Source organism: Moschus berezovskii, chromosome 23, assembly GCF_049115385.1.
Source record: "Moschus berezovskii isolate FMDL1 chromosome 23, NW_MosBer_1.0, whole genome shotgun sequence".
In the NCBI taxonomy this organism is placed as follows: domain Eukaryota; kingdom Metazoa; phylum Chordata; class Mammalia; order Artiodactyla; family Moschidae; genus Moschus; species Moschus berezovskii.
This window is the reverse complement of record NC_142482.1, coordinates 41,515,476-41,658,598: the sequence shown is the minus strand read 5'-3', so window position 1 is coordinate 41,658,598 and position 143,123 is coordinate 41,515,476. Positions and strand designations below refer to the sequence as shown.

Genomic DNA, 143,123 nt, shown 5'->3' with positions numbered 1-143,123 from the left:
AAATCTCTACATAAACCCCACTCTTGGAGCCACAATATACAATCAGGAGGGAAGTCATCACTGCCAGTTTCTCCCTGAGAAACTAAGTGTCCCACACCTGGCACCTTATCTTTGAAGACTTCCACCTGAGACATGACCCTCCAAAACATAGAGCTCTGAAAGCCAATGAAGATTGTCTCCATGAAATCCATGAGGCTATAAGAAACTGAGAAACAGTTCTTAACAAGCTCACCCAGACTCACTGTGGCTCTCTCTCCAGGGAACAGCACAGAGACACAAACTGAAACCTCCAGCTTGTCCCTGAAATAAGCCTATTTCCTTATCTTAAAAGCTAAGACTTCTAACACACATCTCGGGGTCAACTGCAATCCTCACCAAACACCTGAGAAGCCAACAGGTGCCATCATCGTGCTCTCCCTCTGTCCCACCCCAGGTCACCAGTGTCTCTAAAGGAGATTGTGCACATGTGTGGCCGGAGCCTGCCAGCAAAGAGAACAAGTCCGGATCGCAACGACGTAGAAGCCTGAGAAAAGAATTAAGGAGTAAAGAATGGGATCGAGAGGACTGAATGCTCGGGAAGCAAATCAGTGACTTTATTGAAGAAGGCTAGGGTTTATATACCAAGTGAGATAGTGGGACAGGGTACATAAAAATACCATGTGGTTTAAATCCTTTACCAGGTTAATTATTACATCTATAGAAGATTACAAAGGCTTGTTTGCTTTCTAAGACAAGCTTGGCATTTAGACTAATGCTCACGAGATAAGAAAAACAAGTCCGCAGGCTATAAAGATTAGGGAGTACATTCTTAATCTATTTTAAGAGATAAGGAAAACATACCTACATAAATCTGGGGGAAAAAACAAGAAACCAAGCAAAGGGTCATTTGCTCTGTTTTTCTCAAGGAAGAACAAAGAAGGCCTGGTAAACGTTTTATGACTCTTTTAAGGGGTGGCGGGACAGGGAACAGCACTTACAAGGCATTCCCAGGGCCGACATTTGGGGCCTTGTTCAGGCCGGCTCCCCGCAATGTGTGGCCACCCAGGTTTTGGGGTTGCCATCAGAGGACACACTCCTTATTGTGTAGCCCAGGCCCCCTCCAGGGCTTGCGTTCCTGGGTCCAACAGGACAGTAGCAAACTAAGAAAGGCTCCTAACTGGCTACCTGTGCCCCACCCCCCGCCACCCACTTAGGACTAAATGTGGAAGGAACAGACAGAAACTCGCATCTCCCAGTCTTCTCCTGAAACATATGAGAGGGTAACAAGAAGGAAGGCCAGGGGTCTCCAAACAGAGGAAATAGGCTGCAAGTCTCAGACATTTTTTCTCTCTCCCATAAGAGGCAGGACTTCCTTAGTGGCTCAGATGGTAAAGCGTCTGCCTACAATGCTGGAGACCCAGGTTCAATCTCTGTGTCAGGAAGATCTGCTGGAGAAGGAAATGGCAACCCACTCCAGTATTCTTGCCTGGAAAATACAATGGAAGGAGAAGCCTGGTAGGACTACAGTCCATGGCGTTGCAGAGAGTTGGACACAACTGAGTGACTTCACTTTAAGAGGCAGAAGGAAACAAGCTACAAGTGTCAGAATTTTTTCTCTTAAAATTCTCTGCTGCCATGATGACACCTCTTCCACCTGAACTTAACTTTTCTCAAACCTTGAGCTAACCAATGCATTTTCTTATGAAAATGTTTTTCTTAAGCTATTTTAATTAAAAGATGTATTTGCTTTGCAATTTGCCTTTCTTCAAAATGGTTCCACCTAAGAATAACTTTCGGCTGATAATAACCCAACAAACCAATATTCATATCAATTGTTTTATGGCTGAGGGATAACACATCTCCTCCCATCCTATCTCAAAAATGCATATCGTGGGAGAGGGCCTGGTGAAACTCCATCAGCCTTCAGGTGTCTCTCTTATCCGATTAATAGCTTTCTAACAGACATAAAACATAGAGTTAAAGACTAGCAGGGGGGCACTCTCTGTCCCCATTCTGATGTCTATCTCAGAGGCTTTCTCTGTCCTTGTTATACTTTAATAAAACTCTGCTATACAGAAGCTCCTGAGTGATCAAGCCAGGTCCCTAGTCCCAAAGTTAAATCTTCGGAGATCACCAATCTGACATCATTCAACGTAAGCTATCAGAGGTATACATACATATTTGAAAAGTTATTCCCTGATGGTCCACCTTCCAATAAACCTCCATCTAGATGCTGTATGAGATTCTCCCCCTTTAAAACATTAAGAGGTCTTGACAAGCCTTCAAATGCTGCTGCTGCTAAGTCACTTCAGTCGTGTCCGACTCTGTGTGACCCCATAGACGGAAACCCACCAGGCTCCCCCGTCCCTGGGATTCTCCAGGCAAGAACACTGGAGTGGGTTGCCATTTGCTTCTCCAATGTGTGAAAGTGAAAAGTGAAAGTGAAGTCGCTCAGTCGTGTCTGACCCTTAGCGACCCAAGGAATGCAGCCTATCAGGCTCCTCCATCCATGGGATTTTCTAGGCAATAGTACTGGAGTGGCTTGCCATGCTGGGAGCTACTAAAAATAAAGTGGAGCAGAAATACTCCACAATCGTTAACAAACTACACCCCCGCCTGAGACAGAAAGCAGGGGACAGAGACAGCGGTAGACAGAGAAAGACTCTTCTTTAAGCTACTGGATTTTCAGGGTCTTTTTCTTACAGCTGCTTAGCCTTTAATTCAACTAATAGAGTTTTCCTCTCACATCTCTGGATTTTCCTTCCAATCTCATGAAGAGTCTTAAAATTCTCTGTTACCCAATCATTAAATGTTGAGCTGCCTCAAACCTCTTCAGTCTTCTTCTGTCTCTAAAATCTCTCCTCATGTAATGTCCTTCATTCTTTGGGTTCCCAGGAGTAATGACAATTAGCAGTTGCCAGAAAATGAAAATAGAACCTGGGTAATAAACTCTAACCTTTTTTGTCTTTTCCGTGGTGCTTAGTCTTGTTTCACTTTCTCATAGGGTGCCTGGTACAGAGGCATTGTGCCCCAAACTTCAGCTCAGGGGACTGTGTGCAGAAGCACTGCGAATAACAAATTCTAGATGGTGGCAGCAGGCCGTGTGCAGAGACGCTGCACCTGGCACTGGGGTGAGGAGCCACAGGCAGGGCAGCTGTGCCTGCCCAGGAAGAACCCTGCCACCCACTTCCCAGTGATGAGAGAACCCAATCACACAACTTGCAGATGGGCTGTCCAGCAGAGGGCATACTCTAGATGCTGAGCTCCCATTTCTCCATTTTATGACTAAAGGATAAAACTTCCCTTTGCTTCTACTTTTTAATAATATTTATTTATTTTTATGTATTTATTTGGTTGTGCCACGTGTTAGTTGCAGCATGCAGGACCTAGTTGCCCAAGCAAGGATCAAACCAAGCTTCCCTGCACTGGGAGTGCAGAGTCTTAGCACCTGGACTCCCAGGGAAGTTACTTCCTTTGCTCCTGATCTGAACTCTATCTTGTTCTATTAGCAAGATCAACACCCAGCAGAAGGACCATTTTTAGGGCCCAACTTCAAAGCGTTGGTAACAGTGCATATATATTTGACAAAGTTTGTATTTATGATCGAGATCATTTTTATCAGCCCCCAGACTCTTGGTCATAGCCTAGGCTTTCCCAGAAAAGAGAATTTGAAACAAAGGTTTATGCACAAGCCCTTAATGGAGAAGGAGATACAGAATCAGGAGTGAAAGAAAGGGGACAGAAGAGGAAGAAAAGCAGACTTGTCAAGGATACACTATCAAATCTGCCGTTCGTATGGAGTAACTGGGTGCTCAATCACATTTGTCCCCCTGAAGCATGTCCTAGGAGACATCCAACAGATCCCCAGCCCAGGAGAAGAAAGGAAAAATACTCTGCTCATCAGCTCCCATTTCCCATCAGTCAAATCTTCACTCTGAATCTGAGCAGTTCCATGTAGGGCCCTTGCTGGTGACAGACCCCTCTGTGTCCCCACTTACTGATTTGTTCTCTTTGTTTTATAATGTTTGGCCATGCTGCATGGTATGTGGATCTTAGTTTCCTGACCAGGGCTAGAACCCACGACCTCTGCAGTGAAAGCGAGGACTTTAACCACCGGGCCAACAGGAAAGACCTCCCGTTGGTTGGATTTTTTCTTTTGTTTTTGCTGTGCTCAGTCTTTGTTGTGACTCTTCATTGCTCCATGCAGCCTTTCCCCAGCTGCGGTGCAAGGGCTTCTCATTGCTGTGGCTTCTCTTGTTGGGGACCACGGGCTCTAGGGCATGCCAGCTTCAGTATCTGTGGCTCATGAGATCTAGAGAGCTGGCTGGGTAGCTCTGGCAAATGGCCTTAGTTGCTCGGCATCATGTAGGAACTTCCTGGACCAGGAATGTAACTTGTGTTTGCTGCATTGGCAGCAGGATTCTATCACTAGATCAACAGGGAAGCCCCTACTTATTGTTGACTGAGGAAAGAGGCTATGGAAATACACTGTGACCTCCTAGACCCTCCATGTGGAACAAAGAACAGACCCTAACAGTTACTATTTGTAGAGGGAAAAAAATGCACAAAGAAAGACAGGACAGGCAAGCAGGAGAGTAACTATATCTTAAATAATAAATCAGTCACAAGGACTTGGAAATCAGCCTTCCCCATATGAACATTCCAGGCCATCGTACTGGAAGACAAGACACCACATCAAGGAGATAGAAACCATGCCAACTGTGGCAGTCTAGATCAGGAAGCCCTAAGTAGACCCAGAAGCCTACTGGAGGCATTTGAGTCCAGCCGAGACCAGATGAACTGTCCACTTAGCTTAGCCCAAATGCTGATGCACATAATTGTGAGATAAATTAATGGTTGATGTTTTAAGCAACTAAGTTTTGAAGTGATTTGTTATACAGAAGAAGCTAACTGATATCTACCCTTTGGCATCTGAACACATGTGCTGTAGCAGTAACAGTTCTTCAGTTCAGCTCAGTTCAGTCGCTCAGTCATGTCCGACTCTCCGCGACCCCATGAATCACAGCACGCCAGGCCTCCCTGTCCATCACCAACTCCCGGAGTACACTCAAACTCATGTCCACAGAGTCGGTGATGCCATCCAGCCATCTCATTCTCCGTCGTCCCCTTCTCCTCCCGCCCCCAACCTTTCCCAGCATCAGAGTCTTTTCCAGTGAGTCAACTCGTCGCATGAGGTGGCCAAAGTATTGCAGTTTCAGCTTTAGCATCAGTCCTTCCAATGAACATCCAGGATTGATCTCCTTTAGAATGGACTGGTTGGATCTCCTTGCAGTATAAGGGACTCTCAAGAGTCTTCTCCAACACCACAGTTCAAAAGCATCGATTCTTCGGTGATCAGCCTTCTTCACAGTCCAACTCTCACATCCATACATGACCACGGGAAAAACCATTGCCTTGACTAGACGGACCTTCGTTGGCAAAGTAATGTCTCTGCTTTTTAATATACTATCAAGGTTGGTCATAACTTTCCTTCCAAGGAGCAAGCATCTTTTAATTACAATTCTTAGGAAATGATAAAATGTTAATATTCCATACAGCGTTTCAGTGGTCTCCTGTTCTTACTTTGGCTGTGATTTCATGTAATATATTCATATGTCATTTTACAAATATATGTGGAAGAATGTACTTAAAAAGGAGTGCAAACAATAAAAACCCTGGAACTTTAAAAAACAATAACTACAAAACAGATACTGTCAGAACACTGAATCCGCAGGGTGACGATATACAGCCTTGACGCACTCCTTTCTTGATTTGGAACCAGTCTATTGTGCCATGACAGTTCTAACTGTTGCTTCTTGACATGCATACAGATTTTCAGGAGGCAGGTCAGGTGGTCTGGTATCCCCATCTATTTAAGAATTTTCCACGGTTTGTTGTGATCCACACAGTCAAAGGCTTTGGCATAGCCAAAAAAGCAAAAGTAGACGTTTTTCTGGAACTCTCTTGCTTTTTTGATTATCCAGAGGATGTTGGCATTGTTGATCTCTGGTTCCTCTGCCTTCTCTAAAACCAGCTTGAACATCTGGAAGTTCACGGTTCACTTACTGTTGAAGTCTGGTTTGGAGAATTTTGAGCATTACTTTGCTAGCATGTGAGATGAGTGCAACTGTGCAGTAGTTTGAGCATTCTTTGGCATTGCCTTTCCTTTGTATTGGAATGAAAACTGACCTTTTCCAGACCATTCAAGTATGACCTAAATCAAATCCCTTACAATTATTCAGTGGACGTGACAAATAGATTCATCAGATTAGATCTGATAGAGTGCCTGAAGAACTATGAACGAAGGTTCACGACATTGTACAGGAGGCAGTTATCAAGACCATCCCCAAGAAAAAGAAATGCAAAAAGGTAGAATGGTTTTCTGACAAGCCTTACAAATAGCTGTGAAAAGAAGAGAAAGAAAGAAAGTGAAGTCATTCAGTCGTATCCGACTCTTTGTGACCCCATGGACTGTAGTCTACCAGGCTCCTCTGTCCATGGGATTTTCCAGGCAAGAATACTGGAGTGGGTTGCCATTTCCTTCTCCAGGAGATCTTCCTGATTCAGGGATTGAACCCAGGTCTTCCACATTGTAGACAGACACTTTACCGTCTGAGCCACCAGGGAAGTCCAAAAAGAAGAGAAGCTAAAGGCAAACGAGAAAAAGAAAGATATGCCCATTTGAATGCAGAGTTCCAAAGAACGGCAAGGAATGATAAGAGAGCCTTCCTCAGTGATCAGGGCAAAGAAATAGAAGAAGACAATAGAATGGAAAAGACCAGAGATCTCTTTATTTCTAATTAATAAGAATATTAGAGATATGAAGGGAACATTGCATGCAAAGATGAGCACAACAAAGGAGAGAAATGGTATGGATCTAACAGAAGCAGAAGATATTAAGAAAAGGTGGCAAGAATACACAGAAGAACTGTACAAAATGATCTCTATGATCCAGATAATCACAATGATGTGATCACTCACCTAGAGCCAGACATCCTGGAATGAGAAGTCAAGTAGGATTTAGGAAACATCACTACAAACAAAGCTAGTGGAGGTGATGAAATTCCAGTTGAGCTATTTCAAATCCTAAAAGATGATGATGTGAAAGTGCTGCACTCAGTATGCCAGCAAATCTGGAAAACTCAGCAATGGCCACAGGACTGGAAAAGGTCAGTTTTCATTCCAATCCCAAAGAAAGGCAATGCCAAAGAATGCTCAAACTACTGCACAGTTGCACTCATCTCACATGCTAGCAAAGTAATGCTCAAAATTCTCCAAGCCAGACTTCAACAGTAAGTGAACCGTGAACTTCCAGATGTTCAAGCTGGTTTTAGAGAAGGCAGAGGAACCAGAGATCAACAATGCCAACATCCTCTGGATAATCAAAAAAGCAAGAGAGTTCCAGAAAAACGTCTACTTTTGCTTTTTTGGCTATGCCAAAGCCTTTGACTGTGTGGATCACAACAAACCGTGGAAAATTCTTAAATAGATGGGGATACCAGACCACCTGACCTGCCTCCTGAAAATCTGTATGCATGTCAAGAAGCAACAGTTAGAACTGTCATGGCACAATAGACTGGTTCCAAATCAGGAAAGGAGTGCATCAAGGCTGTATATCGTCACCCTGCTTATTTAACTTATATGCATGAGAAAAGTTGGGCTGGATGAAGCACAAGCTGGAATCAAGATTGCTGGGAGAAATATCAATAACCTCAGATATCCAGATGATACCACCCTTATGGCAGAAAGTGAAGAGGAACTATGGAGCGTCTTGATGAAAGTGAAGGCAGAGAGTGAAAAAGTTGGCTTAAAACTCAACATTCAGAAAACTAAGATCATGGTATCTGGTCCCATCACTTCATGGCAAATTGATGGGGAAACAATGAAAAAAGTGAGAGACTTTGTTTTTTGGGTTCCAAAATTACTGCAGATGGTGACTGCAGCCATGAAATAAAAAGAAAAGCTATGACAAACCTAGACAGCACATTAAAAAGCAGAGACATTACATTACCAACAAATGTCCATCTAGTCAAAGCTATGATTTTTCCAGTAGTCAGGCATGGAAGTGAGAATTGGACTACAAAGAATGTTGAGCGCCTAAGACTTGATGCTTTTGAACAGTGGTGTTGGTGAAGACTCTTGAGAGTCCCTTGGACTGCAAGGAGATTCAACCAGTCCATCCTAAAGGAAATCAGCCCTGAATATTCATTGGAAGGACTGACGCTGAAGCTGAAGCTACAATACTTTGGCCACCTGATGCAAGGAACCCACTCATTTGAAAAGACCCTGATGCTAGGAAAGATTGAAGGCAGGAGGAAAAGGGGATGACAGAGGATGAGATGTTTGGATGGCATCACCGACAATATGGACATGAGATTGAGTAGGCTCCGGGAATTGGTGATGGACAGGGAAGTCTGGCGTGCTGCAGTCCATGGGGTCGCAAAGAGTCAGCTGAGTGACTGAACTGAACTGATAAATGCTTATTTGCAATTACATGCTTTCTTCCTATGCTATTTTGTAAAATTCTTATTTTATATGGGAATATAATACACCAAAAGCATAATCTACTTTTTTTTAATCTACAAATGAGGACTCATCCAAATAAAAAGCATTGGTCTGATAAAAACTCTGTTAAGAGGATAATAAGATAAGCTACAAACTGGAAGAAAACATTTTCAAGCTACTTATCATACAAAACACTCATATCTAAAATATACAAACAACACTCAAAACTCTGCAATAAGAAAACAACTCAATTAAAAAACACTTGACTGATAACTCAGCAGTGCAAATATACAAATGGTAAATAAGCACATGAAAAGCTGTTTAGCATCACTAACCATCAGGAAAACACATATTAAGACCATTAAGAGTACCAACCTACTAGAAAAACCAAGATGAAAAATATGGGAAAAATATCAAATGTTGACTTCATTGTGGAAAAACTGAATCACTCATACGTTGCTAATGAGACTATAAAATGATACATCTACTTTATAAAAGAGCTTGGATATTTCTTTAAAAACCAAATATACACTTGCCATAGAGCCCAGTAATCATGTTCTTGGGCATTTATGACAGAGAAACAAAAATTTATTCCACACAAAAACCTGTGCACAATTATTCATAGCAGTTTTATCTGTAACAGCAAAAAGCTGAAAATAACTAAAATATTCTAAACAAATAATGGTACATCCAAACTATGAAATACTACTTGGCAATGAAAAAGAATAAGCTGTTAATACAGACAACATCTTCGATGGATCTCAAGAGTATTATGTTGAATGAAAATAAGTCTATCTTAATAGGTTAAATATTAAATGATCCCAGCTATATTCCATCCACAAAATGACAAAATAATAGAAATGGGTATCAAGTTAGTGATGCCCAGGAGTGAGGGATGGTTTATGGAGAGTGCAGAGGAGGAGAGGGAAGGAGTGTAGTTATAAAGGGGTATCACAAAGGCGATGTGAGTGGTCATGGGGTAATTCCATATTTTGACCATGATGGTAGCTACAGGAATCTACATGTGAAAAAAATAACATGGAACTCTATACATATGTTGTACCAATGTCAGTTTCCTAGCTTTTAACTTGTATTATAGTTATATAATGCATAACCATTGGGGAAAAGGTCGAAGATAACCAAGATGTCTCTATACTATCTTTAGACCTTTCTGTTAGTTTGCAACTATTTCAACATAAATAGTTTTTTTTAAAGGACTTGAATAGAACAAGAACTAGAGAATGAGAAAAGGAGGGACAGACAGAGACACAAAGCGAAACAAAAATGGCAATGAGAGAGAGAAGGAGAGAGGAAGCTGCTCAAAAGGCTAGAAGGTTCCTGTTCACTCACGACACACAGGCTCCAGATCCCCCTTCCTCCCGTGGGCACACTGAATCTGCAGTTATACACAGAACAACTGCTTCTAAAAGAAATGCAGAAACTAGTTATGTGAATCCTATCCACAAGGTGAATAAGAAAAAACCTACACTGAAATCATTCAGTTCAGTTCAGTTCAGTCGCTCAGTAGTGTCTGACTCTTTGCGACCCCATGAATCAAAGCTCGCCAGGCCTCCCTGTCCCCAACTCCCGGAGTTCACTCAAACTCATGTCCTTCGAGTCGGTGATGCCATCCAGCCATCTCATTCTCTGTCGTCCCGTCTCCTCCCGCCCCCAATCCCCCCCAGCATCAGTCTTTTCCCGTGAGTCAACTAGTCCCATGAGATAAAAATAAATAAATAAACGATTAGAAGAGGCAGAGACAAAATCTCTACATAAACCCACCCTAAGAGCCACAATATAGAATCAGGAGGGAAGTCACTACTGCCAGTTTTTCCCTGGGGAACAAAGTGTTCCACATCTGGGACCCTAACTTTGAAGATTTACACCTGAGACGTGGCCTCCAAAACGTAGCTCTGAAAGCCAATGATGCTTGTGTCCATGAAATCCATGAAATCCAGATCACGACCCCCATCCCCAGGGACCGGTCGGGGTCGCCCCGAGTTTCTGGGTCCAAGGGTCACCCCAACACTATGGGATCTTCCCGCCCCCCAGTCCGGGAGGAGCTGGTAGGGACTTGACCCGGTTTCATTTTCAGGTTGGGTTTAATCACTGCGGGTGGTTGGGGCGGGTCAGGGTCTCACACCCTCCAGGATGCACGGCTGCGGCGAGGGGCGGGACGGGCGCCTCCTCCGCGAGTTCTGGTAGATTGCCTAGGAGGGCAAAGATTACATCGCCCTGAACGAGGACCTGCGCTCCTGGACCGCGGCGGACACGGTGATTGAGATCTCCGGGCTCAAGTTTGAGCAGGGCGGTGCTGCGGGTCACAGGAGGAACTACCTGGAGGGCACATGCGTGGACTGGCTCCACAGACTCCTGGAGAACGGGAAGGACACGCTGCTGTGCGCAGGTACGAGAGGCGCAGGGCCTCTCTGATCTCCCCTCAGGCTGGAGCTGGCTTCACACAAGGAGAAGAAAGTGAGGTCCCTGTGGGAACAGGGCCCCAGCTTCTTGTCAGCAGAGGGAGGAATCCGCCCAGGTTTCCATATTCTGTACAAGAGAGTGGCTCCCCAGTGGCCCCACTTCTCTGAAGGACAATTAAGGAATCCAGTCTCTCTGGGGAAGAAGCAGGAAACCATCCCTGAGATAACTGGTCAGCGGTGCTCCTTCACCCTGGGTGCCATCTTGTGACCCATGACTGTCTCTCAGGGCCAGTTCTCACCCTGAGAATATGTTTGGAGGCCTGACTCCAGCTTTTCTGAGTCATTTGGCCTCCACCCAAGTCAGGACCTTACTCTGTATTCTCTCCCTTACATGGTGCTTCCTACCTTGGCTCTCACCCTGACTCCAGAACTTTCCAAGGACTCGGGAACATGCCCAGGCCTCCGAGTCCAGGCTGGTGTCTGGTGTTTGTCCTGCTTCTTTTCAAAACCACTGTCCTGTTTATTCTCAGGATGGTCACAGGATGCTGCTTCCGGGACCCATGGAGGTAACACTAAATGGGAATTTTCTGATTCATCCTCCACAGACCCTCCAAAGACACATGTGACCCATCACCCCATCTCTGACCATGAGGTCCCCCTGAGGTGCTGGGCCCTGGGCTTCTACCCTGAGATCTCACTGACCTGGCAGCGTGACATGGAGGACCAGACCCAGGACATGGAGCTTGTGGAGACCAGGCCTTCAGGGAATGGAACCTTCCAGAAATGGGCAGCTCTAGTAGGCCCTTCTGGAGAGGAACAGAGAGATACACGTGCCATGTGCAGCACAAGGGGCTTCAGGAGACCCTCACGCTGAAATGGGGTCAGGAGAAGGCTGGGGTGGAGTTTCTTCTCAGATAAAGCTGGAGCCTTTCTGGACCCCTTCAGCAAGGTCAGGACTCAAACCTGAGGTGTGGGCCCCTTCTCTTTTCTCCACAGAACCTCCTCAGTCCTCCGTCCTCAACATAGGCATCATTGTTAGTCTGGTTCTACTAGTGGTCACTGGAGCTGTGGTAACTGAAGCTGGGATCTGGAGGAAGAAGCACTCAGGTAGGGAAGGGACGGAGGGATCTGAGTTTTCTTGTCTCACTGGGAGTTTCAAACCCGGGTAAAAGTTTACCTGCCTGGTTATTGGAAAGTACCCTTCACACACACATGCGGAGTCTGAGCTGATGCTAACACTGATCCTTTTGTAAAGTACATGTGAAATGAAAGACATGTTCTTCACCTTGTAATTCCAGTTCGGGGCCTATCTCTCAGCACATGAAGATCAGAGTGGGGGGTCCCTGCTGAGAACAGACCTCCAGGACGGCAGTTTGTCCAGTCACCGCAGCAGCACCTTTCTTCATTCTCCTGATTTTGTCCTGGATTTTGGTCACAGTTCCAGAAAGTTCTGTGGGGTCCAGGACTAGGGGGTTCCTCTAGGATCTCTTGACTCAGTCTTCTCCCTGGCCTCTCATGTGATATTTTCTTCTTGCAGGTGAAAAAGCAGGGAGCTACACTCAGCCTGCAAGTAAGTACAGAAAGGATATGATTCCTGAGATCCTTGCCAGGGTGCAGACAGGAGGCCATGGGGGACTGACCGTCCTCAAAATTCCTTCTCTAGTTTCTCTCCTGTGGGTTCTGATCACATCCTGGTCTTGTTCTCCTCCAGGCAGTGACAGTGACCCGGGCTCTGATGTGCCGCTCATGGTTCCTAAAGGTGAGACCCTAGGGCATCTAGATTGGGAGAGCAGTTGGGGCAGAGGGGACACACTGGGTGGTGGGGATCTTTGAGTGGGACATATGAGCATGTGGGGGGCTGTGGAGAATGTCAGCGCTTACATGACCGACCTGAACTTGTTCCTGATTCTTTTCTTTCACAGTGTGAGACAGCTGCCTTGTGGGGACTGAGTGATGCTCGGTCCCACTTTGTGACGTCAGATCCCCAGACCCCTCTTTCTGCAGCTGCTTCTGAACGTGTCTGTGCTCCTATTAGCATAATGTGAGGAGGTGGGGAGACTGGCCCACCCCTGCCTACCACACCCCCTCCCCACCCTGACCTGATCCACTGTCCTGTTCCAGCAGAGACAGAGCTGGATCCTCTCCATCACTGTCTTCACTTCGTGTGCACTGAGTAGTTATGTCATATTTCCTTTGAAAATAAAATCTGTTTATATGAATGTTTTTTCTAACTGGTGCTGTGAAGGTTCGTAGGGATATTAAAGGAGAGGATTCTAAAGTTTGAGAGAGGAAGTACATGGAAGCACTGAGAACCTTCCAGAATTGTTATGCTTGCTGTGCTCAGCCTGTTGCTGGAGGGACAGGAGGAGGCTGTGAGGAGCTGAGCATGGTCAACGCCTGTGCCCAGTCAGTGTTCAGTGTATCGTGGCTTTGACGTGGTCAGTCTTGGCTGGGTCATCTTCTCAACTGCTTTGTCTGTGTCCTTTCAGTGGCTCCCTGTCCCACCAGGACATGTGTTCTTGCGAACTCAGAACTCACCTGGGCCTTGTCCTGTCTCTAGGACCATAGGCAGTGAAGACTTCCAATAACCAGGTCAGGTTAGCTCATGCTAGGTCCTGCCTGCATGCCTTTCTTTGTGTTTACGTGTTTATGTGTTGCTTATTTCGTTTTTGAATAATGACTGTTCTTTTTCATGTGTAGAGTTCTGGTCTCATTCTGCCCTGGGTGTCCTCATCTCTTGACAGCAGCAGGAGTCATTTTCACTAATGATTATCCTCACAAGACGAAGGGATCCCTGCACACAGGATCTCAGTGGTATCAAGAGAAATTCTCATCTCTCCCAGCTAAGACTGTTTCCTGGATTCCCCTTTCCATTCTTTCTGCATCCTTTTTAAGGAACCAGATTTGGGGATTAGCAGGGAGGAGGGACCCAGCTGTTTCACATCTTGTCTTAATTCTTGCTGGATTTCTACCTTCTGTGCAGCTTGGTCCCTCTCTCTGCCCTTACATCTAGTAATGCTAGTGCTGGCTCCAGTCCAAGCTCATGGGGATTTATAAAGCAGCGTCTAATAGATTCACAGTAGGTTGGAATGTAGGACCTATAACCTGACATCATCTTTTCTGAAGAGAAAATATCATTATGTGTAGAGTGCAGACTGATCTGTGTGGGAGGGATGGGAGATCAGTCCTTGTGAGGAAAATACAGGCAGCGCTGACGTCAATGCGAATGGACCTTGTGCTGTAGTGCCCAAGAGGGAGCAAATGGCCTGAGGTCACAGTAATAAAGACACAGTCTCTAGAATAGGGAGGCACTCCACACTGATCATTCATTCAACTGCTATTTGTCGTGTGCCAGAGAAATGACACACTATTTTTGCATCTAGGAAACCTCAGTGAACTAACAATGGACACACCTTGTTGGCCTTGTGAAGTGTGTTCTGGTGAGAAGGGGCAGAGTGAGCCTAGTAAGTGAGGGAATGTTTACCTTAGAGGTTAGTAAATTTTTTGAGGAAGCATATGTGTGTAGGGACAAAGAAGGTGGCTCTTTTAATCATGTGGTTAGTGTGGGCCTTATTGAGAAGGTGACCACTGAATAAAGATGTGAAGGACATGAAGGAATGTCCACACAGATGTCAGAGGAAGTTCTCTCTGGGCAGGGCAATCTCCTGTGCAAATGCATGAGGGCAGGAGAGTGTCTGTGTTCAAGAAAGAGCCAGGAGGCAGGTGCAGCTGGAAGAACGAGGAATTGAGATGAGATCCCATGTTTCACCAGATCATATAGACCTAGATGATATTACAAGGGTGTTGATGTTGTCTGAGTAAGATGTGGATTCAAAAGATGCTTTTCACAGAACACAATCATTGTGACTACTCTTTAGAAGCTTCAGTCTGGCTGCTGTACATACTCAGGAGGTGAAGGGTGAGTGATGAACTAAAGGAAACTGTAGGAAATGGTGAGGTGACCAAGCTGGAGATGCTGGTGCTCACCTAGATCTCTCATTAAATCTAGACAGTCAGGAGTAGAGCCTGATAATCTGCATTCATAACAAGTTTGCGGCTGATGCTGCTGACTTTCAGGTCACAGATTTAGTAGTGAGGTTATAGACCAGGATTCCCACATGGATGTGCATCAGCCTCCCCTATAGGACTTGTTCACAAGGGATTCCTGGACTCCATGCTCAACACTCTGAGAAGCTGGGTCTAGGAAGAGACCTGAGTATTTAGTAAGAAGGCTGACAAGCAGTCCTGATGCTCAGTCAGGTTTGGAGCCACTGAGGCTTGTGATCAGAGAGTGATCAGGATGCAGAGGGGCTTAAATCCACATTTAAATGGGAAGAAAAAGTCAAGACATTTTCTGGCAGATATATGTTTTCTCTTCTAAGCAGTATAGGCAACTGGACATTTTAGAAAGTAGTCTGATACCATAAAGTCTCTGAGTTGCTAAGAGAGCAGATTGAAATGCTCTCACCACAAAAAAAGAAATGGTAATTATGTGACATCATACAGGTGTAAGCTAAGGTTCTGCTGCTGATCATTGTGCAATAGAGAAAAGTATCAAATCACAGGTTGTACACTCACTCAATATTTTATATCAATCATATCTCAATAAAACAGAGGAAAAAAATCTCTGAAAGTTTCCCTACATGATATACTTATGAAGTTCTTTGTGGGAAGAAAAAGGATTTCAATTTGTTGCAAAGGAGAGAAAGAGAGTGAGATTTGTGGTTTTGTTTTATTTCAAGAAAAGTCACAGAACAGCCTGAGGATTCACAGCCAGCTCAGCATCCACAGTCTCTCCCAGGTGAGGAACCACTTGGGAACCACCGCCCCTGCACGGGGAGCAGAAGCCACTGTTCACAAACAGACACTCCCTTAGCTGGAGGATGGACTCTGGTGCTAGGCCTCCTGTCTCTGCTGACCTTGGCATCTCAATAACACTACCACGATTCATGCTGTGCATATCAAAACCTTCAGCATGATGCCAGGCTCTCTGTCTCAGTTCAGTTCAGTCACTCAGTCATGTCCGACTCTTTGCGACCCAAGGACTGCTGCATGCCAGGCCTCCCTGTTCATCACCAACTCCCAGAGGTTATTCAAACTCATATCCATCAAGTTGGTGATGCCATCCAATCATCTCATTCTCTGTCGTCCCCTTCTCCTCCCACCTTCAATCTTTCCCAGCATCAGGGTCTTTTCAAATGAATCAGTTTTTCACATCAGGTAGCCAAAGTATTGGAGTTTCAGCATCAGTCCTTCCAATCAATATTCAGGGCTGATTTCCTTTAGGATGATCTGGTTCAATCTCCTTGCAGTCCAAGGGACTCTCAAGAATCTTATCCAACACCACAGTTCAAAAGCGTCAATTCTTTGCTGCTCACCTTTCTTTATAGTCCAACTCTCACATCCATACATGACTACTGGAAAAACCATAGCTTTGACTAGATGGACCTTTGTTGGCAAAGTAATGTCTCTGCTTTTTAATATGCTGTCTAGTTTGGTCATAGCTTTTCTTCCAAGGAGCAAGCGTCTTTTAATTTCATGGCTGCAGTCACCGTCTGCAGTGATTTTGGAGCCCAAGAAAATAAAGTCAGCCACTGTTTCCACTGTTTCCCCATCTATTTGCCACAAAGTGATGCTGGGAGGGATTGGGGGCAGGAGGAGAAGGGGACACAGAGAATGAGATGGCTGTATGGCAGCACTGACTCGATGGACATGAGTTTGAGTGAACTCCGGGAGTTGGTGATGGACAGGGAGGCCTGGTGTGCTATGATTCACAGGGTCACAAAGAGTCGGACACGAGTGAGCGACTGAACCGAACTGAACTGAACTGAACTGAACCAAATGGGACCAGATGCCATGATCTTAGTTCTCTCTCTCTCACTGTGTCCTTATTTGGAGTCCATGTGACTGGAGGAACCTAGTTCCACTTCCACCTGCAGAAATGTTTAGGAAACAAGTTTTTCTCCTTCATGGAGGTAGGTGATCTCGGACTCTGACCAAAATGTTTAAGTGTGAAATTCCCTTCAATTGGGAAGTGGGTATAGATTTGGAGGTAGAGGTGAGGGTTTTCATTGTTTAGTCTCTAAGTTGGGTCTGACTCTTTGGGACACCATGGACTATAGCCTGCCAGGTTCCTATGTCCATGGGATTTTCCAAGCAAGAATACTGGAGTGGGGACACCATTTCCTCCTCCCAGGGATCTTCCTGACCCAGGGATTGGACCCAGGTCTCCTGCATTACAGATTATTTACCACTGAGCCACCGGGGAAGTCCCAGAGGTAAGGGGAAGGGATGGGGCGAAAGTGACAAATTTCAGTATTTGGACCAGTGATCTAGACCAGAACTTGATCTAGTACATTCTAGGCACTTAAGTTTAGCTGGATGCATGAGTGACTAACATATGATATCTTTCACTTCTCTAATGTTCTGTGATGGGATCCAGCTTCTAGATAAGTGGAGTCCATTTTTGAATGATGAATGATTACTCAAAATGTCCTTTCCTTGCCTTTGTCTCTTTCTCGGATTAAAAAGCCAACATCTAGAGATCTTCATGGGTTCCATATATATATAGACATGCATATCTGCTAAGTCACTTCAGTAATGTCTGACTCTTGCAACCCTATGGACTGTTGCCTACCAGGCTCCTCTGTCCATGGGATTCTCCAGGCAAGAATACTGGAGTGGGGTGCCATGTCCTCCTCCAGGGGATCTTCCCAACCCAGGGACCATACTCACATCTTTTGCAGCTCCTGCATTGCAGGCAGTTTCTTTACTGTTGAGCCACTGGGAAAGTCCGTATGTGTGTGTGTGTGTGTGTGTGTGTGTGTGTGTGTGTGTTTATGTGTGTATACTGATATTTTATATTGCTTTATATCCCTTTGTACATGAACATCCTACTGGAGAAAGTATCCATAATATTTATCAGTTTATCAGTTTGTGACCCCCATCAAGGTCTTAAAAAATTACTAGTTCAGATACCAAACTACTAATTTCACCAAACTACTACATTTATATCTTGGCCAAAACAATTATTTCCTCCATATTGTAGTTATGGAAAGTTTTTATACTTTGTTACTTTTATTTTGTTTCCCTGGAAGAGGCAGCCTTAAAACCAAGCCCACCATATTACTGGAAATGGACTCTCCGTGACCTGTTTTTTCACTCCTGCTATTTTTCTGGTGCCAGGGCAGGTGCCTGAATACAAGTCTACCTGAACCATGGGGACTTGGTCAATGGAGAGCTAATGATTCAACTATCTTAGCAGATCCAATGATATTTTTTCTTTTTTTCATCCAACAAGAAGCCAAAATGTTTTTGATAGAAACAGTACAAATTTCAAACCCAACTGCAGTTACTCTTTTGAAACACCAAAGAAGGTCCTCTTTTCAGATGGTTAATTCCATATTAGCATTTACAATATCATTACTGTTGTTCTTCAGAGCTGGGACAACATTTGCTCTCGACACATTTGCTTGTGACATGACCGGTTCTGTGCCCTTCACTTCCGTGTCTAACACATGTTTCAACAGCCTCTTTCTCTTCCCTCCCTTCTTGTACACTTCACTCCCTTCTTGGAGTCTGTGTGTTTTCTGGAATGGTTGAGACAGCTTCACCTTGAACTTTTCATTCTCAGCAGCTACTAACTGTGCTTGCTGAGATAAAGCCTCAATCTTGGCTTTAAAAAAAAAAACACTATGTTGGTATCGGATGCTGACAATTACCAGTGTGGATTGAAATAAGGTAGAAGTTTACTTGCTTACGCTCACTTTCAAAGTCTGTATGTTTCTTATTGTGACCTGATAGCAAACCTCTCAGAAACCAGCACTGGCTCACAGAAGAGATAAAAGTATCATTAGTTCAGGTGTACTTGTACTCAGAGACCTACCCTGGCACCAGAAAAATAGCAAGGGTGAAAAAATAGGTCATGGAGATTCCATTTCCAGTAACATGGTGGGCTTGGTTTTAAGGCTGCCTCTTCCAGGGAAACAAAATAAAAGTAATAAAGTATAAAAACTTTCCATAACTACAATATGAAGGAAATGATTTTTTTAGGCCAAAATATAAATGTGGGCAGTATCCAGAGAGAAAATATGTTTTTATCCTTAGGGTGTTAGCCAAATCTGGAAAAACCTTACCTCTGATTTTCTCAAGTTTATAAGCTATAACAGGAAATATAAGCCAGAGCTTATTTGTGTGGGAAGCTAAGAGGCATCCCCTCCTTGAAAATCCAGAAACCAAGATTCACATCTCTGAGAGGATGTAGAGATACTGCCTACACACGTGCTCAGTCACTTAGTAGTGTCCAACTCTTTGCCCCCACCATAAACTATAGCCCACCTGACTCCTCTGTCCATGGGATTATCCCGTCAAGAATATAGGAATGGGTAGACATGAGTTTGGGTGGGCTCTGAGAGTTGGTGTTGGACAGGGCGGCCTGGCGTGCTACAGCTCATGGGGTCCCAAAGAGTAGGACACGACTGAGCAACTGAACTGAACTGAACCATTTCCTCCTCCAGGTGTCGTCACAAACCAGAGGTCGAAACTGCATCTCCTGTTTTGGCAGGCAGATTCTTTACTCCTAAGCCACCCGGGAACTGTAGAGATATTGGAAGTATGAAACATACTGATGGGAATATAAAATGGTGCTGCTGCTTTGGAAAACACTCTGGAATTTTCTCAATGTTTGAACATAGATTTACTGTATCACTTCTGCAGATTATCCTACTCAAGGTGGACCCACAGTGACAAAGATTGTTCAGTGACTATGCAGCCCATGTGTGACCACTTCCAGGGCGTAGGGCTCACTACCTCGTGCTCCTGCTTCTCTGACCTGGAAAGTCCCTGTGCAGACAGACTCTGAGATGCACACAAGTGTCCCTGCCTCCTGGGTTCACACCTTGTGGACTCTCCTCCCCTGAGTGTGGGTGGGAGCTGTGACCTGCTTCTGACCAGTAGAATATGGCAACAGGGACATCACTCCTGAGATTAGATCACAGAAGAGCAAAACCCCATCTTGCTGGCTGACTTTCTACTTGTCTTCCCTGCTTGCAATCTCTGATGAAGGAAGCAGCTGGGTTGGAAACATCTTTGTTTCGAGAAACTGAGGTCAGCTCCCTACCAACATCCAGCAGAATACTAATGCCTCCAGTCTAACAACTCAGAGGAAGCCACTCAGTGTTCTCCCCTCAGGCAGCCCTTGCCTTTCTTAAAGACAGACACGCTGCTTTCTCTTTACAGCATAATGTCAAGTTCTCTGTTTATCCTAGTTGCTTTCCTCGCTCCATTCGGGAGGCCCCCGAAGGGAGCAGCAGGCAGGGTGGAAGGAAGTGCTGATGAGCAAGGGTGTGGCCAGATCCCTCCTTGGAGAGATGTTCCCAGGGTGTCAGTTGGAAGAAGAGCAGTCAGGGCAGTGAGATGGGAAGGAGAAGAGTGAACACCCCTGGGACCTCAGGCCCACATGAGGCTGTGTTTCAGGCTGTGAAATATCACAGTAATGAGGAAACCCTGCACGGCCCCTGCTGGTCTTCCCTCTTCAGAATCTGGAGAGCCCAGCTCACACCCTGGATGCAAACACCGCTGACGCCCCACAGCCCAGATGTGAGCCTCCCTTCCCCCATCTCCAGCGAACACACTCCATCAGCCAACATAGGACCAACTCTCTTGTCACTTCAGACCTCAGGGATCATCTGTAGTGAATGTGGGAAACACAACAGACTCCCCGCCAGTCTCACAGCCCAGAGGGGAAGGGAAGTTGTCAGAGCCCAGAGGAGGTGACTCTTAGTGAGGCAGATGGACAGCCTATGGGAGTCAACACAGCAGAGTAAGTACACACTTGGACTCAGTGGTCAGACTGTTTCATTAGAATCATGGCTCAACCAAATGACAGTAAGTCAAGCTCCCAGAGACCTCAGTTTCCTTGTCTGCAAAATGGGCTTGAGAGCTGTCCCTATCTCATGGACTCTTATGAGATTTAAATTATGTAAATACCTTAAAACAATACCTGACATGTTTATTAAAGGAGAATCCTGGGAAGGAAGAGAGCCCAGGCATGTGGCTCCTGTTTCTTTCTCCCAAGAGAATGAGGATAACTTCTCCCAACACTCATTATCTCAGCCTCTTCTTACTTGTGTGCAGAGGGAAAGCAGTCCTGTCTCATATCCCCTGAGGAGAGGGGCACCAGGAAAGGCCAGGGTAGGGCCAGGATGAGAAAGCATCAGAGCAATGGATACCCACATACATTACAGCAGTGGGAAAATACAGCTGTATATTGGTCATTTTTCAGTGCATATACAGCTCTTGGAGTACAGCATCCACACATTTCTGGGTGTTACCTCTAAGCTCACACATTACCTGAGACTTTAAGAGGCCCTTCCAGGGGCTTCCCTCTTGGTCCAGTACTTCGGAATCCATCTGCCAATGAAGGAGATACTGGTTCAGTCCCTGGTCTGGGAAGATCTCATATGCCACGGGGCAGCTAAGTCTATGGCCACAACTGCTGAGCCTGCTTATTCTGGAGCCCTGTTCCGTGACAAGAGACTGCAGTGAGCAGCCCGCATACCACTACTAGAGAGTAGCCCCTGCTCTTTGAAACTAGAGAAAGCCCACACAGCAACACAGACCCAGCATAGCCAAAAATAAACAAACAAAATGAAAAAGAGAGAGAGACCATTCCACTGTTCCATTAGCTGAGTGCTTCGCAGGGATGGATATCTGATAAGACAAGTGAGTCCTGACCATGTGATGTCTCACCTCCTTTGCCCCCAAATGGGTCCTTTTTTATCTCAGGCAACATTGATAGATTACGAATTTTAAGCCCAAGGACAGTACTGCTGACAGAGTGCTGCAGGCAGGGAAGATAAAGCCTATATTTAGTGAATGTCAACTCATGCCAGAAGAGGTTATTTGTTATTCATGTAATAGTTGATATGTGTTGTCTCAGGGCCTCTTGGGGGAATGATGTGTTACAATCCTTCCTGAAAGGCTATTAACAACTTCCACATCTTATAATTCCCTGAATCTCCTGGAGAATTGTCTGTCAGGTACATTATCCCCAGGGTTGCCACTGGGAAACCCACAAGGGGATGAAGTAACTATTACTAGAGTGGAGGGAGCTTGTCAAGATTGGGTTCCCAGAGGCTACAAAGAGCTATAAATTTCAATGTAGGGAAGCCCACATTGTGGTCACTCCAGTTCTTACTAAGCCAGACATACGTTCCGCAAGAACCATTCCATCTCTCATCCTTGTACATCTGGGGGGCTGGAAATGCAACAGTCTCCTGTTTTTGTTTTTCCCATTAGCCTGGAGGCTGACTTGGAAGAAAAAGTCTCATCCCAGAAGGTTCCTAATATGAGCATCTGGTAAGTGCGATAACCTTTAATTGGTCAAAGCCACTAAGAAATGAGTCAGACTTGAAAAGGAGCACAATGTGACTCTCCACCTCTTTCTGCAAATCTACTTTTTCCTTCCCAAGCTGCAGACGGGTTTCCTTTGCTATTCAGTCCTCACAGCTTGAAGTGGCAATAGATTAAATTCTACATTTTCATATCTTCTCTGCACAAGAACTAACCCTACTTCAACTGGCCATCCCCCACCACCCCTCAAAGACCCCTGAGTGAAAGGGCAGGGACTTTGATAGAAGGATGGAAATAATCACAGGGCCATTTTCTCTTGGAGATTTCTCTTTAAGCTGAAGAGAAGGATCTACACACTAGAAGTAGCTACTGTAAGGTAGAGAGGCCTTCTACACTTTAAGTGCAAAGTGGTGAAAGCTGTTGGTGTTTGGGGACCCAGAAAACTCAGGACTGCATCAACATTAGTCACATTGGCAGCTCTGAGAGCACTGGTGCCTGATATAGCATCATTTTTGTCAAAGCAGGCACTGGCAGAACAGTAGTGATGAGCGTCTTAGATGAGAAGGGGAAGAAAATAGAGGGCTCTGTCCACCAGGGTGAGGGAAAAGAGTTCATGTGAGAACTTTCTGGGGACTCTAAATATAAACGGTGGCAAATGATAAAAGCAGAGATTTCTGTTGTGCCAGCCAGATGTAGAGGTGAGGGAAATTACAGAGAGAAGAAACCTCCCAGAAAGGACTTTTAATAATTTTCTTCTTTCTAATTCTTGCAAAGCTCAGAACCTGCCTTCCCCTCCATCTTGCCCACTTGATATTCCATGGTGAAATGCTGTAGTCTCCACAGATATTCAGTTCAGTTCAGTTCAGTTCAGTCGCTCAGTCGTGTCCGACTCTCCGCGACCCCATGAATCACAGCACGCCAGGCCTCCCTGTCCATCACCAACTCCTGGAGTACACTCAAACTCATGTCCACAGAGTCGGTGATGCCATCCAGCCATCTCATTATCCGTCGTCCCCTTCTCCTCCCGCCCCCAACCTTTCCCAGCATCAGAGTCTTTTCCAGTGAGTCAACTCGTCGCATGAGGTGGCCAAAGTATTGCAGTTTCAGCTTTAGCATCAGTCCCTCCAATGAACACCCAGGATTGATCTCCTTTAGAATGGACTGGTTGGATCTCCTTGCAGTATAAGGGACTCTCAAGAGTCTTCTCCAGCACCACAGTTCAAAAGCATCGATTCTTTGGCGATCAGCTTTCTTCACAGTCCAACTCTCACATCCATACATGACCACGGGAAAAACCATTGCCTTGACTAGACGGACCTTGGTTGGCAAAGTAATGTCTCTGTTTTTTAATATACTATCAAGGTTGGTCATAACTTTCCTTCCAAGGAGTAAGCGTCTTTTAATTTCATGGCTGCAATCAGCATCTGCAGTGATTTTGGAGCCCAAGAAAATAAAGTCTGACACTGTTTCCACTGTTTTTCCATCTATTTCCCATGAAGTGATGGGACCAGATGCCATGATCTTTGTTTTCTGAATGTTGAGCGTCAAGCCAACCTTTTCACTCTCCTCTTTCCCTTTCATCAAGAGGCTTTTGAGTTCCTCTTCACTTTCTGCCATAAGGGTAGTGTCATCTGCATATAACCCTTTTTCAGTGAACATTTTTGAATGCCCCCTATGTGGCAAGAGCAATGCCAAGTGATATGATACAACTCTATCCTGTGTTTCCTGAAACTGTATCAGCCTGAAGCCCAAGAGTGATAATAAACAACAGGCTGTTTTTTCATCTACTATTACAATCCCTGCAGTCTCAGGAAAATTGCTTTAATTATTTCTGGCAATTCCCTGGAAGTTTTTGCATGAGCTCTGTGTTCTCTGGAGTCCAAAGCACCAATGCCTCTTTCCATTTTGCCTATCTGTATGTAGAACACCTCTCTCTTTCCATTCAATTTTATTAATCATCAGAAAATTAGTTTAATAAAATCCCTCCATTTTCTTTAGTTTCTGCCAGACTTTTCATCCTTTTGGCTAAGACATAAGACAATGGGGCAGGTTAAAAACCAATAGTAGAATCAGAGATGTGTTGTCTTGCATTCTCTGGCATGCGGCTCATTCTACCCAAAATTCAGTCTGTCTTCATAGGCAAGTATAAGTATTGGCTTATAAAATATACAAATGTAAAATTAGAATAAAATCCAGTCCATGCGCTCTCCAAAGTATCTTACAAGGGAAAAAGAATCATGAAAAGAACAAATACATAATTACTTATATTTATAGATCTTCCCTGGTGGCTCAGACAGTAAAGCTTCCACCTGCAATGTGGAAGATTTGGGTTCCATCCTTGGGTTGGGAAGATCCCCTGGAGGAGGGCATGGCAACCCACTCCAGTATTCTTATCTGGAGAATCCCCATGGATAGAGGAGCCCGGTGGGCCACAGTCCATGGGGTTGCAATGAGTCAGACATGACTGAGCAACTTAGTACTACACATATATATTTACATGTGTGTGTTGGTCACTCATGTTCAACTCTTCCGGACCCCATGGACTGCAGCCTATCATTTCCTCCTCCAGAGGATCTGTCTGACCCAGGGATCCGACCCGTATCTCCTGCATTGGCAGGCAGATTCTTTACTACTGAATCACCTTGGAAGCCCATATATATTTGAATAGTGTATATTTTATATATTTATTATATATATTTATATATAATCTCAATGGCTACTTAGCTTAGAATAAAAGTTACTATAAAATATGCAATGAGAACACATACTTCTATCTGATATAAGAAAGAACTTCCTAAGTCTTTAAGAAGTATATTCATTCATTCAACAAATACATGTTGATTGACTCCAGTATGTTAGGAGGCATGCTGCTGCTGCTGCTGCTAAGTCGCTTCAGTCGTGTCCGACTCTGTGCGAACCCATAGATGGCAACCCACCAGGCTCCCCCATCCCTGGGATTCTCCAGGCAAGAGGCATAGTGATTTACAAAAAAAAAAAAAAAAAGACAAATTTCTTGATCTTATAAATCATCTATTTTATTGATGCAGATTAGAAAATAAATAATTTTTTAAGAAATAAGAAAATTCTTGATAGTAATGAATGACATGAAGAAAAATGCAGGGCAATGCAATAGAGAATATCTTGAGGAAAATTTCAGTTAGGGTTGTCAGACAATTTCAAGACAAGAAAAGCCAGATATACCTAAACTTTCACTGTATGTTAGGAAATTCTAAGGACGAGAAACTGAGCATGGCAAGAGAGAGTGCTGGAGAGGTAAGAAAAGGATTATGAAGAATCTTTTATGCCATTATAAGGAATTTGGAATTGGAGTTGAAGGCAATTGAAAACAACTAGAAGTTCTTAAGAAGGGAAAGTGAGGAAATTTTTGTTTTAGAAAGAGAATTCTTTTGTTGTTGTTCAGTCAGTAAGTTGTTTCCAGCTCTTTGTGACCCATGGACTCCTCTGTCCTCTGCTGTCCCTGGAGTCTGCTCAAACTCATGTCCATTGAGTCAGTGATGCCATCCAACCATCTCATCCTCTGTCAATCCCTTCTCCTCCTGTCCTCAATCTTTTCCAAAATCAGGGTCCTTTCCAGTGAGTCAGCTGTTCACATCAGGAGGCCAAAAGATTGGAACTTCAGCTTCAGCACCAGTCCTTCCAATGAATATTGAGAGTTAATTTCCTTTAGGATTGACTGGTCAATCTCCTTGCAGTCCAAGGGACCCTCAAGAATATTCTCCAGAACCACAATTCAAAAGCATCAATTCTTTGGTGCTCAGCCTTCTCTGTGATCCATCTCTCACATCTGTACATGACTACTGAAAAAACCATAGCTTTGACTATTTGGCCTTTGTCAGCAAAGTGAGGTCTCTGCTTTTTAATCTGCTAAGTTTGTCATAGCTTTTCTTCGAAGGAGCAAGCATCTTTTAATTTCATGGCTGCAGTCACCATCCACAGTGATTTTGGGGCTCAAGAAAAGAATATCTGTCACTATTTCAACTTTCCCCCTCCTGTTTGCCAAAAAGTGATGGGACTGGATGTCATGATCTTAATTTTTTCACTCTCCTCTTTTACCCTGATCAAGAGGCTCTTTAGTTCCTCTTCGCTTTCTGCCATTAGAGTGGTATTCTTTAGGAAATATGAAAGAAAGCTTGAAAGGAGGAAGACTAAAGGAAGTAAAATGAATTTTATTACAAGTATTCATATGAGAGATGATGAAAGTCTGACATAGGCAGTATACTTAGGAATGAAGAAAAGGAGTATGAGTGTGAGAAAAGTGAGAATCAGTGGAGCTTAGTCATGCGCTGGATGAGTCAAGGATAATTCTAAAATTTCTGGCTTTTATTGAAACCTCCTTAAGGGTAGAGACCATGCCTTTCTTGTCACCACTGTTTTTCAATGCCTAAAACAGTGTGTTAATTTGTGGTAGACGTAAAAATATATTTATTTAATAATAAGATTCTTCTTCCCCAAAAGCAATAACAACAAGACTTAAGAAATGATTAGATGTACAGGTTAACAAAAGGTAGAAGTCCTGGGATGACTGCCAAGTTTTCTTGAATAACTGGATACACTGTGGTGCTATTTATTGATAAAGGGTACCTGAAGAGAAGAACCGTCTTCAAGCAGGGAGGAGAATCTGATGGATTTAGTTTGGGAAATTTTAGATATAAGTGTCTATGATATCCAAGTTGCATTCAAAGAGCACTGGGAATATAAGCCTGAATATGAAAGAGAGTTGCACTACAGTATGAAACCCATGGGAGTGAATAGACTTATCCAGGAATATCTGTAGGATGAAAAGAAAACAAGGCATAAGATGAAAACCAAAGAAATGCCAACATTTCAGGGATTGTCAAAAGAAGTAAATTCTGCAAAACAACTGGAAAGAAATAGCCAGAAAGATTAGAGGAAATCTGAAAGTAAATCCAAAGAGGAATAGAATTTCTCTAGGAGAGAATTCTAAGAGGTCTAAAAACACAAAGACTAAGAAGTGTCCACTGAATTTTTTCAATTTTTTTTTTTTTTTTTTTGGAATTCCTGGGGCAGTAGACAGAATGACCTGAGATGGGAAATAAGTAGGATGTGAGGAAGTCGGTTCTGTGAGGGGTTGTGTCAGGGAAGAGAGAGTCAGGAAGAAGCCAGAAATAATCATGGATCTGGAAAGGGATATTGAAGATGGAAGACACTGAAGCTGAAAGTATGGGTCCAACAGAGCAGGAGAACATTCAAGTTATAGAAAAGAGAAGGGAGCTTTAAGAGAAGTGGGAAAGGGGGAAAACATATGTGGAGGTGGCAATATTTTCAGGAAAGAAAGATAATGCTTTTTTGAAAAGGAATGAAGGGGAAAGGAAGGATAAATGGAGATGCAGACAAGTTTTCTGCATCATGTCAAGAAGTCAGGCACATCCATCTAGCAGTGGCTTCTATTTTCTGTGAAACTACCGTAAGTGAAGTAATTGATGTAAAGGGACGTGCTAGAGTAAAAAGTTTGAGAAGAAAGATTTAAAACTGCCATTGTGAAGACAAGAAAGAAACCTGCTTTACCCCTAGTCTGGCTTTGTCAACCATAGTTTCCATTTATTGAGTAATCACTATTTTCAAAAACCTCTGCATACACCAACTCATTTCATTTTCACAACCTTTAAGGTAGGTGCCATTATTATATATGAGAAAATTAAGATTTATAGAGGTTAAGTGACCTGGGGTCTCGTTTCACTGTGGCCGACCTCAGAGCCCACACTCTCCAGGATTTTTTCTGTCTCTTAGAAAGTCCTCCATTCTTCTGAAATTATTCACATGTATATGTGAACATTTGTCCTCTGAATTATTTTCTATGACAATTATTTAATTTTCTTAGTTATTTAATGACAGTATTCTCCGTCCACAACCTGATTTCAAGTTTCTTGCATTAGGAGCTTTGTCTTCTATTATTTCATGTTTTCTACAACTCCAAGAAATGCAGGAGCACAAGTATTAACACCACTTTATAAACATGAAGTCTTTTTTTGTAGTTATGGTTAAAATATTACAAAACTATTAAAAGAGAATCTTTTAAATCAGCCATATTCAGGCATAACTTTTTCTATGTGTTCCTCTTTAGCCTTACCTACTAAAGAAGAACACACTAACTACATGTGTTATATAACTTTAAAAATTATTTATAAATATTTTCCTGTTTCTCACAGTGTTCAGGTAAACTCATTTTTGGAGGTTTAACTTTTTACACTATTCAAGCACATTACTATATTTTTTTATCTTAAAAAGATAAAATAGTTTGTTTACATCTTATGAATCGTAAATGGTATATGTCTGACTTATTTCCAAGAACAATGGTTCATACGGAGTTGGACAAAAACCTGTTAAGTATTCATCATTTAAATCTCCATGTTTGGCATGGAGTTCTTCAGTGTGTCAGACTCACAGATATGTTCCAACACACAGCTGACAGGCAGCCACACAAAATGGAGAATGTGCAACAGTTGGAATCAACATAGAAAGTAGGAAGAGAGTCTTTGCCTACTGTGGGGAGATATACAGAGATCCTCGGAAACCTCAGATGAGGAAAGGTTCCAGTAAGTAAATCAACTGAAGAAATAGATGGTCATGCCTAAGGCCTACTGACCTTGGGCTTCCCTCGTGGCTCAGACGGTAAAGAATCTGCCTGCAATTCAAGAGACACAGGTTCAATCACTGGGTTGGGAAGATCCCCTGGAGAAGGGAATAGCAACCCACTCCAGAATTCTTGCCTGTAGAAATCCATGGACAAAGAAGCCTGGCAGGCCACAGTCCATGAGGTCACAAAGAGTCGGACATGACTAACTAATACACAAGGTCCACTGAGGCTTGGTAGAGAGATTCAGAGAAGAAATAGGATGGCCTAAAAAGAAAACTATTTAGTAAATGAGACAAGACTAGGTGAGTATGTAAAAAAATGAGAAGGGAACTTTTTTTTCCGTCAAAAATATTTCATCCTCCAGGACTTCCCTGGTGGTCCAGTTGCAGGGGGCACGGGTCCACATGCTGCAAGTTGCAGCCAAAAAAAAAAAAAAGAAGTCATCCTCTGGTCTTCATGCAGATACATTCAAGTAATGGAAAGGGAAAACCAAACCAGCATCTCTGAATTTCTCCTCCTGGGTTTCTCAAGTTGGCCAGAGCAACAAGAGCTGCTTTTTGCACTTTTCCTGTGTCTCTACTTAGCAGGGCTGTTTGGAAACTTACTCATCTTGCTGGTCATTTCCTTAGACCATCGCCTCCACACTCCCATGTATTTCTTCCTCGCCAATTTGTCTGTGGTGGACCTCTGCCTTCCTTCATCTACAGTACCCAAGATGCTCCTGGACATCCAAATACAGACTCAGTCCATCTCCTATCCTGGCTGCCTGGTTCAGATGTATTTCTGTATGATGTTTGCCAACATGGACAATTTCCTTCTCACGGTAATGGCCTATGATCGTTATGTGGCCATCTGTCACCCTTTGCGTTACTCCACCATTATGACCCAGCACTTCTGCATCTCCCTTGTGGGTGGACCTTGGGTGATTGCCTTTTTGAACCCCCTCTTGCACACCCTTATGATGACCCGTCTGCATTTCTGCTCTAACAATGTCATCCACCATTTCTTCTGTGATATCAATGCTATCCTCCCTCTATCCTGTTCTGACACCAGTCTTAATCAGTTCTTGGTTCTTGCTGGGGTGGGGCTAATCTTTGTGGTACCCTCAGTGTGTATCCTGGCATCCTACAGCCTCATTATCTCTGCTGTGATGAAAATTCCTTCTGTCCAAGGAAAATTCAAGGCGTTCTCCACCTGTGGATCTCATCTTGCCTTGGTCATTCTTTTCTATGGAGCAATCACAGGGGTCTATATGAGTTCCTCATCTAACAATTCAACCGAAAAAGACACAGCAGCATCAATAATTTTCATGGTTGTAGTCCCTGTGGTGAATCCCTTCATTTACAGTCTAAGGAACAATGAGCTAAAGGGGGCTTTAAAGAAGATTTTAGGCCAGAGCAAAATCTTCTCCCAGTGATTTATTCTGGCTGAGTTCAACAGGTGGTAAATCCTAATGAAATCATTATTTTCATTTTCATTAGTTGAAAAGCTGTTACAAAATACCTACTTTTGCTTTATTGACTACGCCAAAGGCTTTGACTGTGTGGATCACAATAAACTGTGGAAAATTCTGAAAGAGATGGGGATGCCAGACCACCTGACCTGCATCCTGAGAAATCTGTGTGCAGGTCAAGAAGCAACAGTTAGAACTGGACATGGAACAACAGATTGGTTCCAAATAGGGAAAGGAGTACGTCAAGGCTGTATACTGTCACCCTGCTTATTTAACTTATATGAAGATTATATCACGCAAAATGCTGGGCTGGATGAAGCACAAGCTGGCATCAAGATTGCCGGGAGAAATATCAATAACCTCAGATATGCAGATGACACCACCCTTATGGCAGAAAGTGAAAAAGAACTAAAGAGCCTCTTGATGAAAGTGGAAGAGAAGAGTGAAAAAGTTGGCTTAAAACCCAACATTCAGAAAACTAAGATCATGGCATCTGGTCCCATCACTGCATGGAAAATAGATGGGGAAGAGTAGAAACAGTGACAGACTATTTGGGGGGGCTTCAAAATCACTGCAGATGGTGACTGCATCCATGAAATTAAAAGATGCTTGCTCCTTGGAAGAAAAGTTATGACCAACCTAGATGGCATATTAAAAAGCAGAGATATTGCTTTACCAACTAAGGTCCATCTAGTCAAAGATTTGGCTTTTCCAGTAGTCATGCATCGATGTGAGAGTTGGACTATAAAAAAAGCTGAGTGCAGAAGAATTGATGCTTTTAAACTGTGGTGTTGGAGAAGACTCTTGAGGGTGCCTTGGACTGCAAGGGGATCCAACCTGTCAATCCTAAAGGAAATAAGTCCTGAATATTCATTGGAAGGACTAATGCTGAAGCTGAAACTCCAATACTTTGACCACCTGATGCAAAGAACTGACTCATTTGAAAAGACCCTGATGCTGGGAAAGATTGAAGGTGGGAGAAGGGGTCGACAGAGGATTAGATGTTTGATGGCATCACTGATGCAATGGACAAGTTTGAGAAGGATCCAGGAGTTGGTGATGGACAGGGAAGCCTGGCGTGCTGAAGTCCATGGGGTTGCAAAGAGTCAGACACAACTGAGCGACTGAACTGAACTACAAAATACCTAATTAAACTTGACACCTACCTCACTTTGCTACAAACTCTAGGAATGACATGATCATAGGAGTTATCCACTTGAGTTCCCTAAGATATTAATAATGTGGGCAAATATTTAAGTCTCTGAAAATCACAATACAAATATGCAATCAGCATTCAAATGCATCATTAAGACATCCCGTATGGCTAGGATTAATACAGGAATATACCATGGGGAGAGCATAAAAGATCATTTCCCTAGGACTGCACTAGAGTAGACAGGAATGGGTAATTACACTGTTATTCATGAAAAACAGTAGAGAATAAATGGGCTATGTAATGAAAGGTTCAAACCATGACTACAAGTTGAGGTAAGAAAAACAAACATATTAGTAAAGGCTTAAGAGGTCAAGTAAGGACTCAGTGAAAAGACAGTACTTTAATCTGGGTCTTAACCACAGATGAGTTTTACAAAGGAATAATGAAAATATTCAAAATATATAAGGAAGAATTTTAGGTAAGGAGGACCACGGTGTGTATGAGCCAATGTATTGAATAAATTAACCTTAATCCAGTGAAGGGTCCATATTGGGATTGGTGAGAATGGGGGATGGATTATTTCTCACCCCAATGTTTTACGGCTATATTGTATGCATTTCCTATAATCAGTCTTTATTCCTTTGTGTTAAAAGTAGGGTTTATATCTGTTGTCTATGTGTATACCTATATATCTTCATGATGCTCTATAAAGTTACCTGGGAGGCTATTAATTATCTATTTCAATTTTAAAATTTTGTGTGGTTATTTACTCTGCAATATGCATAGAGTTGCCTATATGAGTAGACCCTGCCAGCAATAGAAAGCATATGCCCTTGTGAATTTTGATTTAAAAATCATATCTGATTTAACATTTTGTGTCCATAATGTACCCCAAAGCCCTGCAAAGAGCATTGTTCCATAGGCCATAAGTCCCATATTTTAAGTCATACCATCCAAAATATCTCCTCAAAGCTGGTTTTTAAAAATGCTCAATCATTTTTTGTGATGTGATCACTGAGAGACAGAAATAAAGATAAAAAGATAGAGATGAGATAAAGATAAACATGTTTTTTTCTTAAAAGACATCCTGCTATAAATATGTATTTACTTATGATAAGAAGACCTTCTACAACTTACCTTTGTGGTTTTTACTCTTTTATGATGAGAGAGATAACAGAAAAATTTGTTGGAGCATGTAAAGATCAATGCAAATAAACACTGGTGCAAAGACAGAAGCAACAGCAAAAATCAACCAGTTCACAATTCCCTGTCTCTTGAGAGATCTTTGTTGAGTACCAGATATCTTAGTTGAAAATAAGAAATCAATTATTCTTAATTAAACAGAAAGCTTAATGAAGAAGTACTGTTCATTATGAACTCATCAGGAATTCATGAAATTGCTGGAAGGGTTGGAGAAGCAGACTATCGATATAGGAAACTGAAAGAAATGGAAACATATCTTATCCTCTTGGATTGGAAGAATTAATATTATTAAAATGGTCACACTACCCAAAGCAATCTACAGATTTAACGTGATACGTATAAAATTACCCATGACATTTTTCATACAAATAGAATAAATAATCCTAAAATGTATATGGAGCCATAAAAGACCCAGAAGTGCCAAAGCAATGCAGAGAAAAAGAACAAAGCTGGAGGCATAACCCTCTCAGACTTCAGAAAAAACTACAAAGTTGCAGAAATCAAAAGAGTGTGGTATTGGCACAAAAACCATGAGGATGTGTAGAAAACAAAACCCTTGTTCACTGTTGGTAGTGTAAATGTAAACTGGTGCAGGCACTGTGGGAAAGAGTATGGAGGCGTCTCAAAAATCTAAAAATTGCCATATGACCCAGTAATTCCACTCCTGGATTTATATATAAACAAATCAAAAAAATACTAATTAGAAAAGATACACACACCTCAATATTCATATCAGCATTATTTATAATTGCCAAGATGTGGAAGCAACCTAAGTGCACATCAATAGATAAATATATAAAGACTATATAAATACAATGGAATACTGCTTCTGCTGCTACTGCTAAGTCATGTGAGTCGTGTCCAACTCTGTGTGACCCCATGGACGGCAGCCCACCAGGCCCCCCCGTCCCTGGGATTCTCCAGGCAAGAACACTGGAGTGGGTTGCCATTTCCTTCTCCACAATGGACTACTACTCAACCATAAAAAAGAATGAAATTTTTTTATCATTTGCAGCAAGGTAGATGACTTGGAGAGAACTATGCTAGCAAAATAAGTCAGACAGATAAAGATAATATATATATATATATATCTTTTATCAGAGAAAGATAATATATAATATGTATATATAAAATATACATCTGTATATATCACACATGTAAAATCTAAAAAACAAAACAAACTTGTTAGTATAACAAAAAGAAACTGACTCATAGATATAGAGAACAAACTAGTGATTACCAGTGGGGAGAAGGGAGGGACAGGAGCAAATCAGGGGTAGAGAACTAACAGATAGATACTGCTGCTGCTGCTGCTAAGTCACTTCAGTCGTGTCCGACTCTGTGTGACCCCATAGATGGAAGCCCACCAGGCTCCCCCTTCCCTGGGATTCTCCAGGCAAGAACACTGGAGTGGGTTGCCATTTCCTTCTCCAATGTGTGAAAGTGGAAAGTGACAAGTGAAAGTGAAGTCGCTCAGCCGTGTCCGACCCTTAGCGACCCCACGGACTGCAGCCTACCAGGCTCCTCCATCCATGGGATTTTCTAGGCAAGAGTACTGGAGTGGCTTGCCATTGCCTTCTCCGCAGATAGATACTACTATATATAAAATAAATAAGCTACAAGGATATATCGTATAGAACAGGGAATATACTCATAACAACAGAATATTTTATAATAATTATAAATGGAGTATAACCTTTAAAAATTGTGAAATATGTTATAACCTGAAACATATTATATTGTAAATCAACTGTATCTCAATTTTAAAATATTTAATAACTAACTAAACAAGGGATGATAGTAGAAGGTCCATGTGATGGAGAAATGATATTTTGATTTAAATATATATATTACCCTGGCTGCTCTGCTGAGAATGGACTATGGATGAGATAGGTACAAGCAGAGAGTTCACTTAACAGGTTACTGCAGTAATCAGAAGAGATAACGGTGTATCAATCCATTTTTAGGAGAAAACATGAACACAATGCTATCCTCACAACAGGAATATTATATAGTAATGAATATAATTTTAACTCAACAATATGGTTATATCTTAATAACCTATTGAATGAAAAGAAACAAATATCAGAGTATCGTTGAGACAATGCCCTTTAGATCAGAAACAACTAAAAGTATATACTTTAGTTCATGTTCTGTTCTGTTCTGTTCAGTCGCTCAGTCGTGTCCGACTCTCCGCGACCCCATGAATCACAGCACGCCAGGCCTCCCTGTCCATCACCAACTCCCGGAGTACACTCAAACTCATGTCCACAGAGTCGGTGATGCCATCCAGCCATCTCATTCTCTGTCGTCCCCTTCTCCTCCCGCCCCCAACCCTTCCCAGCATCAGAGACTTTTCCAGTGAGTCAACTCGTCGCATGAGGTGGCCAAAGTATTGGAGTTTCAGCTTTAGCATCAGTCCCTCCAATGAACATCCAGGATTGATCTCCCTTAGAATGGACTGGTTGGATCTCCTTGCAGTATAAGGAACTCTCAAGAGTCTTCTCCAACACCACAGCTCAAAAGCATCTATTCTTCGGCGATCAGCTTTCTTCACAGTCCAACTCTCACATCCATACATGACCACGGGAAAAACCATTGCCTTGACCAGACGGACCTTGGTTGGCAAAGTAATGTCTCTGCTTTTTAATATACTATCAAGGTTGGTCATAACTTTCCTTCCAAGGAGCAAGCGTCTTTTAATTTCATGGCTGCAATCAGCATCTGCAGTGATTTTGGAGCCCAAAAAAACAAAGTCTGACACTGTTTCCACTGTTTTTCCATCTATTTCCCAGTTCATGAGTATGCACCAAACAGAACTATCTTTTCAATAAATAAGAGAACACAAAATTTGTAATAGTGATTAACTCAGATTACAGGATATACAGAGGAAACAAGAGACAGAGTTGTTGTAAAAAGTTAAGTTACTGTAATATTCTAGTTCTTATTATAGACTTGATGTATCTGCGTTCTACCCGGGGGGATAAAACAAGAATTCGGAAAAAAGGTTTCCTGTAAATCCAAAGGGGAAGTTTCAACGGTTTCCCTGCTGCGTGAGCTTTCATTTCAGGGCTCTAGACCGAAATGTCCTAAAGATCAGTCCTGGGTGTTCATTGGAAGGACTGATGTTGAAGCTGAACTGAAACTCCAATACTTTGGCCACCTCATGCGAAGAGCTGACTCATTTGAAAAGACCCTGATGCTGGGAAAGATTGAGGGCAGGAGGAGAAGGGGACGACAGAGGATGAGATAGTTGGATGGCATCACCGACTCAATGGACATGGGTTTGGGTAGACTCCGGCAGTTGGTGATGGTCAGGGAGGACTGGCGTGCTGCGGTTCACGGGGTCGCAAAAAGTCGGACACGACTGAGAGCCTGAACTGAACTGAACTGAGACTGAAATAGGCCCATTAAAAAGTTAAGGATGAGGCTCACATGAGATGTAAAGGCAAGCTTAATGCTACAGAGAGGAGAAAAAACTTCCCCTCGAAACTCCAAGAGTTCGAAGACTGGCGAAGACGCCTGGGAAATGGAGTCCCAGACCCTGAGGATACCCGAAGGCTTCTGGGAAGTGCAGTCCAAAGTCAGCCCGTCTCCTTCTGCGCAGCCTCAAAGGTCTCTGTGAAAGGAAGCCTTGAGAAGTCGAGCAGCGCCGTCCTTCCACCGGAAGTGTCCGATCGGAACCAGCCCTGTGGGAGAGGTGAGTCCGGGTCTGGGTACCCAGATGCCCGGTCCTTTGTCTCCTTTAAACACCCAGTCCCTAACATGTTCCCTTCGGGATTGCAACAGCCCTGTGACACTCTGGACCTGGGACCTTCGAGGAATCGAGGAAATGTGGAACTAGGTTTGGCGTTGGGAAAGCGTTTGCGCCGGCCTATATCTGGAATGGATAGGGGTTTCCATAGTTACCCCGCCGCGCGTGACGTCATCGTTGAGCGCTGAGAGGAATGTGGGCCTTCCTGCTGGCTGAGATTTTGGGGTCATTGGGAAGAGAAGTGGCCTGACCCAGTTAGGCGAGGCGGGGAAAGGTGGCGTCTGTCTCGGGTTGACTGCGTTCTGCGAGAAGAAACTGTCCCAGGGTCCGCCCCAAACTCCTGCTCTCCTCCTGGGAAGAGTAACCCGCCTTTTTATACGAAAAGTGGGACAGCTCCGGCATCCTCATGAAATTTATTCACACAGTAAATATTTAGTATTCCTTGTGTACTGGGGATGCCTAGAAACTAACATTGAAACGAGTATCGCGTTCTAGAATGAGAGACCAAAGAGCAAAGCAGGTAAGTTAGTTGGAAGACCGGAAAGTGCCTCAGTGTGAGAAACATAAGGTGCTATGAGAGCCTTCGTCATCACGCACTGTGAATACCCTGTTCCACCCTGTGACCCCCACTGTAGGTATAGCCTCCCACACCTCATACTTCTACCTCATCCTACACACCCGAAAGCTACCCATCCACCAAGAACCTACTCATCCAACAGGAAACCTCCACTTTACCAGTTCTCCAACGTAACTAATTTCTCCTTACTCTCTTTACCAAACCTCCAATGTAACTAATTACTCCTTACTCTGTTGTAATATTTGTTTACATATTTGCTTAGCTAGTTTTGTAACGCTCCTCCTACAGAGTGATTGTAAAGCACTAGAATCTCAAAAAATGGTTACTAGTTTGAGGTTACTGAGACATTTGAAACCCAGCTTTAGGGAGAATATATCAAATCTTTGCAAATTAGATGATTTTTATCTAGAGTTGTGGGCTGTTTTAAGTGGATAAGAAGTGATTAAACATCTGAAAGCAGAACTTTCAGCTATCTGAGGGGGTAATTATGTTGTAGAATGAGATAATGACCATAAAGTCTTAGGACACTACCTGGTGAACACTTAACACGTCTAGAAAACATAACAAGAAGTTAAATTAGCTCTCTATATTAAAAGAATGTCCCAATAAATTAGTAAGAATTGAGACATACATCATAGCTCCAAACCCCCCTCCCACTTTCCTCCTCTATCATTGCTAAATTTTTACCTCGTTTACACCCACTCAGACTCTTGTTTTCCAAGATTGAGTCTGAGACTGTGAGCTTCATTTCATACTCTCGGAGAATTGTCCTCAATATTACCTTTAACTGCCCTTTCCATGGATCTTATCTCAACTTGTATTTCCATTCCTAACTTCTTTCCATTAAAATCTCTTAATATCTTTTGGAAATGTTTTTCTAAGTGGATGTCTCATTAGCATCTAAAATATGGAATATACAAAGCAATAGGAAATTCAAATTTCTTAATTTCCCCTTTTATCCAATAAATCAACAAAAGTGAAAACTTAAGAATAAAAATAATGCATAGTCTTTAACCTCATGGGGCTCCAATCAATAAAAAAAAATTGAAAATAATACAAGATGATATGTGTTTTATCCACAGATGTTATGTGTTAGGAACCTAGAACTCAAAGTCAAGTTAATGAATTCTTTCTCAGAGGTATTAGAATTCTTAGTCACTCTAGTTACACCCTGTTAGCTGGTCTCACCATCAATCTGCTGTTCATTCGCACTTTCTCAACTCTTTACTCTCCCTTCCTTTTTGCTTTTCTGGATCTTTCTTATCCTTTATTGTTCAGGTTAAGCCCCACCACCTGTAGGAAATATTTGCACACATACACACACATTCTCCCCCTACCTCGGAACTATTAAGCTATTCAGTGTCTCTACCATACAATCAGTTCAATACTTCAGCTTTCACCATTTATCAAACATTTTCAGTGTGTGTCATGTGAAGCAGGTTTTGTTATTTAAATGTGCTGTATCCATGTGTGTTTTGTGTCATTTCTTTCCAACTCTTTTGCAAACTCCTTGGAAACTCAAACACTATTTTTAAAATCCCTTGTATCTGTACATCAGAATACAGAAAATCCAGGCATATCCCATATTAACCAGATCAGCATCACCATAGGCAGAAGGCCAAGAAATCTGTTTCTAACAAAGTTCTCACATGACAGGCAGTGAGCCTGTTCTGAATTCAGACTTTCTTAGAAATCACTGCCATATAACTTCTATCCCAATGCTTCGCTGTGTTAAGGTCTTAATAAAGTATATGTTTGTGCAACAATCAGTAGTCAGCTTGGTGAAATGTTTAGTAGAAAGACCTGAAAGATGGATATTTGCCTTTCACTAGGGCTTCACTTCTGAATGACTTTATTCAGTTTTTCAGTTCAGATGCCAAACAGACCATTCCCAAGTGCTGCTAAGACTGGAGGAACTGATATCTAACCATCAGATTCACAAAAGATTGATAAGCAGGTCTTGGTGCAGTTTATTATGCTTATTGGTAATCTAATAGGCCTCAATATCTAGGACATGGACTGAGCCATTAAACTTGGAAGACAGAGAGAATTGTTGAGACAAAAGGAAACAGATTTATCTAAGATTTTGAGAGAAGAAGCTCCTTACACTGAAATTGCTAACCTCGGTCTTTAAGGAAACTTGCCTGATTTTTATTATTAAAGAGATGTGTTAGTAATCCTAGTTCAATGTTCTGAATAGTTATAACATTCGAAGCCTGTATTTTCCCCACACTTTGAGGACAGTTGCCCCTTTATGTTTCAATCCTATTATGGTCCCTCCTAGAGATGAACAATATATTTATCTCCACAAACAGTATTTATCAGGCCATTCTGCTCAGATGCTTTCATTGGCTTCCCAGTGCCTAAAAGATAAACTCTGAATTCATGAGCTTGACATTTGAAGCTTCCTTCAATAGAACCTTTGTCTCTATAATTTATTTATGCAAACCTACTGACATTTTGCCTTCCCACTTGTGTTCCTACCATTAATCAGTTGTTCAAGGTGTTCCCTGCTTGTAATTTCCTGTTTCTCTCTCTCCCAACATCCTAGTCAAATTCTACCCATTCATTAGAAGTTAGTTTTTTAATTAAGCTTTCCCTGACCATTAAAACCTACTGTGCTCTTTTCCATCCCCAACTTATTGAGCACGTCTGTCATTTTTCTCATTTTTGATGATTATTTTCTGTATGAGTAATAAACAAGAGATCTCTTCAAGAAAATTAGAGATTCCAAGGGAACATTTCATGCAAAGATGGGCTCAATAAAGGACAGAAATGGTATGGACCTAACAGAAGCAGAAGATATTAAGAAGAGGTGGCAAGAATACACAGAAGAACTGTACAAAAAAGATCTTCACGACCAAGATAGTCACGATAACGTGATCACTGACCCAGAGCCAGACATCTTGGAGTGTGAAGTCAAGTAGGCCTTAGAAAGCATCACTATGAACAAAGCTAGTGGAGGTGATGGAATTCCAGTTGAGCTATTTCAAGTCTTGAAAGATGATGCTGTGAAAGTGCTGCACTCAATATGCCAGCAAATTTGGAAAACTCAGCAGTGGCCACAGGACTGGAAAAGGTCAGTCTTCATTCCAAACCCAAAGAAAGGCAATGCCAAAGAATGCTCAAACTACCACACAATTGCACTCATCTCACACGCTAGTAAAGTCATGCTCAAAATTCTCCAAGCCAGGCTTCAGCAATATGTGAACCGTGAACTCCCAGATGTTCAAGCAGGTTTTAGAAAAGGCAGAGGCACCAGAGATCAAATTGCCAACATCCGCTGGATCATGGAGAAAGCAAGAGAGTTCCAGAAGAGCATCTATTTCTGCTTCATTGACTACGCCAAAGCCTTTGACTGTGTGGATCACAATAAACTGTGGAACATTCTGAAAGAGATGGGAATCCCAGACCACCTGACCTGCCTCTTGAGAAACCTGTATGCAGGTCAGGAAGCAACAGTCAGAACTGGACATGGAACAACAGACTGGTTCCAAATAGGAAAAGGAGTGCGTCAAGGCTGTATATTGTCACCTTGCTTATTTAACTTATATGCAGAGTACATCCAGAGAAGGCAATGGCAAGCCACTCCAGTACTCTTGCCTAGAAAATCCCATGGATGGAGGAGGCTGGTAGGCTGCAGTCCGTGGGATCACTAAGGGTCAGACACGACTGAGCGACTTCACTTTCACTTTTCACTTTCACACATTGGAGAAGGAAATGGCAACCCACTCCAGTGTTCTTGCCTGGAGAATCCCAGGGACGGGGGAGCCTGGTGGGCTTCCGTCTAGGGGGTCACACAGAGTCGGACACGACTGAAGTGACTCAGCAGCAGCAGCAGCAGCAGAGTACATCATGAGGAACGCTGGGCTGGAAGAAGCACAAGCTGGAATCAAGATTGCCGGGAGAAATATCAATAACCTCAGATATGCTGATGACACTACCCTTATGGCAGAAAGTGAAGAGGAACTCAAAAGCCTCTTGATAAAAGTGAAAGAGGAGAGTGAAAGAGTTGGCTTGAAGCTCAACATTCAGAAAACAAAGATCATGGCATCTGGTCCCATCACTTCATGGGAAATAGATGGAAAAACAGTGGAAACAGTGTCAGACTTTATTTTTTTGGGCTCCAAAATCACTGCAGATGCTAATTGCAGCCAGGAAATTAAAAGACGCTTACTCCTTGGAAGGAAAGTTATGACCAACCTTGATAGTATATTAAAAAGCAGAGACATTACTTTGCCAACCAAGGTCCGTCTAGTCAAGGCTATGGTTTTTCCCGTGGTCATGTATGGATGTGAGAGTTGGACTGTGAAGAAAGCTGATCGCCAAAGAATTGATGCTTTTGAACTGTGGTGTTGGAGAAGACTCTTGAGAGTCCCTTGTACCACAAGGAGATCCAACCAGTCCATTCTAAGGGAGATCTATCCTGGGTGTTCATTGGAAGGACTGATGCTAAAGCTGAAACTGCAATACTTTGGCCACTTCATGCGATGAGTTGACTCACTGGAAAAGACTCTGATGCTGGGAAAGGTTGGGGGCGGGAGGAGAAGGGGACGACCAAGAATGAGATGGCTGGATGGCATTACCAACTCTGTGGACATGAGTTTGAGTGAACTCCGGGAGTTGGTGATGGACAGGGAGGCCTGGCGTGCTGTGATTCATGGGGTCACAGAGAGTCGGACACGACTGAGCAACTGAACTCTACTGAACTGAATATATAATTTAATTGCATGTGACAAAGTAACATTTATTATTGCCTTATATTTATAGTGTCTTATATTTAATGTCTGTAATCTAAATTATCTTATTTTTAAAATTAAATTGTAGGCTGCTTTTAGGTGGAAATTATGTAATAGTTGTAAGTCCACCAAACAGGTATTTCAGTGCTTTTAAATGCCCAGCCAATTTTTGTATAATGGAGAATGACTGTTTCTATGATGTGATCTTTTGTCTTCCTGGACAGTAATAGTAATCTTTTTAATCCCTCAGGAGAGTTCTTAAAACTTAAAAAGGCTCTTCACAGAGCAGAAGTGGGATTCTGATAATACAGTTTATTTCAAGATGGCAATTGAATCAAAGAAAGCTGCAGCTCAGAACCTTCAGAAGGATGAAGGACTTCTGATAGTGAAGATGGAAGAGGAAGATTTTGTCTGGAGGCAGGATGGTTGCTTACTTAGGAATGATCCCCTCAGGCAGGAGCTCTGCCGTCGGCTGTTCCGGCAGTTCTGCTACCAGGATTCCCCCGGACCCCGAGAGGCACTGAGTCAGCTCCGGGAGCTCTGCTGTCAGTGGCTGAAGCCAGAAACCCAGACCAAGGAGCAGATCCTTGAGCTGCTAATTCTGGAACAGTTCCTGGCCATCCTGCCAGGGGATCTGCAGGCTTGGGTGCGTGAACATTACCCAGAGAGTGGAGAGGAAGCAGTGACCCTACTGGAAGATTTAGAGAGAGGCACTGATGAAGCTGTACTCCAGGTATAAAGCGGTTGGGAGATCTAAGACCTCCAGGATGCATGGAGTCCCACATAGGGAGAAAAGGACCTGAGACTGAATATCTAGTGAGCTTTGTGAAAAAGAAGTGAAAGTGAAGTCGCTCAGCTGAGTCTCTTTGTGACCCCATGAACTGTAGCCTGTCAGGCTCCTCTGTCCATGGGGTTTTCCAGGCAAGGGTACTGGAGTGGGTTGCCATTTCCTTCTCCAAGGGATCTTCCCAACCCAGGGATTGAACCCGGGTCTCCTGCATTGCAGGCAGACCCTTTACCAACTGAGGCACCAGGCTCCCAAAGTGAGCCTTGTAGGAACTCTTATTTAGTTCAGTGTGTATTTATGTCTCCTTCCCTCTCTGCTAGGTACTATGCTTCCTTTTACAATTGAGGCAGACTTAATTCTTCCTTCCCCAGTTTTGTATAACTCTAGGAGAAGGCAATGGCAAGCCACTCCAGTACTCTTGCCTGGAAAATCCCATGGACAGAGGAGCCTGGTGGGCTACAGTCCATGGGGTCGCTACTAGTCGGACAAGACTGAGCGACTTCACTTTCACTTTTCACTTGCACACATTGGAGAAGGAAATGGCAACCCACTCCAGTGTTTTTGCCTAGAGAATCCCAGGGATGGTGAAGCCTGGTGGGCTGCCATCTATGGGGTCACACAGAGTCGGACACGACTGAAGTGACTTAGCAGTAGCAGAAGATTCTCTTTAGTTTGGGAAGATGTTTAATTCCAACTGGGATTCTCTCATAAGCCCAAATGTACTTTGTTTTTCTCAGATTCCAGTCTGTGGACATGGACAAGAACCATTAAGGAGAAAAGTGGCACCTCCTGGGCCAGCACTTAGTGTCCAGTTCCAGCCAGTGGACACCACGGCCCTTCATGGTTCTTCAGAACCCCAGCTCCTACTGGACTGTGGTAAGGAACAATATTCTATGTGGTGCATGTCCCTGAAGTGCTGGGACAGTGAACCTCCCTTCTCAGACAATTCTTAGTAACTGTAGACGGTCCTTTCCTTTATCACTTAATAAGAAATAGAGAACTCTTTTCCTTTTGTGTCATTGGCCATCCAAAATAAGAGAGAAAGAACTTTGTTTTTTATCCAGAATGTCTCCTTTTTAATTTGTTCTTTGTCTAGAATATTTCTGAAACATGAGATGTTTTCATGTTATGAGCTAATTAAAGGAACAAAAATGAATGGGTTAAGAAAATGTCAGGGAATGAGAAAAGAAGCAAAAGTGAAAGAAACACATGCATAGAAATAAAACATGTTAATAGGGAAGCAGATATAATGATAGGAAAAAAGAGACAAATATGTGATGATGCACTCAGAAATAGAGTATAATTCATAGATACATAGAACAAGATCCATATTATTGCCTTTTTATTTTACTTTTGGTTTTACAAAGCCCTCATGTTTTTATTGGAGAAGGAAATAGCAACCCACTCCAGTGTTCTTGCCTGGAGAATCCCAGGGACGGGGGAGCCTGGTGGGCTGCCGTCTGTGGGGTCACACAGAGTCGGACACAACTGAAGCGACTTAGCAGCAGCAGCAGCAGCATGTTTTTATAGAAAGTTGGCCATACTTGTGCTGACTACCTCCATAGAATCCTCTTTGCTGTTCTACAACTCATTGTTTAAAAAGTTCAAGGACTCAGTATCACTTTAGGTGTATATGGTCCCAAAAATAAACCCAAGAATAAATTACAGTAATTTTTAAGATTACCCAAATTTTGCTTTTGAGTTTGTTCTGGAAACATTTCCATCCATCTCATCTAAAACTAAATTTTCCCACCCTAAGACCAGTACTGCCTAACCCCTTCTCCTATCCTAGCTTATTCTAGACAAAAGAAACCCTATGAAAAGAGGGGCAGCTTGATTCCAGTTTAATATAGAGTCATGAGCACAGCATAGATTGATGAGCTAGAAGGTAGAATTTGTGAGGACTAGATCATAAATGAGTCTGAAGAGCTCAGATGTGTTGTAGAGGAGATTAGGATTTCTAAGTAGGGTGTAAGAATGACAAGGTTTAATGACAGTCTGGTGAGGGTATTTAGGATGACTCGGAAGAATAGCTCTGAGTGAAACAACAAGGAGGCTGTTACAGTTATCTGAACAGGAAGTGGTGAGGTTCTGTAGTAACAGAAATGTAAAGAAAGTGAGGTATATAGGGGACATTTAGCAGAAATGACCGAATTTGATTATCCATGAAAGATGAAGAAGAAATGGAAAAATGGCTTGGATGAATAGATGGATGGAGGTTTTTCCCACCACATACACATACCTCAGAGTCTTTATAATTTTACTTTTCTCTATGCATCTATGTCCTCATATACTTTCTTTAAAACGGTGCCTCCCTTTCACCCTCTAACAGTAGAAATATAGACCTAAAGTTCCCCAAGATCCTTCTCAGTCACATTTCATAGTTCTCTCTTCTTCCTTTGCTCCCCCCACCCCCATTCTTGCTGGTGATGATCCTCTTCCTAGTCTTCTCTATTGTTGTCTGCTCATCTCACATGTCTGTTTCCTCTCTCTGCCAACTACTGCATACATGTGCTTTTACCAATTATTGTTTCTCTTCTATCCTCATCCATCACTCCTCTCATTTGAAAGGTCACATTTTTAGAGTAGCCAAATAATGGCTACAATGTAACTATCTTGGGTGTATCTCAAAGTTTTACCTTCTTTTAGTTCTGCAAACAGGTATTTTCCTCTTTATTTTTTCATCATTTTTTTAGAAAACAAGAGTGAAAACAGTGAATCCATGCCAAAGTTGGACATTTATGAGAAAATGGAATCTCAGAGAATTGTATCAGGAAGAATTTCAGAATTTGTGTCAGAAGGATCTGCTGAGCCTCAAGACATGTGTAAGTCTGCAGGCAAGATAAAGAGGCAGCAGGAAAAAGACTCAGGGGAGTCTTGGAAATCATCATCTGCTCAGGATGCAGCTTTCAGTAAAATCCTCACCCACAAAAATACACTTACAGGTGAAATAATAAGCCATGATGGCTGTGAGAGAAACTTAAATCTGAACTCAAATGAATTTACACACCAGAAATCTTGTAAACACAGTACTTGTGACCAAAGTTTCAAATGGAATTCAGATTTTATTAAGCATCAGAGAATTTATGCTGGAGAAAAAATTCACCCATATGGGAAATCTCTTAAGAACCCAAACCTTATTAAACATACAGCAGTTTTTACTGGCGAAAAGACCCATCAGTGTAATGAATGTGGAAAAGCTTTCAGACACAGCTCAAAGCTTATTAGGCATCAGAGAATCCACACTGGAGAGAGACCCTATGAATGTAATGAGTGTGGAAAAGGCTTTGGGGGGAGCTCAGATCTTATTAGACACCAGAGGATTCACACTGGGGAGAGACCCTTTGAATGCAAAGAATGTGGGAGGGCATTCAGCCTGAACTCACATCTTATCCTGCATCAGAGAATTCACACCAGGGAGAAACCCTATGAATGTAGTGAATGTGGGAAAACCTTCAGAGTGAGCTCACACCTTATTCGACACTTGAGAATCCACACTGGAGAGAAACCCTATGAATGCAGCGAGTGTGGAAGAGCCTTCAGTCAGAGCTCACACCTTAGTCAACATCAGAGAATTCACAAGAGGGAAAACCTATTCATGTAAAGAACTTAAATTCATAAGGAAATAGAACAGGAAAAATATTGAATAAATAATAACTATCGGTTGAGATGAATGACTGAAAGACCAGTATCTCTTTATTTTCTCTCTCAGTTTTGGTTTGCTGTTATGCATATAATCTTTACTGCCATGTGTCTGCTTGCTAAAGTCAAACCATAAGAGCAAAATTTGGTTTTTAAACCAAATTTTAATAAATGAGTAAGGCTTCCCTGGTGGCTCAGTGATAAAGAATCTTTCTGCCAGTGCAGGAGACACAGGTTCAATCTCTGGGTCAGGAAGATCCCCTGGAGAAGGAAATGGCAACCCATTTCAGTATTCTTACCTGGGAAATCCCATGGACAGAGGAGTGTGGTAGGCTACTGTACATGGGGTCGCAAAAGGGTCAAACACAACTTAGAGACAAAACAATAACAAATAAATAAGTCCATGGCAATGAAAATAGAAAAAGAGGACTCTTGGGAAATAACCAGAATTGCAGTGTAGGGGAAAGAAGATTCAGGTAAAGAGAGCCTGATCATTATCATTAACTCTAGTTGAAATAACTATAGAAGGAATAAAGGGATGGAGCAAAAGCAAAACCAATACCCAGTTGTGGATGTGACCAATGATAGAAACAAGGTCCGGTGCTGTAAAGAGCAATATTGCATAGGAACCTGGAATGTTAGGTCCATGAATCAAGGCAAATTGGAAGTGGTCAAACAGGAGATGGCAAGAGTGAATGTCGACATTCTAGGAATCAGTGAACTAAAATGGACTGGAATGGGTGAATTTAACTCGGATGACCATTATATCTACTACTGTGGGCAGGAATCCCTTAGAAGAAATGGAGTAGCCATCATGGTCAACAAAAGAGTCCGAAATGCAGTACTTGGATGCAATCTTAAAAATGACAGGATGATTTCTGTTCGTTTCCAAGGCAAACCATTCAATATTACAGTAATCCAGGCCTATGCCCCAACCAGTAATGCTGAAGAAGCCGAAGTTAATCGGTTCTATGAAGACCTACAAGACCTTTTAGAACTAACACCCAAAAAAGATGTCCTTTTCATTATAGGGGACTGGAATGCAAAAGTAGGAAGTCAAGAAACACCTGGAGTAACTGGCAAATTTGGCCTTGGAGCACGGAATGAAGCAGGGCAAAGGCTAATAGAGTTTTGTCAAGAGAATGCACTGGTCATAGCAAACACCCTCTTCCAACAACACAAGAGAAGACTCTACACATGGACATCACCAGATGGTCAACACCGAAATCAGATTGATTATATTCTTTGCAACCAAAGATGGAGAAGCTGTATACAGTTAGCGAAAACAAGACCAGGAGCTGACTGTGGCTCAGATCATGAACTCCTTATTGCGAAGTTCAGACTTAAATTGAAGAAAGTAGGGAAAACCACTAGACCATTCAGATATGACCTCAATCAAATCCCTTATGATTATGCAGTGGAAGTGAGAAATAGATTTAAGGGACTAGATCTGATTGATAGAGTGCCTGATGAACTCTGGACGGAGGTTCGTGACATTGTACAGGAGACAGGGACCAAGACCATCCCCATGGAAAAGAAATGCAAAAGAGCGAAATGGCTGTCTGAGGAGGCCTTACAAATAGCTGTAAAAAGAAGAGAGGCGAAAAGCAAAGGAGAAAAGGAAAGATATAAGCATCTGAATGCAGAGTTCCAAAGAATAGCAAGGAGAGATAAGAAAGACTTCCTCAGTGATCAATGCAAAGAAATAGAGGAAAACAACAGAATAGGAAAAACAAGAGACCTCTTCAAGAAAATTAGAGATTCCAAGGGAACTTTTCATGCAAAGATGGGCTCGATAAAGGACAGAAATGGTATGGACCTAACAGAAGCAGAAGATATTAAGAAGAGGTGGCAGGAATACACAGAAGAACTGTACAAAAAAGATCTTCACGACCAAGATAGTCACGATAATGTGATCACTGACCTAGAGCCAGACATCTTGGAATGTGAAGTCAAGTGGGCCTTAGAAAGCATCACTACGAACAAAGCTAGTGGAGGTGATGGAATTCCAGTTGAGCTATTTCAAGTCTTGAAAGATGATGCTGTGAAAGTGCTGCACTCAATATGCCAGCAGATTTGGAAAACTCAGCAGTGGCCACAGGACTGGAAGAGGTCAGTCTTCATTCCAGTCCCAAAGAAAGGCAATGCCAAAGAATGCTCAAACTACCGCACAATTGCACTCATCTCACACGCTAGTAAAGTCATGCTCAAAATTCTCCAAGCCAGGCTTCAGCAGTATGTGAACCGTGAACTCCCAGATGTTCAAGCAGGTTTTAGAAAAGGCAGAGGCACCAGAGATCAAATTGCCAACATCCGCTGGATCATGGAGAAAGCAAGAGAGTTTCAGAAAAACATCTATTTCTGCTTCATTGACTATGCCAAAGCCTTTGACTGTGTGGATCACAATAAACTGTGGAACATTCTGAAAGAGATGGGAATCCCAGACCACCTGACCTGCCTCTTGAGAAACCTGTATGCAGGTCAGGAAGCAACAGTTAGAACCGGTCATGGAACAACAGACTGGTTCCAAATAGGAAAAGGAGTGCGTCAAGGTTGTATATTGTCACCTTGCTTATTTAACTTATATGCAGAGCACATCATGAGGAACGCTGGGCTGGAAGAAGCACAAGCTGGAATCAAGATTGCTGGGAGAAATATCAATAACCTCAGATATGCAGATGACACTACCCTTATGGCAGAAAGTGAAGAGGAACTCAAAAGCCTCTTGATGAAAGTGAAAGAGGAGAGTGAAAAGGTTGGCTTGAAGCTCAACATTCAGAAAACAAAGATCATGGCATCTGGTCCCATCACTTCATGGGAAATAGATGGAAAAACAGTGGAAACAGTGTCAGACTTTGTTTTTTTGGGCTCCAAAATCACTGCAGATGCTGATTGCAGCCATGAAATTAAAAGACGCTTGCTCCTTGGAAGGAAAGTTATGACCAACCTTGATAGTATATTAAAAAGCAGAGACATTACTTTGCCGACCAAGGTCCGTCTAGTCAAGGCAATGGTTTTTCCCGTGGTCATGTATGGATGTGAGAGTTGGACTGTGAAGAAAGCTGATCGCCGAAGAATCGATGCTTTTGAACTGTGGTGTTGGAGAAGACTCTTGAGAGTCCCTTATACTGCAAAGAGATCCAACCAGTCCATTCTAAAGGAGATCAATCCTGGATGTTCATTGGAGGGACTGATGCTAAAGCTGAAACTCCAATACTTTGGCCACCTCATGAGACGAGTTGACTCACTGGAAAAGACTCTGATGCTGGGAAAGGTTGGGGGCGGGAGGAGAAGGGGACGACGGAGAATGAGATGGCTGGATGGCATCACCGACTCTGTGGACATGAGTTTGAGTGTACTCCGGGAGTTGGTGATGGACAGGGAGGCCTGGCGTGCTGTGATTCATGGGGTCGCGGAGAGTCGGACACGACTGAGCGACTGAACTGAACTGAACTGAATGATTCTCCATAAGAAGAGGTAGGCTAAGCCTCGAAATGGAATAGTTTGAGCAAGGTACTGCAGAACAGTGCTTTTAAAGTTTTCCTTTAAAAAATGAAGATACAACAAAACTAAATTAGTCATGTCAAAAACGAGGATGTATGCAATGGTGGCATTCCAGTATGTAAGCCAAACTTTATGTCCAGCGGTCATGCCAGGAAGTAAACAACCAGAAGATTACTTAAAGCAAGAGGCCATAATCCTGAGATTGAAGGAAGACAGGGAGGGAGTAGAAGCAAATTAGGCGAGAGCTGGGGTTAGAGGTAAGGAAAGGTGTTCAAATTGAACTAAACCTTTGAATTTGGAGCACATACACAGTAGCATAACCAGGATTTTACTGCCATGCTGTGGGGGTTTGGGGCACCTTCCTGGGGTGGGAGGATAGTGTAGTTCTGGGGAGCTCTCTTGGCGGAAATAGGGTTCTCTGGCTACAAACAGCTGTAGAAGAAAGCTGAGGAAATTAGTACCACAAAACTAGGTCCTGAAACTTCATTGCTGCTGGCTGCTCTCTCCAGAAAAGCCCGGGAGGAGAGTATAGAAAGGGTTGGTATCTAAGAAAAGAGAGGAGAGGAATCTGCAATAAGTTGGAGCTCTACCAATGATTTCAGGATATAAAGGTGAATGCTGCTTTACTTATTTTACCTGTTTGATGAGGTACCTTTTCACTAGTGTGAGAAATAAAAACATTTAAGGGCTAAATATTAAATTTCATGTTTTTATATGAAAACTAACTAGAAACAGAACCTTTACGTTACCAACCAGTCCATTCTAAAGGAGATCAGTCCGGGTGTTCATTGGAAGGACTGATGCTAAAGCTGAAACTCCAATACTTTGGCCACCTCATGCGACGAGTTGACTCACTAGAAAAGACTGATGCTGGGAGTGATTGGGGGTGGGAGGAGACGGGGCTGACAGAGAATGAGATGGCTGGATGGCATCACCGACTCAATGGACATGAGTTTGAGTGAACTCCGGGAGTTGGTGATGGACAGGGAGGCCTGGCGTGCTGTGATTCATGGGGTTGCAAAGAGTCGGACACTACTGAGCGACTGAACTGAACTGAACTGAATGAACAAAATTTTCTGTGAAGAGGCTTTATAAGAATAGCAATTGTGTTTCAGTGACCTTGAACTATAGGATCTAGATAACCCAGTATTTTAAGGTAATGTTGAACTCATAATTTCTTTTTACAGGCACTAGGCTGATGCATCCTATCACATGACTGTACATGTGCTGTTATATTTTACATTTTATTTCCCATTTTATAGTTGAGAAAACTGAGCTGTAAAGTAGCAGGCACAGGAGTACATAGTAAACAAGTGGGAACAGGATATAAACATATATATTATTCCAGAGCCCTAGTTCTTAACCTTGACTATGTCAATGACAATATGACTATGGATATAAAATCAGAAAATACAGTACTGGGGGATTACCTGGCTGTCCAGTGGTTAGGACTGGGTGCTTTCACTTGGGGCAACCGCATTCAGTCACTGGTCAGGGAACTAGGATCCCACAAGTCTTGCCGCACAGCAACACAACTTCAAAGCTGGGGGAAGGGGTGGGTTTCTATAGCATCCTTTTAGAAGACTAATTGGTGATATATTGCAAAATCATGGTGGCAGTGGGGACCTGGTAGGCTGGGCTGACTTTGCCCTGGAGGCCCCAGGAGACAACCACCAACAGCATCTTCCTACAGAGGCCAGGCAGTAGCTGCTGTGCCCAGGGTCAGCGGGCTTCTGGAGGGCTTGTCAGGCCCAGGCCTGGAAAGGGGGAAGAGCCTGTTTCCCAAGGCTTAACTTCCCTCAGGGCTGCTATAAGATGCTATGAGATGAGGCCAGCAGCTGCAAGTAGGGACTGAAACTTCTAATCCACAGCCGCTTTCCCACCCACCACCCCAACTCACACACACACATGCACGCACGTGCGTGCACAGAGGCCCCCAGGAGAGGGAGGAAAGAAGACCCTGCTCCTTTGCCTCGGTCCCCCTCTCCCTCCAGCACTGGCTATGGGAAGCTCTGTCTGTCTTCCAGAGATGTTGGCAGAGGCACCTTGTCAGTGGGGAGTGTGTATTCACACACCAGCCTGCAGACCTGTCTGTTTATGTTGCTAGTAAACACCTGGACATAATTTGATCACTTACTGATCATGATCAGAAATCTTCTCTGTAGATTTATTTGTAGTGGAGAACATCAACATGCTTGGTTTGGTATTTTTAATCTCATCACTTGTGGCCAAGCTTCACATTGTTTCCATATTACAAGTTATAGTGTCTGTCTTACCTAGTTTATGCTTTCTGTCACATGTGACAATTCATCAGAATTGTCAGTTTTCCTTTTGAATTTACATTTTCCTGGTTCATTCAGTGGTTTTCAAGATGACTAGTCTTTCACCTCAGCTAAAGATTTCAGTGGGCATTTCTCTAAATTAATAATGATGTATTTCACCTTAGAAATGGCACCAGGGCTTCCCTGGTGGTCCTGTGGTTAAGAATCCACCTTGCAATGCAAGAGACACCAATTCAGTCCCTCGTCTGGGAAGGTCCCACATGCCACGGAACAACTAAGCCTGTGCCCCACAACTACCAATCCTACATGCTACAGCTGCTGAGGCCTGTGTGCCCTAGAGCCTGTGCAACAAGAGAAGCCATATAGGCTGCAGTCCTCTCTATTAAATATCAAAGGGAACAGAAAAGTCTCCTGAGAGTGAAAGAAGAGGGCAACACTCGGGGCCATGAATATAGGCAACATGGGAGGAAATGTAACAACCAGGAGGTAGCTGCTAGTCAGAACTTTAGGCATTTCTGTTACCTGGAGGCACCTTGACACTGTGAGGCTCTGAACCACCTCTGGGAACTTTGCCATCAATGAATGATGCCACACCAGGAAACAGATCCTGGAGCTGCTAGTGCTGGAGCAGTTCCTAATCAGCCTGCCCCAGGAGCGCCAGGCTTGGATGTCAGAGCATCAGCCAAAGGATGACAAGGCGCCAGTGATCATGTTGGAGGATTTAGAGAAAGAACTCGATGAAACAGGACCACAAGTGTGATTAAATAGGGGAACATTGGGGAATGAAAGTCCTAGCCAGAGAGAGAAGCATCCATACTACCATGGGAGCAGGTTGCAGAATGCAAGTCTCTATTCACCGTGACTAGATATAATAATCACTGTGTTTTTACTTCCTCTTGAGGATGGAATAAGACTGTGCTCACTCTTTCTCTATTCGGTGCCCTGGGAATTGTCTTTCAAAGGTATTAACTCTAGTTCATTCATTAAGTCTATCACAATCCTACCATATCTTGTTTCCAGGCTGTAACCAGAACCTATGAATTCCAGGTGAAGTTTTTCCCGCATTTATCACCCATTTCTTTGAATCCTGCTTCACAATTGCCTCCCTTGTAACGTTCCCCACTGTGTCTGCTAGATGTGTGGTACTAGCTTCAAAGCTGACTTATGCAGTCACACAGTGCCTTAGAGCTCAGAAATGTCCTGCTTTCAGAAAATCATGAGTTTGGTTTAATGCCCTGTTGTCACAGTCTTGAAATTCTTAACTTTATCTTTTAACTTGTATTTTGTAAGTGAAGTAAAATAGGACAACAGAGCATGTGCCTGAGCAGAGGATTTGCCCCCATTCACATGTAGCATTTGTAACCTCCCATGAGCACAGAATTCCAGTGGACCCATAATCTGTGGGAGTTCAGCAAGACTCAAAGTGAGTATGAAGGAGAGAACAGACTACTCTGAAATGTGCCACTCTGGAATGTGAATTATTTTGAGTTGAAATCGATCAACCTGGAAGACTCAGGAAATACCTTTACCTCTCCCTTAACTACGTGAAAGAATTTAGATAGGGAGCTTGTGCTAAAAAAAAAAAAAAAAAAAAAAGTTATTACCAGAGATAACTTTTTTAATCTGAAAGACCTATATATATATGGCAGGGCAAACACCTAGTTACCAAACATCTGCTCTTCTTATCCTCCTGTGAATTACCTTCCTGCCCTTTGAAGCCCAGAGCCCTATTCCATTCATTAAGTCAGGATGGCATATGAGTCCCTCTTATCTTCAGGGCTCCTATACATACAAAATTCGATTTGTTTTTCTCCTGAGAATGTTTTATGTCAATTATAAGACCAACCAAAGAACCTAGAAATGTAGAAAGAAAAATTCCCCCCCCCCCAACACCTGTTTCCTACTCTATTTACCAGCTGAAAAAGCCTGCAGAGTGGAAGCACTCTGTACAAGTTACAGCCCATCAGCTGTTGGATTTTTCCAGAAGATTCTGTTCTCTCCCTAGGGTCCTAATTTTCTTAAAGAAACCTTTTGTGTTGTCTGCCAAAGAAGTTTTGAAGCACTCATTCTCTACGCCACTCGCAACAATTAAACTTTATTGTGCAACAAATGAATTGCCACTCTGTTTAAGACAAGGGTGCAGGAATAACAAAAATGAAGTCTCACTTTTTTCCAGTAGTTTCAAGGAGTTCACTCACTCACTGCCTAGAATAAAATAATAAGGATTCTTGCCTAAAGTTAAGAAATCGAATTACCAAGTGGTTTTTATTATAATTCTTATGAAAACAGCAAGTTATTACATGTTGCATTGTAACATTGTAGTGTAATATTTCCTAATTCATCACAGAGTTAGGTAGGAAGGTAGGCATGAGCAAGGAGGGTTACCCTTGCTGAAAAGGATACAAGCTAATATCCTGTAGAGACCTCTAAACCTCTTCCCAGACACACCCAGGAGAGCTCCCAGATATGCTACAAAATAACCACAGAGATTTTTCCAATTTCTGCACATGTGTCCTAGTTATACAGTGGATACAAACTAACCACAGGAACTTCCGCCAGTAACTTTATGCAGTTAGGAGCCTATTAAGGGTTCATCACTTCATGGGAAATAGATGGGAAACCAGTGGAAACAGTGTCAGACTTTATTTTTTGGGGCTCCAAAATCACTGCGGATGCTGATTGCAGCCATGAAATTAAAAGATGCTTACTCCTTGGAAGGAAAGTTATGACCAACCTAGATAGTATATTAAAAAGCAGAGACATTACTTTGCCAACCAAGGTCCATCTAGTCAAGGCTATGGTTTTTCCAGTGGTCATGTATGGATGTGAGAGTTGGACTGTGAAGAAAGCTAATCGCTGAAGAATTGATGCTTTTGAACTGTGGTGCTGGAGAAGACTCTTGAGAGTCCCTTGGACTGCAAGGAGATCCAACCAATCCATTCTAAAGGAGATCAATCCTGGATGTTCATTGGAAGGACGGATGCTAAAGCTGAAACTCCAATACTTTGGCCACCTCATGCGAAGATTTGACTCACTGGAAAAGACTCTGATGCTGGGAAGGATTGGGGGCGGGAGGAGAAGGGGATGACAGAGAATGAGATGGCTGGATGGCATCATCGACGCAATGGACATCAGTTTGAGCGAACTCCAGGAGTAGGTGATGGACAGGGAGGCCTGGCATGCTGTGATTTATGGGGTTGCAAAGAGTCGGACATGACTGAGCGACTGAACTGAACTGAACTGAAATATTCTACACATGTATACATCTGATTATAACAGACTGAATTATGGGAAGACAGATACAACAGATGTGCTGTTGTATAACTTGCAAATGTGAATTGACCTTGAGCATATGCCTATTTGCGTTCCTTTTCCTTGATTGGTGGCAGGTACAAGCCCTATTTCACACAGGGCATAACCAAAAGAAGAGACAGGAATTACAAAAGAGAGGAAGTCAAGGAATATGCACTTCCCTGATGGCACAGATGGTAAAGAATCTACCTGCAGTGCAGATTCCTGAGTTAGATCCTTGGGTCTGGGAGATCTCCTGGAGAATGGAGTGGCAACTCACTCCATTATTCTTGCCTGGAGAAGTCCATAGACAGAGGAGCCTGGCAGGTACAGTCCATGGGGTTGCAAAGAGTCGGACATGACTGAACAGCTAATACATAAGGAGTATGTGGAGGTGACCTGCTCCTGTGGTTTGAGAGTTTGTGTCTAATAAAACATCTATCTGCTTGAGCTGAACTGAGCTGTAACTTGCCTGTTGCTTTGAACTCTTTAGTCCGTCTAGGAAAAGAAACCAACCTGACAACAGTACTCCTGCTAACTACTAGTAACTAATTTGTAGAGGAAATGGGTTTATTAAAGTTTAGCTAATAATCCGGAGAACTCAGGATTCCAATACAACTTGCTCAACTCCATATCAGAAGTTTCTAAGCACTAGCTAGTCCGTGTCCCGAGCTGGACTGTAAGCTTCTTAGGCCAAGAACCATCTCCTTCCTATGCTTTCGCTTACTGCTGGCGCCTATTATAGTATGAACAGCTGCTAACCAACATTACATTGCATACAGCTGAAAGAGCCCTGTAACAGTTTCATTTTTAAATGTCACACATTAAGCCTGGAAACTGTCATTTTAACTTGAGCAGCGGTGGTCTCTGGCTTTGCAGCCCTCCGTGGCCACGTTGTAGGGATCCCAGGACAGGTCTGGGTCACGCATGCGTGGTGCGCATCGTGTCCCTGGCTGTGAAAACTTGGGCAGAACGCTTTGCTCTTTGCTTGTTTCCGGGTTGTAAATTGAACGAACAAAACCACACTCATCAATGTGCCTTAATCCTTCTCCTTTCCCTTCCTCTCTTTGCGGGTCAAGACTGAGCGATTGTGCTGATGGCAATGCTGCGGACACATTCGGGTTGAGCGATGTGTCTGCCTGGTAAATATATTCAAGTTGATGGAGTTCGGGACGGAGTGGCGGATGCCGTCCAGAGAGGTAGGCTGGCAGGGAGGACGCGAGTACTCGGGTCAGTGAATAGGAACGGAGAAGTGGTGGTCGGAGGGGTAGCACGCCTGGGAATGTCCCCCCCGCCGCCCCGAACAGGACAGGGCCTAGGAACTCAAACCCGCGGAGCTGGCGTTCAGATCCTCTTTTTAAGAGGAGGAGAGTTTTGAATCAAAACGCCACAGACATAGGTGTCCCCATGTGCAGACCTCGCGGGGGGCTCGGCCACACTATAAACGGCTCGGACCTTTCCTCCGAAGCCGCCGGAAGCGGGGGCGCACGGCCGGGCAGGGTTCGCGGACGCACTTCCGCTAGCGGCAGGTCTGGGGTTCCGAGGGGTCGGATCGGTAAGTGAGGCCGCCTCCCTTGGGCCGGGATAAGAGTGGCGGGAAGGCAGCCGGACGCCGCGGCGGGACCCCCAAGGTCGGTCGGGCGCGGGTCGGGGGAGTCACTTCCTTGCTCTGCCGGCGCTGGAAGTGCCGGCGGAGACTCCACAGGAGCCCGCCCCGCTGCCGGCCGGCGCTCCAGAAAGTTTCTAAGACTTGGACTCCTGGGTCAGTGATGTTAACCCGAGGAGTTCTATGAGGGCCCTCCGTTTGTCCAACTCGGCCGCCTACTCCCGGAAGCCTTTTATGGTCAGCCAGGCCCTTGTGGCTTAAAGGATACACAGACAGTCAACACTTCCCGAGGCTGGGGCACCGTAATGTGCCAGTGCGGTAAATGGGAAAGGGGTTTGTACTCTGGCTGGTTAACTTACTATATTGTCTTATTCGCTCGAAGATTTAAACTAGTAGAAGACAGCACGTGTAAGTGGGCTCCATATCCTTTATCTTGAGTTATTCCTGAAACTGTCTTTCTCCTACGGCTGGGAAAGTGGAGGTGTTTACCAAAGCTGCCCAGTGAGTAAAAGATGCTAGGTGCAGAGAAGGCACTAGAGGGCCTCCTTGCGTGGTCCTCTATTCTGTGTCCGGAAACCTAGAAATGTACCTGAGCTTGAGGCGTCATGCCTGGAGCCAGCGGCTCGGTGACCAAGTAACAGTGGTAACTGCAGCACTCTAAACTGAGGTCTTACTAAGTGCCAGGCACTGAATTTAATTTATTCTAAAAAAGACGTTATATAATAAGGTCTGCTGTTTAGTTAATCGCATTGTAACATTTCTCTGGTTTTGGAATTGTGCTGTGGTTATGTAAGATGTTAATATTAGGGGAAGCTGAGTGAAGGTTTATAGGGACGTTGTGTACCATTTTTGAAAAACTTTTAGTAAGTTTAACATTATTTCAAAATAAAACAGTGTTCAAAAGCCTCTATTTTTACAGAGGGGAAAACAAGTTTGGAGATGTTAGTGAAAGTTGCTCAGTCGTGTCTGACTCTTTGCGACTGCAAGGACTGTATAGTCCATGGAATTCTCTAGGCCAGAATACTGGAGTGGGTAGCCTTTTCCTTCTCCAGGGGATTTTCCCAACCCAGGGATCAAACCCAGGTCTCCCGCATTGCAGGCAGATTCTTTACCAGCTGAGCCACAAGGGAAGCCCTTAGAGATGTTAAGGTACCACATATAGGAAAACATGACAGGATTCAAGCCAAGGTCTTTTGTAATCCAAAACCTATGCTCTTAACCTCTGCCCACCATGCCAATCAGTCGTTAGTCCACATTTCCCTAAACCCATAGGCCCTGCTTAAGTCTCCTATTACATGGAAAACTGAAAGCATCTACACCCACACAGGCTGCTACCTACACTAACATAATTTTATTATTCAACCGTCTTCCCTAAGTGTTCCCTTCACTGTTCTATTTCTTTACCAACATAACTTTAATTTGCCCTAAAAGATAAAAGTTGCTGATAATTATGTGTTTTAACAACGTGCCCCTCAGTCCATTTATGTGAACATCAAACACTTCAACTTTCAATAGATAGGATTTAGACTTTTCAAAACCTTCAACTGAAAATCTTCACCTATACTACTGTATCACTGTCTTTGCCCAGTCCTTATCCTGCCTTGAAAGATCTACCGTAAGCCCCCCAAACCTCGTAAATATTCTGACTTTGACTTATCCACTGGGAGGTACTAGCAAGACTGTCAAAGTGCTCTCCATCTCTCATAAGAATAAACTTAGCTTGCCCATATCAACTAATTGTTTTGCTGTTATTTGGAGGAATAAGGCATCCAACAATATTCCCAGTATTGTCAAAAATGCTGTCTCTTGACAAACATTCCTTCTCCTATTTAGAAAAAGGTATGGATTGCCTTAAACTTTTATTTTTTACGTTTTCTTTATTGAATTCTCTTTAATTTGGGGTTGAGCTTCCTTTTTCTTCTGGAACAGAAAGATTAAACTTAGTGTGTGAGCTCAAATGTTGAATCAGCCTTCCTATCTTTTTAACTGTGGTTTCTATAACCCTAGGAGTGTGCCCCAAAGGATAATACTTGTAGCAGCAATCCTCCTCTTGGCCCATTGGAGCAAAAATGGCCACTGTTTTCCTTCTAGAGGATCCTGAAGAGTCAATAAGGGCTCTTTGAAGTAACTAATAAAAAAGGGCATGCTGGGAATAAGAGTTCTGGCCCAAAAGAGAGCAGCCAAAACAACCAGGAGTTATTCCACCACTGCTTCCCATAGTTCTGCTACCTAGAGACTCCTTGGTCCTTTGAGTTCTTGTGCCAGCTCTGGGTATCCTACTGTGAGCGGTTAAGGCCTGAGATACCCACCAAGGAGCAGACCTTAGACTTGGTGGTGCTGGCACAGCTCAACCATACTGCCTGAGGAACTGAAGGACTGGATACAGAAGCAATCCAGAGAGTGGGGAGGAGGCAGTGGCTATGCTCTAAGATCTGGAGAGGAAGTTAGATTAATCAGGTCAGCAGATAGGAAAGGGCCCTATGCTCAGTGGGGACAGAGATGGGAAGTGGGCATCCAGGCTGGTCCTTTGTGGGATCTCTGGGGATCATTTACTCTGTGGGCCCTTCAGTTGCCTAAATGAGCTTGCTTATCCTCAGGTTTCAACCCACGCCTGGACACAGGAAGTGCTTTCTGAGATATCGGTACCTCTGGATCCAGCTAAGAAAGCAGCATATCTCCAGCCTCACACCATGGAAATTCAGCTTAAGGACCCTCAACACCAACAGGATTGTGGTTAGTGTTGACACATAGGTCATATAGCTCCCCGAAGACCTTAGAGTCGTTCATTATTCAGCAGATGTTTATTAAATACCTGTTATATTCCAGGCACTGTGCAAGGCACTGGGTGTAATAAACAAAGTAGACATGATCTGTTTTCATGGAGCTTACAACAATCTGATGACCGAGGCATTAAACAAATAACCACACAAATAAATATGCTGTGATAGATTGTATATGGGGAGAGAGGTATGTCAGAGGTCTTTTTAAGAAAATAACACGGTAACTAATTCTAAAAGTAGAATAGGAATCAACCAAGTGAATAGTAGAGGTGGAAAGCGTTGTAGGCCAGAACAGCATGTACAAAACCAAGTGGGAAGGAAATTAGTGGGTTTGAAAGATGGCCAGTGTGACTGTCTCCAAGCTGTCTTTTCCTCCATTTAGCGTCTTTTGTCACAGAAAGCAAACCACTTTTCCCTGCATTATTTCTGCATGGTTATAAATTCTGCCCTTTACTCTGAGCCCTAAAAATGTGATTACTGCAGGGAGAACATGGCTTGAATGGGATAATCTCTCACTTTTTTGGGGGGGAAGTGGCCACATCTCTCACCCTGAAAGAGTAGGGGTTATTGGGACTCTACTCAGAGGAACTTCTGTAGGAAAGACAGGCAAAGGAATTATGGGATCATGCTTTCCTTGGATAAGGTCAGATGGGAGGCTAGGGTCTGCTAAAGAACCTTCTCTGTGTTAGTGCTGTTTTCTTGAGAATCTCAGTCTCAAATGACCCACAGAGTGTAGTTTCAGGTTTGACAGATCCCCAGTGTTCTTTGTAAGAAGAGTAATAATGTATCTGGGAGCTAAAGCAATGTCGGTCTCTTTTATCCTGTGTGTCTAAAGTCTAATCTCCTTGTTTTGCATGTTTGGACATGTGATACTTCTCTTTGATCTCTCATGTTTTAATATTCCTAAAGGTCTTCCCGTTATTCCTCAGAACACTGCACAAAGTTGTTTCATGGTTCCATCTTGATACCTGCCACTGCTGGCTTCCTGTCTTGTTTTGTTACTCCCACAGTTTCTGTTCTTTCATCCCTTTCTACCCAACTTGTGACCTCCCTGATGAACCCACTCTTATCTGAGATCTTCTGTTGTTTACAGTGATTATTCATTGGATCCCTCGTCATCCTCCCTGATTTTTCTCCACTCTTTTCTTGAATCACTCCCTCCCTGTCCAGTGGCTGCTAATCTTCTCTTCCTTTGCCATCTCCCAATTTCCTCTTCAAATGTTGTAAAATCATTTTGTTAGTATATTGAAGCTGTGTATGTCTAATAAATGTTTTATTTCCTATATATTTCAGTGACATTTGAATACTGTGTTTTTTACTTCAGATGATGTGATAAGAATAAAGAAAGAAGAACCGGATATAAAGCAGGAACTTACTGTAGATATGGAGTCCCAAGAAAAGTTATCAGACCAAATCAATGGAGAGGCTTTTGAATGTGGAGAAACCCAAGAACATAAGGGATGGATGGAAAGATACCAGAGAAACACTTCAAATGAGAGGAGATATAAGTGTGATGAATGTGGGAAAAGATTTACTCTAAAGTCAAGCCTCATTAGACATAAAAGAATCCACCCTGGAGCGAGTTCCTATTCGTGTAATGTGTGTGGCAAAACTTTCATTCAGAGCTCACAGCTTACTGACCACCAGAGAATACATAGCCAGTTGAAACCACATCAGTGTGATGAGTGTGAGAAAGGCTTTTATTACAGGGCACATCTTGTTCAGCATCAAAGGATCCACTCTGGAGAAAAACCTTTCCAATGTAATGAGTGTGGGAAAGCTTTTCATTACAGCGCAGGCCTTATTCGCCACCAGAGGACCCACACAGAAGAGAAACCATACCAGTGCAATGACTGTGGGAAAGCTTTTCATTACAACTCGGGCCTTATTCGACACCAGAGGACCCACACAGGAGAGAAACCATACCAGTGCAACGACTGTGGGAAAGCTTTCTGTCTGAGCTCACATCTGATACAACATCAGAGAGTTCATACTGGAGAGAAGCCATACCAGTGTAGGGAGTGTGGGAAAAGCTTCAGCCAGAGCTCAGGCCTCTTCCATCACCAGAGAAGCCACAGTGGGGAGAAACCATATGAATGTGATGAGTGTGGAAAGGCTTTCAGTCACAGTTCAGCTCTTGTTGGACACCAGAGAATGCACAGTGGAGAGAGGCCCTATGAGTGTGATGTGTGTGGGAAAGCTTTCGGCTACAGCTCGCATCTTCTGGGACACCGAAGAATCCACACTGGAGAGAAGCCATATGAATGCCATGTGTGTGGAAAAGCTTTCCGGCAGAGCTCACACCTCATTGTACATCAGCAAATCCACACTGAAGAGAAGCCCTGGTAATGTCCAGAGTTATGTAGAATTTTCCATCTATGCTCATTCCTGTGGAACATCAGAAAAGCACAGCTAGATGAAGGGAACTCTGTGATCACTATTGCAATTTCAGCAGTCACTCGGAAATACTTATGGAAGCTAAGATAGACAAGCACCTGACGGTTTACCAAACAAGACACTGATGTTCTGCCACTAAGCACATCATGTGATGAACTAGGACATTGGAAGGGTTCATTTCATTATTCTGAAACTTTTCTTCTATGAAGCAAGTGACTCCAGCAATCTAAATGTTTTGTTAGACATATAACAAGATTTTAGAGATAACTGTTTCTTTTCTCCTTCCCTTTCCATTCCCCTTTTTTTGGAGTTGGCTAAAGTATGAATTTAAAATTAACATCTGATCTACACTTAAAAAAAAACTGAGTTTTTGGTTAGTTTGATAAAATATATTAGCCTATGAGTTACATACACTAAAAATACTGTATACTACAAAAGCCATTTTGTAATATTGGAATGAACTATGACTTGCATGGGTAGGATCGGTTAGGGGTGATGGGGCAAGATTTATCTTGCAATTTCCCAGTAACCTTTCACATCTTAAACCAGAGAGAGCAAACAGGCCATTGGGTTCTATTTTGCCTGTGCATGTGTTTTTCTCACAAAGTATGATTATCTCTTGGTAATATAAAATTATTGCCACTACTTAAAAGAGATTTTACATAAAATCTGACTTTCCAGATTCTCTTACAAAAATGCATGATGTGGCAACACCAGACACCACATTCCCATGTGGGAACAATTGACTAGAGCTGACTATTGTCTAGTGAGACATGGTCCCCACTGCCACACAGCTTCCTACTGTCTTATATACCTCCCTTCATTAATTTTGCCTGTGTGACCCCTACCACTGCCTTAAGGGTTTCTCAAGGAGGCTTCAGGGCTCTAGGTCCCTTACGACCAAAACAGCTTCACTTTAATTAGTTTTATATATTGGCCTCCCAAATAAGATTTCTCTAAAGATTTTCTGCTAACAACAGTTTGAAGATTTAGATTAAATAATAAATTTTAAAATGTAACTTTTGAGCACCTGAAGGTAGAGGAAAGCCACTTTAAAATTTTCTTTAGATAGAATTTATAGGTAATCTATTGAAAGTCAATAATAGCTTTTAAAGAAAAGCTATGACAAACCTAGACAGCATATTAAAAAGCAGAGACATTACTTTGCTGACAAAGGTCCATCTAGTCAAAGCTGTGGTTTTTCCAGTAGTAATGTATGGATGTGAGAGTTGGACCATAAGGAAGGCTGAGTGCCGAAGAATTGATGATGCTTTTGAACTGTGGTGTTGGAGAAGACTTGTAATAGTCCGTTGGACTGCAAGGAGATCGAACCAGTCAATCCTAAAGGAAATCACCCATGAATATTCATTGGAAGGACTGATACTGAAGCTCTAATACTTTGGCCACCTGATGCAAGGAGCTGACTCATTAGAACAGACCCTGTTGCTGGGAAAGATTGAAGGCAGGAGGAGAAGGGGATGACAGAGTATGAGATGATTGGATGGCATCACCAACTCAATGGACATGAGTTTGAGCAAGCTCCAGAAGATGGTGAGAGACAGGGAGGCCTTGTGTGTTGCAGCCCATGGGGTCGCAGAGTCAGGCACAACTGAGCAACTGAACAGCAAAAACAACAAACTAAATTCTTAGAGACCAGTTAATCAGGTGAGATGAAAAACATAAAAACATATGAAGAGAATCAACATTTAAGTGAAAAATTGAAAAAATGCAGGTCCCAAAGTAGAGATCATTTGGAGACGAGAACCGTTGAAATGTGAAGCATTCAGTAATAGAGGCAGTTGTGGGAAAGCAGTGGGTTCAGGTCTGAAACAGTGGGTTAAGTGCAGGTGGGGAGGGGTGAAAAGAAAAAGCAGTTAAGGAAAAGATAGGCATAAACTGAGAGAAGGAAAGCAGCGAAGTTAGGGGAAAGGGGGTAAGGTCAGAGACATTAGAAAAACAAATTTCAAACAGGAAATAGAAGCAATGCAAACATAATAAGTGAACAAGCAAGCTGTAAAGAAACATGAAGGGGAGATTGAGGATTTGCAGAGTCTGGAATACTTGCTTTGATCATGGATCTCCCAGTGACTTCAGAGTAATAATCAATCCTTTATTTCCATGCCATGTAGGCCAAATCCCTCATATGAAAGAACCAAACCTGTATTCACTAATGTCTTTACGAACCACCCGGGATCCTGGCCCTGTGTGGGTCTCTGAGATTTGAGACACATTCTCTACCACACTCGAAGCCCCAACTTGTTGAACTCTGCTCAGCCTGGACTTTACCTTAGCAAAACCAGCAAAGCAGAAGAATTTTCTTGAAGAGCAATAATATATTCTTGGCCTCTCCGGGATGCATTGTTGTTCAGTCACTAAGTCGTATCCAACTCTTTGGGACCCCATGGACTGTAGCCTGCCAGGCTCCTCTTGTCTGTGGGGTTTTTCCAGGCAGTAATTCTGGAGTGGATTGCCATTTCTTTCTCCAGGGGATCTTCCCAGTTCAGGGATCAAACCTGCATCGCCTGCATTGGCAGGCTGGTTCTTTAGCTCTGAGCCACCAGGGGAGCCCCTCTCCCTCACCTCACCAACCACAAATGGTTATCTTGGCTCTATTTTCAGACAATATCCAGGATCTTGCCACTTAACACTCCTACTGCCTCCAGGATTGCCTATTCCATTAAAAAGGAAAAAGCATGTTGAGAGATAGTAATACCCATTGTGAATTAAATAATATCTGCAAAAGGATAAGCCCTAACGATAGTAGCTACCATTTGTTGAACGCCAGTGTCCCAGACACTATACCAAGCACCTTATGTATCTCATGTAAACTTTCCATCTCTTCTATAAGCATTATTATATCTCAAACAGTGTCTACATATAATGTTTAAATGAACAGTTACGTTACAGTTAAGCAGCCTACTAAAATGTTTATAGAATAAGATCACACAACTATTTTAAACATTAAAAATAGCAAAAATTGGAAGTAAATGACAACAAAATGTCAACAGTAACTGCATATAGGTGATGAAAATAGATTCCTTTTCTTCCTATTTCTTTTATATTCCAAATGGAAAAGTTAGAATTCATCTATACATGTAAACTTTTTAAAAATTAAAATGCTACAGAATATATGAGCCTTCCTGGAGATGATTCTTTAATAGTTTTGTGTTTGGGTTTTTTTTGTTTTCAGTTATTTAGTATTGACATAGATTTATCAATTTCTTGAATGAATTTTGGAACTAATGGTTTTTCATTAAGATTTTTTAAAATTTCGGTAGCATATTTATTTCCTCACCTGGTATTATTTGATGAGGAAATACTGATATTATCTGATGAGGAAACTGATAATTTTTATCTCAGTTTGATTTACCATGGGTTTGTTGTTTTTAAGGGCTTGTTTACAAAGATTTCAGTCTTAGATTTATTTATTAACATGACTTTTTCTATTTTCTAATTCATTTACTTCTCCTTTTATCTTGATTTCTTCTCTAACTTTTACCTTGGGGGTTTCTTCCTCATTCTTTTTCTGATTTCTTGAGTTGAATTCTTAGTTCATTTTGTTTCTGTCTGTTTAAATAGCAAGTAAGTGTATATATCTACCAAGTACTGATTTTTTTTTAAGTTGTCAACTGTTGTTTTTTTCTGGGTTTTTATTTTGCTTTGTTTTGTTTGTTAGTCTTTCTGGGAGATATAACTAGAGAGAGAAGAGGGAAAGCTCTCCTTGTCATACACGAACTGTCTGCTTATGTCTTGGTAAAGAGGTCAGAGAGGCTTTATCCCAGTAGAGGAAGGACACACCTAAGCCAACAGCAGAGACAGGATTTTAACAGGATCTCCGTGACAATGGTTGGAAGCCTTATTTTGTTTGGTGTTCAACCACTCAACCACAGCCAGTGCTCCAAGGGACTGGTGAGTTGATTCTCTGAAGCTGACGAGTGACTGAAGCCAGGGGTATCTGAAGAATACTCAGAGCTACTCAGGAACTTCATGGCCTGTAGTGAGGTTTGTGTTTGAAAACCTGGTAATAGAATTTGATAGAACAAACATTAAAAAAGGAAGGAGGGACATGCTAATAGTCCATCATGCACTGAAGGGGAAACAGAAGTACTTAAGCGTTTTCTAGATTTTCTGTTTGCTCAATTGGCTATGCGAGACATATTATGCAGAGCAGGGGTTATCCTTTGTCTAAGTTTTATAAAGCTTACTTGATAATTCATTTCTACACCCTTTCTAAATGTTCCACGTAGGTTTACTTGATACTTATATTTACCCTTCAGAAGCACAGGGAAGCTGGACCTGATTTTCATCTTAAAGGAGTTACGTTGTTTTACAGGATAACTTGTTAGGCAAAGAATTTCAGAGAAAAGAGATATTGCAAACAGGAAAATTACTTGTAAGTTGTGAAAAATAAGGTTTAAAAAAATTATCTTTTTCTGTTTACACCAGCATTAGACTTTTATTAAAAAATTAAACAAATATAGTGTATAAAAAAAAAAGCGCGGGTTCTCTGTAAGTTTATCCCAAATGATAATCATTGAGAACACATTTAAGATGATTATTTCACAAAAATGATCATATCATATACTGTTGGTTTGTTTACTCATATGCCTTTGGCATCTTGTAGTTTTTACTTTCGGAGAAGGCAATGGCAAGCCACTCCAGTACTCTTGCCTAGAAAATCCCATGGATGGAGCAGCCTGGTAGGCTGCAGTCCGTGGGGTCGCTAAGGGTCGGACACGACTGAGCGACTTCACTTTCACTTTTCACTTTCACACATTGGAGAAAGAAATGGCGACCAACTCCAGTGTTCTTGCTTGGAGAATCCCAGGGACGGGGGAGCCTGGAGGGAGTCGGACACAACTGAAGTGACTTAGCAGCAGCAGCAGTTTTTACTTTTAAAAATGATTGGGCATGTAGAAATTTAAATTCCCAAATGTTAGATGTTTGGGTTTTCCTATATAAAAAATATTTGTGTACATGTTCAAACATTTGTAAAGCTATTTTATATGGATAATTCAAAGCTAAGTTGCTGGATCAGGAGGTATGGACATACTAATTTTAACAGCTCTTGCCTTCCAAAAATATACAACTAATAGTGCCTCTATTCCCACATACTTTTCAATATTGAATATTATCAATCTTTGTCTTTCATAATCTTAAGGATTTTAAAAATCTCATTGTTTTAATGTAAATTCTTTAAGTATCAATTTTGAACATGTTTTAACAGTCATTGTTATCTGTCAAAAACTATTCTAAAAATGCTGACTTATGTCCTTTGCCAATTTTTCTGTTGGCTTGTTCATGTTCTTTTCTTTTTCAGAGATCTTTGCTTATTAGGAAAACCAGCCTTGTGTCTTTGAGATGGGTGGCATATTATATATGTGTGTGCATGTACGCACACACACACTGAGCTTATATTTAAGGTTTGTTTTTATTTCCCATTCAAAAATTCTAAATTTTTACATCACCAGTTCCATTTATCTTTCTCTTCGTGACTTTTCAGTTATGTCTTTAGGGTTTTTATGCCACACTTAGAAAGGCCTTCCCCACTCCAAGGTAGCTATAGTTTCACACTTAAAAGTTCATCTTTAACACAGCAGGCAGAGAAAACTTTTTAATGCCTAAGTCTGATCATGCTACTCTGCTCAGAAAATTCTGAATGGCTTCTCCTTTTGGAGTACAAAGTAATACTCTTGCACTCACCCACGACAATCAAATTTCTCTCTCTGTACTCCCAACACCCGTTTGCTCCTTCAGCTCCAGACACAGAAATCTCCTTCCTGCTCTTAGATTATTTCAAACACAGTTCACTCTCAGCCTTTGCATTTTCTATCCCTCTCCCATTGGAAGGACTGATGCTAAAGCTGAAACTCCAATACTGTGGCCACCTCATGCGACGAGTTGACTCACTGGAAAAGACTCTGATGCTAGGAAATGTTGGGGGCGGGAGGAGAAGGGGACGACAGAGAATGAGATGGCTGGATGGCATCAACGACTCTGTGGACATGAGTTTGAGTGAACTCTGGGAGTTGGTGATGGACAGGGAGGCCTGGCGTGCTGTGATTCATGGGGTTGCGGAGAGTCAGACACAACTGAGCGACTGAACTGAACTAAACTGAACTGAACCCTCTGCCAGAAACACCTTTGCCCCTGATGGCTCATCTTCCTGAGTCTTTGCTCAGAAGTCAGTGTACTGGTGAGGTCCTTGGTGACCACCCTATTAGAATTGTATTACTACTTCATTCTCATCCCAAACTCCATATTTTGTTTATTTTCTCCTGAGTACTAACATCTACCACCTAACACATTATATATTTTTCTTGTTTGTTTATTGCCTGCCTCACTCCCCCTCCTTTCTGCCACCCCCCCCCCCAAATTATAAGTTTCATGAAGGCAAGGGCATTGTTCTGCTTTAAACTACAGTTCCAGCTTGCAGAACATTGCCTGGCATGGTAGGTGAATAATATTTGTGAAAGAAAGAGAAGGAAGGAAGGAAACCACCTAAGCTTTCTTACCTATTATATTGGTAAAGATCAAAATATTTTGTAACATTATGTTGACAAGTATAGGTTAACATCACAAGTGGGATCCAAGATTAGTAATTTGGCAGTAACAAAATTACAAATGCTCCAAGTGGGATCCAAGATTAGTAATTTGGCAGTAACAAAATTACAAATGCTCCAACTCTGCGCTCTAGTAAATCCTTAGCTCTAGAAATATATACTATGGATATACCCTTATACACAAGAAGTTACGTGTGGAGTAATTTATTGAAAAAAGATTGAAAACAACCTACATAAGCATCAACAGGGTCATTATTAATAAATTATGGCATAGTTGAACCCTATGTGATTATTTTTCTTTAAAAGAGCAAAATGGAAGAAGTCTTTTATGTACAAATTCCAGAATCAATTAGTAGAAGAAGAAAAGAAGTTGCAGAACTGATACCGTGTGTGTGTGTGTGTATGTGTGCGCGCGCGCGCGCGCGTGTGTAATTTACAATGTATTAGTTTCAGGTGTATAGCAGTGATTCCGTTATTATATATATTCTTTTTCAGATTCGTTTCCACTATAGGTTATAATTCTTTATAAATATTGAACCCAGTGAATGCATTACATATTCATATTGTTTAATAATTGAGTCAAAAATTTTGAGAGGGAACTTTTTGTAAAAAAAAAAAAAAAGCAAAACTTCAGCGAGCGCTAAAGACCCATAAGTCGAACGTTTACAAGTGGGGTCCTCCGCGAGCTAAAACTGACTATCGAGGCGAGGCTTCCTAGAGCGGCCCGGAAGTGCCTGGCTGAAAGCAGCGGAGCATCGATTGGTCGATCAGTCTTTGTTCGGGCCGCCCCAAAGGACCTTAGCTGTCGCACTTGTTCCTCCAGGCGTGAGGTGAGTCTCTCCCGGCTCCTAAGTGGAGGAGGGGACAGGGCACAGTTGTGGTAAGCAGCAACCCCTCCCCACACCTCCCCCTTCCAGGCTGCCCCACCCCCACCCCTCCAAACAGAGCTATGAGGGAGTACTAGGGCCAACACGCCCGGAGGACGGAGCTAAAGGGAACACTGATTGTGAGTTGCTCTGCGAGGGTACTCTTATAACTCTCTTCCTGAATTGGAGCATGTACCCCACAACCACTGAATCCTGCGGACCGGTCCACCTCAGGTTGTGGAATGAAAAAGCCTTTTAACAGTTAATAATACTCAGCGTTTACTCAATGCTTGCTGCCAGGCCAAGGGCTTTGCCTGCTTATTTACACATCAACCCTATGAGAAATCTGAGAATTCTTACAGATGAGGATCTAGTAACTTGCTTTAAATTACAAAACAGCCCATATTCAAATTCATGCTCCTGCTTCAGTGTTCTTATTTACAGCCTCATATCAGACTATTTGGGCTTCTCTGGTGGCTCATACAGTAAAGAATTTGCCTGCAATGCAGGAGACCCAGGTTCAATCCCTTGGTAGGGAAGATCCCCTGGAGAAGGTAATGGCAACCCACTCCAGTATTCTTGCCTGGAGAAGCTCATGGACAGAAGAGCCTGGTGGGCTACAGTCCATGGCGTCGAAAAGAGTCAGACATGACTGAGCAACTAACACACATATATCAGATTGTTTACTCAGTTCTGGTAGCTTTCTTGTATTAGTGTTTGTGTTCACAGCAGTTTTTGTCATTTCTCTATGGCAATAGGTTTTTTTTCTGAGACAAGATTCTAAGAGATTCCCCTTGACTCAGTCCCAGATAGAGATTAATCTGAAAAACAGCTGAGAATGACCACATTTCTGGAACTTGAAGAACAAAAAGGACTTCTAATAGTTAAAGCAGAAGACCATTACAGGGGACAGGACTCCATCTCACAAAAGTCCAGTCCTCACAGAAGGGAACTCTTCAGGCAGCACTTCAGGAAGCTCTGCTATCAGGACGCACCTGGACCCCGTGAAGCTCTTTCCCAGCTCTGGGACCTTTGCCGCCAGTGGCTGAGGCCAGAATGCCACACAAAAGAGCAGATTTTAGACCTGCTGGTGCTTGAACAATTCCTGAGCATTCTCCCCAGGGACCTGCAAGCCTGGGTGCAGGCACACCATCCAGAAACTGGAGAGGAGGCGGTGACTGTGCTGGAGGATCTGGAGAGAGAGCTTGATGAACCTCGAAAGCAGGTGGGAAGGCGGTGGTCATTTGGCTGTGAGTTTTCAGGGTATATGCACCCAGCCAAAGCAAAAGGGATATGCAAGAATACCTGAAAATATTTTAATAGGTTACCCTAGAGAAGGACAAGGCTTAGGGACTGACACTGCCCGTGTCAAATAACTGAAGTGTGACTGAGTAAAAAGAGACACTAGGCCGATTCTATGTCAGTTTGGAAGGCTAAGATCAGTGAGAAGCTATAGGAATGCAAATAGGTGTCAGAGGAAAACAAAGAATTTTCTAACATTCATGGTTACCTATACACAAAATGCTTCCCTTGTGGCTCAGATGGTAAAAAATCCGCTTGCAATGCGGGAGACCTGGGTTCAGTCCCTGAGTTGGGAAGATTCCCTGGAGGATGGCATGGCAACCCACTCCAGTATTCGTGCCTGGAGAATCCCCATGGACAGAGATGCCTGGTGGGCTACAGTCCACGGGGTAGCAAAGAATGGTACACTACTGAGCGACTAAGCACAGCACATACATAAAACAGGCTACCTTGTAATAAAAAACTCCCCTTCAAGGAGGGGTTCAAATAGATAACAAGGATATTGCAGAACAGCACTGTCTAATTGTGACCCATTCACATTTAATACCTATAATATACATTTAATATATGGTAATTAAATATAATGTGAGCCATATATGTAATTTAAATTTTTAGTAGCCACATTTGTGAAATATATTTACCCAAAATATGTAATCATGCAATCAATATTAAACATGAGGTATTTTACATTCTTTTTTTTCAGTTTTCAAAATTTGGTGTGTATTTTACATATCTCAATTTGTATTAGCTATATTTCAGGTGCTCAGTAGCCACATTTGACTAGTGGCTATCATATTGGGCCACAGTTATAGAAGCTGCTGCTGCTGCTAAGTCACTTCAGTCACGTCTGACCCTGTGCAACCCCATAGACAGCAGCCCACCAGGCTCCTCTCTCCCTGGGATTCTCCATGCAAGAACACTGGAGTGGGTTGCCATTTCCTTCTCCAATACATGAGAGTGAAAAGTGAAAGTGAAGTCCCTCAGTCATGTCCAACTCTTCATGACCCCATGGATTGTAGCCTACCAGGCTCCTCCGTCCATGGGATTTTCCAGGCAAGAGTACTGGAGTGGGTTGCCATTTCCTTCTCCTAGTTATAGATGAAATGCCTCCACTTGATGGAAGTTGAGTTCGATGATATTTAAGATATCTCAAGTCCCAAAACTATGATTCTGGGCCTCTGCAGATCACTGTTAGAGACACTGAATTTTATTCTCCAGTGTCCTGAAGTGTAGATTAGCCTCTGTCTCTTCGTTTTTAGTCATTATTGCCATTTGCAGTTGAATGATAATTTGTCCTCTTTTCTGTGGCCCTGGTTCCTGGCACATGCTTCTTCTGATCTTGCTCTGAAGTTCTTTCTGTTCTTTCACAAAATCTACCTTACACACCCAAACATACTTCATTTTTCCCAGGTTCCAGGCAATTCAGAAAGACAGGACGCACTTTTGGACAAGTTGGCCCCCTTGAGAAGGCCACATGAGTCATTGACTAGCCAGCTTCATCCCAAGAAGACCTGGCAGAAGCAGAAATCTGGGGAGGCCCAAAGGAATGGTAAGGTGTACGCGTTTGTGTATATGAAGGAAGAGCTGGTTCCTTGGATTAGAGATCCTCATTTTCTTCTCCTTTTTAAGTTTTTCTGCCTGTCCTTCACTTCACTGTGGAAGATTTTATCTCCCTTCCTCCCTTGACCTTATCATTAGACTTAGGTGCTATTTTTTAATGAGTCTTATGGGCAGGAGTTTCAGGAGGTAGAAGCTGAAAGATATAGACCATTTTAATAAGTTTTAGTAAGCTTAACTGTGGAATCTTCACTTATGTTCTGTGAGAAGCCATATAATGTTTCTTTCCTCACCTTTAGGAGACGACAGGACATGCACTTATAAAATAGTGCACAATAATAATTAACATGTCAGCATGCTAAATTCTATTGTGCAGAACACAGAGGTTATTGTGATTAATGGCTTGTCTGTGCAAAACTTTAAATTCTAGATGGTCTTTCCTTATGTTTTTATGTAAAAATACATCTGGACAGTTTCACTCTGCTTCTCATTAGTGTAAGTCCAGAAAAATACACACTTCTTATCCCTAAAATTGTAGAGGTTTACGTATGTGCTGCTATCAAAATAACATTTCAAGGGAATACTATGCAGTTAAAATATGAATTGTTATTTTCTAATTCTAACCTACTGGAGAAGGAAATGGCAACCCACTCCAGTGTTCTTGCCTGGAGAATCCCAGGGACGGGGGAGCCTGGTGGGCTTCCGTCTATGGGGTCACACAGAGTCAAACCTACTGAAAGATGCCTCATGAAATCTAGCTATCCTGTGAGGCCTGTGGATTCTTAGGGAAGTCAATTTTGTCTGCATTGAACAGTGTGAATATGACTTTTTTCTAAAGTACCACCCTGGCAACTTTTTTAATCTATGTACCCCCCAACCAGGCTCCTCACCAAAAAACAGACAAGGAAAAAACAAAACAACTACCACACACACACACACACACACACACACACACACACACCCTGTAGAAATCACAACAAATACACTTGAAGAAATGCCTCTCAACTTTATTAAAATAATATAATATCTGGTCCAAATTTCATTTTACAGTTGAACAGATATACCCACAGTGGCTGTGACTTTTCCAGGTTTCCATACAAGTTAGAGGGAGAGCTAGGGCTCCTGCCTACTTGTCCAGAACAATATTTTAAAATCATCATGATAATAACCCAATAAAGCCAGTGTGTTTTAAAATAAATTTATTATTAAATAGACTTTTTTATGCAGGATCTTGTTTTAAAAATTTCATTCTATCCATATCAGCAAGATTATGAATATTATCTATTGGCTAGGGTAATGGAACTCATCTCTGTAAACATAACTTGGAATTATAACTGAGGTCATTTAATACAGAATTATCTTCACATATGAGAGAACTTGGAGAACTGAGTGTCTTGCAGTTCTTTCTAACACATTGTCAGGTATTTCAAAGGAAACGTTTTGGATATGCTATTAACCCACAACACTGACTCTCTGGGAGCAGTAAGTGATAGCCTCCCTAACTTTGTTCCTGTTTCATTTCACTCAGCATTTAACCTTGTCCTTTCCCTCTAGACTGTCAAGCAAGTTGTACATATGGTAATCAGATGGTTTTTATGGACATATCCTCATCCCAGTGACCAGCAGGACTGGGCGCATCTGGAATGATAAGGCAATTCATGGATGTGCCAAAATAAAATTGGAAGAATAGCCCTGGCAGAAGATTCAAAAATGAAATAATCCTAATCTTGTCAGTTCTGAAACAGGATCTCCTAATATCATATTAGCCTGGGTGGGATTAGCTGGCAGTTGGAAAAGATACATCAACAGAGTCCTGAAACTCCAGTTGGCCAAGTAAACTGCAGGCCCCTGAGATGAGAAAAGTTCACATTTAACAGTTTCCATACAATTTTCTTTACATTGTTCAATTGCAGATGTAATGGAGAGGGTTACAATTTGAATTACTAACCTTATATATATATATTTTTAAATTCTTTTGAAGTCCTGGTGAGGGATTTTCTCCAGACTTTTCTTGAAGTCGTGGGAGAGAGACTCATCCTAAAGATTCCTCTGAAGGTGGTAACTGACCACAAGTACCAACTCTTTGTGTTCTTTAAAAAAAAATACTCACCTTCATCAGTAAGCCACCAAAAACCAACTGTCAGTGCCTCCAGTATGTAAAAGCAGCAGCTGAGCCAAGGTGTTGATGTTTGAAAACACTTTCTTAATGGTATTGTGGTATCTCTAACTTCCATGATTTGCTTAATGATCATTAACCTACTAACTTAGCAGTACTTCTGCCACACATTATAATTTTTCACATGCTTTATCATACATTTCCTCATCTGATCAAACAGTAGGTAAGGAGGAGGGTACAGAGGTGATATGGAACCAAATGGTTATGATCTGCCAACATTTAAACAGTTATCAGTAGAGCCAGGACTGAAATCTTGACCTTCTGGCTCTAATCCAGTCCTTGTAATTCTAGCCAGAGATAAAATGGTATTTAGATTCCAAAACAGTATCATTTTAGAGCAAATAACCAAACCTTTTTTTAAAAAAATCTATTGCCTGATTAAAATATATATATTGTAAGGAGGAAGGTAAAATTTGAGGAAGATTTGGTAGCAAGAGGACATTGTGATGACAGTGAAAAGTGGAGTTCACTCATTCCAGAGCCAGTGTTTTCCATACCCAGCCCAGGCACTGAAATGTTCTGGTAGCTTTTGCTGTTTCTCCCATCATGCCGAGTGAACCACTGAAAACCATGTGATTAAATGATTGTTGCACAGTTCGGATTCCTAGACCTGTTGAGATGGAGGTTTCAGCATAACCAAACAGGTGACATCCAACATTAGACCTCATAGGATTACCCCCTCCAAATCATTAAAACACCTACTTCCTTATAAAATTTATTGAGTACTTACTGTGTGTCAAGTTCCATGCTAAGCTTGGGGTTGAGGATATGGGATCAGGAGGAGCGAAAAGAGCATATCCAATTTAGGAGGTTAGGGAAGACTTCCTGGGGGAGACAGCATTTGAGATGGACCTTGAATAATAGGTAGGTCAGTGGCTCTCAAAGTGTGGTCTCAAAGTATCTATCATACCAAGAAGTGCAAATTCCTGGGCTGCACTCCAGCCTTATCAGATCAGAAGCCCTGGTAGGGAGTCCAGCCATCTGTTTTAAGACATCCAGATGATTCTGATGCACAATAAAGTTTGAGAACCACCAAGCTAGGATTTAAACAAAAAAGATGATAGTGAGGACATCAGTTTCAGAAGAAAGGATTCAACCCAGAACATATGCCAGACCATCTACTGTCACTTCCTGCTTATCTTCCTCCCTGTTTATCCTGACCTGCATGTTTTCTCTCTGCTTTTAGCTATTATTTGTACACACTTCTCTCCCTCGATGGTTCCTACTCAGTACATTCCGCTCAAATCCCCCATCCCATTACCCTCTCCAATCACTTTTACTTGGTTTTACTCCCACTTACTACCTATGTTTCGGACCCCTTAAATTTCTCCCAAAATACCTCCCTCGCCTTCTTTGTTTTCTAATCTCTCTGTTTATCCTTCTTAATTATCTTTGGCATATCTGGAGTTCCCATTTACCACTCTGCATTTGTACATGATTGCCTTGTCCACATTTTTGCTTTTTCTTCTCCTCCTAATTTATTCCCAAATAATAATTCTGATGTCATCCTTAGTGGCCTCTTTGTAAATTTCTTCCCTATATTGCCAGTATATGTTTGGATGGCGCCAGTTATCTGATTTGTGCGTTCTATGTGATTTTTCATTTTTATAACATATTTTTAACATTTACATGTTCTTTATTCCATGGGTTTCTTGCTTCTCAAACCTAGAATAGGACCTATTTATATACTGTACGTTTTTTACAGGTGATGAAACCAAGACTAAAACTGAAAAGTTGTCCCAGAAGGAAGATAAATCCAAAGACATGAAATTCCTTGGGAAGATAAATGACAGACTTAACAAAGATATTCTTCAGTATCCTCAATCTAGAGATGCTTTTGAAAGTGAGGGCATTTTTGAGTGGCAACAGAGGAAAAGAAGATGCTATCAATGTGATGACTGTGGAAAAAGTTTCCGTCATAGCTCAGACCTTAGTAAACACAGGCGAACGCACACTGGAGAAAAGCCCTATAAATGTGATGAATGTGGAAAATCTTTCATTCAGCGCTCACATCTCATTGGACATCACAGAGTGCACACGGGGGTGAAACCCTATAAGTGTACCGACTGTGGGAAAGATTTCAGTGGGCGCACGGGTCTCATTCAGCACCAGAGAATCCACACAGGTGAAAAACCCTATGAATGTGAGGCGTGTGGGCGGCCCTTCCGTGTAAGTTCAGCCCTTATTAGACATCAGAGAATTCATACGGCAAATAAGCTCTACTAATATGGTGTAAGTAACAAAAGCTCTTCAGCCACTCAGGCCAAATGAGTTATCAGAGAAATCTACCTTGGAGACCTTGAGTATCCTAAATGTAGGCAAAGCTTCATTCATCATTAAAAATTTCTCTGGCACCAAAGAATCTACCTGAGTAAAATTTCCTTTTATTTCTAAATTAGTCTTAGAGCAGTACACCCTCTAAGTCTTAACATGAAAAGTAGTTTGGAGCATTGAGACCATGCTACCCTTTTTCAGTCTGATGTTGATTCCAGATTGTTACCACAGTGTCTACCATCTGATCTTGACCAGAGGGCAAGGATAAGAGTCAGGGAGGTGAACGATTTCAGAGCGGAGACAGCCTGGAGTGAGAGTGGCAGTAAAAGAAAGTCCAGTGGGACCTGGAATAACTGCGCCATAAGGCAAAGGAGGCATGACGTTAAAGGAGATCTAAGTAGTTGTTAGTACTATGAAGGATTAGTCAGTGCTCTAGTAAGTCTGTTCAGCTCAGTTCAGTTCAGTCGCTCAGTCGTGTCCAACTCTTTGCGACCCCATGAATCACAGCACGCCAGGCCTCCCTGTCCATCACCAACTCCCGGAGTTCACTCAAACTCATGTCCATCGAGTCGGTGATGCCATCCAGCCATCTCATTCTCTGTCGTCTCCGTCTCCTCCCGCCCCCAATCCCTCCCAGCATCAGTCTTTTCCAGAGAGTCAACTCGTCGCATGAGGTGGCCAAAGTATTGGAGTTTCAGCTTTAGCATCAGTCCTTCCAGTGAACACCCAGGATTGATCTCCTCTAGAATGGACTGGTTGGATCTCCTTACAGTCCAAGGGACTCTCAAGAGTCTTCTCCAGAAACCCACAAAAAATTGATGAGACTGAAACCAGTTGGAAAGAAGAGCTCTGAGTTCAGTCACAGCCACAGTTTCTGGAAATGAAGATGTTATACGTTAGACACTGTAATCCAGAATCACTGGGTCCTAGCAGAGAGCCATCCTGGAATGATGGCACCTGCTCTAAAAGAACCCTAAACATGGAAAGCAGTTTCTCAAATTGTTGTGAAACAGGCATCACTTCTCCCATCATTTTTGGAGGGGGGCAAGAACTTGTAGTTTTCATGAACTAGCAGAACAGTGACAGTTAAGAGCACCTGAAGGGAGTATGGGGACAGTTATTTCAGACACAGGTGGGGGTGGTGGTTATACTGGTGATTTTGAATGGTGAACCAATAGCTATGAAGGGAAGAAATGGTTGACGGTTGGGGAGGAGGGGGTGTCAGAGGTATGCACAGGCATTGGTGAAGAGAGTGGAAACAAGTTAGAACAGAAAGGGATGGAATGAAAAGAGAATGATAAAAAGAATAAGGGTATAGGGAAAGGAACAAAGATAAGAGATGGTGATGGGGAAGAGAAAAGGGTGACAATTCTAATAATGACATCAATTATATTTGAAACAGTGGGGCACATGTCACAAGCCATGCAAAGGTGAACAGATCAGCTTATCCCAAGGTCATTGAGTCATACACGCACATGTTATTTATGTTATCTTTATTGAGTCTGCAGTCTCATCCTGAGCATGAAATTATTTCTCTATAGTCTAACCAAAAAGTCCATCAACAGTGAAAACCTACTAGAAACTTTGAAATGCTTCAAAACAACCTGTTCTCCCCTTAGTAATATCACAAGAGAGATTAAGGTTCTAAAAGAATAGATCTCTCAGTCTTTCTTACTCAAATCCTCTAGAGCACAGTTTCTCAACCTTATTTTACTGACATTTTCACCCATACGATTCCTTGTGGATTTGTCTCTGCACTGTGGGATGTTTAGCAGTTTCCCTGGCCTCTACCCCTAGAGGCCACCAGCAGCCCCAACTTGTGACAAGCAAAAATTTCTTAAGAGATGCAAATATTCCCTGAAAGGCAAAATCTGTCCCCTACCCCACCAGCCTAGTGAAGAATCACTGCTGTATAGGAAAATAATCTGATTTCCATGACTGTTCCACTCATATAAGATTCAACTTAAAAATATATATGACCAGCACTGCCAGACCATTTTACTACCCCACAAAATGATTCCCAGAATAGCTAAAATCTATGCAGCACACGTGCTAAAGTAGTCTGCTTTAGGAAGCCATACCTCACTTAGTTTTGAGCACCAGAGGAATCTGTCCTCAAATGTGACCTATATAAAGAGCTTACAATTGCATTTTTCTATACTTTCTTCCCTCTACCATACCTATGATACTACCCTCTCCTTTGCCCCTTTTGACCCAACAATGAACATTTTATCCTTTAACTATCTGTGCTGTCCAGTACATTAGCCACTAGGTATATGTGGCTATTTAGCACTTGAAATATGGCTATGCAACTGAGGAACTAAATTTTATACTTTAAACTTAAAAACTGATACTCAATTCAGTTATTGGAAAACCTTTAAGTATGTTTAGAGTAATTTGGGTATAGGAATCTATTTTTTCCACTGAATTTTATGCAATCTCAATATAGATCAAGTACTTCCAATGAAAATTTAATAACAATTGAGATGTGTAATAAATGTAAACACTGGCTTTCAAAGACTTAGTATGAAAAAAGGTATTAATTTTCATTTATAAGTTTAGATTTTAAAATAATATTTTGGATATACTGGTTTAAATAAAATATATTAAAATTAATTTCATCTTTTTACATTTTTAATGTGGCTACTAGAAAACTTAAAATTACATAGGTGGATCACATTACATTCTATTTATTGGACAACACTGATCAAGATCTCATTCTCAGGGCAGGTCCCATTCACTATGTTCCAAACCACCTCAATTCTGTACAGCCAAGTTCTGCTGTGCCAAAGACTTTATACCTATTTCTTTTTATTCATTAATCCAATAAGTATTTGCTTAGTGCATGCTGTGTTCCAACCCTCTCTTCTAGGTATTGAGGCTATAGCAAGATAAGATCCCTACTTATATAAGCCTACATTACAGTAAAGGGAGACAAGACATATCAAAGAGGATTAACAGTATGTGGAATATAAACAATGAATTGAAACAGAGTGACTGACTACTTCAAGTAATCAGAAAAGGCTTTTCTGGAGAGCTGACATTTTAACTGAAATATAAATGTCCAACCTTGGGAAGTTCTGCAGAAGACCATGCCAGGCAAAGGGAATAACTAATACAGCCTGTATGGTAGGAATGAATCTGATGTGTTTACAGGAAATGAAAGAAAGTCATTGGGTCTAAAGCACTGGATTAAAGAAAATATGGTATAAAGTTAGCCTAAAGATGTGAGCCAGGGATATGTATTCTAAGCATGGGGCACCACTGGAAGGGAAGGACATGATTTGTCTTTTTAAAAAACCCAAGGCCCCTTAGGGAACCAAGAGTGAGAAAAGAGCAGAAGTAAGAAAACCAGTTAAGAGCCTACTGCAGTAACCCAGATGAGAGAAGGCAGTGGCACCGACCAAAGTGGACAAGAAGAGAAATAAACAGATTCAAGGTATATTTTGGAGATAAAGCCAGAACAATTTGCTAAAAGAAAAGAATGGTATAGACCCCCTAAATTCTTACACAAAAAGATGTTTAAATACTGGGTTAAACATTTGAAATTCCATTTTTGTACAGTCAAATATCAGCAATTTCAAATGATTTAACAGTAGAAACAAAATAAGAACAGAGAAGAATCTAGAGAGAAATGGAACAGGAAAAGGGACTCTGAAATTGTGTGGGGGCCTAATTAATTTGTGAAATGAAAATCTGTATACTTTTCTCCTTAAAACTCTCTGTGGAAGGCACCCTTTGTTAAGTTTTGTCTAGACAGAAATTGCCAACAAACCTGATTCAGAACACCGCTATAATAACATGTCTCAGTACAAACTTTCTTCTGAATTGCACATTTCCTAAACTGGTAAAATCGGGTTATCAATGAAAGGCAGTAGGAAAGAGGTTAAGAGAAGACTGCCTGGGTATGAATCCTTGCTTTTCCTGTTTCTGATTATATGACCTTGGCATATCCATTTTCTATGCCTCGTATCCCCCATCTGTAAAACAGTGGTAACATGGTGTCTACCTCAAAAAGTAGGAATTACAGTGTTGGGCCGGCCTTAGCACGGACCAACGTCTGGGTGGGCGACCCTGGGACCCAAGCACTACCCCGACATTGCAATCAGCAAGAGGATTTATTAAGCGTTTGCGCAAACGGGCCCTCTGTACCTGAAGTGAGCAGAGGACCCTCAGCAGCAGTTACAGTTTTTAAAGCCAAAAACCGCATAGTTAGCGTATCACACGGGTTGGTACATGATTGGTTCGTTTAAAGGTTAGGGAACTTAGCTCAGGGACTTTTTCTTGAGAAATGTGGGCCTCCGGGGTGGGGCTGTTTTTCTTCCTCGCAAGGCGGTTTTTCGGTTGCTCAATTACCAGTAACACCTGGGTGTGGGCCTTTCTTTGGGTTAATGTTTTCACAGGGGGTGTTTCATTCCCTCCTCTTGGTGTGGACAGATTTTAACCTTAAAATCTCAGGGGATTTCTGATTCTGTGGCCTGCAGGGCCTGGTACTGCTGGGTCAGTACCAGGGCCTGGGTAATGGACAATCTGTCGCGAATGAACCCTAACAATCGGTTAAGGATGCAGGGACCAAAGGTTAGTAATAGTAACAGGATAACCAAGGGGCCCAGAATGGTGGAAATCAACGTGGTCATCCAGGGGGACCGGTTAAACCAGCCTTCGAACCAATTCTGTTGGGCCTCTCTCTCCCTCTGTCGCTTGTCAAGCCTGCTTCTAAGTTTGGCTAGGGAGTCTCTCACTACCTCGGAGTGGTCGGCATAAAAGCAGCATTCTTCTCCCAGGGCTGCGCATAGTCCTCCTTCTTTTAGGAATAGAAGGTCTAAACCTCTTCTGTTTTGGAGAACTACCTCGGAAAGTGAGGTGAGGGACTGTTCTAGTTTAGAGACGGACTGTTCCAGGGTCCGGAGGTCTTCATCCACAGCGGCCTGAAGCTGTAAGTAGCGCTGCGAACCCTGCACCAGGGCAGTGGCCCCGGTACCTACCCCAGCCGCGATTCCCAGTCCCAACATTACAGCAAGGGTCAAGGAGACAGGCTCGCGTCGGAGACGGGATGGATGGCTGTCATATTGGTTTTCTAGAGTCCCGGTAGGGTGGTAGAATATGCGGGGCATAATCTGTACCATGACACAGAAATCATTTGACTGGTTTAAGACCTGGGCTGATATACAGGGGGTGAGGCCTTTGTTACAAGCCCACCACATCCCGGGCGGGGGCACAAGGTAGGAGGAGGAACTTATCGGGCCTGCCGTGATGTTACAGAGCCCCTGGTATTTGGGGGGAGGATTTCCTATACATGTCCCTTGTCCTGAGACTTCAGTGAGGGTCAGTTGGGGACGTGAATCTGCCAGACAAGCCTGGGTGTCCGCAGCACTATTGTAGGTTCCTGTGGTGGCGATGCCTTCATAGTATGGGGGACTTGAAGCTAAGCAAAGCCAACAGGATTCAGTTACCCCAGGGTTGGTCTGATTGAGAGCCTGGTAAGCTCCCGTGATGAGGTTGAACAACCGTTGCCCGACACTGGGCGGAGAATGGGGAGTTACAGGGGTCGTGGAATGGGGAGGGGGGCTATGGTTACTCAGGGTGGCATTTGGTATAGTTAGGGCTGGGGACGTTGGTCTGGGGAGAGCTTTTTTGGTCTCCCAGGACGGTGTTGGGCCCGACAGCGGTGGAGGCTGGGGTTTCTATTTTTAGTCTGACTTTGAAGACAAGGCCGTCGTCTGATCGTTCTTTGTATAGCCTGAGCCCCCATGAATACCCAGCGCCCCACCACCTGGTGGCCTTTTTTCCTTTCTCTGTAAATGACACCCATAGGGGATGACACCAATTTGTGCATGACCCGTGGCTAAGGGTCTTCCAATCTTTGAAGGGTGGATGAGTGTAATTTGCCCTGACAGTAATATAGTCCCAAGTGGAGGAAGGGTCCCAATATGTGTCCCCAGTAGTCTCGCACCCCCAGCTCTTACAATAGAGATATTCTCCTCCTCCGCATTGGGGATTTAGCCTGCGATCCCTGTGGTATCCAGGGCAAACGTAGAAAGGGAGAGTGCTTAACATGGCTCTTCTATCAGGCGTTCCGCACCCTCCCCATGGGTCTAGTCCCAGCCGCCCGAGGGGGCTCTCCTTTTGGGGCGCCTTGGAAGTGTCAAAGTATCCTTCTAGGTCCCAGGGGTGGGGGGCCCCCAGGGCCAGCTTACATAGGTCAGGATATAGGTTGGGCCACCAAGTCCCCACGGGGGCAGTTTTGGTCGTTGATCAGATCACATCACCTCCGGATGTCAGCACCTGCCAGGTTAGTTGTTTTGGGGCATGGGGGTTAGTAGGGGATGCAGGAGACAGGGAACCCAAGATTATAAGGATTACAGCTATGTAATCTTTGAGAGTCTTATCTTGAGTGGATTTTGAGAGCGCAGGAGCTTCCATCGAGGCGGTCCGTCCGGGCTGTCCTGGCTGATGTCGGCGGAGCTCGATGGCGGGGCACGCTTAACGTGCGAGGAGTGGATCCAAGCAGCGATGCCATCTACCTTCAGGGCCGTTGGGGTAGTCAGGAGCACAGTGAAGGGTCCCTTCCAGCGGGGTTCGAGGGTTTTGGACTGGTGTCTCCAGACGTAGACAGAGTCTCCGGTCTGCAACTGATGGGGGACAGTGGTGTCCCCGGGGCGATAACCCTCAGCAAGGGGCCTCCAGACTTGGCGCTGGATGATCTGGAGCGCTTTTATCCGGTCCTGCAAACTGGGAGTATTGGCCAGGGAGTCAATAGCGGGTTCTAGCAAGGTTGTTATGGGGGGAGGGCTACCATAGAGGATCTCGAAGGGGGTCAATCCATGCCGGGCCGGAATATTCCGGACCCGGAACAGAGCCATGGGGAGGAGTTGGACCCAGTCTCTAGTGCCAGTCTCCAGAGCTAATTTAGTCAAGGTCTCTTTAAGTGTCCTATTCATCCGTTCTACCTGTCCTGAGCTCTGGGACCTGTAAGCACAATGTAATTTCCAATTTATCCCCAGTGCCTTGGCCACCAACTGACTTACCTGGGAGACAAAGGCCGGGCCATTATCTGACCCTATTACCTTGGGCAAGCCGAACCGGGGAAAGATGTCTTCCAGGATCTTTTTGATGACCACCTGGGTGGTCTCTTGTCTGGTAGGGAAGGCTTCCATCCATCCTGAAAAGGTGTCGACGAACACTAGGAGGTATCTGTTATTGTACTTGCCTGGTTTGATTTCGGTGAAATCTATTTCCCAATTAGTCCCGGGGCGTTCTCCCCTTATTCAGGTCCCTTCTGGCATCTTAAGGTGCTTGGCGTTTACCTTAGCACAAGGGACGCAGGCTTCGGTTACTTGCTGGATCAAGGAGTTGAGTCTAGGAATGTAGTAAGTCTGATCTTGTGTCTGAAGCAATGTTTTTAATTTTTTTGTCCGAGGTGGGTCCACTGGTGGAGTCGAGTCACCAGTTCTTTTGCATGCCGTTGGGGTAGGACCGTCCTTTTTTGAAGTTTCCAGACCTTCATTTGCTCATCGTATTTGGCCCCCAATTGCTGGATGGTTTGCAGGTCGTCATCCGAATACTCGAGGGGAAACTGCTCTGGCATCTGGGTAGTCTCAGGTACTTTTAAGGGAAGAACTTGTGGGCCCAGCGCGGCTGTGCGGGCAACCCTATCAGCCATCCAGTTTCATTTTGCTACGGGGTCATCTCCCCGTTGGTGTCCGGGGCAGTGGATAATACTCAGTTTTTTTGGCAGGAAGAGGGCCTGGAGGAGGTCCAGTATCTCTGGTTTGTTTTTGATGTCTTTGCCAGCTGAGGTGAGGAGGCCCCTTCTCCGGTATATTTCCCCATGGACGTGGGCGGTGGCAAAGGCATACCTACTGTCGGTGTAGATGTTGACTTTTTTTCCTTGAGCCCTCTTTAGGGCTTGGGTTAAGGCTATGAGTTCTGCCCTCTGAGCGGAGGTCCCCAGGCTTAGGGCACTAGCCCAGATGGTAGCTTTTCCATCTACCACTGCTGCCCCAGCTTTCCGTTCACCGTCTTGCAGGAAACTGCTGCCGTCGATATACCAAGTCATCTCTGCATCCGGCAAGGGCTGGTCTTTTAGGTCTTCCCGGGTGCCGTGGACCTCTGCGAGGATCTGGTGACAATCATGTGTGACCGGGGACGGGGAATCGGAATCGGGAAGCAGAGTGGCTGGGTTTAGGGAGGCAGATGTCCCAAACCGCACTCGTTCAGGGTTTAGGAGCATGGTCTGGTAACGGGTGACTCGGGCGTTAGAGAGCCATCGGTCAGGGGGCTGGCGGATAACAGTCTCTACAGCTTGAGGAGCCACCACCGTGAGGGGCTGGCCAAGAGTCAATTTGTCGGAGTCTTTTACTAGAATCGCCACCGCGGCTATCATGCGGAGGCATGGGGGCCATCCCGACGCCACATTGTCCAGTTTTTTTGAGAAATAAGCCACAGGTCTTTTCCATGGCCCAAGGGTTTGAGTCAGAACCCCCTTAGCTATTCCCTCTCGCTCATCGACATAGAGGGTGAAAGGCTTAGTCACATCCGGGAGGCTCAGGGCGGGAGCAGTCAGGAGGGCCCTTTTTATTTGGTCAAATGCCAGCTGTTGTTTTTCTCCCCAGTGGTAGGGCACATTTGCCTTGGTGAGGGGATATAAAGGAGCCGCCAATTCCGCAAACCCCGGTATCCAAAGGCAGCAGAACCCAGCACTCCCGAGGAATTCTCGTAGCCCTCTGGCATTGGTGGGTGCCGGGATCAAAGCCATGGCCTTTTTCCAGCCCTCACTCAGCCACCTCTGGCCTCCCTCCAGGAGGTACCCCAGATAGGTCACCCTCTGTTGGGATATCTGGGCCTTTTTAGCAGAAGCTCAGTACCCCAGCTCTCCCAACCTCTGAAGCAGGGCCCCTGTACCTGTTATACAGTCTTGTTTGGTTCTGCTGGCCAGGAGCAGATAATCTACGTATTGTAGAAGGACAAGATCAGGATGGTCCATCCGGAAGTCAGCCAGGTCATGGTGCAGGGCCTCGTCGAACAAGGTGGGGGAATTTTTGAACCCCTGCGGCAGTCTTGTCCACGTGAGTTTCCTTGAGATCCCCGCCTCGGGGTCTTTCCATTCAAAGGCAAAAATGGACTGGCTTTGGGGGCTTAACCTCAGGCAGAAGAAGGCATCTTTTAGATCCAGCACTGTATACCAGGTATGACTTGGGGGCAGGGTACTGAGCAAGTTGTAAGGGTTGGGCACCGTGGGGTGAATATCTTCTGTTCTTTTGTTGACCTCTCGTAAATCTTGGACTGGCCAGTAATCACCCATGCCGGGTTTTTTTACTGGTAGGAGGGGGGTGTTCCATGGTGACTGACAAGGCACCAGGATACCCAGTTGTAACAGTCTTACTATCTGTGGCCGTATACCCTCCTTGGCTTCTCGGCTCATGGGGTACTGCCGGATCGATACGGGAGTAGCAGAAGGTTTCAGAGTTATAATCAGAGGAGCCTGTCTGATAGCTAGCCCCATTCCGGCTGTCTCTGCCCATGCTCCGGGATAACAAGAGAGCCAACTGGGGCTCAAGGGTTGTGGGGGCACCGAGAGGTTGTCATGGAGCCGATGTTCATCTTCAAGGCGTAGCGTCAGGACTTGGAGGGGTTGTCCCTTTTTCCCGGTAACGGTGGACTTCTCCTGCTGGAAGTGGATCTGGGCCCCTACCTTTGAGAGGAGGTCTCTTCCGAGGAGGGGGTAGGGACAATCCGGAACCAGCAGAAAGGAATGTGTTACCTGCCCAGTACTCAGGTGGACCTTCCGCTCGGTCGTCCGTCGGTACAGTTTGCCTCCTGTTGCCCCTTGGACCCACGAAGTTTTAGAACTCAGGGGTCCCTCAGCCTCTGTTAAAACCGAATGTTGGGCTCCCGTGTCAACCAGAAAGGTTACTGGTTGGCCCCCCACATCTAGGGTTATCCGGGGCTCAGGGGGGGGGGGCTCCTGGCCCTGACGCCTCTAGTCTTCATCTTCTAGAGACAAAACAGAGATGGGCTTTTTCCTGGGCCCCTGTGATTGAGTCTTCTTTGGGCAGTCTTTAACCCAATGTCCTCTCTCTTTGCAGTATACACATTGGTCTCTGTCTACCCGTGGTTTTTTCTTGTCTCCCAGGTCCCTGCTCTGTCCTGACCTATTCTGCCCTGTACTTTGCACTACGGTGGCCAATATCCTAGTTAGCTCTTTATTACGTTTTTTATCTCTTTTATCCTCTCTTCCTGTTCTCTATGGAACCTCTCTTCTCTTCTGGAGTTTCTCTCTTGTTGTAAATTTTTTCTGCCTCTTTTACCAAGTCTTGAAGAGTATATCCCTGTAACCCCTCTAGCCACTGTAACTTGTTACGAATATCTGAGGTCGACTGCCCGATGAAAGACATAATTATGTCGGGCTGTCTGTCTTCAGCTAGGGGGTCAAATGGGGTATACATACGGTAACCCTCAATTAGTCTCTCTAGAAACCCCGCAGGCATCTCATCCTTTCCCTGCATTATAGCACGTACCTTTGCCAAATTGGTGGGGCGTCTCCCCGCCCCTTTGAGACCCGCTAGGAGTACCTGGCGATAGAGACGGAGCCGCTCCCTACCAGCAGCCGTATTGTAGTCCCAGGTCGGGCGGGTCAAGGGGAATACGTTCTCAATCTCATTAGGCAGTTGGGTTGGTCTCCCATCTGCCCCGGGGACGTTTTTGCGGGCTTCGAGGTAGACGCGTTGCCTCTCCTCTGTCGTGAGGAGAGTCTGCAGGAGTTGTTGGCAGTCATCCCAGGTCGGCTGGTGGGTCAACAGAATCGATTTGATTAATCCTGTTAGTGCCTGAGGGTCTTGGGAGAAGGAGGGGTTGTGAGTCTTCCAATTATAGAGGTCGGATGCAGAGAACCGCCAGTATTGCATCTGGCCGCCTACCGATTGGAGGGGGAACGCCTGGGTGGTCCAGAGGTCCTCGGACTCTTTCCCGCGCTCTCGTCGGAGGCGGAGTCGGCTGGAGACCGGAGGGGTAGTAAGGCTCTCTCCCTCCGCCTGCGTGGAATCGGGGACGGAAGCGGGGGAGCGGTAGGTGGGGGTTGTGGCTCTTGATGGGCCAGTTGGGGCTGAGCATAAGGAGAGGGGGCGTCTAGGAGGAGCAGGCTGTCTTGGTCCCCCGGGAGAACGGGAGGGTCTTTAGGTTTTGGTTTTGTTTCAGGAAGTTTTAGAAGGCAAAGGGTGGAAACGGGGGAAGGGAGGGGGATGAGGGGAGTGGTAGGACGGGGGGGGGGGGGGGTCCAGGGTTTGGTGACTCTTGAAGAGGGATCAAATATTTTATCCAAGGGGGTGGGTTTTGGGTAAGATCTTCCCATACCACGATGTAGGGCACCTGGTCGGGATGTCCATGGGGCCCCGGCTGGAAAACCAAGGCCTTTACCTGCAAGATAATGTCAACGTTAAAGGTTCCCTCTCGTGGCCACCCGACATTGAAGGTTGGCCATTCTGAGGAGCATAAGGTGGTCTACTTTCGTTTTTTTTACTTCGACCGACAGATTGCGGGCTCGGCCGACGACTTCTTTCCAATGTCCTAAAGTGAGGCTAAGAGGGGTGGTTATTGTTTGCCCCATGGGGGTAAGGGATTGGTGCACCGTGAAAAGGAGAACGAAGAAGAAAGTACAAAACACACAGATAAACACAAATGCCAATGCCGGGCGCGCACCGGAAAACTGGTAACAGAATGAAAACGCGAAATCAGATGGGAGCGGTCGCGGACCGTCCCTGGAGAGGAGGGTGACCTGGTCCCCCTCTCTCTCCCAGATCACTCGAGAGTTAGGCTCCAGAGTGGGACCAGGGGTCTCAGGGCACGTCTGCCTCCCCCGCTGGCCCTAATAAAAACAGATTCAGGTCCTGCAGGCACAGTTCAGATTCAGTTAAACACATGACATACGACGTAGACAAAAGAACATTAAGGAGCCTAGTCTTACCTCCTGCCGGTCCTGTGATTGAGCCCGTGGGTCGTCCCGATCCCGGACGAGCCCCCAAAATGTTGGGCCGGCCTTAGCACGGACCAACGTCTGGGTGGGCGACCCTGGGACCCAAGCACTAGGCCGACAGATGCAATCAGCAAGAGGATTTATTAAGCGTTTGCGCAAACGGGCCCTCTGTACCTCAAGTGAGCAGAGGACCCTCAGCAGCAGTTACAGACAGTTTTTAAAGCCAAAAACCGCACAGTTAGCATATCACAAGGGTTGGTACATGATTGGTTCGTTTAAAGGTTAGGGAACTTAGCTCAGGGACTTTTTCTTGAGAAATGTGGGCCTCCGGGGTGGGGCTGTTTTTCTTCCTCGCAAGGCGGTTTTTCGGTTGCTCAATTTCCAGTAACACCTAGGTGTGGGCCTTTCTTTGGGTTAATGTTTTCACAGGGGGTATTTCAACAGAAGGGACCAAATGTCTTGGGTTTAGAACAGTGCCTGCACATAGTAAATACTGTTAGTGTTAGGCTAGACCAATAGTGCTGTTAAGTCTTTTTGTTCATCAAAATGCATCATGTTCAGCATTTCTTCCCCTCAAAGCTGCTTACATTAGTTGAGTGGTATTTTATCTTCATGAATTCACTGCAGCAATTGTTGCTGTTGTGTATGTGTTTCCTCCTAATGCTAACAATTACCCTAATTCTGACTGCTCCTTAAATACCTAATTCAATCCCAGCCTGGACGGTCCCACCCGACGGAGAACACCATCCGCGTCGCCCTCACTTGGGCACTCACCCGCCAGCCCTCGTCTCCCGGCGGTTTCCAGCCCCTGGCGGTGGGCCCAGCTCGCAGCGCCGCCGTTCACCTGGCCGCAAAGGCCGGCCCGGGAGCTCTGGAACCATTAGCTACCGGAAGTGGCCGAGACGCGCGAGAGCGCGAGGAAAGGGGCCGGTCTTTGGCGGATGCAGAAGCACTGAGGTTGGCGCCTGGGAAGGAGGCGGAGGAAGCGGAGAACCGTTTGAGGGACCCGAGAACTCCGTCATTTAAGTGGGTTCTTGGGAGGGAAAGGAAGTAGGTCATTTTTCCAACGTGAAATAAGTCATGTTCTTCTATACCGTCCTCTCTCTCCTTTTCGCTGTTTTACACACCTCATTTTTGGATTCCTAGAGAAGTGAAATGGCAACCCACTCCAGTGTTCTTGCCTGGAGAATCCCAGGGACGGGGGAGCCTGGTGGGCTTCCGTCTATGGGGTCGCGCAGAGTCGGACACGACTGAAGTGACTCAGCAGCAGCAGCAGCAGAGAAGTGAAATCTGAGCCAGACCTAAGGATGGACAGAGTTTAGGTAAGTGCAGAGTAGTAGGAAGTGTACTTCTAGCAGAAGGGTCAGTATGAACAAAAGTGTGATACTGAGTGAATATCAGATAGGAGAATCAAGCCACCTTCTATAAGTCAGACATTAAAGAGATCTGCAGAAATGTGAAATGATTCCACCCCTTTTACTTTTTTAAAAAATACAAATAAACTTCATAAAATATTAAAGTAACATAAAATATGTTACCTAACATGTAATGGGTACCTTACCGTTATTTTAAAGAAAAACTTCAATTCCTCAGTTTTAATTTCGAACACAGCAAATCTTGTTGGATATAACCTATGTAAACAAACTCTTTGGAGTCCTCACTAGTTTTTAAGAATATAAAAGGAGCCATGAGACCAAAATATTTGAGAATATGCTATTCCATACACTATATGAAGTGATGCTTCTAAAACTAAAATGCAGAGCAACTATAGAAAATACAGGAACATCCTGAGGCCCTGGGTGTGGAAAATGTTTGGAGTCTCATTAGAAACATGTCATCTGCTTATACAAACAGGGAAAGTATGAGTGACCAGAGTCTTAACATTTTTTTGTGTTTTGGTGGGTCTTCCATTGCTGTTGGACCTAGTGACTCAGGAAGTTTAAAATATGTTCTAAACCCTGGTGTGGCTAATTCTAGTAGTGATTTAAAAGGGTTAAAAGTTTATTTTTCATAGTAAGAAGTCAATAGGTAATATATCTATACTTGAAAAATTCAAGAAATGGTAGTGTTAACATGTTATTTTTAAATGTGGAGGTTAATAAAAAAGTAAACGGAAAGACTTAAAGTGGTTGCCTCTGGGGAATAGATATTGATAACAAAAGGGAAGAGTGAGGTCTGGTGTTTATCACACCATAAGCCTCAGAGTACTATTAATTTTATTTACTTTTTAAAAATGTCTTTTTATTAGTAAAATGCACAAATCAGATGTGCAACTCAATGAATTTTTACAATATGTGCAACCATGAAACTACAACTCCAACCCATAGTAAATGTTTTTTTATCTTCTGTCACCACAGATATTAATCTTGATATTAATTTTACTTAATTAAATGCTCACACAAGGCTACTTTTATTCAAGTGATAGGTAGGAAGTTAGACATGAGCAACTGGAGGGGAGGCCTGGTTGAAAGGCATGCAATCTGATCTCTAAACTCCATCCCAGACACACCCAGGAGAGCTCACAGATATGCTGCAAAATAACCAGAGAGACATTTCAACCCCCACAAAACTGCTACACATGGGCCCTAGGCACACAGTGGATACACAAAGACCAGAGTCTTCCCCAAGTAACCTTAGGCTATTAGGAGCCCATTAAGGATTCATGAATATTCTGCATCTAATTATAACAGAATTATGGTAAGACATAAACAACAGAACTTGCTGTCATATAACATAATTGTCACTCAGCCTTGAGTATATATGCCCATTTGCATTCCCTTTCATTTATTGGTGGTGGGTGCAAGCCTTACTTTGCACTGGGTATAACCAAAAGGAGGAGACTGGAAGTATAAATTGGGGAAGCCAAGCAGTCTCAAAAGGAAGGATGAGGAGGGTTCCTTTAGGAGTGTTGGACTAACGGAAGATCTATCTGCCTTTGTCTGTTGTTCTGCTTTTTTTGGTCCATTGCTCCAGAAAAAGAAATAAACCAACATAACAAGTTCTTTTAGATTTATCCATGTTGTTCATCTATCAGTGCTGTACTTAGTTGCTGAGTTGTGTCTGACTCTTTGTGACCCCCATGGGCTATAGCCCACCAGGCTCCTCTGTCCATGGGGATTGTCCAGACAAGAATACTGGAGTGGCTTGCTATGCCCTTCTCCAGGGACTCTTCCCAACCCAGGGATTGAACCCAGGTCTCCCACATTGCAGGCAGATTCTTTATCATCTGAGCCTCCAGGAAAGCCTTGTCTATCAGTAACTGCTTTTAGTTCCTGACTGTATGATCAGTTTAGTTTCTGTTGTATGATCATAACAGTATTTGATTTTCTATTCTCCTTTTGATGTATTTGGGCCTATTATGAATAATTATGAATTATGAATAAAGCTGCTATGGACTTATGGTTTTGTCTTAGGTAAAAATACCTAGGGGTGAAATTACTGGGCTATAATGTAGGCATTATTTAACTTTATTAAATATCACTATTTTTCAAACTAGTACCATTTTACACTCTCACTAGCAGTGTATAAGAGTTCAGTTGCTTCATATCCTTACTTCAGTTCAGTTCAGTCGCTCAGTCGTGTCTGACTCTTTGAGACCCCATGGACTGCAGCATGCCAGGCCTCCCTGTCCATCACCAACTCCTGGAGTTTACTCAAACTCATGTCCATTGAGTCGGTGATGCCATCCAACCATCTCATCCTCTATTGTCCCCTTCTCCTACCTTCAATCTTTATTCAGGGTCTTTTCCAATGAATCAGTTCTTCACATCAGGTGGCCAAATTATTGGAGTTTCAGCTTCAGCATCAGTCCTTCCAATAAATATTCAGGAATGATTTCCTTTAGGATGGACTGGTTGTATTTCCTTGCTGTCCTGTATCCTTTCTAGCACTCAGTATTGTCAGTCATTTTCATTTTAGCCATTCTAATGGATGTGTGGTGGTCTTAATTTTATAGTCCCTTGATGAATAATGATTTTGAGCACCTTTTCATGAACTTATTGATAATTCATATACCTTCTTTGGTAAAGTGTGTGTCCATAACTTTTGCCTATTTATGTTTGTTTTCTTATGATTGAGCTGTAAGAGTTCTTTTAATATTCTGGATACCAGTGTCAGAAATAGTTATTGAAAAAATATTTTCCATTCTAAATGGATTATTTCCATCCTAAATATTTTTCATTCCATTTTTCATTTCTAAATGGTACTTTTTGCTGAGCAGAACATTTAAATTTTGATGAAGTCAAATTTAGCAATTTTATCTGTTATTTTTAGTGCCTTATGACAAATCTTTGCTTGGGTTACAACACTATTTCATTTCTACTACCTATGTGTACAACTTTGATTTTAAAAAATTGTTTTTTAATGTAAAAATGAAACAGAGCATAGTTCTAGTCTGTTGACAGTTATTTTCTGTTTTCATCTCTGGTGGGAAGCAAAAACTATGAAATAACAAAAGTGTTTTTAAACAGTTGAAACACTGTAACTTCTGTGTTTATTGTTATTTGTTTTATTGTGATGATTCACTGACAAAACTCTTACAAGCAAATCAAAACTACTAAAGCTTAGTCCTGAGGACAGACAAGATATTTTTAGGTTATTGTTGGGAACTGGATAGAAACATTGGTGGTGGTGGCCATCAGCAGGATCAGATAAGGAGGGAAAATTAAGATGAAGTTTGGAGGGGCACCTGAAAAGCCAGCATAAATGAAGAGTTAGAAAAAAATGTTAAAGTAATAAAAATGGGGGACCAAAACAGCAACAAAAGTAAGACATTTTTCATGTGAAAATAAATCACGGAAAACCTCCTTTAAAATGGAGTCAGGAAGCCCTGAAGGAGAGCTCTCACACATGTACTAGTATTACAGCCTGCATAACCAGTAAGAATGAGGAAAATAAAAATTATTTTAACAAGGTCCGCTTCCATTTATATGGAATTCTTTGTATAAAAGTCTGTCACAACTTCTTATTCACGATGATAAGAATATAACTTTTCTTCTGGTACAAGAGAGGACATTTTTCACAAGGGAATTTCATCACCTGCTTTTAAGAGCCCTCCCTGCCCCAGCGGCAATGCACTGACCACTGCTTGCAGCTAATAAGAAATGGCCATAACCTCCTTCTCCAGCGAACTTTTATTCAAGACAGCCCTCCCCCAAACTAATAAAGTTGATCTTCCCTTTGTTTCTTGGTCTTGCCTCTGAAACACCACGCCTTGCGTGATCCAAATAGCAATTCTCTGCTTTTCCTGCACTAACCCATTTTGCTGTTAAAATAATTGGCTGTTTGATTTTTAAGTCCAGCATCCACAACCTCCGCCCCCAAATCCTATGTAGTCTAAAAAGTTAAAATTGTAAGGGTATATAAGGAAAGAACATGGATTTGAATATGGGTTTTTCTAAATTTGTGGTATTGGAAATAGGGTCTACAAGTTAAGTTTATGTCATAAATTACGTCATAATCCTAAACTTAACTCTACCAGAAAAGCTAAACTGCAAACCAGGTTTTGTAAGAGGCTGCAGTTCATTAAAATAGGAAAGGGTGGAACATATGTAAAGACTCGAAAGAATTCATATTTTCTATGAACCATGATAAACTGGAATTCCTCAATAAATTTGCAGTCTACGTGGGAGGGTTGGATATGTTTATGGAGAGAGAACAATAAAGTACAGGGGTATCTAACCCGGCCAAACGCAATCTAGTTAGTTAGCATCATAAGGATCCTTAACGTGCATCCTCCACCGCTACCCCAGCTACCGCCTGCTCCCAGCCCTGGCCTCCGCAAGCCCTCGGATCAGCTCTCCGGGGGACCTTTACCTCCCCAGCCAGCGTGCGGAGCAGGGTCGTTGAGCCAAGTGCGCGAGGCGGAAGTGACACCACAGTCCTCACAAATTTCCCGGCGCCTTAGAGCCGCGCGCAACCCTGCGACGCGTAGACGCGAGAGGACAGCGATGCCTAGCGTTCGGTTGTGAAGGGCGTGGTGCCCCAGTCGGCTCATTGGGCCGACCATAGAGCTTTCAGACCTCCAGGATTCCTAGAGAACTCCCGGAAGTGGTTTGGGGCAAGATGCATGTTGGCCGGCGGTGTGCCTCCTCACGTCTGGAAGTTAGTGGCTGGAGGGTCCTGGGTCGGCTGCTGCTTTCGCACCTCTCTTCTTGCAGCCGTTCCTGTGGGTCTGTCCACCGTTTGTAGCATCCCTTCCCCACCGCGGGCCGCCCCTGGAACTCACGGTGAGTACAGTCGGGCCTTGGGCCGGAGGAAACAAGAACCCTTTGTGGCCAGACCAGGCCGCAGCTGAGGACAAGCCTGAGGGGTCGGCCCTAAGCCGAGGTCTGCGCCCCGGGGTGATTCGGTCGGTTAAGGGTCGCTTTGATTGCCAGCGCAGGCCGAGTCCGCGTGCCCAAACTTTTTGCTAAGGAACCTTCAGTGAAGATACGCTTTCTTCATCGCTAATCATTTGTGGTGTTATTTGCAGTCAGTCTTATTTGTCTTAAAGTAGAAAACTCCCTTTGTTATCTTTTACTGACCAGTATCCACTATTTGAATTGTTTTTATTTAGCAATTTTGCATTTCCGTCACAATTGTCGTTTATATATATATTGTTTTTGGAAACCCCAGTTGTCCTTGGAAACCTGTTTTTCCTGCTTAGTTTGTTTTGCTCTCTGTAGTGTATTCAGAAAATGACAGTGTGTTGACTGGATAATGTACAAAGAAACAGTTTGTGACGACTTCGAGGTAATATAAAATTCAACCTTATTCAGAACACTTTGTTTATTAAAGCTAGTTGAAGCAGATCCCTGAAAGCTCTTTAGGAGGGGCCCCATTTTCGAAATTCAGGTGACTCATGAATAACTTTTGTCACTACCACTTCCAAAAAAATACATATTTCTGTTGTTTGATTAGTTCATTTGTATACTTATGCAGTAATCATAGTTTTAGCAAATGCATACATATTTTTAATTTCTGCTGTAGTTAATAACTGTGTAAAATGTGGATGTTAAAATATTCGACTTACGCAGCTTACTGCTGCTAAGTCACCTCAGTCGTGTCCGACTCTGTGCGACCCCATAGATGGAAGCCCACCAGGCTCCCCGGTCCCTGGGATTCTCCAGGCAAGAACACTGGAGTGGATCGCCATTTCCTTCTCCAATGTGTGAAAGTGAAAGTGAAGTCGCTCAGTCGTGTCCGACCTTTAGCGACCCCACGGACTGCAGCCTACCAGGCTTCTCCATCCATGGGATTTTCTAGGCAAGAATACTGGAGTGGCTTGCCATTGAGATACCTATAAAACACAGTGTTTGCTTCACCTTGATTTTTAAAGCCTGGAAAATACCTTTGCTTGGTTTTATTTTCAGCTCCCAAACATCCCAAATTAGACTTAAATTAGTCTAAAGGAAGAAAGCATTCTTTCTTCATATATTAAAAAGGTAATAGTGTTAAAACATGTCTTCAGTAGTTCACAAGATTATTGCATTAAAAATGAGAAGAATAAAGATTTTTTTAAATTTCCTAAATCAATAAAGTTGATGAAGTATTCTTAAAAGAGGATGTAAGAAGCAGTCTTTATCCACACAGTGCTTACCAACTTAATTTAAATACAGGGGTATATGCACAAAACTGTTTGAGAGGAAGGTGTTATAGTGGACTAATTTTGTAGTACATGTCTTTGTACTTGGTTATAGGCTGTAACTTTCAAAAACTGTCTGACTGAAGAGGGACAAGACCAAAAAAGGAAAATTAGCTACGAAAAAGAATAATCAAATGGATAATGGACAAGATTTGTTGGTTGATCTGGTTTGAAATATAAACAAAGCTAATAGATGATTCCCATCAGTTTCACTGTTGAGACTTTTAAAAATATCGTTTAGTACTATATTACTATTTTAACATCAACAATATAAAATTCTTGAATGATGCACACTTAACATTGAAACTTTTTATAGCTAATATTGATAAGTATTGATTATAAGGTGGAAGGTGGCCAGTAGTTAAAGATGAACCTTGACTTTAGGAAATTTGTAAGGAAACATGGTAAAACTATGACTATGCACTCAAAACAATTGGAGCTTAGAATTCATGTCACATAGTAATGAATTTATTTTTATTGACTTTTTAAATGAATTATTTTAAAAACCATGGATGTTGGTCCTGTGTGTTCAAAAACAAAAGTAACTCTCTTTTCCCCTTGTCTCAAACCCACCACAAAATCTCAGCCTTTCGCTGAGACTGAGAGATTTCACTCTTCCCTCAAATCTCTATACCAGGAAATTCCCCCACTTCTCTGTAAAGTTATTATCTATGAATTAAGCCCTTTGTTGTTAATCACCATATTTAATCTTATCTCTTGCTCCTTGGTTTCTCCATCTGTACTCGCCAAACTGTTACTAGTCTGTCTTGACTTTAAAGATAATTTTTCAGATTCTTTTTCTTTTCTGTCCATACTCTGTAAATAGGGGTTCTTAACCTTCCTGGAGTTCTTTGGAGGGTGTTTGATGTACGAACACTGAAAATGTAAACTTTTGTATGTATGGGCTTTTTTATGTAAAGAAGTGCTGTATTTCATTAGTTTGAGAGACTTTGAGCCAACCCTACGCTACTCTTGGCCTCAGATGCCTGAAAGAGAGATACTGACTTGAAGACTCATGTCACTAACAATATGTAATCTAAGTGCTGACCTCTTTTTTCCCTTGGTGGACTACAGGTCTGTGATTTTATCCTGATATTAGCATTTCTTGCCAATTGCTTTTGGATGTGCCTCCTTTAGTTACGCTGTTCTCTGTTCTCTACAGTGCTGCCTTCATTTACATTTTCTCCAGGCCCTTGTCCACAGTGTTGCCATTGTGATCTTTCTGGCCTACAAATATGTAATGTAACTCACAAAGAGATACAAAGAAAAAGATCACTGTCCCAAAAACCTTGACCATGGGCAGACATTTGCAGTACATACTGTATACAATGTGATAAATCCTGTGCCTCAGTTCAGTTCAGTTCAGTCCAGTCGCTCAGTCATGTCCGACTCTCCGCGACCCCATGAATCACAGCACGCCAGGCCTCCCTGTCCATCACCAACTCCCGGAGTACACTCAAACTCATGTCCACAGAGTCGGTGATGCCATCCAGCCATCTCATTCTCTGTCGTCCCCTTCTCCTCCCGCCCCCAACCTTTCCCAGCATCAGAGTCTTTTCCAGTGAGTCAACTCGTCGCATGAGGTGGCCAAAGTATTGCAGTTTCACAAAAAATAACTTGGCAAAAATGAGCACCTTAATCTTCCAGGGTGGGGGATGTTGGCAGCTGAGGAGTGGGAGCAACAGGGAAGACCTGATTTAAAAGGTAATAGATAAGCTGAGACTTTTAAGTTAGAGTTCAGTGATTTCTGCAACACTAGGGTTTATCAGCCATAACACTGACACTTTTAACCAGATCATTCTTTGTATGGAGAATTATGTTATGCATTGTAGGATGTTTAATCACACCTCTGGCCTATACCTACTAGCTACTAGTAGCGTCCCTTCCCAAATGTTTCCAGACATTGCTAAATATCTGGGATATGGGAGGAATTGAGAACCACTGAGCTGAAGAGCTCTCCAGCAGAGTGGAGATAGGAGAAAGCCACATTCGGAAAAGGCTGTGTGAAGTAGAAAGAAAAGAAAGTGCAAGTGAAATAGCTCAGTCATATCCGACTCTTTGTGAGCCCATGGACTGTAGCCTACCAGGCTCCTCTGTCCATGGGATTTTCCAGGCAAGAGTACAGGAGTCGGTTGCCATTTCCTTCCCTAGGGGATCTTCCCAACCCAGGGATTGAACCCAGGTCTCCTGCATTGTAGGCAGATGCTTTTACCCTCTGGGCCACCTGGGAAGCCCTGTAAAGGAAAGTTTATAGCAGATAAAGCCAGACAGTTTTACATATCATAAAGGGCCTTGCATTCTGTGCTGAAGAGTTAAGTTCCTTATTGAAAGATTTTAAGGAGGTGAGTTGTATTACATATGCGTTAAAACAGTCTGTCTAGCAGTGTATTTAGTTTGATAGGGCTGCCGTAACATAGTACCACAAACTGGATGGCTTCCACAGAAATTTATTCTACCATAGTTACAATGGCCAAAAGTCCAAGGTCAGTGTGATAGCAGGGTCATACTCTCCTAACTTCTGATTGTTACTGACAGTCCTTGGCATTCCTTGACTTGAAGCTGCATAATTCCATCTCTGCCTCCCTGGTTACATGACTCTCTTCTGTCTTCACATGGCCTTCTCTTTGTATGTGTCAATCTCCATGTCTCTTCTCTTATTATAAATATACTAGTCATATGTATATGCTCCAGTATATAAAAGCGTCTGCCAACAATGCCAGAGACCCGGGTTCAATCCCTGGGTTGGGAAGATCCCCTGGAGAAGGAAATGGCAACCCACTCCAGTACTCTTGCCAGGAAAATCCCATGGACGGAAGAGCCTGGTAGGCTACAGTCCATGGGGTCGCAAAGAGTCGGATATGACTGAGCGACTTCACTTTCACTTTTAACTCCAATATAACCTCATCTTGATTTAATCAAACCTCCAATTTGATTAAAACTGCAAAGACTCTTTCCAAATAAGGTCACATTCAAAAGTATCAAGGGTTAGTACCTCAACATATTTTTTTTTGGAGGGACACGATTCAACCCACAATAAGCAGCTTTATGGAACATGAAGAAAAGCATAACCAAGGGCAGAAAGATCACTTACCGCTGCTACTGCAGGCAAGAGTGATGCCAGATACCAAAGGTGAAAGCCATAGATGTATATCCCACAAAGAAACAGGCCCCTATAATTGAATAAATCTAAAGACTCGGGCCTTATATGTAAAACTTAACTGCTCAACAAATACAAATACAGTTTGTGTTGAGTATTATAAATAATAGCCCTCTAATCTTCTTCCATTCTATCAATAAAATAAAAGATAAAGATCTCTACTTATAGGAAATATAGAATTAAGTTAGAAAGTCAAAACTCCTTTGCAACTAATAATACACAATTTTGGCAAAAATAACATTGAAGTGATACTTGTGTAACAGATATGTAGACTAAGAGGGAAATCACTTCCAATTGAAATCATTAAGAAAGGATTTTAAAGAAGAAAGCATTTTATCCAGTCCTTTGAGAATAGGTAGTTTGAGTACTAATGAAAGAAATTAGAAAACTTAAATAAATAGACAGACATATCATGTTAATGAGATGAGAAACAATACTGTTCAGATGTTACTTGTCTCTCAACTGAACTATAGAATCAACACAAATCCTATTCCAGGAGTTTTGTGGTTTTTTTTTAGAAGACAATTATAAAATTTATATCAAAAGGCAACAGAACTAGAAAAACTAAAATAATTCTGAAAATGAACAACAAAGTTGCAGGACTCTTAGTAATTTATTTCAAGATTTAAAAAGCCACAACTGTCAAGACAGTTTGTATTGGCGAAAAGAATAACATATACGTCAATGGAACAAAATACAGATTCTAGAAGGAGATCCGCACATACAGTCCATTGATTTTTGACAAAGATACAAAGACAATTCAATACGTAAAGTTTAATCTTTTCTGCAAATAGTGCTGCAACAATTTGATATCTGTATGAACCTCCATCCATACTTCAAACTCTGAACAAAAACTAACTTAAAAGCGATCATAAACCTAAACTATAATCTTTGTGTCCTTGGATTAAGCAAAAACTTCTTAGATATGACAACAATAGTACAGTCCCTAAAAGTTGACAAATTAAATTTCAAAAAAATATGAATTTCTGTTCTTAAAAAGGCACTGTTAAAAGAATAGAAAGGAGGAGTTATTTGCAAGTCACATATTTTGTAAAGGACTTGTATCCAAAATATGTGAAGAATTCTCAAAAGTCAATTATTTTAAAAAATCGAATTCTAAATATAGGAAAAAGTCAAAGAAGATGCAGTTGTCTCTTGGTATCCATGGGGTATTGGGTCCAGGACCCTCTTGGATACTAAAATTTGTTGATGCTCAAGTCTTATGTAAAATATAATAGTCTGCATATAACCTACACACATCCTCCTGTATAATTTAAATCATCTCTAATTACTTACAATCCCTAATAAAATATAAATTCTTTGTAAATAGTTGGTGATGTGTGGCAAATTCATGTTTTGCCTTTTGGAACTTTCTGAAACTTTTTTCCCCAAAATATCTTTGATCCATGGTTGGTTGAGTCCAGGGATGTGGAACCCATGGATTTGAAGGACTAATTATATGAATGGCAAATAAGCACAGGAAAGGATGCTCAGCATTATTAGTCAAGTCAGTTCAGTTCAGTCGCTCAGTCGTGTCCGACTCTCCACGACCCCATGAATCACAGCACGCCAGGCCTCCCTGTCCATCACCAACTCCTGGAGTTCACTCAAATTCATGTCCACAGAGTCGGTGATGCCATCCAGCCATCTCATTCTCTGTCGTCCCCTTCTCCTCCTGCCCCCAACCTTTCCTAGCATCAGAGTCTTTTCCAGTGAGTCAACTCGTCGCATGAGGTGGCCAGAGTATTGGAGTTTCAGCTTTAGCATCAGTCCTTCCAATGAACACCCAGGATTGATCTCCTTTAGAATGGACTGGTTGGATCTCCTTGCAGTACAGGGGACTCTCAGGACTTCTCCAACACCACAGTCAGTAGAGAAATGGAAATTAAAACCTTATGAAATATCACTATGTCTTTTAGAATACTAAAATCTATGTGTATGTGTATATCTATATGTGTATGTATGTGTTTCAAATGCTGGTCAGAATGTAGAACAATTGCAGTTCTCACATGTTGCTAGTGGAATGCAAAGTATTATAGCCACTTTGGGAAACAGTCCGGCAGTCTCTCATAAAGTTATCCATATACTTACCTTATGACCCAGCAGTTTTTTTTCTGGATATTTACCCAGGAGAAATGTTCACACAAAAACTCATATGCAGATATTTATAGTGGCCTCATTTGTAATCATCAAAAACTGGAAGCAACTGAGATAGTCTAAACTAGAGAATGGATAAACATTTATCCATATAAGGAATAAGAGGGCTTGCCAGGTGGCGTTAGTGGTAAAGAACCCGCCTGCCAGTGTAGGAGACATAAGAGAGGCAGGTTCTATCCCTGGGTTAGGAAGATCCTCTGGAGGAGGGTGTGCAATCCGCTCCAGTATTCTTGCCTGGAGAATCCCATGGACAGAGGAGCTTGGAGGGCTATGGTCCTTGGGGTCGCAAAGAGTCAGACACAACTGAAGCAAATGGTCATAGGAAATCCACTGGTGAATGCTTGCCGTGCCATGCTGTATAAGGAGTAAACTGATACATATACTAACGTTGATGACTCAAGTACAATATGCTGAGTGAAAGATGCCAGACTCAAAAGGCTACAGACTGTATGATTTTATTTCTAAAACATTCTGTGTCATTAGTTTGTAGGACTAGGTTTGGGGGTTGCAAGTGTTAATAGAGCATCCAGGTTCCTTAGAGGTGCAGGACCTGTGCCCCAGAGAAGACTTTACAGAACTTGAAATAAAGTCCATAGTAGAAGTTAGTGTGGAGACGAGGGGGTTGGGAGTGGGGGGGTGGAGCACATGTGGGATAAGGAATGTTAAGTGGAGAAGAGGAAAGTGTTAGGACCTTTCTTGACAATACCTTTAGCTGGATTATGTGGAAATTAGTCTCATGTTGAGAGTGAGGGGCAGGTTAAGAGCTGCAGTGTGTCAAAACAGTATAGCAAATGCTGAAAGGAATCGAATCAGCAGCACTGAGTGAGTGTCAGATGAGATTAAATATGGAATTTCAATTAGACCCAATCTACATGGTTTCCTGACTTTGTTTAGCCATGTTCCACATCCCCAGGAGAGAAAGCAGAAGGAATTCCCAGATGGAATTGGCATGGCAGAAGGCTAAGAAGTCAAGGAGTTATTTCTGGAGAGGATCACTTAAATGACATCCATGTCATGGTAGGGAACTTGTTAAGATATCTCAGTAAATTTTTGTGACCTTTGGCTTGCCTTTACACTGTTTGTCGTTTTCTGTCCCCAAAGAAGTACCCTTAAAGAAGAGGCCCTCAGAAGGTTCTTCTCTTAAGAAGATAAAGAAGGTAGTAGGAACGAGTCTCCTGAGCTTTTCTGGCCCTAAATGGCAGCAGAATCAAGAAAGTCTTTAGCCCCAACCCCTCCAGACCAGGTTCCTGAAGAGGACCTTGTAATTGTCAAGGTAGAGGAAGATCATGGTTGGGACCAGGAATCAAGTCTACATGAAAATAACCCTCCTGGCCAAGAGCTGTTCCGCCTACGCTTCAGGAAGTTATGCTACCAAGAGACACTAGGACCTCGAGAAGCTCTGATCCAACTCCGTGCACTTTGCCATCAGTGGCTGAGGCCAGATTTGAACACCAAGGAGCAGATCCTGGAGCTGCTGGTGCTGGAGCAGTTCTTGACCATCCTGCCTGAGGAGCTCCAGACTCTGGTGAAGGAACATCAGCTAGAGAATGGAGAGGAAGTGGTGACCCTACTGGAGGATTTGGAAAGGCAAATTGATATATTGGGACGGCCGGTATGTAGAAGGAGGTGGGCATGCTCTGACTGTGAGATTCCCGGGAGCTGGGTGGAGGGACATTGATACAAAGTGGGAGAATAAATGCTGAGCATGAGTTTTGTTATAGGAGAATGAAAATGGTTATAGTCTGGCATGGCTTCTGTCTATAGAGTTCTTTTTATTCTTGTAAGGGATAAATCCTTTTTTTTATCCTCATAACATCCCTGCAGTTGTATTATTGTTCTGTTTGCCAGATGGGAAACTGATGCATAGAGAACTTATTTTCCAGGGACAATCAAATAACTCAAGATAGATCTGAGGCCAGAATTCAGATTTCCTAGTTCCTTATCAAATTTTTTTCCACTGAAGAGTACTGCTTTAAGTTGCTGTTTATCATTCTTCTCTTTTCTTGAGAATATAAAATATCAGCATTTTGTGCATCAAGGAGGGCATCAGCAGAAATCTTTTTCTTCGGTGCTAAGCAGAAATGATGCCTTTCTGTGCGAATCAGCACGTTTGTGTTCCTTACTGCCCCTTGGAAGTAATTAAGATTCTGCTTTTTCCTTCTCTCACGTATATTCCTTTAGATGTGCTTTTTCTTACATTGTTCACTTCATTTCTCAGAGGGATTCTTTGTAATGAAACTGTCTTGTTTCCAGGTCCCAGCTCGTGCACATGGACACAGGGTACTCTGGGAGGAGGTGATGCATTCAGAATCTGCACGAGAGCCTCCAGATACTCAGCTCCAACCTGTGGCAAAGCAGCACATATCTCCAGTGCTCCAAGGGCCACACGATAGAGGTGAGGAGCCAGATTTCACTAATGAGAAGTGAGGAAGTGAAAAGAAAAGAAAGTACATTCAGGACACCTGTCTAGTTCCTTGAACCAAGAACTAGTACCTGCTGTTTATAGACTGGTTGTAAGATCTGATTTAAATTTCATCTAGGCTTCAAATACAGACTGTCAGTCCCAGTGGTAAATTCAAGAACAAAGGAAAGAATTTGGGGATTTTATAGATTCATATATTTCTGTTGAAATGAAAGACACTCAGTCGTGTCCAGCTCTTTGTGACCCCATGGACTATACAGTCCATGGAATTCTCCAGGCCAGAATACTGGAGTGGGTAGCCATTACCTTCTCCAGGGGATCTTCCCGACCCAGGGATCGAACCCAGGTCTCGCACATTGCAGGCGGCTTCTTTACCAGCTGAGCTACCAGGGAAGCCCACAGTGTATTTACTGCATAGGCATTTTTAGATTTTGTTGGTATCACATGCCATTTTATTTGTATTTCAGTATGTATTTTCTTAAACAAGAGCGTTTTCATAGATACCACAATGAATTGATCACAGTTAGAAAATATTCATATTTGCCAACTGTCTCAAAGTTTTTCCAGAGTCTAGTCTAAGATCACACTTTGCAATTAGTTTTCCTGTCTCTTTAGTCTCTTTTTACGTGGAATAGTTCCTCAGCCTTTCTTTGCCTTCCATAATCTTGAATTTGTGAAGAGTACAAGTCAATTATTTTGTAGAATGACAACAATTTGAGTTTGTGATATTTTCTCATATTTAGATTCAAATTGTGTCTATTTGGCAGGAACAACTCACAAGTGATTTTGTATCCTTCTCAGGAATATGACAGGAATTTGTCTATTGTTGGTAGTGTTTTTTTCAATGACCTGTTAAGGTTGTTCTTGCTAGGTTTTTGTTACTGTTTTTCCCTTTGTAATAAGTAATTTCTGGGGATATACTCTTGAGTCTGTGTATCAGTAAATACCCTGGTCTTCATCAAACTTTTGTTGCTGAAACACTAGTTTTAATATTTGTTGATGCTCCTTCATTGAATCAATGATTGCTGAAGTGATTATCCTTGTTGTTCAGTCACTAAGTCACGTCCAACTCTTTGTGACCCCATAGACTTCAGCATGCCAGGCTTCCCTGTCCTTCACTATCTCCTAGAGTTTGCTCAAATTTATCTCCATTGAGTCGATGGTGGCATCTAACCCTCTCATCCTCTATTGCCCCTTCTGCTCCTTTTGCCTTCAATCTTTCCCAGCATCAGGGTCTTTTCCAGTGAGTCGGCTCTTCACATCAGGTGGCCAAAGTATTGGAGTTTCAGCTTCAGCATCAGTCCTTCCAATGCATGTTCAGGGTTGATTTCCTTTAGAATTGACTGGTTTGATCTCCATGCAGTTCAGGGGACTTTTAAGAGTTTTCTCCAGCACCATAATTTGAAATCATCAATTCTTTGGCAGTCAGCCTTCTTGATGGTCCAACTCTCACATCCATACATGACTACTGGAAAAACCATAACTTTGACTATATAGACCATTGTCAGTAAAGTGGTCTTTATTTTTTAATCTGTTGTTTAGGTTTGTCATAGCTTTCCTTCTAAGGAGCAAGCGTCTTTTAATTTCATGGCTGCATTCACCATCTGCAGTGATTTTTGGAGCCCAGGAAAAGAAAATCTGTCACTGCTTCTACTTTTTCCCCTTCCATTTGCCATGAAGTGATGGGACTGGATGCCATGATCTTAGTTTTTTGAGTGTTGAGTTTCAAGCCAGCTTTTTCACTCTCTCACTCTCATCAAGAGGCTTTTTAATTCCTCTTCACTTTCTGCCATAAGGGTGGTGTCATCTGCATATCTGAGGTTGTTGATATTTCTCCCAGCAATCCTGATTCCAGCTTGTGATTCATCCAGCCTGGCATTTCACAGGATGTGCTCTGTATATAAGTTAAATAAACAGAGTGACAATATGCAGCCTTGTTATACTCCTTTCCCAATTTTGAACCAGTCAGTTGTTCCATGTAAGATTGTAACTGTTGCTTCTTGACCCATATACAGGTTTCTGAGAAGACAGATAAGATAGTCTGGTATTCCCGTGTCTTTAAGAATTTTCCACAGTTTGCCAGATACACACAGTCTAAGGCTTTCGCATAGTCAAGAAAGCAGAAATAGGTGTTTTTCTGGAATCCCCATGCTTTCTGTATGATCCAGTGAATGTTGGCAATTTGATCTCTGGTTTCTCTGCCTTTTCTAAATCCGACTTGTATATCTGGAAGTTCTTGGTTCATGTACTGCTGAAGCCTAATTTGAAGGATTTTGAGCATTACCTTACTAGCATGCAAAATAAGCACAATTGTCCAGTAATTTGAACATTCTCTGGCATTGTTCTTTGGGATTGGAATGAAAACTGACTTTTTCCAATCCTGTGGCCACTGCTAAGTTTTCCAAATTTTCTGACATACTGAGTGTAGCACTTTAACAGCATCATCTTTTAGGATTTTAAATAGCTCAGCTAGAATTCCATCACCTCCATTAGCTTTGTCTGTAGTAATGCTACCTAAGGCCCACTTGACTTCACACTCCAGATTGTCAGGTCTAGGTAAATGACCACACAATCGTGATTATCTGGGTGATTAAGATCTTTGTTGTATAGTTCTTCTGTGTATTCCTCCTTTCTCTTAATCTCCTCTGCCTCTAAATAGTTTCTGTCCGTTATCATGCCCATCCTTGCATGAAATGTTCCTTTGATATCTCCGGTTTTCTTTAAGAAATCTCTAGTCTTTCCCATTCTTTTGTTTCCTCTACTTCTTTGCATTGTTCATTGAAGAAGGCCTTCTTACCTCTCCTTGGTATTCTCTGGAACTCTGACTTCTGTTAGGTATATCTTTCCCTTTCTCCCTTGCTTTTCACTTCTTTTCTTTTCTCAGCTATTTGTAAAGCCTCCTCAGACAACCATTTATTTATTTGTTTATTGTAATGGAGAGTGTTCCCGCCTTCCCCCATTTTATTTTATTCATTTTTTTATTTATCAATATGTACTCATAAATTCATTTTTTTTCTTTCTGTTATTCTCTTTAGATACTTAAATTGTCTCAGAGTTGGCCATAGGAGGCCTCTTCCATCTGACTCCTGCATCCTGTTGACTTTTCTCCATCATTTTTGTAAATTTTCTTACTTTTTTACAGAACAAGATAAGATGTTCTAGTCTCATATCATACTTGTACTGTGTTTCTGTTTTTTTTTTATTTATGTGGTTTCATAGTTTGTTTTAAATTACTAGATTTTTAATGTTTCTGAAACAATTCTTATGTAAAATTCTAATAGCTCTTGTGCAAGACACAGTAGTCCATTTTGATTTTTTTATTACCCTATGTGATATCTATCGGAAGCAGATACTGGCAGTCATAGTAGACCTTTCAAAAAAGTGATAGAGTTAGTAGAGATAGATTGGTTCCTATATTCAGTTTGACAAAAGATTAGGACCTAAAGAAATACTATGTACAAGCACAAGAATGGACCCCAACTTTGATGGTAGAGAAGAAATTGTAAAGCAATTCCTGTTAGGAAACCAGTAAACATTCTATATTTGACGTGTAGCTTTAAGCTGAGTGGGCCATCAAAGTACAGGTGTTTTGTGGGCAACCGTAGGTATGGACACATAGTCCAAGACTAACAGAATTTCCTATGCAAAATCTCTGGCATACATATCTGCTGAAATATATAAAATTTTTCAGTGTGTTAGTGCTGGTTCCTATAACCATAGGACAACGCTGCTCTCATTCATAGCTCCTTTCTCCTCTCTCAGCCATATCAGTTTCACAGAGTCCTACCCCTTCCCAGAAAGGAAGTCCTCGAGACCAGGAGATGACAGCTACACTGCTTACAGCAGGGTTCCAGGTGAGTTGTGCTTCTTCTCCCTGAAACTTCATAGCGCTACTCAGTGTTTGTGGCATCTATCCCATGTCTAGACTGTCTGTAGCAGTACTCACTTAAGAACTTGTTCCACATTCTAGTGCATAGAGACACATTGATTCTTGATTCCCCTCCCCCCTCCCCCCAGTAAATCTGATGCATTTTCCTGCTTTTCCCAGCTAGCTTCGCAGATCCCTTTACATGGAACTTTGTCATGTCATGATCCTCTCCACCCCTGATGGGTCTCTCTGATACTCTGGGTTTAAGCTGTGGAACAGTCCCAGTCCCCAAATGAGCATCTTGTTTTGTTTCAGACTTTGGAGAAGATCGAAGACATGGCCGTGTCCCTAATTCGAGAGGAATGGCTTCTTGATTCATCCCAGAAGGATCTGAGTAGAGATAACAGGCCAGAGAATTATAGAAACATGTTCTCCCTGGGTAAGGAGAGGTCTGGTTCTTACTGTTAAAGATCTTTTGTTTATGTGTACAGTAGCTTTGAGCTTTCTGAAAGACACAGTTGAGTTTAAACTCAGGATCCAACAGAGAGAAAATATTGAGACTTCTGGAGTTCTGAAAGGAAACTTTTGTGGCCACTATGGAAAATAGTATGGGGTTCATTAAAAAACTAAAAGTAGAGTTACCATATGACCCAGCAACCCCACTCCTGGATGTATATCCAAAGAAGTCAGATGCTTTAATTTAAAAAGAAATGCACCACCATGTTCAGTGCAACATTATTTATAATAGCCAAGACATAGAAGCAACCTAAGTGTCCATCAGTAGATGAATGAATAAAGATGTGGTGGGTGTGTGGGTGTGTGTGTGTATGTAATGGAATATTACTCAGTTGTAAAAAGAATGAAATAATACCATTTACAGCAATGTGGATGGACTTAGAGATCATCACACTAAGTGAAGTAAGTCAGAGAATCTAAAAATAGTGAAATCTAAAAAATAGTACAAATGAACTTATTTACAAAACAGAAACAAACTTATGGTTACCAAGGAGGAAGGTGGGAGGAGGGATAAATTAGGAATATGGGATCTATGGGTTTAAGATACACACTATCATATATACAATAGATAAAACAACAATATTCAGAAACTATGTTCAGTATCTTATAATAGCCTGTAATGAAAAAGAATTTTAAAAAGAGTATATATACATACACATATATGTGTAACTTAATCACTTTACCATATACCCGAAGCAAACAATATTATGAATTTCCCGTACTTCAATAAAAAAATAACCAGAAAAACATGATTTTAAAAAATAAAAGGAAACTGTTTTACTCTCTAATCTAGGACTTATCTTACAGTTTGTAACTGAGTATTGGTCTCCTATCCAAGTACTAACCAGGCCCAACCCTGCTTAGCTTCCAAGATCAGATGAGATTGGGGGCGTTCAGGGTGGTATGGCCATAGACTGGGTATTAGTCTTTTTGCCAGTTGGATACTGAAATCTTTTGGTGCTGTCTGTGTTCATGTAGATCTCTCATACTTAGACCCATTGTGTTCCTCCCTTTTAATGACTGGGGCTTTTTTCATTCCTACTCCACTCATTAGATCTTTTTGTAGTTCCATATTCCTTCTCACTCCCCAATTTCTGCTTCTCCTCAGGGGATCCTTTCTCTACTTTAGTCTTCCTTCCAACAACCCTATTTCTTGATGGCAGTTATTCCCTAGTTAGCTTATGTGGTACTTCAGTTTGTCCCTGCTCCTTCTCCCCATATTAACAAAGGCATTTTGGAGACAGATGGAAGCTTTCCATTTACTCTTAACCTCCATGTGTATTTTTCTTTCCTCTATTTGATTTCTTTTTCCTGACATAAGAAACTAGGAAGTGACATTTACTTGATGTTTACTACATTTTTATTCCAGGTGGTGAGACCAGGAATGAGAACAGGGAATTAACTTCAAAACAGGTAATATCTACTGGAATCCAACCACATGGAGAGACAGCTGCCAAATGCAACGGGGATGTTATCGGGGGTCTTGAGCCTGGAGAAGCCCAAGACCTTCTGGGCTCATTAGAGAGGCAGCGGGGAAATCCCACCCAAGAGAGACGACATAAATGTGATGAATGTGGGAAGAGCTTTGCTCAGAGTTCAGGCCTTGTTCGTCACTGGAGAATCCACACTGGGGAGAAACCCTATCAGTGTAATGTGTGCGGTAAAGCCTTCAGTTACAGGTCAGCCCTTCTTTCCCACCAGGATATCCACAACAAAGTAAAACGCTATCACTGTAAGGAGTGTGGTAAAGCCTTCAGTCAAAACACAGGCCTGATCCTGCACCAGAGAATCCATACTGGGGAGAAGCCATATCAGTGCAATCAGTGTGGGAAAGCTTTCAGTCAGAGCGCAGGCCTTATTCTGCACCAGAGAATCCACAGTGGGGAGAGACCCTATGAATGTAATGAGTGTGGGAAAGCTTTCAGTCATAGCTCCCACCTCATTGGACATCAGAGAATCCACACTGGGGAGAAGCCCTATGAGTGTGATGAGTGTGGGAAAACTTTCAGGCGGAGCTCACATCTTATTGGCCATCAGAGAAGCCACACTGGGGAGAAGCCCTACAAATGCAATGAGTGTGGGAGGGCCTTCAGTCAAAAGTCAGGCCTTATTGAACATCAGAGAATCCACACTGGAGAAAGACCCTATAAGTGTAAAGAATGCGGGAAAGCTTTCAATGGGAACACTGGCCTCATTCAGCATCTGAGAATTCACACAGGGGAGAAACCCTATCAGTGTAATGAGTGTGGGAAAGCCTTTATTCAGAGGTCAAGTCTCATTCGGCATCAAAGAATCCACAGTGGAGAAAAGTCTGAATCCACAGGGGTTTAGGGAAAAACTTCAGTCGTAGGTTGGGCGTTAATTCAACATTAGAGGAACCATGTGCTGGTGAGAGGTCTTTCACTGTAAAAAAAAAAAAAAAGTTCAGCATCATTACAACCTTATCTAGGGTCAGATTGATAGGGGTGGCAAAGTTAGAATAGCTCTTCAGTAGTTTGGGTCCAGTGCCTTGATACAAATTAATTAGCTTGACTATCTTAGGAGGTGTCTGATAGAGTGGAGCTTCTGATGGTCTGATCCTTTAGAAGCTTAAAATAGCATTAGAGAAAATTGCTTGTGTGGCTTGAGGCACTTAACTTTGTCTTTTTGGTGAGTAGCTGTAGGTCTGAGAGTAGCTACTCCTTCTAGTTCCTCTGCTTCTTCCGATCTCCTGTGATCCCTGTCTCCTATTTATTCCCCTAAAGGTGCATTTTGTGCTCCTAATCTGATCTAAGAGGCTGTTTTAGAGTTTGAAGCAGCCTCTGTATGAGACTTACACTTATATATAACTTTCTGAGCTCCTAGTTCTAGGAAAATTTTTATAAACACTTAATGTATTTATGCATAAGTGTACATTTTATTTTATCCTAATGCTCCTGATAGTGGAAATCCATATTCCCATGCAAACTCAGAATGCTATATTTTTAACAGCACTCCAGCATTTTTCTTCATATATCACCTTCACTGACTCCCCTGAGTCACTGAGCATCCATACGTATCCTTCACCACCCCCAGCCCCAGTACCCGTGTCAGCAAAGGAAGTGGACGCATTAGTGATGGTTGTGGGAATGATGCAGAGAAAGAGGTGAGTGGAGACTCAGCAGCAGCAGCTCAGCTGCTCTTGAGCTTGGATGGCTATACCTTTTGGTAATTTGACTCTCCTTTCCTCCTTCCCACTGTACACTATGGTACAAATAGGTATTTATACTATCCTCAATAAGGCGTCACATGGGAAAAAAAGATAAGAGGTGCTTGAAGAAGACATAATCCTGCAAAGAATGTACACTCATCTCTTTTGGTCCATCATAGTACTGCTCTCTCAGGTTCCTGTCAGTCTGCAGGAACCCCCTGACTGGATGGTCTGCCACTTTTGCTTTACCTTGAACTCACCTCCTTAGATGGCCTCAGCACCTCACTCTTTACCTGTTTCTTGCCATTAGCTTTACATATCTACAGTGTTCATCGGCTGAATACTTCACCTAACAGTTCCTCTTTCTTCTGCGTTCTGGTGCATTCCCTCTCTATAATCCACAATATTAAACTCATCATCACCAGGCACTATAATTCATCCTTGAGGCTTTCAGTATACCAGGGAATACTGTATAAAGTAATGAGGCTTGTTTAAAGTTACTACCAAGAACTTAAAGAAGAATCCAAACATGGGTTGTCTTTTTAAATTGGGCAGTTCTAGCTACTCTAGTAGTACTGTTATTCCAAGTACTACCACTCCTCTAGATATTTGGAACACTCTCAAGATTCCCATTTAATATGCCATTCAAGAAAAATGCTCTATTTGAATTTCATCTCATCTTTGACCATCTGGTTATACACTTATTCACCATATTTGGAATTGAATAACTTTTAGCTGTTTCCAAAATCACCTTTCAGAATGGGAATTGATTCCATTAATCTTATTCAGAAGAATATGACATACATTGTGATGAAAGTTCCAAGAGAAATTAAACATTTTCACACTGTGACTATCCTGAACAGGGACTGTACTTACTAATAATGTTTTATGATTAATGTTTTTAAAAGTCAGTCATAAAATATTACATCATAGAGGTCTGCCTTTTGGATCATAAATTCCTTCCCTATAACATCCCTTCTGTACCCCACTATGGCCCGTATTGATTACTAATCACATCAGAGTTATGTACAACTATTTCATTGAGCCATTGATATCCACTTGTCATTTGTCATCCTGGTTTCCTTTTTCAAAACAATGCTTTTCATTATCTTTTATTTTCTTATCTTCTTCTCCCTCTTCTCCTTTTTTAGCCTATAGATTACTGTTCCTAACTCCTTTGTACTTGAAATTACAAGAAACCAGAAACAAATCTAGTTGTCTCTAGATCTTTGCTCTCTGCTTCAGTTGTGCCTTACTTTCTGTAAAATACTAATTCTGCCTGAGGCCAGTGTTACCTGTGTACAAATATTATACAGGATGGGTACGTTGTCAGAGGGAGAGTGTGTGTATGCATGTGCATGTATGCACACACTCCTACCAGATAGTTCAGAGGAACAGTAGTCTTCCAGTGAAAGCTGTTAGCAGAGCACCATGGTATTGAAACGACTGTAGATGCACCAGCTAACATCTCTTTACATTACTCAAAGTAATGTATAGCCAGGTTACTTAGAATTACTGAGCATCTGGCAGAAATTTAGAGAAAATATGACCAGAAAGATGAGTATTATACTGGGATACATGTGAGAAAAGACTGTGACTTGACAGAACCATGTGTGTCAAGGCTGATTCAGCACACATGTAGATGTAGCCAAATAGTTTAAGAGAGCAGAAAAGGGCTGTTGTTTCTTTGTGGGCATAAGTAGAAGTCCTTTCTTGGTCTACAGTTTTCACTCTTAGCATTGATCAGTCTGTATGACCTTACTTTGAGCTCCTAACTGTGAGTGACAGCACTAAATTCCTTTATCCTGCAGATTCTATTTTTATACTTGTAATCTGAAATTAACTGTTCATCAGTACTTTCTTCTCCCATCCTCAACTTTTTAAGACCTGGCATAATAAAGTGGTTCTTCCGTAACAGTTGCCATCCAGCATGGTCCTAGGAGAGACATCTTAGGTTTCAAAGATTTTCTGCATTGAGTAAGGTGGTCATGGTTGATTCCCATATAGAACAGTTAGTTTTATTCTTGGTTCTGAGGGTCTAGCCTTTTTTTTTTTTATTGAGCACTTACTATTTGTCAAACCCTAAGTTATGTATTTCTAATGCTTATGATAGGTATTTTGATATCTTATGGTATCTTTCATTTTATAGATGAGGAAACTGAGGCTTAGCTGGAAAGTTACTGGGGAAGGAAATATGCAGTGTAGTGCAAATCCATTACAATTACTGGAAAATTGGTTGAAAATGTCATTTTGGTTTATTATTATGTCATCTTTAAATGTTGATAATTTTGATGTTTTGTAGTATTAGAAAGCTAAATTCTACAAGTAAAACATGTTTAAAACTTGGGAGGAAAAGCAGTGACTTATAACTCAAATACATTTCTCTCTAAACTGCCCCAGGGAAAGTGGCATTATGGGGGGAAATGAAATACCCATGTCTTAGGCCCGGCAAATGGACATTTAGGATGACAACAGTAAGTTCATCTACAGCATAAGATGTGTAAAAGCTTCAATTTTACTGCTCATTTCCAACTACCATTTTCTTCTTATTCTGTCATTCATGGTTTTTCAAACATGTCATCTGTTGTTAAACCCCATTTCCTCATTAATGCGTTCTTAAAACTCATTTTTGACTTTTGTACTCACTCCACTGAAATGTCCTCAGAATCACCAGTGGATAAATATTAATGTCTTTTCTTAGCTCTTATGCTTTTTTTTTTTTTGGCCAACCCAGGTAACATGTGGGACCTTAGTTCTCTGACCAGTGGTTGAACCTGTGCCCCCTGGGATGCAGAGTGGATACAGAGTCTTAACCATTGGACTGCCAGGAAAGCAGCAGTTGTTGTCCTTCTTATATTTCATAATTTTTGAATTGACCCTACATCTCGGGAATTCTCCTTTGAGAATTGGTCTATTTTCTTCACTTTTAGCTTTTCTCTATGCATCTTTTTTTTTCCTCTCCACTGAAAAAAATATCCTTAATTTTATTCACTACTTTTTCTATACTCCTCTTTATCCATTTGGATTATTTATACTTCTATATTTCAGTAACTTAATATTTTCTACCCTATGGGTTGTCTCTTAACTTGTGAACTTTTCCAGAGGTACTTATATAACTTGATATTTGGAGACAGAACTCATTACTGTGTCCCCAACCACCATTTTCCTTTTAAATAGGCGTCTTTGGTTAACATCTTTACCCTTAACAGACTCACTACCCTTCATATTTCTTATCCCAATCTTGGAGTGGTCTTTTAGTCTTTTTCTGGTTTTCACTGTTCATGTCCAATATCTTGTTCAGTTCAGTTCAGTCACTCAGTCATGTCTGACTCTTAAGTTGTTACAATTCTTAATTTTCTCCTTGAGACTGGATTTTTTTTTTTCCTTACCATGTTTCTGCCATTTCTTCGTACCCTTCTCTGCAGATCCATATCATCTGAGGCCCAGGTTATTGTAATTCTTGCTTTTCAGTTTCCTTGCTCCCAAGATCCCCACCTTGTTTGCTTCCAAGATTGTCCTCCTCAAACTCCATTTTTCTGATGTCTCATTTCACAAGATAATTTTCACATCAGGTAATTCCTATCAGAGCAGTGATAGGACCTTGTCCTCTATTACCTTGTCCTCATGTTTAATCTGCCTCAGCCTCATTTCTCTCTAGCATATTCACCTTGATTTATCATAGTCACACTTCCTGTGACCTTCCACTGATGTCTTAGAAAGCCCTTGCCTCTGTGCCTTTTTCATGCTGTTCTTTTGCTTATATTTATCTTTGGCCCCAGCTCATGTTCACTACTCCCTTTAAACCCTAGCTTCCATTATATCTTCTGAGTGAGCTCTCCCTGATTATTTGGCCTCACTGAGACCTCCCTTATTCTTTGCTGCCTCAGCACTGATCCTTTTAAGTTTGTAGTGTGGTCCATGCACTTACTAATATGTTGTTTTGTAATTATTTTCTAGCACTCTGTATTGTAGTTTCATGTTTGTATTTATTTCCAAAATTAAATTGTAAGCTCCTTGAGGGCAGGAATAATAACTTTTACATTTGTATCTCTGCATCCCTTAGTGCCTAGTACAGTGCTGAGCACATAGTAGGCGTTTAATAAATGCTTGTCAAATTATTGTGTGCATTATTTATGGTGTTCTATCTACAGAAATATTTACACTGCTTTCAAGGATATATGTCTCTTCATTTTATGCACAGACCCATTTCCATTATACATCAATAACTGCGTTCAGATGGAAGACAAAAAAATTCAACCTTAGGAGGGTATGTGTGAAAAGTTGAAATGTGAAACTTTTCATTTGTTCAGATTTGTTTGTTGGTTAAGAAGGAAAATAGGAAACTCTAAAGATTACTGCTTATCATTGCAAAAGTGCTTGAAAATTGGCTTTTTGTGTCTCCAGTAGGCCATTGGTTCCTAACTGGAGAAATTTAGCAATGTCTGGAGACAGTTTTGGTTGTACTATCAAGGAATGGCTGGGATACCACTGGCCTCTAATGGATAGAGGCTAGAGATGTTAAACATTCTGCATGCACAGGACAGCCCCCACAAAAGAAAACATTCCCAAGTTCCATATGTTTAATAGTGCCTGAGAAACCCTGGTCTAGGTATATTTAAGGTATACAGCAAAAATAAGATAAAATGCTAGATTTTTTTTACAATTAGAAAAATCCGCTATGCCAAGCTTTAAGAGAATCTGTTTATATATTTTATAGTTTGTAATATGAAAGCCTTAATGTTTGGCGTTCACAGCAACATACATGTATGTTTTAAGGTTTCTCTCAGCATCTGATCTGCCTTCCAAAGTCGAAGGTGGTGTAGGAGTACAAGTCTAGTTTTAGCCTTCTGTATCTTGTTTTTTCCCATAAAATGAAAGATAAAACACTGGGACCTATCCCTGAATCAAAGATTTAGCTTTGGGGACAACACATGACCCTTAACCACCCCTTGGGCAGCCACTAGACAGGAATGACTGCTAACTTCCTAAGGAAACCCCAAGAAGACCCACATAAATTTTTAACATACTCTCTTAATTCTGCTTAAGAAGACACATGTAGGGGGAAATATGGCTAGTCAGAAATACAATTAAAAAATAAAATACTGTAAAAGAAGACTTTTTTAAAAAAACTAGCCTCTTGCAACTCAACGGTACTTTTGATAAAATTTAAAAGGATCAATCCCAGAGTTAGAAAAATAAGTATCAAAGAAATAACTGTGCTCTGATGTGTTTAATTAGTCTGTAGAATGCTAGGTTTGGAAGTGACTTGAAATCATTTCCCAGTCCATTATTCTGTAAGGGAAGGTCCAAAGAGGTCATGTGGCTTGCACCGGGTGATCCATTAAGTTAATGGTACAGATGGAAACAGAATACAGGTTTCCGGAGGCTTTGCCTCTTTGACTAGTTATGACCCTTGTTTTATGTTCTTGATTCATACAGAGCCATAGAATGTATTCATACTTAGTGCCGCCTCTTGTAGTGTTTCATTTTAAGAATTATTACTTTTTTCAGCTTGTATGTCCAAACCAGTACTGGTGTCTTGAGTTAAATTCTTTAATGAACGCCTGAGTTTTTTGAAGGTCTTGCTCTCTGAGGTCGGTCCGTAATCTTGGAGAAAGCACATAGGATGTACAGCATTGGCATTCAGAACCCTAAAGACGAAAACCGGAGCTCCTGCCATCCAGTGTCGGTTTTAGGAATCCTGTAACACTGGAGATGCCCTTTCCCAGCTGCAGTCTTTAAATTCCAATATTCAAGGCTGGTCCTACCCTGGGTAAAATCAAAAAGTAAAAAAAAAAAAATCACCTTCGTGACGGGTGAGGCAGGAATTGCGAATCTTACGAAAACTCCTGTCAGAGGCTCTCACGAAAATGAGCTGGGATGAAACCTGCAGCCAGCCCCCGAACCCAGGACTGCCAGTCAGGATAAAAGCGAGGCCCCGCCCCGGAAGTGATGAGCTACTTCCGCCCACGAGGAATTCTCGGAGCTGGTTGCCTCTCTGGCTGCAGTAGGGTCCTTTGCTCTTGGACGGTAGTGTGGTGGGCACTGCTCAGCTGCAATCTCTTGAATTCCACCTCCCTGGGCGGGCCTGGGTGGATGGTGGGCGTGAACCTCGAGAGGCGGGACGGTGAGCAATAACCCCAGATGCAAACTCCCAGGGAAGGGTTTTTCTTAACGATCTACTGCTGCTGGAGTACACATTTGGAACTACTCTTGGGATTATAACCCCAGTCTTTCCTGAGGTCTTCAGAGTTTTATTGAATCACATTAACAACGTGTACATCTGGTACATTTGGAATCAATGCCCACCAAACCCCTCAGCTTGCCATCAGACAAAAGGGAGAAACAGCAAATGATTGGAAATAAGTCCTAGGAGATCTGAATTTAGGAGAAGCTTCCTCTTCTACAACTGCATACTGTGTCCGTATTTCCCTTAGAATGCAGAGTACATCTCTATTTCAGCTTGGCAATAAATGATGGCCGTTCCCCTTTAGCAGTAATTTTTCCGTTCACACCTGGGCAGATCCGCCTTCCATCAAGGGCGGTGCTGTTCTCTCCTGACACACCTCTCCATCTGCTCTCCCAGTAGTGCCCCCAAGGCGATGGCAAGGAGATTCCTGTGGCACAGGGCCGCGCCTGCTAATCCCAGTCTGTGATCAGACAGCCTTTTGCAAGTTAGCCCCTTATTTGACATGGCTTTTTACCCCCCTTCCATAACCCTCAGTAATTAGTGTAACAACATTAACAGCTATGACAGTCTGTTTTCTCTTTGAGTAAATTAATGTTTCTTTTGCAGAAGTATTGCAGAAAAGGGAGGCCCTTGCAAGGAATCTTACTGAATTGCAGACTCTCCAGTTACAAGAAAGCTGCCTGTCTGAATTTTTAGAAGAGCTGCTTTTGCTGGTTCCAAATGTTCTGTTACTAGAAAACTCTGCTCTGAGCTGGCTCCTGCAGTTCCTCTGACAATGACCGAGGCCAGTTCCTGACTCTTCTGCTGAGTAATACCAGGTCTGGGAATGGGAGCCACATTGTGGGAAGCGGGTGATGGGAGAGGGTTGGGAAGGTAGCTAAGCTGGAGGACCTCAAGAGGGAGTTGGATAAACCTAGAAAATAGGGCAGCAAAGAAGAGGTATTTATTGTTATCTTAAAACTTTTAGCCTGTTAGTGATTCTTATTTTTCCCTACGTTTTAGGCATGCAAGCCTAAAGTCGGACTGTCTCTATGCTTCCATTTCCTCATCTATAAATGAGGATGATAAAAGCACCTGCCTTTTATATTGCATGAACTTTACATGGTACATAAGAAGTGCTATCTAGATATTTGTTGTACTTATTTCTTCCTCTCCTTACTTTGCTGGAACTTGCCCTACTCGGCTGATTTATTTGCTTATACAGTGATTCTCTCATAATTTCACGTGTTTTTTTCTAGGTCCCAGTTCTTGCACACAGTCAAGAAGTGGTCTGTTAGTAAACGTCAACTCTGGCAGCAGAAGGAGAACCACTGTCTCTCCAGATCCTAGCCAGGAATATACCATTGAAATATTAATGATAGGGACCCTTCTTCCTATAGTAATCTCCCTACAGGAGAATTATTAAGTGTTAAACTTTGACATTCTGTAGTTTTCTGAAGATCTGATGTACGATCTCCCTTACATCTATCTTGCTCACCAGTGCACACCATTTAATTACTGAGGCTTTGTAATACATGTTTAAAATTCTTTAGAGCAACTGCTGATAGGGCCCACATCCGTTCCGTTCCGTTTCGCTCAGTCGTGTCCGACTCTATGCGACCCCATGGACTGTAGCCTACCAGGCTTCTCTGTCCATGGGATTCTCCAGGCAAGAATACTGGAGTGGGTTACCGTTTCCTTCTCCAGGGGATCTTCCCGACCCAGGGATCGAACCCGGGTCTCTCGCATTGGAGGCAGACGCTTTAACCTCTGAGCCACCAGGGAAGCCCAGGGCCCACATAGGGTCTCATTATTAAGGTGGCTCATTATGTTGACCTCGCAAACAAAGAATAAAATCACAGTGATCCTTGAGACTGACCAAATTGCCCAAACAACATTCTGATTTCTCATTGGCCCCTACCTTCTCAAAGCTATGAGACCACCAGATTCCAGACCTCTGGCTATGTGACCACAGGTCTCAACTACAGGCTAAAAATTAACCATCCCTTCAGAGAATTTTTCATTGGCAGGGTATAAGAGAGACCCCATCAGAAAGGGAGGACACACTCTTCAAGGGCCAGTCACTCTGTCATTTCCCTCTAATAAATTTCCCTTTTCTTGCCTAATTTCCCAGCTCGCTCTCTTTTTCTCTGCACTTGCCTTACAACTGCCCCTTCATTGCCCTTCTTCAGCTTTTCCATGCAGAGTCTTGTTTAGTTTTCTATATTAACTTTAAAATTTACTTATTAAAAAGTTCATATTTTATTGTAATAGTGTTACATTTACAAATCAATATAAGAATTACTTTCTGAGACCTGAGCCTTGAAGATCCATTTGCTGGTTCCCCTGGGTGGCAACTGAAAGGAGTAGGGACTAAACAGATCTAGGTTCAAATTTCATCTCTGCTCTCTTATTAGTTGCCCAACCTCAGAAAATTTATGTTTCTCAGATTTCTTATACATGAAAGGATGACTGTAATGTCTGCCCTGCAAGTTTGTGTCTGTGTTTGCGCAGTAGCTCAGGTTTGTCCCACTCTTTGCGAGCCCATGGATTGTAGCCCACCAGGCTCCTCTGTCCATTGGATTCTCCAGGCAAGAATATAGGAGCAGGTTGCCTTTCCTCCTCCAGAGGATCTTCCCCACCCAGGGACTGAACCCAGTCTCTTGCGTCTCTTAAATTGGCAGGCAGTTCTTTACCACTGTGCCACCCAAGATTAAAAGAGCTAAAACGTCTAAAATGCTTTTTTTCTATATAAATAGAATCGTTTCCTCTCTTGCTCCTTTCAGAGATTCCTCTCACAAACCACTGAGAGGAAAGCCTCCAGGATCCTAGAGCGGACGACTTGGTGTCTGGGGCGGAGCTCTGCGGAAGTCGACTTCTGGAGGCCACTACAGGCATCAAAGGCCCCTTGGTTCCTCCAACCACGGTTTTCTGGGTGAGACTTCTTCGACTACCTCCTGGATGTGGAATAAGCTCTTGGGCGAAGGGCCCCCGAGGTGGGTGGCTACTAAGCTCTCCACCTGGTTGCCTCAGACCTGCCCCTCACGCTGCCGCCCCTCCTCTCTCTGCCTCTTCTTCGCACACACCTCCCTTCTCTTTTCCTCCCTTTTCCTTTCCCTCGTCCCTTTTCTCTTTCCTTTCCCTCCGAAGCCTTCTTTTCCTGTCCTTTCTCTCCTCCCTGTCCTCTGGGTCGTTGCCATACTGGCACTGGACATTCCCCTACAGCCTCTCGGAGGCCCGGAGGACTGACAGTCGCTGGAGTGCCCCTCCTCGCTTTTCTGGGGAAGCCCTATTTTGGGGTGCGAGGAAGGGGAGTCGGAGAATGGAGGAGGCATTTTCTCTTAGCCCTGTGTCCCCAGCTCTGTCTGCTTTGTTGGAATAACTTTAGTAGCTCACCGACACTCGACAGTTTTATTTGGATGTTCTTGAAATATTTTCCTTTGCCTCAAAGAAAAATACTCAGTTTAGCTGAACATTCATGAAAGTTTCTTTCTTTTGATGTCTACATTGCATTTCCCCTCCACCTCCAGCCGTTTTCTTCTGTTTAAAAGATGAGAGCAAATGTCCCTCTTTTTTCTTGATACCTTTTCTTTGACATTAAAAATGTTAAAGTGACTAATAACAACTCAGAGATGTACTTTATACATATTTGTAGCCTTAAGATAATTCAGAAAAATATTGTATTTATTGTCCTTTATAGTTGCCTTAACTCAATGTCAGCAATGTGGGGCTGAGAGGAAAAAAGACAGCACACTGAAGCAGCCACAGGAAAGGCTAATTCAGGTGTGAGCAAGCTACAGACCAAAGGGGCTTTGGGTAGGACTAGGAGTTCTCCATGTTACTAAGGACAAAGCAACTTGTACCATATGCTCCATGGTAACCACATTTCTGGACTTTGGGCAAGGGTTCATTTGTATGTGAACTGTGCACCAAGTGAGCCTTTTTCAGTATTGCCAAAGAGCTACTTACTGTTCAGAGAAACTTGATGAAACAGCATCACTTAGAAACAAATGACACAGTTCCTAAGCCATGTGGAATGTAGTGTCCATGTGACAATAAACTTGTGACTGATTTTTAGGGCTTGAAACTGGATTAAGAAAATTAGAGGCTTAAAATATACATGTTTGTGTAAAGAAACATTAGAAAGATGCAGGACACTAATAAAATTGGCTACCTGTGGAGGTGGCAAACTGAGGGGGAATCAAGGTGGAAACAAGTTTTCTCTGTATCTTTTTAGGTCGTTTTGACTTTTGAATTGTATATTACCTGTTCAAAAACATAGACAAATTTTTAAATAAAACTTTTGGAGTAGTTTCTGAGATCTGGTCATTTTAGATTTACAGAAAAATTGTGAAAGTAGTACAGAGAGTTCTTATATCCCCCCACATTTAGTTTCCCTATAGTTAACATCTTATGTAGTATATTTATAACAGCTCTTGAGTTACTATTGCATATTATTATGAAAGTCCATACTTTATTCACACTTCCTTAGTTTTTTACCTAGTGTCCTTTCTGTATTCTAGGATCCCATCCAGCATACCATGTTACATTTAATTGTCAGGTCTCCATATGTTCCTCTTGGCTGTGACACTTTGTCACACTTTCCTTAGTTCTGATGACCTTGACGTTTTTGAGGCATTCTTGTCAGGTTTTTTGTTGGATGCTACTCAATTGAAATTTGACTGATGTTTTTCTCATTACTATACTGAGGTTAGAGGTTTGGGGAAGGAAGACCACAGAGGTAAAATGCCATTCTTATCAAAGGTTCACACTGTCAACTTATGACTGTTGACACATAAAACAACTTGTAAAATGGAAAAAGGCAGAGGGTGATAATTTGTGGGATTTGAGTTTGAAGCAAAAGTTTTATTAAGTTTGGAGATAGAATTGATGAAGTATTGTTGTCAGGGTATAAGAGAGTGGGAACAATCCAACAGGTTATCCACACATTGGTCTAAATTACAAAGATGGAAAGGACCCTTCTTTGGAGAGATGCAGGATCTATTCTGTCACAGTTCCAGAGGAGACAAAACATCCCTGTTGCTAAAATACTGTCTGCCATAGCCACATCAGCTGCAGCAATAGTAGTGGTAGCAGTAGACAGCGCTTATTTAATCTCCATATCTCTCTTCCAACACAAATAGTGTGGACTTGTGAGTGGTAAAACAATGATGATGTTATTGTTGTTTTCCCAAATTAATTCAATCAGTTGAATTTCTAATTTTTTGCCTTCTCTATTCCTGTGCTCCTTCATTTGTTCTACTATCTGCAAATCTCTTCAACTCCTTTCTTGTTTCCCAAGTAGAAACTATGTTATTTTATATACTCAATTATAGCCCAGATTTTGTGTCTGAGTTCCTTTTTTAAAGTACATATTTAAATAGTATATTAGTCAGATGTTCATTCCAGGAGTTTTGTGGTAGTACCAATTGAATAAAAACATTTGATCTGACCACATTTGATCGGTGTGTCCTAGGTTTGTGGAACATGTTTGAGAGTCCTAGTTAAGTCTTTATCACATCATATTGCTTTTTTAAGTTGCTCAGACATGTCTGACTCTTCCAAACCTGTGAACTGTAGCCAACTTCTTCAGGCAAGAATACTGGAGTGGATAGCCATTCCCTTCTCCAGGGCATCTTCCCACCCAGGGATCAAACCCAGGTCATATTGCTTTAGCTGCAGGGAGTAAATCGCATTTGAAAGGTGTGTTTATTGTTTCAGGAATCAAGGCCAAAGGTATGAACAAGGTGTTAATTCTGAAGGGAAGATTTTTGTAAGGATGGATCCACACCAGCAGGTCCCCAGCACATATAATGGGGATACTTTACAGATTGCTGAGAATGAAAAAACTTCTTATAACTGGTATGAGGACCAGTTAGAAAGTCGTGAGGCGAGGTCTGCAGAAGAAAGACGGTACACATGCAGTGAATGTGGAAAGAAGTTTGCTCAGAGCTCAGGCCTTGTTCGTCATCAGAGAATCCACACTGGAGAGAAACCCTATGAGTGTGATCACTGTGGAAAAGCCTTCAGTGTACGCTCAACTCTCACTGTGCATGAAAGAATCCACACCGGTGAGAAACCCTATACTTGTAATGAGTGTAGGAAAGCTTTCAGTGTGAGGGCGCACCTGATTATACATCAGAGAATCCACAATGGAGAGAAACCCTATGAATGTAATGAATGTGGCAAAGCATTTAGTGTGAGCTCAGACCTCATCAAACATCAGAGAATCCACTCTGGTGAGAAGCCTTATGAGTGTGATGAGTGTGGGAAGGCCTTCAGTGTGAGTTCAGCCCTTATCAAACATCAGAGAATCCACACAGGAGAGAAGCCATATGAGTGTAAGGAATGTGGGAAGGCCTTCTATGTGAACTCAGCCCTTATAAATCATCAGAGGATTCATTCTGGAGAAAAGCCCTATAAGTGTGGAGAATGTAGAAAAGCATTCAGCCAAATCTCAACACTTATTCATCACCAGAGAATCCATACTGGAGAGAAACCATACGAGTGTGGTGAGTGTGGGAAAGCATTCCGTGGGAGCTCTAATCTTACTAAACACCAGAAAATACACGATGAAGGAAAGTGTGATCAGTGACTTTTGTGGTGAAGATATTACAAAGGGTTTTTTTTTTTTTCCTTTCAAGTCAGAAGTTGTCACCAGAAGAAAGGTATGACAAAAGTTAATGTTTTAGTTGACACTTCAATTTCTTGGAATATCAGAGAAATGAGAAGTCAATGAAAAATGACTTCACCATTATAATGATCGACTCAGTCTCGAAAATCATACCCACTTCTGAGAATGCAGCTTTACAAATCATAAAGTAAATAATGTAGTTTGTTGTGGTTTAGTAAGTGCAACCTCAGTATTTCCAACATAATTTTTACTTTTTTTATTTGCAAATATCTTGTTGTTATTGTTGCTACCAGTTTATAGATGAAACATTAAATTTTGAAATTGGAAGTGATGTTGGTTGGTGGAGACTAACATATCCTCTTTGAATCTGGAAATATTGGAGTCTTTTTTTGGTGCTGTCTTGGCAATGAGACAATCCCCACACCTGTCCTGATTCACCTGACCCTTGCCTGCTACTGTTCCATGGATAAGAATAAAAAGCACTGCAGGAGCCAGCACTTTTTTCTTGTTGGGCCTCTTGCTAATGCTATTGCAGTAAGTAATTAAAGTCTTGACTGTGTTTCATTTTTGCTTGTGTTATAATGCAACACATTCTTAGTGCTCTAGGATCCAGGCCAGAAGAGTATTTCTGCCTTGAATATGCTACATTTATGGCAAAAGAAAAACAGAGATAGGATCCCATTATGACTTTTAAAACATCTACTCAGGAGGAGCATATGTCATTCCCCTTAGGTTTTGTTAGTCAAAGCAAGTCAGCTAACCAAGCTTTTTTTCCCCATCCATATGGTCGAAAAAAAGTAAAGCTTACGTAGAGGACAGTGAATAACTAAGGAAAACAATATAATCTATCACTGAGATAGTGTATCTACCATATTGGCCAATGTTTATGCAATGCTTTCTGTGCCCGGGCCTTCTCTGAGTGCCTTATATGTGTATTTTTCTCAATAAAAAAATAATGATATGACATACATACTGCTATACAGTAAGTCCCCTACATATGAACCTTCACACTGCGAACTTTCAAAGATTCATACATGCATGCACATGTCCAGTTGATAGCTTAAGGTGAGTGGTGTTGGATTCGTGATCTCCAAAGAAGAAAATTTAGCTTCAGGATCAGGGACCAGGCTTGACCACTCAGGGTTCTTGTGTGGCAGAAGTTTTATTACAGTGAAAAAGAACAGAGACAGCTTCTGACATAGACATCAGAAGCAGGCAGAGAGTGCCCCCTCACTAGTCTTAGCAAGGGAGCTATATACTTTTTCAATTGTTATTACAGTAAATCAAAAGAATGTCTCAAGATTGTAAAGGTCACTCCCACAACTTACATTTTAAGATGACAGGATTAAAACTAACAACAGAAAGGTCTTACTAGACCCACTCCCACAATTTACATTTTAAGATTACAGGATTATTCAGAAGGTTCTCAAGAAGGAGAAACATGACCCCTCCTCAAGAGCCCCAGACCCCTTTCTCCTCCTCGGGGAACCCGGACTTCTTAGCAACCTACGTAAGAATTTACTTTCTCCCAGTCATGTAAGTTAGTTCACCTGTCTGATATACGTTGTCATGTATGTGCATCCTCTACAAGTGATTATGCTTTTGTGTATTTTACTGTATAGAGTATAGAAGTATAGTATATTTCAAGCCCAAGATGTCCAGAAGCAAGCATAAAAGCAGCAGTGATATAACTGTTGCTGTACTGTACTTTTCAAGATATTGTACTGTAATATTAAAATGTTTTATTTTTTTGTATTTGTTTTTAGGTATTATTTGTGTGGAAGGTATTATAAACCTATTACAGTACAGTATTATATAGCTGACTGTTAGTCGGATACCTACGCTAACTTTGTTGGACTTAAGAGCAAACTGGACTTACAAACACGCTCTTAGAATGGAACTCATTTGTGTGTAGGGGACTTAACTGTACTCCCATTTTACAGCTAAAGAAATTGAGAAACAGACATTAAGTAATTTGTCCAAGGTCATGCAGCTAGAAATGGTAGAGCAAGGAATTGAAACCAGAAGTTTAACTTGACAATCTTTTCTCTTAACCGCTGTGCTACACTATGAAAGTTTAACCTGAAGGTTTTTTACCTACTACAGTGGGTCTTAAAAGGTTGGGAAGGTACCCTGGAGAAGGAAATGGCAACCCACTCCAGTATTCTTTCCTGGAGAATCCCATGGACAGCGAAGCCTGGCAGGCTACAGTCCACGGGGTTGCAAAGAGTCAGACACAACTGAGTGACTAACACACTGTGCTGGTAAAAACTTTAAAGGTGACATTTAAGTCTTCTTCAGTCTTAATCTGTCTTTACCTCTAAGTAACTATTAGAGGAATCCATTTAGGATTCAGTTCACATCAGTTGCTCAGTCGTGTCCAACTCTTTGCGACCCCATGAATCACAGCACGCCAGGCCTCCCTGTCCATCACCAACTCCCGGAGTTCAAACTCATGTCCATCGAGTCGGTGATGCCATCCAGCCATCTCATTCTCTGTCGTCCCCATCTCCTCCCGCCCCCAATCCCTCCCAGCATCAGAGTCTTTTCCAGTGAGTCAACTCGTCGCATGAGGTGGCCAAAGTATTGGAGTTTCAGCTTTAGCATCAGTCCTTCTAATGAACACCCAGGGTTGATCTCCTTTAGAATGGACTGGTTGGATCTCCTTGCAGTCCAAGGGACTCTCAAGAGTCTTCTCCAGTACCACAGTTCAAAAGCATCAATTCTTTGGCGATCAGCCTTCTTCACAGTCCAACTCTCACATCCATACATGACCATGGGAAAAACCATAGCCTTGACTAGACAGACCTTGGTTGGCAAAGTAATGTCTCTGCTTTTTAATATGCTCTCTAGGTTGGTCATAACTTTCCTTCCAAGGAGTAAGCATCTTTTAATTTCATGGCTGCAGTCAGCATCTGCAGTGATTTTCGAGCCCCCAAAAATAGTCTGACACTGTTTCCACTGTTTCCCCATCTATTTCCCATGAAGTGATGGGACCAGATGCCATGATCTTTGTTTTCTGAATGCTGAGCTTCAAGCCAACCTTTTCACTCTCCTCCTCCACTTTTATCAAGAGGCCTTTGAGTTCCTCTTCACTTTCTGCCATAAGGGTGGTGTCATCTGCATATCTGAGGTTATTGATATTTCTCCCGGCAATCTTGATTCCAGCTCGTGCTTCTTCCAGCCCAGCGTTCCTCATGATGTACTCTGCATATAAGTTAAATAAGCAGGGCGACAATATACAACCTTGACGTACTCCTTTTCCTATTTGGAACCAGTCTGTTGTTCCATGTCCAGTTCTGACTGTTGCTTCCTGACCTGCATACAGGTTTCTCAAGAGGCAGGTCAGGTGGTCTGGTATTCCCATCTCTTTCAGAATGTTCCACAGTTGATTGTGATCCACACAGTCAAAGGCTTTGGCATAGTCAATGAAGCAGCAATAGATGTTTTTCTGGAACTCTCTTGCTTTCTCCATGATCCAGCGGATGTTGGCAATTTGATCTCTGGTGCCTCTGCCTTTTCTAAAACCTGCTTGAACATCTGGAAGTTCACGGTTCCCATTTAGGATTACTTAGGCTAATCCACCTGGCTGGGTCTCAGTTTTACATCCTTAAAAATAAGGAGATATTCTCTGATATCCCCTACAACTTTGAGATTTTTATAATCTTTCCAAATAGATTGTAAAATGCTTTGTTATGTGATGACTTCTTTTTTAATCTACTACTTTATATATTGTTATGTTCACAAGAGCTCTTGAATAAATGAGTCTCTGCACCAGTTCCTTCTTTCTGCTTTACATTAGTGATAATACTAATAGTAAGTAGTTTGCATTTATCTAATCTGTTCCAGGTACTTTTTCAGGCTCCTTAGGGTAAATTATTTCGTTTAAAAGTTTAGATGCTATATTTAGAATAAAAGCAAAGCTGAAAAAAAAGAAAATTGCTCTCAACATCCCTTTTGAGATCTTAGAGCACAGTAAAGTAAACCCAAGAAACAGAAAGAAGAAAATACTGAAAAGCTGCAATTAAAGGAAAAGCAAGTGTATTTTCTTACTTAGAACTTAAGCACAGAAAGAGTTTTGTTCTTTGTAACTTCTCTCTTTAGGCTACTCTCATACATGTCACATTTGACACCCTTTTTCTGCCTCTGGGGAAAGGGTACTAATATCATGATCAACCTGTTCTTTCAGATGGTAACTCCTGGCCTTAAACAAGGAGTCTGTTTCAAAGCAGAATTTTCCAGAATTCTAACACATAAGGAGATGTTCAGAAGATCAAATGGGAACATCATCAGGGGCTCCACATTGAACAAGCTCATAGGCTTCTGAATAACTTACCCAAGTGAGGGAGGAGCCCCTTTGTGGACACACAATTTACTTTACCTCAAACCAGGGAGAATAGCACTCAGATAAAAAGGCTTAAGAACACCTGCGAGAATTTACCCTGAAGTTCAATCCCTTGTGGCTCAGCTGGTAAAGAATCTGCCCACAATGCAGGAAACTGGGGGTTCAGTTGCTGGGTTGGGACAGTCCCCTGGAGAAGGGAAAGGCTACTGACTCCAGTATGCTGGCCTGGAGAATTCCACAGACTATATAGTCAATGGCGTTGCAAAGAGTCAGACACGACTGAGCGACTTTCACTTCACTCAGTCTTGTCAATGCTCCAGGTGTGAGAAATTCTCCATTCAGCTTGTGTAGAGTTTCCAACTTCAACTGTAATAAAAGTAGCAGCCACTCACTGTAAAGGGAGTGGAAGTCAGTCATTCAAAAATACCCCCTCCCTAATAAAATGAACCCTGTTGTCTAACAAGATCATTCCAGTAGCTGAAGGTTGCCCCAATAGCCCTGACCAAGCACCAGCATGTCCACAGTTAAAGAAAGCCCTGTAGATCCTCAACTTGCAATGACCTTCGTGTAATCCAAGTCTCATTAAACAACAGAGAAGTCATCCTGAGAAGAGTCTCATGAGAATAAAGAATGTGGCAAAACCTTCAGCTACTGGAATGATCTTGTTAGACAACAGAGAACTTTTAAGGATATCTTCAGGGTCAGAAGCCTTCTGTATGAGCTTAAATCTCATTAAACATAAGCAAATTCATTTTGGACAGGAGCCTTATTTGTGTCATGAGTGTGGCAAAGCCTTTAGGTTCTGTGATAGCCTTGTTAAACATCAGAGAATCCACACTGAAGAGAAAACTTAGCGGTGTAAAGAGTATATGGATTCATTGTGTTTAAAGTCTGGTCACTCACCAAAGAACCCAGAGTGGAGAACACCATTATGAATACAGTGAGTGGGGGAATGCCTTCATTTGGAAGCCAGCATTACCAGAAAACCCATAAATATTAAAATGTGAGAAAACCTTCACTTAAAAACTCAATCTAATACACTGGAAAATCCATACTGGAACAAAACCCTATGTATATCATATATACATTCTTGTGTATGGATATGTATATAACTGAGTCACCGTGCTGTACACCTGAAACTAAACATGGCATTGTAAATCAAGTATAATAAAATAGATTTTTTGAAAAAACCAACTGGAGGACTTATCTCGTGGTCAATGGTTAGGATTCCACCCTTCCAACACAGTGGGCATGGGTTTGATATCTGGTCCAGTAACTAAGATCCCACATGCCATGCAGTGCAGCCGAAAAGAAAAAAGATACTGGCATCTGAAATATATAAAGAACTCCTAAAACTGAACAATAAGAAAATAATTCAGTTTTTTAAATGGGCAAAAGATCTGAACAGACACCTCACCAGAGAAGATCCACAAATGGCAAATAATCATGAATAGATGCTCCAAATCATGTCATTAGGAAATTGCAAGTTAAGATACCACCACACACCTAGTAGAATAGCTAAAGTGCTAAACAGTGACAACTCCAAATGCTGATGAGGATGTGGAGCAATGAATTCTCATACATTCCTGGTGGGAATCCAAAATGGTACAGTCACTTCAACAAACAGTTCAGCAGTGTTTTACAAAAGTAAACATACTCTTTTACTCAGCAGTTTTCACTCCTTGGTATTTACCCCAATGAACCAAAAATACGTCCACAAAAGAACCTGCACAAGGGTGTTCTTAGAAGCTTTATTCATAATTGGTAAAACTGGAAGCAAGCAAGATTTCCTTTAGTAGTTTTGTGAATTAACAAACTGGTACATTCAGATAATAGAATATTCAGCAATAAAAAGAAATGAACTATCATGCCATGAAAATCCATGGAGAGAGACTTCCTTCCCTGGTAGTTCAGTGGTAAGACTCCATGTTCCCAGTGCAAGGATCCTGAGTTTGATTCCTGGTCAGGGAACTAAGATCCCACATACTGCATGGTGTGGCAAGAAAACTCATGGGAAAATGCTATATACTTTTTGCCAAGTGAAGGGACCAGTTTGAAAAGGCTACAGATTGATTCCAACTATTAATACATGACATTGTAGAATAGGCAAAAGTATGGAGACAGATCAGGGGCTGTGGGGGTTGGAGTGTGGGAAAGATGAATGTGTGGAGCATAGGGAAATTTTAGGGCAATGAAACTGTTTAGTATGATACTTGTAATAGTTGATGCATGTTATATATTTTCCAAAACCCATAGAATGGACTACACAGTTCATATTAATATTAACTATGGACTTCAGTTAATAATACTTTATCAGTATTGGCTTACTAACTGTAACAAAGATACCTCACTAATGCAAGATGTTAATAATAGGGTTTGTATGTAGCCAGGAAAGGGGTTTGGAGGGGACACATGGGAAGCTTTTTCTATAAACCTAAAAGTACTCTTTAAAGACTATAACGTTTTTTAAAGCTATTTTTCAGCAAAAAGACATAACTGGGAATAAAAAGGGAAGTGGGAGCCAGTATCTGGTGTTCATATAACAGCTCATACCCAGAATAAAAAGAACTTTTCACTCATTAATAATAAATACACTACAAAAAGGGCTCGTAGTTAACTCCTGCAGCAACGTTATGGGTGATTTAACCTTTATGGATCGGTTCGGATTTCTTCAGGAGGCAGTGGGAGACAGAAGGGAGTAAAACTCCAAACTGCCAGAGTGAAGTGCTGGCCCACCCAGGCCGAACAAGGAGAAGGTAGCAAAACCCGCAGTCAAGATCATAGAGAAGACCACGCCTCCAGATTCCTAGGCGGGCACCGGAAGCGGCCTCGTAGTCCCGGGTGCTTTTTGCTCTGTGGTTCTGGGTTCCTGGTTGGTCCAGCGGGATGGTGATTACAGTTTTCTCTTAACTACTTGCTAGGGCTAGTCTCCGGGGAGCGCCAGCCATCCCTAGAGCTGCGGGTGAGCGGTCGTACTTCTCCCCAGCCAAGCTGCAGAATTTCCAATCTCTCTTGTCCCAGGGGGCAGAAGTGGGAAGGGGAGGGCTCTGCAGCGTGGGTATCCTATTCTCCTCCCAACAAGTGCACACGGTGCTTGGTAACGAGCTTCAGTGACGATTTGTCCCTATCGTTAGATTTGGATTTGTCGCTGTTTTGTTTTTTTTTTTTTTTTTAGAATAGCACAAACGACTCAGATTTTGCTTGCTAATTCTCATTATTTCATACTCTATGATGCTGGGAGTGTCTCATCCGACGGAGAGGTGCTTATTGCTTTACTCCCTGAAAGAAGACTATAACTAGTTTATGCAACTTTTATTTTTTACTCCACTGTATAAGTAGCTTGATTCCTTTAAAGATGATAAAGGTTTTACCGGAAAAATAACTGACTCTACAGGAGTGTACCAAAATCCATTCCTTCCTGCTGAAGCAGTTCTAGGAAGGGATGGTAGGTTATGAATATGCATGGAAGAAAGCCTTGCCAGATGGACTATGCTGATCCCACAGTCTCTGGCTCATGTGCTTTTCTTCTTGTAATGTAGTTTTTATAAACTAAAAAGTCTTTAAATTCTAAGAATGTGGCCTTATTTCCCACAATAGAAGTTCTGATACTAATATTTATGTCGCATTTTGTATATCAGCTGCAAAGTACACTTTCTCAATAATTGTTATCTGTTTTTGTGGGTCTCAGAATATTGTCTTATAATATTCCACTACTCAGGAATATCACCTTGGCAGTGAGTCTGCATTACTAATAACATAGGTTCTTGATTGCTCTGGTTATTTTGCTGTTTTAATAGTGGATTCTTCTCCCACAGGAGTGCTCTGATTCTAAGGTTCTTCTTGATTCCTGGAATGTAAGCCAAATGAATCCTATCCTGAGCCATTGCAGTCTAAGATGGCCACCAAGTTGAGAGAGGATCCAGTCTTGATTCCTGTGGTCCACACTCCAGAGGAGCAGGAGGGTCTGAGAATAGTGAAGGTAGAGCAAGAGGAGAACCATGCTTGGGAGCAGAAGCCTGGGCAACTCAGGAATGTGCACACTTATCAGGAGCTTCTCTGTCAGCCCTTCAGACAATTCCACTATCAAGAGGCTCCTGGACCTCAAGAGGTGCTGAGACGGCTCCGGGAGCTCTGCCAAAAGTGACTGCAGCCTGAGAGGCACAGCAAGGAGCAGATCCTGGAGCTGATGGTGTTGGAGCAGCTCCTGAGCATCCTGCCAGAGGTGGTTCAGGCCAGGGTATGGGAGTATCATCCAAGGAGTGGAGAGGAAGTGGTGACTGTGCTAGAAAATCTAGAGACAGAGCTTGAAGGCAAAGGACAACAGGTGGGAAAAGGGTAATCCATTGTTCATTCATGAGCTCACCAGGGGTCTACCAGGAAAGATAGGGGCCATGAGTAAGCAAGAGGAAAGGGATTTATGACCATTATTTTCAGGGCTGAAGCATTATCTTTCTGTTTTCCCTTTAAAACTCTGCTGATTAAGACACTAGTTTCTTTATTCTGCTTTCTATACCTTTAGGAAATTTTAATCAAACTCTGAGGTTTAGTTAGCTATTGCCATCTTTCTGGTCCTTTCATAAAACCAGCTCTACTGGTATGTCCTTAGGTTCAAGCCAGTGCACGTTACAAACAAGAAGTGCTATTGAAGGAAGTGAGACCTACAAGCTTTACAAATCAGTCACTGATTGTCCAGCTAAAGTGTGATCCTTGGGAGCACTTTCCTCTGCAAGAGAATGGTAAACTTTACAGCATGAATCTTTGTGATCTTTTAGAAGCACTGAGCATAGCATCTGCTAAAAGTAGTATTTCTGGTGGGAAAAAAAAACGTGATATCTAGAAATAGCAGAATAAATTTAACACCAAATGGTTATTTACAAAGTGAGCATATCTAGAGTTGATTTCACTTTGAATTGGGCTATGTGGTATTTTTTAACTGGGCTGTTTTAGTTTACAATTCTGTGAATCTGAATCATTATGGAACTATTTAAGAAATACTGATGCCCAGATCTACCATAAATTTACCACAGTGGGCCCTAGTATTATATGTTTTAATTAGCTATTATCATAGAACAATAGTGGCAGTTTATATTTTAAAAAGTCAAGTGCTGTAGAAAGATATAAAATGAAAATAAAATTTCCATTTCCAAGAATTAACAACTGTGTGCCTTTCATATACAATCCAGCTAATCCACAGTCCCCCAACCATATCCTTTATCAAGCTTTCACACACCAATCTTATCAGTAGAATTATTTTATTCTTTTTAATGTTTAGTTGTCTGTTGCATACATGTATTGTAATTAATTTAATGGTCTCCTACTGATGTACATTTAGACTTTTTCCAGTATTTTTGTTATTTTAAACAATGATCAGTGGATGTCTTTGTGTAAAAATCTTTTGGCCATTGTGTGAAAATACTGAAGGAAAAATATTTCTATAAATGCAGTAAGAAATTAACAGTCACTAGATTAAAATAGGCTATTTATTACTTAGGCAACAAGGTTATAGTGATTACCTTGGGAAAGTAAAAGGACACAAGGTGATGGAGAAGGAATTGGGATTTGGGCTTTTTACTTTTATGCCTTTTATACCATTGAAATTTTTACATTGAGTATCTATTTTTTTTGTAATAAAAATAAAGAGCACAGTCTTTAGATTCAGATTAACTCCAGGCCAGGCTAGTCATGTGACCACAGACCAGTTATTTAATTTCTGTGTTTCAGTTTCTGTTTCTATTACCTAGCTTATTGTGTTACTGTGAGCATCACCACAAACTGACTGATCACTTGGTGTTTTAGCTATCTATTTCCATGCAACAAACCACTCCAGAACTTAGTGGCTAAAAGGAACAACCATTATGTTATCTCTTACAATACTGTGGCTTGATTGGGATCAACAGGCTGGTTCTGCTGCTGTACGTGATATCAAATGAAGCTGTAGGTATTGAGGACTTGCCTGGACTGTGATGCTCGAGATACTTCACTCACATCTCATAGCTTATCAGGAGATGGCTAGAAAACTGGGCTTAGCAAGATTATGAGATGGATGGGCCTCAGGTTATCTCATTCTCGGTCTCCATGGATCTCTTTAGTGGAAAAGAAATGCAAAAAAGCAAAATGGCTGTCTGAGGAAGCCTTACAAATAGCTGTGAAAAGAAGAGAAGCGAAAAGCAAAGGAGAAAAGGAAAGATATAAGCATCTGAATGCAGAGTTCCAAAGAGTAGCAAGGAGAGACAAGAAAGCCTTCCTCAGTGATCAATGCAAAGAAATAGAGGAAAACAACAGAATAGGAAAAACAAGAGATCTCTTCAAGAAAATTAGGGATAGCAAGGGAATATTTCATGCAAAGATGGGCTCGATAAAGGACAGAAATGGTGTGAACCTAACAGAAGCAGAAGATATTAAGAAGAGGTGGCAAGAATACACAGAAGAACTGTACAAAAAAGATCTTCACGACCAACATAGTCATGATAACGTGATCACAGACCTAGAGCCAGACATCTTGGAATGTGAAGTCAAGTGGGCCTTAGAAAGCATCACTACGAGCAAAGCTAGTGGAGGTGATGGAATTCCAGTTGAGCTATTTCAAACCTTGAAAGATGATGCTGTGAAAGTGCTGCACTCAATATGCCAGCAAATTTGGCAAACTCAGCAGTGGCCACAGGACTGGAAAAGGTCAGCCTTCATTCCAATCTCAAAGAAAGGCAATGCCAAAGAATGCTCAAACTACCGCACAGTTGTACTCATCTCACACGCTAGTAAAGTCATGCTCAAAATTCTCCAAGCCAGGCTGCAGCAATATGTGAACCGTGAACTCCCAGATGTTCAAGCAGGTTTTAGAAAAGGCAGAGGCACCAGAGATCAAAATGCCAACATCCGCTGGATCATGGAGAAAGCAAGAGAGTTCCAGAAAAACATCTATTTTTGCTTTATTGACTATGCCAAAGCCTTTGACTGTGTGGATCACAATCAACTGTGGAACATTCTGAAAGAGATGGGAATACCAGACCACCTGACCTGCCTCTTGAGAAACCTGTATGCAGGTCAGGAAGCAACAGTCAGAACTGGACATGGAACAACAGACTGGTTCCAAATAGGAAAAGGAGTACGTCAAGGCTGTATATTGTCACCTTGCTTATTTAACTTATATGCAGAGTACATCATGAGGAACGCTGGGCTGGAAGAAGCACGAGCTGGAATCAAGATTGCTGGGAGAAATATCAATAACCTCAGATATGCAGATGACACCACCCTTATGGCAGAAAGTGAAGAGGAACTAAAAAGCCTCTTGATGAAAGTGAAAGTGGAGAGTGAAAGAGTTGGCTTGAAGCTCAACATTCAGAAAACAAAGATCATGGCATCTGGTCCCATCACTTCATGGGAAATAGATGGAAAAACAGTGGAAACAGTGTCAGATTTTATTTTTTGGGGCTCCAAAATCACTGCAGATGCTGATTGCAGCCATGAAATTAAAAGACGCTTACTCCTTGGAAGGAAAGTTATGACCAACCTAGATAGTATATTAAAAAGCAGAGACATTACTTTGCCAACCAAGGTCCGTCTAGTCAAGGCTATGGTTTTTCCCGTGGTCATGTATGGATGTGAGAGTTGGACTGTGAAGAAGGCTGATCGCCAAAGAATTGATGCTTTTGAACTGTGGTGTTGGAGAAGACTCTTGAGAGTCCCTTGTACTGCAAGGAGATGCAACCAGTCCATTCTAAAGGAGATCAATCCTGGGTGTTCATTAGAAGGACTGATGCTAAAGCTGAAACTGCAATACTTTGGCCACCTCATGCGACGAGTTGACTCACTGGAAAAGACTCTGATGCTGGGAAAGGTTGGGGGCGGGAGGAGAAGGGGACAACAGAGAATGAGATGGCTGGATGGCATCACCGACTCTGTGGACATGAGTTTGAGTGTACTCCGGGAGTTGGTGATGGACAGGGAGGCCTGGCGTGCTGTGATTCATGGAGTCGCGGAGAGTCGGACACGACTGAGCGACTGAACTGAACTGAACTGAAATGAAGGGTAAGCTAGGTGCTTATTTAAATAGGTAAGTTAAGTTTAAAAGCAACTACTCAATGACATAGCTTGCCGTTTTGTTTGTCTCCTCTTCACCCTGTTGGTGAGAGAGGAAGTCCCACCCTAAGATTCTGGGGATGGCCAAACACATGACACCTGGCTCTGGACAGATGGGGTTGACAAGAGTTTATTAGTCATGTGTACTCACAGCCTAGGGGAGGAAGGCCACTTGAGAGCAGAATAAACAAACAGGAACTTTGGGATACAGGCTTCATAGTAATAAATGAGGTGATGCCTGGTTTCCTTGGGAGGATGTGATTGGCTTGTTTGAATAATTTCACTGGGGGGCAAGGAGGTGAAACCCAGTAGGTTGAGGACCAAGTAGAGTGTAGCTAGTCCAGCTGATGGGGAACTAAACAAGTGCGGTCACTTCCTGCTGGGTGGGAGGCATATACAGCAAGAGTGGAGGAATTGATGGTTAGGCTTTTGGTCCCTCTGAGGCTCAAAGAGAGCTAGGTGGCTCAGTGGGAAAGAATCCACCTGCCAATGCAGGAAATGCAGGTTTGATCTCTGTGTTGGGAAGATCTCCTGGAGGAGGAAACGGCAACCCACTCCCAGTATACTTGCCTGAAAAATCCCATGGACAGAGGAGCCTGGTGGGCTACAGTCCGTGGGTCACAAAGAACTGGACACGACTGAGTACACATGCATGAGGCTCAAAGAAGTCAAGGCAGCATACGAAGTTTTAGGCCTTGCTGCTCTCTTTGTCAACTTAGAAAAAAGGCATCGTATTTAGGAAAGAGTTAAAATGTATGTCTGTGCCCTCAAATTCTACTCTTTATTGATATGTCCTCTTTTTTCCCCCTCTTTCTTTCTGAATCCCAGTGATACCTACTCCTCCAGTTACCTCTAGGAAAAATCTCAGAAATACCTTTGACCATCCAGCTTGCCAGTTGGACTTGATTCCATATTGGTAGTAGGATTGAAGAGACATCAGGTAGCAGAGTGTCTTTAATGCTTTTCCTACATCTTTCTGACTTTATGCTAAAAACCAGTAGTTGTCTCAAGCTCAGCTCCATCACTGTCCCACACACATAATTGTCTGGATGATTATGTACTCACTATGCTTTAGTTTATCTTTGCAACCTTTGGAACAGGCAGTCTAAAAAACATTGGTATCGTCTTCTACTTTGAATGAAATATACTTTCCACTGTTGTGAGGACTTGAGAAAATGAAAAGTTTATAAAAGTGAGGTATTTCACTATATTCATATTTTTATGAGGATGGTATAAATAAATAGCCACCCAAGAAAAATTCTGGTGGTGCTAATTGTTCGTTCTTACTGCCATCATACCACTTCTACTTTATCCTGCCTTGTTTCATGGCTCAAGCAGGAAATACCTGAGAGCTGTGAAATTTTTCATTAGCTGAAATGGCATAAAGCAGAGGGAGTTACCTTAGGACACATCTTGCTAACAGATGGACAGAACTGAGGTAAAGTGCAGACACAGTTCAAAGCTATAGTGGCTTAATGCTGAGATGCTGAGTATAGTTCCCAGAGAAGAAGCCAGTGGCTTCACTCTTGCTGCTTGAGGTGCATGATGCCTTTCAACAAAGCTGGCAGCAACGCAAGTGTTGCTTAATGTTGTTTTCACTTTTCACCTTTTTTTAGTAAAATCCTCTTCAGCTTTTTTAGCAAAAGCAGATGGTAATGTAGGTCTTTATTTGTAAAGGCAAAGTGGCATAATGCAGATTTTCAAAAGGCAGGGGATACTTGTATTTCTTGATTTAGTTTAAGTACAAATACTAAAAACATACTTTCAGTGTCAGTAATTTGAACTTTGTAGCCTTCCTAACCTTAGAGTTAGGTACCTGTTTACAAAAGATGTGTTATATTTATAACACATCTCTCCACAGTGACTCGGCTAGTACACATTTCTGAAGATATTGTGTTTAAAGAGTGGTTATTGCCTACAAATGTATCATGCATTTTATGGGTATATACAAGAAAAAAAAATTTACAATACAAAACAAGAAGGACAGATAAATCAAAAACAGTTCTTCCTGGGAGAATTAGGAAAGTATATAAAGGTGGACATTTCTCAGACATTAAGGATTAGTAAGATTTTGGTATTTAGTCAAGATTTTCAGAAAATATATATATACTTTTTTTTTTAAGGATTGACTCAGACAATTGTTCAGTCACTCAGCTGTGTCTGACTCTTTGAGACCTCATGAACCGCAGCACGCCAGGCCTCCCTGTCCATCACCAACTCCCAGAGTCTACCCAAACCCATGTCCATTGAATCAGTGATGCCATCCAACCATCTCATTTTCTGTCATCCCCTTCTCTTCCTGCCCTCAATCTTTCCCAGCTTCAGGGTCTTTTCAAATGAGTCAGCTCTTTGCATTAGGTGGCCAAAGTATTGGAATTTCAGCTTCAACATCAGTCCTTCCAATGAACACCCAGGACTAATCTCCTTTAGGATGGACTGGTTGGATCTCCTTGCAGTCCAAGGGACTCTCAAGGGATTCTCCAACACCACAGTTCAAAAGCATCCATTCTTCGGCACTCAGCTTGCTTTATAGTTCAACTCTCACATCCATACATGACTACTGGAAAAACCATAGCCTTGACTAGACAGACCTTTGTTGACAAAGTAATGTCTCTGCTTGTTAATATGCTGTCTAGGTTGGTCATAACTTTCCTTCCAAGGAGTAAGTGTCTTTTAATTTCATGGCTGCAATCACCATCTGCAGTGATTTTGGAGCCCCCCAAAATAGTCAGCCATTGTTTCCCCATCTATTTCCCATGAAGTGATGGGACCAGATGCCATGATGTTAGTTTTCTGAATGTTGAGCTTTAAGCCAACTATTTCACTCTCCTCTTTCACTTTCATCAAGAGGCTCTTTAGTTCCTCTTCACTTTCTGCCATAAGGGTGCCATCATCTGCATATCTGAGGTGATTGATGTTTCTCCCAGCAATCTTGATTCCAACTTGTGTTTCCTCCAGCCCAGCGTTCCTCATGATGTACTCTGCATAAAAGTTAAGTAAGCAGGGTGACAATATACAGCCTTGACGTACTCCTTTTCCTATTTGGAACCAGTCTGTTGTTCCATGTCCAGTTCTAACTCTTGTTTCCTGACCTGCATACGGGTTTCTCAAGAGGCAGGTCAGGTGGTCTACTATTCCCATCTCCTTCAGAATTTTCCACAGTTGATTGTGATCCACACAGTCAAAGGCTTTGGCATAGTCAATAAAGCAGAAATAGATGTTTTTCTGGAACTCTCTTGCTTTTCCCATGATCCAGCGGATGTTGGTAATTTGATCTTTGGGTCCTCTGTCTTTTCTAAAACCAGCTTGAACATCTAGAAGTTCATGGTTCATGTATTGCTGAAACCTGGCTTGGAGAATTTTGAGCATGACTTTACTAGCGTGTGAGATGAGTGCAGTTGTGCAGAAGTTTGAGCATTCTTTGGCATTGCCTTTTTTGGAATTGGAATGAAAACTGACCTTTTCCAGTCCTGTGGCCACTGCTGAGTTTTCCAAATTTCCTGACATATTGAGTGCAGCACTTCCACAGCATCATCTTTTAGGATTTCAAATAACTCAGCTAGAATTCCATCACCTCCACTAGCTTTGTTCATAGTGATGCTTCCTAAGGCCCACTTGACTTCACATTCCAGGATGTCTGGCTCTAGGTGAGTGTGAGTGATCACACCAATGTGATTATCTTGGTCGTGAATATCTTTTTTGTACAGTTCTTCTGTGTATTCTTGCTACCTCTTCTTAATATCTTCTGCTTCTGTTAGGTCCCTACTATTTCTGTCCTTCATTGAGCCCATCTTTGCATGAAATGTTCCCTTGCTATGTCTAATTTTCTTGAAGAGATCTCTAGTCTTTCCCATTCTACTGTTTTCCTCAATTTCTTTGCATTGATCACTGAGGAAGGCTTTCTTATCTCTTCTTGCTATTCTTTGGAACTCTGTATTCAAATGGGTATATCTTTCCTTTTCTTCTTTGCTTTCGCTTCTCTTTTCACAGCTTTTTGTAAGACCTCCTCAGACAGGCATTTTACTTTTTTGCATTTCTTTTTCAGACAATTGGGGAGCTACTAAAAAGCAGAGACATTACTTTGCCAACCAAGGTCCGTCTAGTCAAGGCAATGGTTTTTCCCGTGGTCATGTATGGATGTGAGAGTTGGACTGTGAAGAAGGCTGATCGCCGAAGAATCGATGTCTTTTGAACTGTGGTGTTGGAGAAGACTCTTGAGAGTCCCTTATACTGCAAGGAGATCCAACCAGTCCATTCTAAAGGAGATCAATCCTGGATGTTCATTGGAGGGACTGATGCTAAAGCTGAAACTCCAATACTTTGGCCACCTCATGCGACGAGTTGACTCACTGGAAAAGACTCTGATGCTGGGAAAGATTGGGGGCGGGAGGAGAAGGGGACGACAGAGAATGAGATGGCTGGATGGCATCACCGACTCTGTGGACATGAGTTTGAGTGTACTCCGGGAGTTGGTGATGGACAGGGAGGCCTGGCGTGCTGTGATTCATGGGGTCGCGGAGAGTCGGACACGACTGAGCGACTGAACTGAACTGAACTGAACTGAACTAATTCCAAAATATGCAGGGCAGGCTGGCAGGGAATGCAAACAGGATACTTATGTTACAGTTTTAAGGCAAAATTCCCTCTGAAGGATATCTCAGTTTTGTCTCAAGGCCTTCAGCTGATTGGATGAGGCCAAACCCATTATGGAGGGTAATATCCTTTGCTTAAAGTCAACAGCTTGATGATGGGAAGTCCCAGAGCAGACCTTTGATAGCCTTTATGCAGACTGTGCCCTGCTGGTCATCTACCCCATCCAGATGGCCTCTGGCCAACTGCTGTTTGCCAGCCTCCTCACAATAAACTGGAAAATTCTGAAAGAGATGGTAATACCAGACCACCTGACCTGTCTCTTGAGAAAACTGTATTCAGGTCAGGAAGCAACAGTTAGAACTGGATATGGAACAACAGACTGGTTCCAAATTGGGAAAAGAGTACGTCAAGGCTGTATATTGTCACCCTGCTTATTTAACTTTTATGCAGAGTACATCATGAGAAATTCTGGGCTGGAGGAAGCACAAGCTGGAATCAAGATTGCCGGGAGAAATATCAATCACCTCAGATATGCAGATGACACCACCCTTATGGCAGAAAGTGAAGAGGAACTAAAAACCCTCTTGATGAAAGTGAAAGAGGAGAGTGAAAAAGTTGGCTTAAAGCTCAGCATTCAGAAAACTAAGATCATGGCATCTGGTCCCATCACTTCATGGGAAATAGATGGGGAAACAGTGTGTGATAACAGTGTCAGACTTTATTTTTGGGGGCTCGAAAATCACTGCAGATGGTGATTGCAGCCATGAAATTAAAAGACGCTTACTCCTTGGAAGGAAAGTTATGACCAACCTAGACAGCATATTAAAAAGCAGAGATATTACTTTGCCAACAAAGGTCCATCTAGTCAAGGATATGGTTTTTCCAGTGGTCATGTATGGATATGAGAGTTGTAATGTGAAGAAAGCTGAGCGCCAAAGAATTGATGCTTTTGAACTGTGGTGTTGGAGAAGACTCTTGAGAGTCCTTTGGACTGCAAGGAGATTCAACCAGTCCATCCTAAAGGAGATCGGTCCTGGGTGTTCATTGGAAGGACTTGATGTTGAATCTGAAATTCCAATATTTTGGCCACCTGATGCAAAGAACTGACTCATTTGAAAAGACACTGACTCATTTGAAAAGACCCTGACTCTGGGAAAGACTTAAGGTGGGAGGAGAAGGGGATGACAGAGGATGAGATGGTTAGATGGCATCACCAACTGGGTGGGCATGAGTGAATAAACTCCAGGAGTTGGTGATGGACAGGGAGGCCTGACGTGCTGCAGTTCATGGGGTCGCAAAGAGTCGGACATGGCTGAGCGACTGAACTGAACTGAACTGAAGTGAACTAGTTCAATTCACAAACCTCTTTTCCATCTCTTGCCCCAGGATGGTTTCCCCCACTCCTGAACTTCCCACTGCCTTCTGAAATTTCCATTGCCTTCTGGCGCAAGCTCTTTCCCACATCTGTACTTATTTCTTCTCTACCATCTCTGTTTTCTTAGTGTTTCTTCCTGGTTTCAGCATATTCACGAGGTCCTAAAGGATAGCTATCATGTTCCTTCCTTAGAGGGAAGGCGCAGTTCCCTCTTAGAGGGAAGTCCTGTTCTGGGCGCAGGACAGAGGAGATGAAAATACCCAGGG

At 42.4% G+C, this 143,123-nt stretch overlaps 6 protein-coding genes, 1 long non-coding RNA gene and 1 pseudogene across 13 annotated transcripts; 7 read left to right on the top strand and 1 right to left on the bottom strand.

Annotated features, from left to right (window-relative positions):
* The first annotated feature begins 10,635 nt into the window (after positions 1-10,635).
* LOC129543317 (BOLA class I histocompatibility antigen, alpha chain BL3-7-like) lies at positions 10,636-22,266 on the top strand (annotated as a pseudogene).
* A 7,075-nt stretch (positions 22,267-29,341) lies between these two features.
* On the top strand, positions 29,342-30,289 carry LOC129543065 (putative olfactory receptor 1F12P). Its single transcript, XM_055405862.2, has one exon. It carries the CDS (start codon positions 29,348-29,350, stop codon positions 30,287-30,289), a length of 942 nt encoding a protein of 313 aa, XP_055261837.2. The 5' UTR covers positions 29,342-29,347.
* Positions 30,290-36,187: 5,898 nt separating this feature from the next.
* On the top strand, positions 36,188-46,643 carry ZNF165 (zinc finger protein 165). Its single transcript, XM_088831455.1, has 4 exons — positions 36,188-36,384; positions 42,005-42,487; positions 43,279-43,417; positions 45,238-46,643. Exons 2-4 carry the CDS (start codon positions 42,077-42,079, stop codon positions 46,143-46,145), a joined length of 1,458 nt encoding a protein of 485 aa, XP_088687581.1. The 5' UTR covers positions 36,188-36,384; positions 42,005-42,076; the 3' UTR covers positions 46,146-46,643.
* A 9,580-nt stretch (positions 46,644-56,223) lies between these two features.
* On the top strand, positions 56,224-65,172 carry LOC148774168 (uncharacterized). Of its 3 annotated transcripts, none has more exons than XM_088831462.1 (3): positions 56,224-56,459; positions 59,464-59,599; positions 60,971-65,172. In XM_088831462.1, exons 1-3 carry the CDS (start codon positions 56,421-56,423, stop codon positions 61,993-61,995), a joined length of 1,200 nt encoding a protein of 399 aa, XP_088687588.1. In that variant the 5' UTR covers positions 56,224-56,420; the 3' UTR covers positions 61,996-65,172. The 3 variants fall into 3 exon arrangements, with proteins under 3 accessions (XP_088687588.1, XP_088687589.1, XP_088687590.1); XM_088831463.1 differs by lacking the exon at positions 56,224-56,459 and adding an exon at positions 56,770-56,815; XM_088831464.1 differs by lacking the exon at positions 56,224-56,459 and adding an exon at positions 56,772-56,891.
* A 121-nt stretch (positions 65,173-65,293) lies between these two features.
* Positions 65,294-76,869, top strand: ZSCAN16 (zinc finger and SCAN domain containing 16). 2 transcript variants are annotated; one of them, XM_088831468.1, is made up of 4 exons: positions 65,294-69,436; positions 70,276-70,697; positions 72,185-72,323; positions 76,213-76,869. In XM_088831468.1, the coding sequence occupies exons 2-4, from the start codon at positions 70,311-70,313 to the stop codon at positions 76,731-76,733; spliced, it is 1,047 nt and encodes a 348-aa protein (XP_088687594.1). In that variant the 5' UTR covers positions 65,294-69,436; positions 70,276-70,310; the 3' UTR covers positions 76,734-76,869. The 2 variants fall into 2 exon arrangements, with proteins under 2 accessions (XP_088687594.1, XP_055263132.2); XM_055407157.2 differs by having other exon boundaries at positions 70,231-70,697.
* On the bottom strand, positions 74,294-94,799 carry LOC148774167 (uncharacterized). The gene is made up of 3 exons (XR_016036109.1): positions 94,567-94,799; positions 89,527-90,053; positions 74,294-75,544 (listed from the first exon to the last, which is right to left on the bottom strand). It is a non-coding gene; the product is annotated as an uncharacterized LOC148774167 (long non-coding RNA).
* On the top strand, positions 89,938-115,783 carry ZKSCAN8 (zinc finger with KRAB and SCAN domains 8). Of its 4 annotated transcripts, XM_088831452.1 has the most exons (7): positions 94,820-94,979; positions 102,604-102,707; positions 102,792-103,302; positions 103,944-104,085; positions 107,875-107,966; positions 108,296-108,419; positions 109,866-115,783. In XM_088831452.1, the coding sequence occupies exons 3-7, from the start codon at positions 102,886-102,888 to the stop codon at positions 110,825-110,827; spliced, it is 1,737 nt and encodes a 578-aa protein (XP_088687578.1). In that variant the 5' UTR covers positions 94,820-94,979; positions 102,604-102,707; positions 102,792-102,885; the 3' UTR covers positions 110,828-115,783. The 4 variants fall into 4 exon arrangements, with proteins under 4 accessions (XP_088687580.1, XP_088687578.1, XP_088687579.1 ...); XM_088831454.1 differs by lacking the exons at positions 94,820-94,979; positions 102,604-102,707 and adding an exon at positions 89,938-90,074; XM_088831453.1 differs by lacking the exon at positions 102,604-102,707 and having other exon boundaries at positions 102,795-103,302.
* A 7,823-nt stretch (positions 115,784-123,606) lies between these two features.
* Positions 123,607-127,721, top strand: LOC129543820 (uncharacterized). Its single transcript, XM_088831481.1, has one exon. It carries the CDS (start codon positions 123,614-123,616, stop codon positions 124,427-124,429), a length of 816 nt encoding a protein of 271 aa, XP_088687607.1. The 5' UTR covers positions 123,607-123,613; the 3' UTR covers positions 124,430-127,721.
* Positions 127,722-143,123: the final 15,402 nt, after the last annotated feature.

Excerpts from the sequence above, each read along its gene's own strand:
- LOC129543065 (XM_055405862.2), top strand. The coding sequence starts at position 29,348 with ATGGAAAGGGAAAACCAAACCAGCATCTCTGAATTTCTCCTCCTGGGT.
- ZNF165 (XM_088831455.1), top strand. The coding sequence starts at position 42,077 with ATGGCAATTGAATCAAAGAAAGCTGCAGCTCAGAACCTTCAGAAGGAT. Across the intron at positions 42,488-43,278 it reads CTGATGAAGCTGTACTCCAG|ATTCCAGTCTGTGGACATGG; the intron begins GTATAAAGCGGT and ends TGTTTTTCTCAG. Across the intron at positions 43,418-45,237 it reads CCAGCTCCTACTGGACTGTG|AAAACAAGAGTGAAAACAGT; the intron begins GTAAGGAACAAT and ends TCATTTTTTTAG.
- LOC148774168 (XM_088831462.1), top strand. The coding sequence starts at position 56,421 with ATGGAGTTCGGGACGGAGTGGCGGATGCCGTCCAGAGAG. Across the intron at positions 56,460-59,463 it reads GGCGGATGCCGTCCAGAGAG|GTTTCAACCCACGCCTGGAC; the intron begins GTAGGCTGGCAG and ends GCTTATCCTCAG. Across the intron at positions 59,600-60,970 it reads TCAACACCAACAGGATTGTG|ATGATGTGATAAGAATAAAG; the intron begins GTTAGTGTTGAC and ends TTTTTACTTCAG.
- ZSCAN16 (XM_088831468.1), top strand. The coding sequence starts at position 70,311 with ATGACCACATTTCTGGAACTTGAAGAACAAAAAGGACTTCTAATAGTT. Across the intron at positions 70,698-72,184 it reads TTGATGAACCTCGAAAGCAG|GTTCCAGGCAATTCAGAAAG; the intron begins GTGGGAAGGCGG and ends CATTTTTCCCAG. Across the intron at positions 72,324-76,212 it reads TGGGGAGGCCCAAAGGAATG|GTGATGAAACCAAGACTAAA; the intron begins GTAAGGTGTACG and ends CGTTTTTTACAG.
- ZKSCAN8 (XM_088831454.1), top strand. The coding sequence starts at position 102,886 with ATGGCAGCAGAATCAAGAAAGTCTTTAGCCCCAACCCCTCCAGACCAG. Across the intron at positions 104,086-107,874 it reads CCAAGGGCCACACGATAGAG|CCATATCAGTTTCACAGAGT; the intron begins GTGAGGAGCCAG and ends CTCCTCTCTCAG. Across the intron at positions 108,420-109,865 it reads TAGAAACATGTTCTCCCTGG|GTGGTGAGACCAGGAATGAG; the intron begins GTAAGGAGAGGT and ends TTTTTATTCCAG.
- LOC129543820 (XM_088831481.1), top strand. The coding sequence starts at position 123,614 with ATGGATCCACACCAGCAGGTCCCCAGCACATATAATGGGGATACTTTA.